Below are 139,562 nucleotides of genomic sequence, written 5' to 3' on the forward strand. Positions count from 1 at the left end.
TTGCCATATGTTCCTGCAATCTCTTTCCTGGGCATATATTTGGAGAAAACCATAATCGAAAAGATACATGCACCCCAATGTTCATAGCAACACTATTTACAATAGCCAAGACATGGAAGCAACCTAAATGTCCATCGACAGATGAATGGATAAAGAAGAGGTGGTATCAATACATATACACGATGGAATACTACTCAGCCATAGAAAGAATGAAATAATGCCATTTGCAGCAACATGGATGGAACTAAAGATTATCATACCAAATGAAGTCAGACAGAGAAAGGCAAATACCATAAGATATCACTTATATGTGGAATCTAAAATATGACACAAATGAACCCATCAACAAAACAGAAACAGACGCACAGACATAGAGAACAGACTTGTGGTCACCAAGGGGGAGGAGGAGTGGGGGACGGGATTGGGAGTTTGGAATTAACAGATGCAAACTATTATATATGGGATGGATAAACAACAAGGCCCTACTGTAGATCACAGGGAGCTATAGTCAATATCCTGTGATAAACCATAATAGTTTATCACAAAAGAATGTGAAAAAGAATGTATATATGACTGAATCACTTTGCTGTACAGCAGAAATTAACACAACATTGTAAATCAACTATACTTCAATTAAAAAAAAGAAATCCTTTGAGACTATAATAATAAAGATATTCTCCTTAAACAAAACAAAGCAAAAAACAGAAGAAGCTGCAGTAAAAATTTACTGAATGAGTTAACACTGCAGAGTGTGGAGAGGATGGGGGGTGGGGAGTTTGGGAAATGTGTTCCAGGTCATTTCAGCTCCCTCTACTTCAAATCCTTTTAAGGGGGATTTTTGTCTTGTTTGCTGGGTTTTTTTCAATGATGGGGAAATGTCCAGCCTTCACAGAATGGGTTTTCTGAGAACGAGTAGCACTGGGCCAGCCTGGCAGATGGGTCCCTGCTCTGCCATGCCAGGTCCTTTAGGGCACAAGGCTCCAAGATTCCAAAGTGCAGCTCCTTCCATGAAGAAAAAAATTCAAGTGTGTCCTATGTCTGAAGCCACCCAGGATATTCATTTTCCTAAAAGAAAAATCCAGATTCACAGATACTGTCCCTTCCTTACCAAAGTCGTTGAAGTTTCCCTGTGTGGGGTCCAGAAAAGAAGAAAGGGTGTAACAAAGGCAATTTGGCCAAAGCCATCTTTGCGCAGGTGATGTGGGTGGCTGAGGAACCGTGCTTCTCTCCCTTCCACTAGTACCTCTCACATTATTTCCTGAGATTCAGCAAGATCATCAACTGCTCTGAAATTAAGACCATTGTTCCTTGATTTCAATGATAATAATAGCTCTCAGCTAACACATGGTCTAAGTTTCAAAGCTGTTATTCTTTGGCCGTGCCATTCTCTCTTTCTTGAAATGTTAATTCAGCATCCCTGGAAGGGACCTATTTTGTATTATTAGCAGCAAGCTACGAGCTGAATATCGGAATAAGAGTTTCAAGAGGAAGTTGTTGAGGGAAAGGTGAGAGATAATTTTGGATTTCTTTTGTCATTCAATAAATACTAAAATACTGGGTGTTGGGGATGCCCACACTTTTATCCTAGCGCTTAGCCTCTCCTTTGTATCAGTTAGCTACAGCTGTGTAAGAAACCATCTTGAAATTTAGTGGCTTAAAACAACAACTTTTTCTTTTTTTCTCACGTGTATTTGGGTTGTCTAGACAGTTCTGCTAATCTGGGCCAGGCTTGGCTGACCTTGGCTGGTTTCACTCGTGAATCTGCCATCATCCTCTGGCAGGTTAACTAGAGGCTGGCTGGTTTGGAATTACTTGAGCTGGGATGACTCAATTCTTCTTTACCTCTCCCTCACATCCCTCCAGCAAGCTAGCCCAGGCATGTTCTCATGGCAAAGGTGGAGAAGAAGAGATAGAAGAGAAATACTCTGAGCCTCTTAAGGCTTAGCCTTGGAATTTGTACACTCCTGCTGTATTCTACCGGCTAAACCAAGTTGTAAATTTCAGTTCAGGGGATGGGAAAAGAGACTCCATCTCTCTTTTTTTTAATTTTTAAAAAATATTTATTTATTTATTTTGGCCCTGCTGGGTCTTAATTGCGGCACGCAGGATCTTCACTGTAGCATGCGGGATCTTTAGTTGCGGCATGCATTTGGGTTCTAGTTCCCCCCTCAGGGATCGGACCCGGACCCCCTGCATTGGGAACGAGAAGTCCTACCCACTGGACCACCAGGGAAGTCCCAAGAGACTCCATGTCTTGATGGGAGGAGCTGCGAAAGCACACCGCAAAGCGCCCGGATAAGGGGAGGGGTGGAGAAGGGCAGCCTCAAGGCAGGGAAGAGTGGTCTTTCTTATTTCTGCTTCTCCCATGAGCCAACGAAAGTCTGATTCCCATTGTCCACAGTTGCCTCATCTGCCCCACAGTCCTGTTTTCTGACTTTAACCTTCACTTTCTGTGAGTCCCTTAGGTCTCTTTTGGGGCAGCTCTATCCCATTCCTTACTCTCCAAGCCCCCAACCCCACCTCCACCCATCATTGGAGGCTGATGAATCCCCCTCCTACTTCAGGATAAGGCCGATTCCAGCTTCCTTGCCTTTTGTTTATTTCTTCCATCTCCTGTGAGGAAGTGTTTGTTCTCGAGTGCTCATGAGGGAGGGGTTCAACCTGGACTCCTCCCACTTTCTCAGACTCCCCCCACCCCCCGAGTTAGTCACCCTTCTACCTCCCTGTGGGTCAGTCCTCTTGTTTCCATCCCCACGTTTCCACCCTGGTCCAGGCCCCACCATTATCTCTTGCCCTAGACTAACAACAACCCTACACACAGGCATGGTGGGGGATGGTGTCTGGATTTTAATCCTGGTTCGGCTGTTGATCAGCTGGGTGACCTCAGGGAACTGACTTTGCCTCTCTGTGCTTCAGTTTCCTCCTGCTGTAGACTGAATGTTTATTTCCCCCCAGCCCTCAAACTCTATATGTTGAAACCTAATCCCCCATGTGATGGTATTTGGAGATGGGGCCTTTAGGAGGTGATTAGGTCATGAGGGTGGCGTTCTCATGTATGAGATTAGTTCCCTTAGAAAAGAGACCCCAGAGAGCTCCCTCACCCTTTCTGCCATGCGAGGACGTGCAAGAAGATGGCTGTCTGTGAACCAGGAAGCACCTTGATCTTGGACTTCCCAGCCTCTAGAACAGTAAGAAATAAATTTCTGTTGTTTATAAGCCACCCAGTCTATGGTATTCTGTTCCAGCAGCCTGAACAGACTAAAATACCTCTTCTATAAGACACCTCACTTCTATAGATTAGTGATGATAATAGTATAGTGATGATAACAGTATCTGCTTATAAGGTTGTTTGCTATACGGATCCGAAAAGCAACCTCATCTGAAGATCTGAAGCACTTGGGACTGTTCTGGTCCTGGAAACTGACAGGGATAAATGGCGATGATTGGATGGGGGTGGGGGGATTGATTCCATCCGACGTGCTAGGTCTGTGCTCAGTATGTCACTGGTCCTCCCAGTGAGCCTAGGGGTTAGTGCCATTTTCCCAATGAGACAACTGAGGCTCAGAGAGCCTCAAGGTCACGGTTGCTCAGGGTCACGGTTACTGAATAATTGGGCCATGATTTGAACTGAGATCCATCTGATTCCTAAGTTTCTCTTTCTGACTGTGAGCACCGGCTTCTCCCTTGTCTCCCCGCTTCCCCTCTGACCCCCCAGTCTCTGCTCCCCAGTCAGCCAAAGGGAGGCAAGGAAGGGGTAAAGCTAATCAAGTCTCCCCCTTCCTAAGATTTTTCAGCAACATGACTCAGTCTAATGCATGATCCAAGATTGGATCCTATACTGGCGAAAACATGGCTATAAAGGACATTATTGAAAGGAAGCGAGAGATTTGAATTTGTGGATTAAACGACAGTATTATTGTATCAGTGTTACATTTCCTGATTTTGATAACTGTCCTGGGGTTTTTGAAGAGAATGTCTTTGTTCTGTAGCTCCATGCTGAAGTATTTATAGGGATCAAGGGACAGGATGTCTGCCGCTGTCTCTCCAATGTTCAGAAAAGAGTGAGATAAAACACATGTGCTGGGCTTCCCTGGTGGCGCAGTGGTTGAGAATCTGCCTGCCAGTGCACAGGACACGGGTTCGAGCCCTGGTCTGGGAGGATCCCACATGCCGCGGAGCAGCTGGGCCCGTGAACCACAACTACTGAGCCTGCGCGTCTGGAGCCTGTGCTCCGCAACAAGAGAGGCCACGATAGTGAGAGGCCCACGCACCGCGATGAAGAGTGGCCCCCGCTTGCCACAACTAGAGAAAGCCCTCGCACAGAAACGAAGACCCAACACAGCCATAAATAAATAAATAAATTAATTAAAAAAAAAAAAAACACATGTGGTTAACTATTATTGACTGATGAACCTAGGAGAATGGAATTCTTTTTACTGTTCTTGTTTGAGAAGAGTAAACTGTAAAAGAGTTTTCTGTAGTTTGATCTTATTTCAGGTGAAAAACAAATCAGCAAAACCACACTCTTCATTCTGCTCCTCAGTAGGTACCCGTGAGAAAGGAAAATCTATGTCCACACAGACACTTGTACGCGAAGGTTCAAAGCAGCATTATTCACAGCAGCCAAAAAGCAGAAACAACCCAAATGTCTATCAACTGATGAATGGATAAACCAAATGTGGTGTATCCCAACAGTAGAAATATTTTTTTATTGAAGTATAGTTGATTTACAATGTTGTGTCAGTTCCAGGTGCACAGCAAAGTGATTCAGTTATACATATATATATATATATATATATGTCCTTTTCCATCATAGGTTATTACAAGATATTGAATATCGTTCCCTGTGCTATACAGTAGGACCTTGTTGTTTATCTATTTTATGTTTAAAAATTTTTATTGCAGTATAGTTGATTTACAATGTTATGTTACTTTCTGCTGTACAGCAAAGTGAATCAGTTATACATATACATATATCCACTCTTTTTAAGATTCTTTTCCCATATAGGTCATTACAGAGTACTGAGTAGAGTTCCCTGTGCTATACTGTAGGTCTTTATTAGTTATCTATTTTACATATAGTAGTGTGTATATATCAATCCCAATTTCCCGATTTATCCCTCCCCCCGGTAACCATAAGATTGTTTTCTACATCTGCGACTCTATTTGTGTTTTGTGAATAAGTTCATTTGTACCATTTTTTTAGATTCCACATATAAGCAATATCATACGATATTTGTCCTTCTCTGTCTCACTTACTTCACTCAGTATGACAATCTCTAGGTCCATCCATGTTGCTGCAAATGGCATTATTTCATTCTTTTTTATGGCTGAGTAATATTCCATTGTATATATGTACCACATCTTCTTTATTCATTCCTCTGTCAATGGACATTTAGGTTGCTTCCATGTCCTAGCTATTGTAAACAGTGCTGCAATGAACATTGGGGTGTATGTATCTTTTCGAATTACAGTTTTCTCTGGATATATGCCCAGGAGTGGGATTGCTGGATCATATGGTAGCTCTATTTTTAGTTTTTTACGGAACCGCCATACTGTTCTCCATAGTGGTTGTACCAATTTACATTTCCACCAACAGTGTAGAAGGATTCCCTTTTCTCCACACCCTCTCCAACATTTATTATTTGTAGACTTTTTAATGTCGGCCATTCTGACCAGTGTGAAGTGATACCTCATTGTAGTTGTTTTTTTTTTTTTTTTTTTTTTTGGCTGCACCATGCGGCATGTGGGATCTTAGTTCCCCAACCAGGGATCGAACCTACGCCCCCTGCATTGGAAGTGTGGAGTCTTAACCACTGGACTGCCAGGAAAGTCCCCTACCTCATTGTAGTTTTGATTTGTATTTCACTAATAATGAGCAATGTTGAGCATTATTTCATGTGCCTATTGGCCATATGTATGTCCTATGTCTTCTTTGGAGAAATGTCTATTTAGGTCTTCTGTCCATTTTTTGATTGGGTTGTTTGTTTTTTCTGTTATCAAGTTGTATGAGCTATTTGTATATTTTGGAAATTAAGCCCTTGTCAGTTGCATCATTTACAAATATTTTCTCCCAATCCATAGGTTGTCTTTTTGTTTTGTTTATGGTTTCCTTTGCTGTGCAAAAGCTCATAAGTTTGATTAGGTTCCATTTGTTTAGTTTTGTTTTTATTTCTATTGCCTTGGGAGACCCAACAGTGGAATATTATTCAGCCATAAAAAGGAATGAAGTTCTGATTCATGCTACAGCATGGGTGAACTTTGAAAACATTATGCTGGGAATTCCCTGGCAGTCCAATGGTTAGGACTCTGTGCTCTCACTGCCAAGGGCCTGGGATCAATCCCTGGTTGGGGAACTAAGATCCCACAAGCCATGAGGGGTGGCCAAAAAGAAAAAAAGAAAACATCATGCTAAGTGAAAGAAGCCAGACACAGAGGCCATATATTGTAGGATTCCATTTATATGAAACGTCCAGAATAGACAAATCCATAGAGATAGCAGATTCGTGGTTGCCTAGGGTTGGTGGGTAGGGGGGAAATAGGAAGGACAGCTAATGGTACAGGGTTTCTTGTTGGGGTGATGAAAATGTACTGGAACTAGATAGTGGTGATGGTTGCACAGCCTTGTGACTATACAATAAACCATGGAATGGTCCACTATACATGAATAAGTTTTATGGTATGTAGATTGCATAGCAATTAAAAGTAATAACGACAGTGACAAGAAAACCTTCAATGACGGTGTATGGCCTTTGGGATCAAACCCCAAATCCCTGGTGTAAGGTCATTCAGTCCCTAAGCCTCTCTCAGCCAAGCTCTCAAGACTCCAGCAGCCCAACCTGCCTTCTTTCCCTGCCGCTGCCACCTCTGGGGCTTTGCACCTGCCCTTCCCCTCCACCCTTGTCTGACTAACTCTATTTATCTTGCAAGTCTTATCTTACAATTGACTTCCTTCAGGAAGGTGTCCCTTAATCCCCAGAGTCTAAGTCACCGGGTTCCCAAAGTAGCATTTGGGATGATTTCCAGGTGACATTTTAATTGTTATGCATTTATTTTAAAGCACGTTGGGGAAAAAAGGAACTGGCCCTTCACACCTGTGACTTCATGACTTTTGTTCCTTGGGATGAGCCTAAGGTAGCCCCAGGGGAACCCATCAAAGGAAGAAAAAAGTTGGTTGAAAGAACAAATTTTATTTTATTTTATTGAAGTATAGTTGATTTACAATGTTGTGTTAATTTCTACTGTACAGCAAAGTGATTTGGTGATACATATATATTTTTTCATATTCTTTTCCATTATGGTTTATCACAGGATACTGAATATAGTTCCCAGTGCTATACAGGGGGACTTTGTTGTTTATGAGAGAACACATTTTTAAGGTACAGACAATAGAGGCAGTACTCGGCAAAAGTTGTGAAATAGACCTTTAGGAATAATAGAAGTGGGGAAACCCCGGGGGGCTGAGTTAACTCCACGTGACCTTCCCATAGCAGCCGTCAGGCTAATATCTGTCACACTGCGAAATGATTTGTTTTATGTCTGTCTCCCGCACTGGGGTGTGAGTCCCATGAAGGCAGGGCTGGGCCTGGCTCTTCCCCGCTGTGTCCCCAGCACTGCCAGCGCAGGGCGGGACACGGAGCAGGTGCTCAGAGACGGTGTGCTGAATAAACTGAGGCCAAGCTGTTCCGGAGTGTGGACTACCCCCAAGGGCACTAGGGAGCCTTAGGAGGGTTTCAATCAGGGGAGTGTCAAGGTTGATCAGTGCTTTAGAAATTCCAGGCTCCCTTTCTACTTTGGACCCGGAAAATCCACATTCCTCCCCATCTGACCTTTCCTATCAGACTCCTCTTTATCCTTCTCCTCCTCCAGGAAGCCTTCCTGAACTGCAGGCTGGGTCAGGTGCCTGCTCTGGGCTTCCACAACCCACCACCTTCCCCCATCCCAGCCCTGTCTACCTTGGGGGTGGGTCTGTATCCTCCAGAGACTTGTGAGATCTCCACAAGTTCTGCCCTAGGCTCTCAGGAACCACTCCAGGGCAGGTGCGTTGACTGGACCTCTCTCCACTGCCATTTCCCCAGATCTCCCTCCATTCTTTCCCTCCACCAGCCCCTCCCTAGCTGTTTTTGGATCCTCTCCTCGTATACACTGCCATGTGTATTATTTTTTAAATCGTGTGCTTAACACCACTGCTTTCTCACCATTTAAAATTTTAAAAAAATTTTTGTATCATGAAATTGACTCTTGTCACCATTTAAAATGTACAATTCAGTGGCATTAAGCACATTCACAGTGTTGTACCACCATCACCACTATCTAATTCTCGAAATTTCCCATCACCCCAAAAAGAAACCCTGTGCCCATGTAGCAGTCGCTCGCCACTCCCCCCTCCCCCCAGGCCCTGGCCACCTCTGCTTTCTGTCTCTATGGATTTGCCTCTTCTGGACGGTTCATATAATGGACTCACCCAATATGTGGCCTTTTGGATCTAGCTTCTTACACTTAGCATCCTGTTTTCAAGGTTCCATGTCGTAGCATGGATCCGTTCTTTTTGTGGCTGAATAATATTCCATTGTGTGGATAGACCACATTTTGTTGATTCATTCATCTGCTGGTGGACATTTGGGTTGTTTCCACCTTCTGGCTATTGTGAATAATGCTGCTGGGAACATTCATGTACAAGTTATTGTTTGAACACCTGTTTTCAACTATTCTGGGTATACACAGGGTGTGGCCATGTAGTAATTCCAGGTGCAACTTATGGAGGAAACAGCAAACTGTTGTCCATATTGGTGGCCCCTTTACCCACCAGCAGTGTGTGAGGATTCTGATTTCCCCACATCCTTCCTAACACTTGATATTGTTCCTTTTTTGGATTATGGCCATTCTAGTGAGGGCGAAGTGGCCTCTCATGGTTTTGACTTGCATTTCCCTAATGACTAATAACCTTGAGCATCTTTTTATGTGCTTCTTGGTCATTTTCTCACTACCTTTTGCAAACTGACCTCAGCTCCTACCACCTTGCTAAAGCCATTTCCCCCATATTCACCCCAGTCCACTGGTTTCCCTTTTTAAAAATTTTTTTAAAAAATTTATTTTATTGAAGAATAGTTGATTTACAATGTTGTATTAATTTCTGCTTACAGCAAAGTGATTCAGTTATATATATATATATATATATATATATATATATATATATATATATATATACTCTTTTTCATATTTGTTTCCATTATGGTTTATTACAGACTATTGAATATAGTTCTTTCGGCTATACAGTAGGACCTTGTTGTTTATCCACTGGCTTATCTTAATTCCCATTTTTTCCTGTCTCTCAGCAACTCTGGATGCCTTCCTCTCTCTCCCACCATGACCTACCCATTCTTGGTCTTCCTCTTCTTTTTCTGGAGAGAGATGTGGGACCTTGGGCCAGTTATTTAACTTCTCTGTGCCTCGGTTTTTTCATCTGTGAAATGAGACCACTAACTATTTCGACTTCTTGGTTGTTGTAACAATTCAATGAGCTTAGAAGTGTGCCTGATGATTACACAGTAATGATCAGGGAAGTATTTAATGGTGAGAGGAGTAGGAGGGCTGAGGGCAGAACATTTCCTCGTGAAAGGTACTTAAAAAAATTAAAAAGCTGGAGGGTGAAAAAATAAAATAAAATTTAAAAGCTTGCTCTGATACAGAATTTTAGGAAAAACCATCAGAAATTCTTTTATTAAAAAAAAACCCCACAAGAATATTACTCAGCCATAAAAAAGAATGAAATAATGCCATTTGCAGCAACATGGATGGACCTGGAGATTATCATACTAAGTGAAGTAAGTCAGACAAAGACAAATATCATATGATATCGCTTATATGTGGAATCTAAAAAGAAGAAAAGAAATACAAATGAACTTATTCACAAAACAGAAAGAGATTCACGGACATAGAAAACAAACTTATGGTTACCAAAGGGGAAAGGGAAGGGGGGTAGGGATAAATTAGGAGTCTGGGATTAACATATACACACTACTATATATAAAATAGATAACCAACAAGGACCTACTGTATAGCACAGGGAACTATACTCAATATTTTGTAATAACCTACAAGGGAAAAGAATCTGAAAAAGAATATATATATATTATATATATATATGGACTGAATCACTTTGCTGTACACCTGAAACTAACATGACATTGCAAATCAACTATACTTCAATTTAAAAAAGTAAAAAAAAAACAAACCACAAAACTCCTCTACGACAGAAAGCATACAAAATAGTTCACCTTCATTAAGAATCTGCATTAAGAAATAGAGACACAGATGTAGAGAACAAACGTATGGACACCAAGGGGGGAAAGAGATGCGGGGTGGGGGCGGTGATGAATTGGGAGATTGGGATTGACATATATACACTAATATGTATAAAATAGATAACTAATAAGAACCTGCTGTATAAAAAAATAAATAAAATTAAAAGATTAAAAAAAAATCTGCATTAAGCTTCTTACAGCTTTTAAAACAATGCATCAAAAGACAAAAAGTTTTTAGGGGCAAGTGTAATACGGTGGTTAAAAGTATGAACTTTGGAGAAGGGCTGCCTGGGTCCGAATCCCTGTGACGCCTGATGTGGGCAATTCTATAACCTCTCTGTGACTCAGTTTCCACATGCGTAAAACGGGATGCTGTTAGAACCTGCTAGGATCTTTAGGGACATTCACCGAGTTTATCTATGTACCTGGGCCGGCAGCGCCAGCTCTGGTAGGCGTTAACTTAGAACTACATCATCTCGTAGCCGGTCAAGTTTTCACTCCAGGGCTTGGTGACTTTCCCAGCCATCTAAACAATGTTTCACAAACCCTGTAGCGAACTTATACAGAGGAAGTCTTGACAAGCAAGATCCATAACAGGTCAAAACTCAGCTGCAGGAAGTCGTTCTCATTCTCTGCTCCAGATCTCCCGGAACAGAGAGTAATAATAAAAGTCAAAATCCGGACAACTCTCCCTTCTGCAGGTCAGTTCCGCCAGCGTCGTTTTCCGGAGGAGGCAGGCTTCCCTTCTTAAAGGGGCCTCTCCTAGTTTTGACTTTCTCTTCTCTCTCCTAAGAGGGCCTGGCTGGTTTCTCCTCCTCATCCCCCACTTAGCATCTCTCAGGAAGTGGGCCCTCCCTCTCCGTTGGGATGTTAAATCCTGCAGTGATTACTAATAAATAAAGCCACTCTTCATTGAATCTGGATTTCTGTTGGTCCTGAGTACGTGAAGCAGCTCAATTCCCCAAACACCATTGTGGGTTGTAGGGGGCGCAGGTCGGGGGTCCATGGCCTCTATAGCCAAGTCAAGAATTTTCCTAGGGGCCGTTGCTTCGAGGTACGTGGATGAAAAGGGAGAGTTCTCAGAACTTAATATTTTTGTTTACAAGTTTCTAACTTTACAAAGGTCCAAACAGATCTACCCTCCACGCACCCCGGTCTCCCTCCCCACAGACTCTGCAGTTACCAGTTTGTTTCTGCTTTCGAAGATATTCTGTGCATTTAACAAGCAGAAGCTTATTATATTTTCTCACCTCCCCCTTAAATTATTATACACTCTTCCTCCTTCATTGCCTTTTCCCCTTAATTGAATTCATAGCTTATTCCGCGTCGGTTCATGTATTACTTCCTCATTTTACGGTTATTTCATGTCCCCCTGTGGGCCGGACCACAGCTTATTTAATGAGTCCCCTATCCATGGACAGCTAGGTTGTTTTCGGGTTTGTTTATCCTTACTACTGTTTATGAAAACAAAAACAATATTCCCTACCCCCTTGGTTAACATTTATCAAGAAACCTGCGGAAGCCTCAACCTGCCCGCCCCCGCTGCCAGCCTCCACTTAGAGTATCCCCATCTCCAGGGATCCAGTGCTTTGGCGGCGCGTCTTATGTGGGTTGCCTGGCTGAAGCTGTCAGGCGCAGGCCGGGACCCTCTGGCGCCCCGCCCCGCGGCCGGCCCGCAGTCGGGCCGATTCAAATCCAGCCAATGGCAGCGTGTAAACAAACCCAGGCCCCGCCCCACGATGAATAATTCTCCGGGCCGGCGCGAAGCCTATTTAACTAGGCGGGGGATGGGGGCGGGACGGAGATGTGGCCCCGCCCCCAGCATGGGCCAATGGGCGACTAGACCCCGCCCCCCGCACTTGCCGCTCTGAGGACCCAAGGTCGGGGTGGGCTTGTAGCTGCCTGATTTGCCGCCGCTCGCTGTCTTGGCGCTCCAGGCGAGCCAGCGTAGCTGCGTGCTGGGGTAGCACTGTCCCGCTGTACTAGCCATATTTAAAGGGCGCGGTCAGAGGGCGCAGGTCGCTCCGGAGTCAGTGCCCTCCTAGTCCTCCTATTTTTCCCCTCCTGGCGGCTAGAATTCGGATCCTGGAGAGGTCTTTGATGAAAACTTGCCCCTGATGTCGGATTGAACGAGAAGTGGAGGGACCGCAGGGGTGTTTTGGGCAAGGTTTTTTCTTGCTTTGTTCCTTTTTGTTATTGAAGTGTTACATGCCTCCAGAAAAGTGCACGGATCCTAAGCGTGCTGCTCAACTGAAAACGAAAAACACCCGTGGAAACATCTTGCCAGATCAAGAAACAGAACTTGGGTTGGCCAAGTTTTAGACTTTGCAGTTGCGGGTGCGAGGGAGGAGCCGCGATGGCCGTTGTTTTGACTTTCAGAGGCACAAACAACTTGTTAAAAAAAAAAAAAAAAGAAAGAAAGAAAGAAAGAAAAAGGAAAACCACGCCTCTGTACAGAAACGGGAATCAGGCCAGGCTCTGGTCAGGCTCCCTCAGGGTAGGAGCTGGGCTGTTGGACGGGTAGGAGGTGTAGGACTCAGAGATAAAGGGTATTAGGATCTGGTTGGGAGAGCCGAGGGTGGGGTGGGGAAGGACTAGAAATTTGAGGGGACTAGAAATTTGAGGGGATAGAAAATGCGCTTGTACTGGGGGTGGGGGAGGGGAGGTTTCTGGGCTGGAGGGTTGGGAAGACCAGGGGGACTTGGAGCCGGTGGGCTAAAAGTGGAACAAGGCATCACAGCCCCTGGGAGAGGGCAGGTTAATTCTCCAGTGTCCTGGACTTTCCACAGCAAATGGGTTTCCTGCTGTTCCTTTTCAGCTGCACGGTTATAATTAAAACAGTCCATTAAACGTTGAGATGAGGGGCCCAGAAATCCAAGCTCATTCAGCAAATATTTGTGAGGTGTCTGTCTTCTGCCCAGACCTATGTTAGGAGAGAGGAAATATCGTGACCTATATGGGATTAAGTTCCATATTGGCAGGCAAGTACCCTGTGTCCAGAGCCCAGCTGAGCACAGGGGTGTAGCGTATTTGGTAGATGAGAAAAGGTGGGTGCATCTTCTCCCGTCCTAATTTCTCACATCTGGATGCTGCTCTGTCCCTGTCCCATAAGAGCTTCTATGTGCCTCGTCCCATTTCATCCTTTCCATAGCCTTCAAAACGTCTGGACTCTGGGGACAAACAGAGCTGGGTTTGACTCCCCGGCTGTGTGAGATTGATCCGGTTTCTTACCCTCTCCACACAAAAATGTTAGAATTGAGGTTTAAATGAGAGTCAGCGCCTGGCCCAGGGGGTTGGTATTAACAGTTGTCAGAGTGTTTATCAAAGCGAGGAGTTAGGATTACCAGCTTAATGATGTGTTCAGGGGAGATAAACAGATGTCTGCAATGCATCAAAAACTGAGATGGATATGATGGATGGATAGATGCACAGATGTGTGATTAAGCTAGTAGAGTAGGATGCTGATGGTTGAATCTAGGTGGTGGGTATTTATCCTATTTCTTCCACCTTTCCATATTTGAAAATGTTCAGAATAAAATGTTGGGGGGGGGGGCGATGGATTTTGGTGTCTGACTATACGGTCCCATTTTACAGATGAGAAAACGGAGGAGCTGGAGAAATGACTTGCCCCAGGTTCATCAGGTGACTCGGTAACAGAACATCTGGGATTAGTTCCTCCCCTGGCTGGGTATCCCTGGGGCAAGTTGCTGAACCTATCTGGGTCTCACTGCCAACCCGATTCTGAACCTGGAACTTACAACTTGCATCTGATTTTCAAAGGGAAGGGGTGTGTCGCCCCCTAAAGAATAGCAGGTCTCTTCCTATTTGGGCCCATATAGACCCCTCCTCTGGCCTTGGACATTTGACCTCCCAGGGCTTTGCCAGCCATGGCTAGATTGGGGGCTTCTTTCACACCCATGCCCATTCCAGCCCGCCTGGCCTCAAGACCATCTTCCTAAGAGGTCAGGTATGCCTGTGGAAGGGTGGGTATTATCTCATTGTTCAGCAGATCTTTCTTGAGCACTTATTAAGTGCCAGGCACTGTTCTGGGGTGTGTGTTGGGGGGGTGGGGGGGTAGATACCATAATGCACCTAAGAAGCCTGGAACCTGCTACAGAGGGCAGGGGAAACTGAGGCTAAGTGACTTATTTGCTTACTTGCTCATTGTCTGTGGTCCCTAATAGACTGTGAGCTGCGGAATGGGGGTGGGAGGTAGCGATGGGGCAGGAACCAGGGTGTTCTTGGTCACTGCTATATTCCTGGCACACACTAGATACCCATAAACAATACTTCCTGTATGAATGAATAAACTTGGACAGTCACCCCTTGCAATGCCTCAGGTCTGCTACCTTTGAACCCCAGTCAGTTCCCTAGTTCCGAGTCCCCCAGTGTTGGCAGCTATGACAAGAGACACCAGTGCCACCCAGCTCAGATCAGGTCCCACTACCCGGTTGTGTGACCTTGGGCAAAACGCTTCCCCTCTCTGAGCCAATTTAGTTTTCTACACTTCAAGGTGGGAATAACTAAAGGTCTCTAGGGGGGAGTTCCTGGAGGTCTCTTCTTGGTGAAGACTGGAAAAATGGCGCCCAGATAAATGAATACCCAAGGTGTAGCCCAGTGGCTCAATCTTAGCAAATAGAAGGGCAAGCTGCACAAAAATAATGTCCTTGTATGTTGCTGTTCCTGGAAGGATCACATACCTCAGTGGGCCATGGATGACTACTATATGAGTTATAGATTGACCACTGTCTTATGTTTGGGGCAACACGTGTTCACTTCTGGAATTAATAAGGTTTCCTTTTTCTATAATAGTCAATAATAACAGCACTTATCTGGCACTTCCTGTCAGATGCTGCTCTCCATGAGAACATTTTCTCCTAATGACCTTATGAAATGAGGCCTATTAATTATTTCCTCTTGGAAATGGACGGAGAGGTGAAGTAATTTGTCCAAGGTCACACAGCAAAGGAAGTGGCAGGATGTGAAGCACGGGCTCACTGGTTTGAGTCAGGGCGCTTAACCTCCGTGGTCTCTTAAATAATATGCGTAGTGCCACCAAGATGCCAGGATCAGTTCTAAAGCTTAAAACACATAGGTCTCAATCACTCATTTATTCAACACGCATTTATTGAGCTGCTTCGGTATACACATGGCTTTTCCAGGACACCGGGGAAATAGAAGGTAAGAAGGAACCAGAATATAAGTTCCCTTGGCTTGTGCGCCCCGGCAGGGTAGCTCCGAGCTGTCTAGGTGCTCGATGGGCCCCGAGCAAGGCGCAGGGCACACAGCAGGCGCTCAGCAAGCGTTCCCTGAACGAACGCGCGAATCGAAGTGTCACGCCCGCAAGGCGTACACGGCCCCGCGGGGCGGAAACAGACCCAACACCACCGAGGCGTCCCGGGGCTTCTGGGAGTCCCATCTGCGCGGCCCGAGAGGCCTCGAGGAGGCTCTAAGACAGGTCGGACCCACGTCCCCGGCGCCCTCCCCGGGGCGTAGCAGCTTAAGAGACCGATTGAGGTGAGTGAGCGAGCCGCGTTCGGGGTCCCGGCCAGTAGCCCCAAAGCACCGCCCGCCCCCGCGCCTTCCACCCTTTTGGCTCCGACTCCCGGCTCCTTCGCGATTCCACCTGCGGGGCCTCCCCTCTCCTCCAGCCGCGACTCCCGCTACCTTTTCGAACCTTCGGCGCTCCCCCTGGTCGCGTCCTCCCGCCCGGCGACCATCCCCCGCGTCGGGGCGCGCCCAGGGCGCACCGCGCCCGCTCCCCAGCCGGGCTGGGCGCCCGGGATACGGGAGGGCGAATCCCTTTAGCCTTTCCCCCTAATCCGGAGCATCGCTCGATGCAGTCGGCAGACTCCACCGTAGCCTGGGAAGGCGCGCCCCTGAACCCCCGGGACTAGGGCTGGGGAGGGGGCGGCGCCGGTGCGGAGGTCACCCTCCCGGGGCGTTCGCAGCCTCCCATTCGTTCGCGGGCCCGCAGCTCGGCGCCCAGAGCCGAAGCTGGTTTGCGGAGTCGCGGGGCGGGGCCTCCTCCAAGCCCGTCCCTCAGCGAGGGCGGAGGGAGGAGGAGGAGGAGGAGGAGGAAAGGGGGGGTGGAACACAAAACCTGCAAGGTTTTTTTTTTCTTTTGCATGTAATTAAAAAATAAATTTTTTTTTTTTTTTTTTTTTTGCAAACCCGAGGGGTCCCGCCCGGAGCGGGCGCGGGTCCGGGGCGCCCGGGCCGCGGCGCGGGGCGGCGGCAGGGGCCTGGCGGAGGCTGCCGGGCGGCCGCCATGCGATCAGGCAGTGCGCTGACCGGCCCGGCCGGTCGGCCCCTTCTGGGTCCTCCCTTTGCAGCCCGTGCGGGGCCGTCTCGGAGACCCCGCGCCGACGGCTGCTCAAACATCAGGGTGAGTTTCTCACAATGTAGCAATTTCTCTTTAAATCTCTTAACTCTCTCTACCTGCGAGTCGGGGCTGTGACAGGGCGCAAAAGCGAGGGGGGAGTGGGGGTTGGCGGCGAGGGTGTGTGTGGGGGGAGCCGGAGCCGGGGCCGAACCCACCCCCCCGACACTCACACACTTAGCCCCCCAACCGGGGCGCATCGCCCGCTGCCTCTTTTTCTGTTCGGCGCCCACCACCCCCGGCAGCCCCCCCTCACCCCCCGCGTGTCTCCATCACCGCCGCCCCGATCCTGCGGGGACCCCCCCACCCACCCCGGGCTCCCCTGCCCAAACCCGGCGCCCGGTGCCTCCCCGGCCCTCCCGCCGGCTGCCGGGGATACAATGGAGCGGCGGAAAAACGAGACCTAACGTTCCACGGGGGGAGGGGTGGGGAGACCCCCTCCCCCGGGCCGGGGGGGGCCCCCCTCCCCTCGCCCTGCTCCCTGCCTTTTGGGGAAGAAGAGGGCAGTGGGGCAGCGGATGGTGGTTTCCCGGCCGGAGCTGGCGAGCCTTCATCTCCCCCTCTCGCCCGTCCCCTGCGCTCCCTCCTCAGATCCCTCCGGAGGTGCCGGGGAGAAACGGGGCCTCCGGCATGCTGGGGAGGGATGGATGCGGAAGGAAGCCACTGGGTCTCCTCCTCCCCACCGCCCCGAAACAATGAAAGGAGTTGACTTGGTCCCCCACCCCCCAGCAACGAAAGGAGTTGACCCCCGCCCCCGCTAGCTGGTTGTTCCCGGAGGGGGCCGTTACGGGGGGTGGGGAGGAGGGAGGTGAGCCTTACCCCTGTCACCTCCGAGATTTGGGGCGGCCCCCCATCTCCACCCCCTCGGCCTAGCAATGGGAGGCACCAGGCCCAGCCCGGGCACCGCGCTCGGGTGGTGACCTTTAGACAAAGGCAGCCCTTTCCCTGTGGTGAGCCCGGACGAGCCGGGCCCGAGGCCTCCCCGGGCCCCTGCGGAGGGCGGCCGGGCCGCGGGCACCCGGAGGGAGGGATGGAGGAGGAGGGAGGAGGGATGGAGCCATCTGGTTTTCCCATCCCTCGCTGCCCCTCGGCTGCTTCTCCGGCTCCTGTCACGGGCGGCCGCGGGGAGACCAGGGACCGCGGGCTGCCCAGGCCTTGGTCCGCGGCCAGCGGCGAGCGGGGCGAGCAGCCGCGGGCGGGCTCGGGAGGCAGCGGTGATTGGAAGGCACGGCGGCTCCTTCCTCTCCGCACCCCTTTGTTTTGCTTTGTGGTTCTGAGCAGCTGAACTTCCCGGGAGGTGGGGTCAGAGGCCGCTGTGTCAGCTCTCCCCGGAGGCCGGGGTGACAGGTCCCAGCCGTCTGGTGTACCCGGACCGGGGGCTCCTGCCCGTGCTCGGCCTTCTGTCCGGACAGGCAGCCCCTTTTGTTACATAGTCCTCCGATAGTATAGATCTGGGGATGTATTGAGGGTTTGCTTTTCCCTCACACCTCCTTTCCCAGGGCTCTTGTCAGGGAAACAGTTTTTAGAAACACCCCCAGACTTCAAGGCCTGAGATTTCTGAGAAGTGCTCTGTGCTTTCAACCTCTCCTCTCACTTGGGGTGGGGATGGGGGCCTCAGTCAACGCCGACCTGCTAGGGTGGTGGGAGAACAGGGGAGCTCAGGAACCACCCCCTTCCCATGTGCCAGCGTCCAGTGAGACTTAAGGGGTGTGCTTAGCTACACCCCCCTTCCCCAGAGCTCCCCCACTCCTGGAAGGCGGAAATAACATCTCCTACCCAGAGAGCATTAGGGATTGGCTACTGTTAGGTGCACTACCCACCGGCCACCACCCGAGGAGGAAGTTGGGTCAGTTATGTGATTCCCATTTTGCAGACAGGCTAATGGAGGCTCAGAGAAGCTAAGTGATTTGCCCGGGGTCACACAGCCCCAGTCTGTAACCGTCTCAAGTTTTTCCAACTCAGCTCAAAACTCTTAGGTTCTCCTGTACCCCTCTTTGGCAATTTGTCCATTTGACTTCAGTTGAGTCTCAAATGTAGATAATACCAGGAAGGAGCGGCTGAATTCCCCCCCCCCCCCCCCCCCCAGTGCTCGTTTGGGGAAGGGGTAAGGAGCATCTGGAAACTGGGCTGAGGGCAGGATGCTTTCACCTGTGGCTGGAGCAGAGCGTTTGCCTGCAGGAGCTGAGGATTGGAGGTGTGGAGTCAGGAGAAGGGGGGGCCCCAGGCCTCGCTGGCTGGGGTTTGGGGGGCACTTGGTCGGTGGCCCCTCTGTCATCCTCTTCCTGCTCCACCTGACCTGGGACTCGGCCCCGCTGGGAGGGAATCTGAGCTGCCGGGGACCTTCGTCGTCGCTCTGCCCCGTGACCCTCCATGGCGCCGTGATGTAGCTGGCAGAGAACTCCCCTGCCTGCTCTCCCCTCGGCCTGGGCAGCAGACTCCCTGCCCCACCCTGTAACCTCAGGCGCTAGATTCAACTCACTAGTCCTCAGTTTCCTCATCTGCGGGTGGGGATCAGTAGAGCTTCCTTAACTGACCTTGCGGTGACTGAAAGTTTTATCCAAACGTGTTATTTTTATTTCTCCTTCAGCATACGGGGATATGGCAGGCCTGCAGGGGTGGGGAGGAAAGTTGGGTGCTGGGTATTTTAGGGTGAATGGCAAAAGGCATCTACCCTGGAGGAATTCCCTGTGGTGGTGGATGAGGGCCCACTGTAAGGAGTTCCACTTTGGTGACACTCCGCCTCCAGCTCTCTGGGACCCCACCCCTTCAGCACTTGCCGGTTTCGAATACACATTTGGCCAGTGGGGGGGGGGGGAGATGAGGGGGAAGGGCTGGGGAGGGCCCAGCTTCCCCAGTGAGGGGGGCAATACGGGCGATCTTGCCATTTTACAGATGAGGAAACTGAGTCCAGCGGATACCTGTTCTATGGCTGAGAGGGGACTCCAGCCCAGACTTCAGGGAGGGGGTGGGGTGTGATTGGAGAGGGGCTAACACTTGGAAGGACACCCTACAAATACCTTCCTGAGGTGACAGGCATCATAGGTAATCATAATTCCTGTGGGGCGGGGGCAGGAGGGGAGGGGCTGTAGGTCTCTCTAGGGTGAGTGCTTCCTGAAAGTTGGAACTGATTTTTGGGGGGCAGGGTGGGGGTGGAAAAGGGGGGAAGCGTGAGGCCCAAGAGTGACAGGCCTATGCCCTGCCCCCCTTTTTTGCCTGCTTCCTTCCCAGAGGCCTCAGGGGCCTTCCCCAACCTTCCCTGGGGATGTGGGGTCTTCCCCCTCTCCCCTCTGAGAGGTTGTGAAAGGGTCCAGGGGTCAGCGCCAAGCCCAGGGGGCCTGGCAGGAGGGTCCTGGGGGATGTGTGGGTACCCCGGGGTCCTGGGGGGGTCACCTTTGAGCCCCAGGCCCAGCCACCATCAGAGTTCCCGCCCGCCCTCCCAGCTCTCCCCCGTGGCTGTCTTGACTCCTGGTCTCAAGAATGCAGAGGGCTGCTGGTGGGGGGAAGTTAATTGGAAACAGGAAAACATGGCATTCCTTTCTAGCCGGCCTGGGCCTGGAAAGCAGTGAGGGGCTGCCTTTCTCCCTTTCCCGCCCTGCAGGGGAGAAGGGTGGGGGGCATGGTTCTCTTGCCTCTGTCTCTCCGGGGTCTTTCCCCCACCAGGCTCCCTGACTCTTAGTGGAAACAGCAAGTTGCCTGTTTTACATCCATGATGTGAAACGCTCTCCCCCCAATCAGAATGACTTGCCCCCCTTTTTCACCGGGTCATATCCAAGTTTGTCCCCGCTCTCTGAGGGCGGAGGGCCTGTCTTAGTTGGCTCCCCAGCGTAGGATGTGTCACACTAGAGACACATGGGAAATGTTTGGTTGACTGGTCCCCAAGGATTCCCTCCTCCTTCCTTCCCTAGACTTCTCCGCTGCCTGGGGTACCACCATTAGAGTTTTATCCCCATTGACTGAAGCCTTTGTGTCTCAGTGGCATGCAAGATCCCCCAACGGGAAAAGAGAAGGTTTTCTAAGACATTTCTAGTTTGGCGACAATTAGTTTTGTGTCCTGAGTTTGCAGGTATTCATGGTGGCGGGGGATCTGTTGGCAGGAGAAGCTGGAGAGAGGGCCTGTCTGTCTTTAATTGTTCCCGATTAAACTTCCTGAGGGCCTACTGTGTGCCACGGCCCTGGGGCCCAGTTATGATATTGGGACCCAATCCGGGAGGAGGCTAGAGAGAAGTGTTGTCTTCAAGGCTGCTGGGGGACTTTGATGCCTTCTGTCTGGGTGGTTTGCAAAGGCTCCAAGGGGGAAGCAACTTCTTTCTCTCTTTCTCTTTTGTTCTAAGTGATACATCCACATGGGACAAATTCAAAACCCCAAACATAGTAAGTCTCCCCCTTTACCCTCCGGGGCATCCCTGGTCCCCCAACTCGCCTCCCCAGAGCACCGCCTCAATCCTGATGTTCTGTGCGCACACATTTATATACATGTGTATGTCTTAAAAAATATGTATTTTGCACAGATGGTAGCACCCTCTTCCCATCGTTCTGCACGTTGCTTTTTTCACTTCATCTCCCTGGGAGATGTGCACAGTACATGGAGAGGTTTCTTTGGCTTTTTCTCAGCTGCGTTGTATTCCTCAGTGTGGGCAAATCCTCCTTGACTCAACACGGATATGGAGGTGTTTCCTAAAGTTTCAGCGTGCAGAGCCAGGGGGCATGCATCCATCTGTCTTACTGGGAAGTGGGTATGCCAGCGGGATAAACTCCTGGAGGCGGGATTGCTGGGTCAAGAGCCTGCGATTTGTCATTCGGTCACTCTTAGGAGGCACCTGTGGAGCTGTATCTTGAAGGAAATCGTTTCCCCTCCTGTTCAAGTCATCCCACCCATCCATCCATTGTCTTTGCCTCTTGTGACCTCCTTGCCCCTTCCTTCCTGCCCGTGGCCTGCACCATGTGCTTGCCACTTGGTGTGGAGGTCAAGGGTGTGGGCGCCGTTGATTCGAATCCCGTCTCTGCCGCTTGCTGGCTGAATGGATGCAGGCAGGGGGCTTGCTGGCTCTGGGCCTCAGTTGCCCCCTCTGTTAAATGGGTTCACCTCAGTACCTACTTCTGGAAAGGCTGTTGTGAGGATTAAATAATACCCATCAAGGTGCATGGGTAGCCTAGCTGAGTCATTCAGTGGAGGTGTCATCTGTCATTCTATGGCAGTTCTGTCTCCTGGGGTCAGGAACCCCTTAATTCTGGGCTGTGAGCCCCCTTACTGGCAGGCAGGGGAGGGAATGCTGGCTTTTCCACTTACCTGCAGCGTGACCTTGGGCAAGCAATCTTTTTCTGGGTCTCGATTTCCTTGTCTGTAAAATGGGCCCACGATGGCTCCCTGGCAGGTGGGCTGTGAGGGCCGAAGGAGGCACTGCCCTCCCCGGCCGGGCGTGCAGTAGCCGTTCAGGAAGCGGCATCTGATGTTGCTGTTATTTTCACTATGATTACTGTTCTCCTATGGGCCCCACGCTGACTTCGCCACTCTGAAAGCTCTCCATTGTCTTCCTGAAAGGCACATAGGGAACATTGTTGGCATTCTAAACCGCACAGCAGCGGAGGGCACAGGGCAGGCTGCTGCGGCGGCATGGCCCTGGGGACAGACAGGGCTGTCCTGCTCTGGGTCTCGCTTTCCTCATCTGGAAGAACGGCTGTGATGGGAGACCTACCTGTGTGCTCACGGATGTTCAGTGCTTAACACAGTGCCTGATATACCACAAGTGCTCAGAAAATGTCAGTGGCTGTGATGGTGGTGGTGGTGGTGATGATGGTGATGATGATGATGGTGATGATGGAGAGAAATCTCCCGTGGAATTAGATACCCGCGTCCTTGCCTCCTTCCCCTAAAACCCCGGGCAGTCAATGTTGGCATTTTAATCAGAGGGAAGGTTCCAAGGCAATCAGATACCCTTTGGGCCTCAGTTTCCTCATCTGTAACAGAACTCATGGGGTCTTTGTGAAGCTTAAATGAGTGAAGATGTAGAAAGCTTTTAAGACAGGCCCTGGCTTGCAGGAGTGCGGTGAAAATTCACTTTGCTTGTTATTATTTTAACTTTTTATCATGGAAATTTTGAAGTACCCACCAAGAGTTGAGAGAATAAAATAATCAACCCCTGTGTACCCATCGCCAGCTTCGCCAATTTTCCGCTGATCCCTCCTCCCGCCCCCCCCCCCCCCAATCCCCTGCGCCACCCTGCACTTTCTTTTCCCTTTTCTGCTGGAGTACGTTTAAGCAAATTCCAGATATCATGTCAGTTAAACTGTATCATTCTCGTTACTAATGGTGTTATTATTTTTGGTATCCAGAATCTGTTTCATCACCTCCAGGGTCTATCCTGTTCTGTGATGGAAGAGACATTAGGCCCATTTCATAGATTGGGGAAATCGAGGCTGCAGGCAGTAAACTTTGGTCAGGTTGTCCTTGATCTGTGTTGCCATCGTGTCTTGGCCACCCCAGGCTTTGCACCTTGGTGGGTGGCTGTTTCTGATCACACGGGCTTGGGGATTTATGCCTGGATGTGGGTTCTGATATTCTGTGCAGAAATCACAGTCAGAGAAGGTGGGCCAGTGGCAGGGGGATGGACAGATGACCCCGGCAGTGAGGGGTTACTGGGTCAGCCTCCCGGGTTCGAGTACTCTTTCTGCCCCTTCTAACCTTGTGACTTGGGGGCAAGTTACTTCCTTTCTCTAATTCCAGATTAGAGAATCAGAAGTACAGGAATCATAAATCGATGCTTCTTTCAAGAGCTTTTGCATCAGTTAAATCAGGTCCTGAGTGGAAAAGTGTTTTGCAAGTGCCTGGCTCAGAGTAAGCGCTCTGCAGAAGGTAGCAGTCACCATTGTCACTGTAGTTAGTTATCACTTCCGTGGAGGCTGTAACCAAACGCTCCTTCCAGGGGTAGGAAGGTCAGAGGAAGGGTTATATCCCTGGAGCCCCTGACCAGGCCTGGCTGCCTTAATCTCCTCCTTTTGCTCACTCCATCCTCTGTAATTCTCCTTCAAAGTGTTTCTTGTCCTTCGAGGGGCTGGAGGGGGCTGTTGACTTCTAGGTAACTCCCCCCCCCAGTCTCCTGTGTCCCCCTGTGTCCCATCCTGGCAGCCTTGGGTGCGGAGTGAGGGAGGAACATCTCTATGGCTGTGGGACCCTCGTTAATGACCCCTGGGGCCCTGGAGGGAGCCCCGGTGGCCTCCGCAGCTTGGAGGTGAAGGGCGGTCCATTCCGCCAGGACACCTCCAGATCAAAGGTCCCTGGAGCCCCCTTTCCAGAGGATGGATGCCGCCCGGCCTCTCGTCCACTATGTGGTACTGGGCAGGCCGATGCTCACAGATGCTCACGGGGTGCTTGTGACAGTTGGCTAGACTGTAACCTCCCTCCTGACCTTCAAGGCACCTCACCCATCCTCGAACACCAAGCCCTCCAGGTTAGATGACGGGGGCCCCCGGAAGAGCTCTCAGCTTTTTACCCTCTCAGGCCAGGCTCCCCTCGGCCTAGCAGGCTCTGGCCACGGTGGCCTCACTTCTCTCCCCAGAACATGCCCCGTGCCCTCCCGCTTTTGTGGACGTGTATCCCCTTTCACAGAAAGTTTTGTGTGTGTGTGTGTGTGTGTGTGTGTGTGTGTGTGTGTGTGTGTGTGTGTGTGTGTATGTATGTATGTATTTCTCCCCCATCCTCTCACTGAGTGTAATTGGCATACAGTGAAATACACAGAGATTAAGGGTGCTTCTCCATGAGTCTTGCCAAACCGTAGCAGCCTGTGCAATCCACACTCCATCGAGATCCAGAGCGTTCACATCGCAGCCAAAAAGTTCCTTTGTGCCCCTTTACAGTCAACACCCCCTCCCAGAGCAGCGGGTCACTGGCCCGCTGCTCATTTATCCTGTTGTGGACCTGCCTTGCCTCTTCTTGAATCTCGCGGACTTGTGTGGTCCTTTGGGTTGAGCACCTCAGCTCAACATCACTGTTTGGAGATTTAGCCTTTTTATCACGGAGCAGGAGTCCTTGGGAAGGCTTCACCTCCTTTCTCTCGGGAGAGAGAAATCTGCCCCCCTACCCCGTCCCCTCTTGAAGTCTCATCGTCCCATTCGCCCCTCCCCTGGGTGCTCTTCCCAGCCTCGGCCTCTGGCCTAGGGATGCTCTCCCACTTCACTGCTCCACCCCTCGTAGCCCCATTGGGATGTAGGTATCCCGTGAGCTTTTCTTCAGGCCTGGCTTTCTCACTAGATTCTATAAACTACAGAAGGAGGGAAATGATGTGCCCCGTGTTCTCAGCTCCTGGTGTGCAGTAGGAATCCTGTAGATGTTTGTTGACTGACTCACTGACTGACTGAAGGATGGACGTGTCACAGGCATGGAGAAAGGGAGCAGAGAGCCTGTGCTTGGAGTCGCTCTTCTGTTTCTTAAAAAGTGTGACCCACCTGCTTCCAAAGCACTAAAAATGCCAATCTCGGGGTGCCACGCATCTCCTGGGAGTCCTGGTGGGTGGGGCCCGAGAGGCCCCCAGCCAGCCTCAGCTGCCTTCATTGCCCCCCCCACCACTTTTATCAAGCCCGACCCCTGAGTGGTTCCTTGGCTCAGGAAGCCCAGCCCTCAAAGCTGCAGGGCTCTGCCTGCAGCAGCAAAGCTCCACCAGCAGGCCCCTCACCCAGGACAGGCAGCCATGGGTCTCCCAACTGCACTTGACACTTGGTGCATGGACATTGCCTATCCTGCCCTAGCCACCTCCCCACTGCCCAGTACTCGCTCCCTAAGTGTCTTCAGAGAGGGAGTGAATCAGGGCCCACGGGGCAGGTCAGGACTGGGGCCTGCCCGCTGCCCAGCAGGGAGACTGAGGCTTGCCGGGGGGGGGGGGGGGGGGGGGGGGGCGGGGCGCTCAGGTGCTGCCCTCCTCAGTTCAGCCACGACCGGAAGCCACACGTGCTGTGTTCACACAAGCCATTGGCTGTAAGTTACGCCTCCTTTTACCGAGATGCTAAAATGGGGAAAGACTCAGGTCTCGAAGTTGATAAAAATGTCTGGGAAACTTCTGCTCCGTCTTTGCCTTCTGGTTTCTGCGGCCCTTCCGGGCTGCCCGTGCTTTGCCACCTAAAGTCTCAAAGCTGTTTCGTGAGGAGTTGTTTTTCTTTGTCGGATTTCTGTCTCCTTAGCTGGCCCAGCAGAATTCCCTGACATCTGCCCGGCCCTTACCCCTCCCCGAGCCCGTCCCCCTTCCGCAGTCCTATTTTTTCTTTGCGACCTTTAAGGGGCAGGGAGCCGTGTCTGCATTGGTCACAGGGGACGCTGAGCCAACTTCTGGGCCTGAAGAGCCCCCGGCCAGACTCTGTAGCAGAACAGGGAGATTTATTTAAGGGAGTTCCTAACAGAAGTCTGCTTTAAGCAAATGAACAGTAAAATATATATACCCACACACATACATTAATATATGTTATATATTATTATACTTTATGTAATAAGTTAGTGGTAAATTTAAACTTAGCAGTATAATAGGCATATAGTAAATGTATATATTATATACACATATATGCAAGTGCATATATATATATATATATATATCTGTATAAAATTCCCTTGTATTCCCATTCCCTTCCCTGGCCCAGTGCCCTGGCAAATTGTTCTGTGCCCTGGCAAATTGTTTGCTTGGTGTGGTGGATTTTGGCTTTCTACAGAGGATCCTGCTGTATTTCTCCTTCTGAGTCTTTTTCACCCAGCACCCGCTTTCAGGCCTCCTGTGTTGTTACTTGGCCATTTGTCTGTTGCTTCTCCTGGCTGTGGGACTCCGTGCGGTGCAGTTATCATGGTTTGCTTAGAAGTTTCCCCAGGGCCAGACCCCCGGGTTGCCTTCCTCTCCCTGTTACAGCGAGAGGTGAAGTGCCTTGTCCAAGGTTACACAGCTAGCTGCTGGCAGAGCAGGGATTTGAATCCAGGCGCATCGTACTGGTTAATTCAGACCCACATAGCAGGCCTCCCTTGTGCCGGGCCTCAGAGCTCTGCACTCGGGACAGGGGAGGGGGGTAAGCCCAAAACACACCCATTCTCCCTGCAAGGTGAGATCAGTTGTCTCAGGAGTGTCAGCTGGGCTGGTGGAGGCCAGGAGGAGGCATTGCTTCTGGGGTATGTTGGTGCATCAGGGCAGGCTTCCTGGAGGAGAGGGCTTCTGGGGGCAGGCTTTGGGCTCCACGCCATTTCCAGCAGAGAGAAACCTGGGATGCTTTGCACAAAGGCCAGTTGAAGCTTCACGGGGAAAGAGGGCCCAGGACACTGGGGCTGAGATCTGGGGTGCTTTGGTTTTGTTGATGGGAGGTAAGAGAAGGAGGGAGGCCAGGATGATCCAAAGTCACTGGCCTGAGCGACTGAGTGGATGCAGGTGCCCTTTCTTGAGATGCTGTAGTGGTGTCTGTAGTTTGGGGAACACAAACCCCAGAGAGTAAAGCTCCAGCACCCTCTCGGCTGGTGGTGAGGTGCAGACGGAATGAATGAATGAACTGGAGGCATCACGAGTGAGAGACGGTGACACGGAGTGATCGCTGAAGTCCCAGGGATGGGGATGATTCCCCAGGGAGAGGACAGGAGAGGGTGGAGAATCAACTTAGGCGGCCACCCACGTGTAGGGAGGGGTAGGAGCTTCTTTGGCCAAAACAGAGAAAGAGGGAGGAGGGGCAGGATTAGGCACAATGAGCATCTCAGGAACAAAGTGGGAGAGTTTTTAGAAAGGCTTAACTTCCACGGACTTGAGGACAGGCTTCCGGGGTTGGATGCGGCTGTTCTGGAAGCAAAGATTTCCTGGGTTTGATGGGTTTGTAGGGGCGGAAGCCAGACTGGAATATGGTGAGGAGTCATGAGAGAAGGATGGCTTCATGGATGGATGGATGGACGGAAGGCGGGCAGGCAGATGGAGCTCTTGCAGCCAGAGATGGAAAAAAAAATCTTGCTACCCTTTATGGCTCCCGAGTGCCCTCAGGTGAAAGTCTAACCCTCACCTCCCCCCACAGAGCCCCATGAGTCTGGCCTGGGCTTATCTCCCTGACCTCATCTCCTGCCCTTTCACCTTGCTTTCTTCCCGCACCCAGCTTGTTCCTGCCTCCCCACCTTTGCCCTTGCCTCTGCTTGCCGTGATCTTCTCCCACTCCTTCCTGTCTCTGGGCTCCTCGTCCTGTCCTGCAGGCCTCTGCTTAAGTACCGCCTCCTCTGGGAAGCCTTCCTTGACGACCCTGTCCAACTTCCTCCATGTCACGCAGTTTATTTCTGTGTGAGGATTCATCCCCCGGACCTGACTGGGAATGCGTCCAGGCTCAGTATTCACTGCATGAATGAGGGACCAGGCTTAGAGATTTTTAGGATCTGAGCAGGCTTAGAGAAAAGGAAAGGAGCGAAGGAAGATTCTAGAAGAAGAGGGAGGAGGGGGTGTGCTGGGTTGGGCTCAAGAGTGAAGTTTCCTTACAGGTCAGGAGGTGAGGAAGAGAGGGGTGTGAAGGCAGAAGAAAGATGTTTGTGCAGTTGGGAAAGAGTTCAGGAGGCCAGTGCAAACCTGCTTGGAGACAGGAGGGGGTGTCAAGAGGCGGGGGGCAGGAGAGGGGGAGGCCGGTGGTATTGCCAGCTGTTGGGAGGGCGAGAGCTTTGGCCGTCCTGCCCCAGCTGGGAGAGGCAGCCGCCTTTTATCTCTTCCAGGGCAAGGTCTTAAGAGCACGAGGTGGTCCTTAGTGTGGGGGAAGGAGGGCTCAGGTCCTTTGGGGAACCTGCTCGGAGGCCTCTGACCTTTCCCCCAGAGAAACACACGCTTGACTCTACATCCCAACCTTTGGCGGAGGATTTCAGGGGTGTTGTGGATCCAGTTAGGAGCTTTCCACAGCTCATGACCATAGCAACAATAATAATAACAGCCCATGCGGCCATGGGCACCAGTCTGGGGCCCTCACAAGTCCTGACTCAGTTACTCACGTTAGGACCTTAGGAGGTAGGTGCAGTGAGCATCCCCATTTTACAGATGAGGAAACTGAGGCACTGGGCAGTTAAGTGACTTGCCCAGAGTCACACATCTGCTAAAGGGTAAACTGGGGATCCCCCACCCCACCCCGGGGGGTGCAGTCTGGCCCCAAAGCCCAGGCTTTTCGCCATAAAGCCTCACTGTTTGCTTGTTACAGGGACCAGGACTGAAAGCCCACAGTCGGGAAGCTGCCTTTGCCCCGCCCCCCTCCACTCTGCTTTTTGCCCTGGGATCCAGCTTGGGTCTCAGCTTAGCCAGTGGAGGCCCCGCCTCAGCAGGGTGCCGTCCCACCCTCCTCTTTCCCTTTTTACCCTCTGTGGTGTCTTCATTAACATAACCGTGGCGCCCTCCGGCTTCCTCAGATGTGTTTGTGAGTTTGTGAGCGAGCCCGGGTGGGTGACTGACGGGGAGACCTGCAAGGAAGGGGTCAGGACCCCGGAGGCCGATCTGGCCTGGAGGCAGCTGCGGGACTTGGAGCAGGGGCCCACCACCTCTCGCAGCCTCAGTTTCCCCATCAGCGAGGGGGGGCCTGGTGCCTTCCTCTCGGAGGTTTCATAGATGATGTCACATGTCAACAGATGTGCTGCAAATTTACGGCAGTAACTGGCTTCCAAGGTGTGTCAACATTCAGAATATTTCAGACCACAGCGCAGGCTGGATGAGGTGGAACAGCCCTCAGCCAGGCAGGGCAGCTCCCCTTCCCCAAATAGGCTAAAGATTTCTGCAGCAAATACTATTCCTGCTGCTAATATATCTGTGGCTGTTTTACACTAAGGAGGATACATAAGGATGGTCATTGCAGGTTAGCTTTTGCCCCACAATGAGTAAAGGGGAAAAAAAGGGGATGGTTTTTAGAGATTTTTGGAGGTTGGAATTGCAGATATGGGGTTGTAGATCGAGATGATCTGCGACATGGTGGGATGTCTGTGGAGTTTCATTGAGATAAGGTACCACCTGGCACTTAATAAGCCCGTTGTAAGTGCTGGTTGCTGTTACTGTCACGGTGGTTGCTATTATTATCACTGACCGGCCTTTAGTCTGTACCTACTAAATCTGTGCAGACAGATTGGGCTGTGTTGCAGGTCAACAGTTTCTCAAACTTGAACGTGCACACGAATCCCTTGGGGAGCCTGTTCAAATGCGAGGTCTGATTCAGCGGGTCTGTGGTGGGCCTGAGACTCTGCATTTCTAGCAGGCTCCCAGGGGACCCTGAGGCCCCTCCTTTGAGTAGCAAGGGGTAGAGTGGTTTCCGGATGATTTCCGAGTTGCTTCAAGGGCCCTGCGCTGGATGCCAGAGGCTAAGATCAGATTCCTTAACTCTTTGAGGTTTGCCAATTTGAGGGCAGATCTGTATGAATTAATTAGACACGGAAAAAAGTCATATATAACACTATGAAACTGTCCCCTTGTCCTGCCCTCTCCAGAGGAGCCCTCTGTGAGGAGTTTGGATGCGTTCTTTCTACCCCTCTCTTCTGTGCATACATTTTTTTCTTCTTGATCACACGTACCACATGAATTATTCTACACCTTGCTTTTTAACTTGAACAAATGTCTTAGAATTATTTCCATGGCAGCAATCTAGAACTCCACTCTTTTTTTTTTTTAATTGAAGTATAGTTGATTTACAATGTTGTGTTAATTTCTGCTGTACAGCAAAGTGATTCAGTTATACGGATATTTTTACATTATTTTTCATAGTCTTTTCCATTATGGTTTATTACAGAACATTGAGTACAGTTTCCTGTGCTATACAGTAGGACCTTGTTTTTTAAAAATATTTATTTAATTAATTGATTTATTTATTTTTGGCTGTGTCGGGTCTTAGTTGTGGCACATGGGATCTTCACTGCGGTGCATGGGCTTCTCTCCAGTTGTGGCACGCGCGGGCCCCAGAGCACGTGGGCTCAGTAGTTGCGGCGTGCGGGCTTAGGTGTGGTGTGCGGGCTTAGTTGCCCCAAGGCATGTGGGATCCTAGCTCCCTGACCAGGGATCGAACCCACGTCCTCTGCATTGGAAGGCAGATTCTTAACCACTGGACCACTAAGGAAGTCCCCAGGACCTTGTTTTTTTTGTTGTTGTTGTTTTTGTTTGTTTGTTTTTTAAGTTTTTTTTTTTTTTTTTGGCTGCACTGTGCAGCATGTGGGATATTAGTTCCCCGACCAGGGATCAAACCCACATCCCCTGCACTGGAAGTGCAGAGTCTTAACCACTGGACCGCCGGGGAAGTCCCAGGACCTTGTTGTTTATCCATTCTGTATATAATAGTTTGCATCTGCTAATCCCAAACTCCCAATTCGTCCGTCCCTCACCCCTCCCCCCAGAACCCATTCTTTTAGCAAACTAAAGGAGAAGTAGTATTCCATAATTTATTTAACCTCTACTCTATGGATTTTTTTTTTTTTGGTTCCAATTTTTACTGTGAGCCTATATATGTCTTTACATTTAAAGTGTGCTTACATTTAAAGTGTGTCTCTTGCAGACAGCAAATAGTCTATATCCTTTTGATGACTGGAATGTTGAGACCAGTGCCGTCCAGTAAGAAAATCCTAGCCACTTATACGTTACTTATAATTTTCTAGTAGCCACAGGAGAAAGAAATAGGGAAAATTAATGTGAATATATTTTATGCAACCTGTTCTATACAGAATACTATTATTTCAACATGTAATCAATCTAGAAGTCACTAATGAGATATTTTACAGTCTTTTTTATTGTGGTAAAATGCACGTGACATAAAAATCTCCCATTTTTACCATTTTTAAGTGCACAATTCAGTGGCATTGAGTATATTTGCAATGTTGTGTAACCATCACCGCTATCCATTTCCAGAACTTGTTCATCCTTCCAAACAGAAACTCTGTGCCCCTTAAACAATCATTCCCCATCCCCCTCTCCCACCACCTACTGGTAACCTCCATTCTACTTTCTTTCTCTGTGAATTTGACCACTTCTTCCTCATATAAGTGGAATCATACAGTATTTATCCTTCTGTGTCTAGCTTATTTCACTTACCATAATGTCTTCAAGGATAGTCATCACATCGTAGCATCTATCAGAATTTCCTTCCTTTTTAAGGCCGAATACTATTCCATTGTCTGAATAGACCACACTGTGTTTATCCATCCAATAATAGACAGACACTTGGGTTATTTCCACCTTTTGGATATTGCGAATAGCGCTGCCATAAACATCGGCATACAAGCATCTGAGTCTGCCTTCAGTGCTTTCGGATATATACCTAGGAGTGGAGTCGCTTGGTCATCTGGTAATTCTCTTTTTAACTTTTTGAGGAATCACTGTTGTCCACGGTGGCTGCACCATTTCACATTCCCACCAGTAACGCACAAGCGTTCCGATTTCTCCACATCCTCGCCAACACGTGTTGTAGAGTGTTTCCCCCCCTTCCGCCCCTCACTGACTTTTTGAAATCCAGTGTGTATTTTCCACTCAGAACATCTTGTTGGACTAACTCTGTTCCCAGGGCTGGGCAGTCACATGAGGCCTCTCTGAGTGGACGGTGCAGGGTTAGACCGTTCGTATTTGCCCTCATTACTGATGTGGCTGCGTTGAAATCCTCTATCTTACTATTCATTTTTGGTTTATCTCTGGTGTTCTTTGTTCCTTATTCTCTCGTTTCCTGCCTCCTTTAGATTAATTGAGTAATTTGGCCTTCCATCTTATCTCCATTAAGAGCTGATTCATGCTACCTCTTTATTACCCTAGAGTTTCCATTCTGCGTCTTTGACCGGGACCTGGGCTCTGATCCTGAGTGAGATGGGAGCCATGGCAGGCTTTTGAGCAGGGGAGTGACCTGACCTGACATTTTTGTATCCACACCTGCAGTTGCTTGTGCAAGAGCGTTTCTGCTGGCCAGATTCCTGGAAGAGGACTTGCTAAGGCAAAGGGAAGCGTGTGCTAAGGTTTGAGGAGGCCCTGGCAAATGGCATTCCAGAAAGGCCTCACTGTTCTCATCCCTTGCAAACAGCAGCCAGAATTTACTGAGTGGCTGCTTGGTGCCAGGCCAGGCCCTAGAGATGCTGGCGAGAATCAGCCCAAGTCCTGCTACTTAAATAACTCTTGGTCCTGGAAACACAGGGCAGTCTCTGGAGCGGCCTCTGAGCTCAAAGGAAGATGAAGCTTTCAGAGGAACCAAAAAAGGAGAGGCCAGAGGCTATTCTAGGTGGCAGAAGGAGGCCTGGCACAGCCCTGGTGTGAGCTCTGGCTGGACCAAGACGTGGACTGTATTGGCCTGGAGACTGCACGTGTGGGCTGCCCATCCACGTGGGACGTGCCGAGGTACAGCTAAGGAGTCAAAGAATAGTACCTCCCCCTTGGGGCTTGTTTGGGAGCGTTCAGCAGGAAGCAGACAGCACACGGGTTGTTGTTTGACTGACTTATCCCTGTTGGGAGGGGATCAGCAACCGGAACGGGTCGGCCTGACCTAGGGACAGGCGTGATCCATTCTTTGGACACGTTTAGGCCCTGTGGCAGATAGACTTGGACTCGGAGCCCCAGCTGTCTCCTTCTTCAGGCCAGCTGCGCCAGGCCTCTGTTAGAAGAGGATAAATAAGAGTAGAAGCTGCTTCTCAGGAGAGCGATGAGGGTCAGGCAGTGAGATGGTGGCCACACGGAGCTCAGGGCCCTCCTGGACCAGAGGAGGGTTCCATCAAGGTTAGCCACTATTATTATTATTGCTGCTGTTGTTGTTGTCATTGTTGTTGATTTAAGGCTTATAGGCAACAGCCAGATCCTTCCAGACCCACCCGCCCCCAGGACTGAGACCCCCTGGAGAAATGAGGTCGGTTGCTCGGGGTCAGGAAATTGCAGAGCAGGGATTTGAAGCCAGGTTTGTCTGACCTGAGCTCAGGGGCTCCCTGCTTCCAGGCCTTGGGGGAGCCTTGGGCTTAGCACAAAGACTCTTCCCTTCTTAGATCAACCAGCGAGCAAGGCGCGCTATCACAGTAACACCACCTCCATCAGTAATGATAACGGCAGCTCGCCCGCAGTGACTCAACAGGCAGCAGGACCTGACCCGAAGCCAAGCTATTTGTAGTCTGTCTTTGCTCGTCATGGGAATATTCATACATTTGGCTGCAGAAATATTAGTGTTTGATTACTGGGTGGCGTCTCCGAGCTGGTCATGGGTGTTCCGTCGTAGACAGGTGCGTGTCCCAGCACCTGGCAGAGTCTGAAAAAGAATCTGCTTTTCGGAAAGCATCTCCCCTCAAAGGTTTTGAATAAAGGCTCTTGGACCTCTTAGAATATGTATTGTGTCTCGAGCTTGCCCACCCCGCAGGGTGCATGTTGCCTGTACTGTTTGGCGACGCTGGATGGTGTTTACTCTTCAGATTCTGCGCTCCAGACGATGCAGAATGAGCAGACACATCGAGCCCTGATGGGCTCCAAAGGGGAGGAAGCCGGGTGGGTGGTAGGAGTGGGCAGGGAGGCTTCTGGAAGCCTGTTCCCCGAAAGCTGGGAGCCTGGAGGCTGTGCTGGGCCGCGACTGGTGATGAGGGAGGAAGGGGGAACGTGATGATGGGCCAGACTGGGGCCTGCCCTGTGATAGCATGCTCCTTGCACGGCTGGACACGGTGTCAAGGGAACCAGGAGAGAAGCCAGGCCCTGGAAACGGGCAGCAGAGGAATTAAGGGCAGATTTTATTCACTTTTGTCTCCAGCCCGTCCCGCTCTGCCGAGCCCTCCACTGGGTTGTCTCAGAGGCACCTCAAACTTAACACGTCGGACCCCTCACCCCCACCCCGCAAACAAACAAACAAAAGTAAAGCCTGCCCCCTCCATTTCGTCACCATCTCGGTCCATCCTCCCAGTGGCCTGGGTCAGGTACTTTGGCATCATCCTTGACTCTTTTTAAATTTTATTTATTTATTTATTTATTTATTTATGGCTGCTGCTCGGCTTGTGGGATCTTAGTTCCCCAACCTGGGATCAGACCCAGGCTGCAGCAGTGAAAACGCCGAGTCCTAACCACTGGACCACCAGGGAACTCCCCATTTTAATTTTTCTTATTGTGATAAACAACGCGTGACATAAAACTTACCATCTTAGGCCCTTTTTAGTCACATTGTTGTGCGGATGCCCCTTTTCCTCCTGTCTTCTGCACCCCGTCAGTCCAGCAGCGTAGCCTGTGAGCTCTGCCTGTGGAAGATCTCCACCGTCTGGCCTGTCTCCCCACCCCCGCTGCGCCCACCCCTGTCCAGCCACCATCACCTCCCGCCTGGACCATCTCAGTCTCCTCCTCCCGGGGCTCCCTCCATCCCCTGCCCCGCACCGGCTATTTCCCTCACTCAGCCAACCGGACCCTGTTGTAACCTGAGTCAGCTCACGGCCCTTCTCCGCCCTCCCGCGCTCCCGTAGCTCAGAGTAAAAGCCCAAGAACTCCGCTCACCAGTGCACTAACCACTGGGTAGCTGTGAGTGTCAAAAAAAAAAAAAAACCACGCTGGATTTCAAAGACTTTGAAGGAAGGGGGAAAACAGTCAGCTCCCCATTAATACTATTTTTATATTGATGACACGTTGAAATGATCATGGTTGTATATATCATATTACTTAAAATGTATTCTTGAAATTAGCATATGTTAAATTCACCTCTTCTTTCCACTCGAAAATTTAGAATGACATATGTGGCTTGCATCGCCTTTCTGGGGGGCAGCACTGGTTTAGAAGGCACCTCCCCTATTGGGTTGTCGGAGGGGTGAATGAATGAACATACGCAAAGCTTTGAGGACAGTGCCTGATACATCTAATGCAACACGTTAGCTGTTATTGCTTTTTAATTGTGGAAAATGTGCATACCATAAAATTTACCATTTTCACCATTTTTAAGTGTCCAGTTCAGTGGCACTAAGTACCTCTTTGGTGTTGTGCAACCATCACCTGTATCCATTTCCAGAACTTTTTCATCATTCCAAACAGAAACTCAGTACCCATTAAACAATAACTCCCCATTCTCCCCTCCCACCAGCCCCTCGTAACCTCTCATCTACTTTCTGTTTCCATGAATTTGCCTATTTTATGCCCCTCGTTTAAAAAAAATTTTTATTTTATTTTATTTTTTTATCTTTTGACTGCGCCCTGCGGCATGTGGGATCTTAGCTCCCCGACCAGGGATGGAACCCGTGCCCCCTGCAGTGGAAGCGCAGAGAGTCTTATCCACTGGACCGCCAGGGAGGTCCCGTATGGTCTCATTGAAATGGAATCATACCATATTTGTCCTTTTGAGTCTGAGTTATTTCACTTAGCATAATGTTGCCAAGGTTCATCGATAATGTAGCATGTATCAGAATTTCATTCCTTTCCAAGACTGAATAATACTCCAGTGAGTGGCTCTACCGCATTTTGTTTCTACATCCCTCAGGTGATGGGCACGTGGGTTGTTTCTGCCTTTTAGCTGATATTATTTTTAGTTCATGATCTGACCCCTGGCTTTCTATCTATCTATCTAACCTCATGTCCCACTAACTACTCTCCCCCTTACTCACTCCGCTTCAGCCTCTCTGGCCTCCTTCCTTGACTCAGACACACATCCACCTCAGGGCCTTTGCGGTTGCTACTCCTTTGCTCTGTGATTCCCTCCCTCCCCCTCCTCAATCAAGCCTGCCTTTATTTCTCTAGTTAAAATTACAAATACCTTGTCCGTCTTTTTCATTGCTTTTCCTCCACAGCACTTAGCAACTTCTGACATAATATTTATTTTACATTTATATTGATTTTACATGTCATAATCTTTTATAACATTTGTATTTTAAATATTGATAAATAATTCTATACATGACATATATATTCTAATATCTATTAAATATTTATTCAATAAATAAAAGCTAAATACATGTAAATTAAATATTTGTAAATACTTAGTATAATCTGTTATATTGTTCTTTCTTTATTTCCCTCCTGACCCTCCTCAAAAATCTAAGCTCCACGTGAACAGGGATCTCTTGTTTTGTTCACAGCCATCCCTCCAGCTTCTAGAACAGAGCCTGGCACGCAGCACATATCCCAAGCCTTAATTGCTGAATGGATGAATATTTCGTGAATGAGGAACCCGGGAGGATGCGAATGAGCCAAAAGAAAGTGTGTTATTCGGGGAGAGGAGAGGAAGTTGGGAAGAGCAGAAAAAGGGCCCTGAGGCTTAAAAGCTGGTGTGATCAGGCCCTGGGTTAGTGTGAGGGACACTAGGGAACAGGCTGGCAGAAGAGACACAGTGAGTGCTTTGTGGGGGGTGGGAGTCTGAACTTTACCTGAAATGTGGTTCCCTCATTTGCTGGGTAACCTTGAGTCAGTGACTTGCCCTCTCTGGGCCTCATTGCCTCATCTGTAAAAAGGGAGAAGAGCAGCTGTTTGTTCATGAATGCAACATGAACATACACATTTCCTGCATTCCTGCCATGTGCTGGGCACTGTGGTAGATGAGGCAGGCAGCGTCCTCACCCTCATTGATCTATTCCAGGCCCCCACCTCCAGGGTCATGTAGAATTAAGCACTGTGGTGGCCTGTGGTGAACCGCAGTTCCTGTCGTCCGGTTAGCTGTAGGCTTCAGCTTTCCTCATCGGTAAGGTAAGGATAGAGGTACCCACCGTGCATGGTTGTCATGGAAGCCCGGTACCCCATTTATGGTAATGGCGATTTCTAAATGAGGGCTTTGTTATTGGTGTGGTCTTGGGCTCGAGATGCAACTTGGCCCCTTCATCATGGAGCTTATGTTTCTTTTCTTTTCTTTTTTTTTTTTTTTTTGACCACGCCACGCAGCTTGCGGGATTTTAGTTCCCCGACCAGGGATTGAACCTGGGCCCCCAGGCAGTGAAAGTGCTGAGTCCTAACCACTGGACCGCCAGGGAATTCCCATGGAGCTTATGTTTCTTTTCAAAATATGAACTTGACGTGGCTTAGAACGCATTTTGTGGATGCGTAAATCTCTGGCCTTGAACGTGGCCCTGATGCTTCACTAGGCTTTTCTGAGTTGGGCACACCTGTTGTACTGTGAGGCGTCCAGAGACTCAGTTTCCTCTCCTCTCCTCTCTGGAACTTCAGCAAAAGATTCTTCGTTCAACAGGCTGCTGAGTTAACCAACCTTCATTTGGAGGGTGTGTAAGTTAGCACACAGGTCATGCTAGCTGCTGTAACAAATAAGCCCTTTATTCTCAGTGGCTTCAGTGTACTAAGTGGCTTCAAAGCATTTTTCTCACACATGTTATAGACCAGTGGGGGTGCTTCTGGTGGGGCAGCCTCATGTGAACTCATTGAGAGAACCAGACTCCTTCCCTAGAGTGGCTTTGCCCTCCCCTAAGTCTGTGGAGTCCACTGTAGGTGAAGAAGTGTGGAGGGATGTCTTTTGTGCCGGGCCTGGAAAGTACGAATGTCACTTCCTTCCACCTACGTTCTGTTGGCCAGAATTCAGTCGTGTGACCACACCCAGCTACAAGGGATGCTGGGAAATGTAGTCCAGGGAAAGAAAATGGTTGGGGGAAACATACAGCAGTCTTCACCATAGTGGGTGTGTATTTGTAGATGCCCGGGTGGCCAGTGGAATGAGTGGGAAGGTCTCAGATCTATGGGAGGGGGCATCTGGATTAGCTGTTTTCCTGACCTTTGGACCTGCAGTCTCTGATAAGACATATATTTCACACCATGATCCAGGAGGGATACACACACACACACACACACCTGAAACAAAGTTTTGTGGAACACTTAGCTGAACCACCTTTGAGTCATTCAATATGTTTTTTCAATTTTACTCTGTTCTTTTTCCTTCATTTGTTCAGTGATGGTTGAGACTCACTATACTGATTTCATCACTGCTCAAATATTCCAACTCACAATTTGAAAAGCGCTGAAAATGAAAGTAGAAATGTGAGGAACCGTATGGGCAACTTCTACACTCCTGAGAGAGTACCACCTCAATTCCCCATGTGTCCCAAGCCCAGTTCCAGAAGCGCGTTGGAGGCATTGGGGCAATTCTGGAAGGTTAGAACACTTAGAACAAAATCTACTCGCTTCCCATGCTTACTGCCCCACCCCCCCAGCTACTTCTCTGACATCCTTTCCAGTGCCCTCCACCCACCTCACAATGATCTAGTTGTTCTTGGTGCCTATCAGGCACATTCCTGCCTTAGGGCCTTTGCACTCACTGTTCCCTCAGCCTGGGATGCTTTTCCCCCCCTCTATTTGCATGGCTCCCTTCATTTCAGTCTCTGCTTCAGTGTCACATGTATTGACCACCCTGTTTTAAAACTAAAGCCTCCCCTTCCCCATCATTCCCTTATCCTGCCTTTTGAGCTCCTCCTGGCCACTTGCCACTAGCCAATATCACGTCGTAGATGACTTTGTTTACCAATTGATGGTTTGCTTCTTCCACGAGAATTTAGCTCTATGAGGGGTCTCCCAGGGCCTGGGGCATAGTAGGTGTTCACTGAATATTTGTTGAGTGAATGAATGCAAATGTCTTGGTTTTGTGTTTTTTTTCTCCCTGCCCAGTGGGAAAGCAGCTTCCTCTCATCAGCATTTGGGGAAGGTGAATTGTCCGCAGGGTGTTGTAAGAGAGGGTCTGGGTGGGGGTCGGGTGGGAGGGAGAGAACCGAGCTGGGAAAGCTGTTCCCAGGAATTCTGTGGAATCAATAGCTTGGTTGCTTGACGTGAGAACACATGTCTATAGATTATTACTTCATAAAAGAATCGCTTAGGAACTGTGGGTTTTTCTGTCCCCCCTGCTGAAATAACAGTCCTAAATCTCACCTCTTATAACCAACTTAACCTCCCAAGGCACTGCAGAGCGTGGCGGGGCAGAGGGGGGTTCCCTCAGGTCCCTCTGGCCTGATTTGCTCTGTGTGTATGTGTTTTCACTTTTTGTTGAAGTCTAAAGGTTTCTTTGTTTGCTTGGTTTTGTGTTTTGAAGTATAAAGGTATTTCTGCCTCCGAAATTAGCACTTTACACACTTAGAAAATTCTACAAACCCAGCACATTTCACATGCCTTTGTGGTTTCTGTGTTTTCTTGCCCATTTTTGGCTTTGGTGGGTTTGGGGGGCGGGGTGTGGTGGATGGAATGAGAGGCTAAAGCTTCATCTCACCTCTCACACGTGGCGCCCCCATCCCAGGGCCAGTAGTGGGTACAGAGGGAAGTGACCCAGGGACGCGCTGGGGGTGTTCCACCTGGGTCATGTAGGCCACCCAGGAAATTCAGCCAGGACTGGAGGTGGGGGTCCGGGCGCTGCCCCGTGCGTTTGGCGGGGTGGGGGGCGCCGTGCTGAGGGAACATGTTCTGGGAGGATGTGCAGCCTGGTAAGTGCAGGTTGGGAGTCACGGTCCGGGGGTGGGGTGGGGGTGGGGATGGGCCATGTGACCAGTTCGTTCCTCCCTCCCTCCCGCTCTCCCTCCCTCCCTCCCTCTCTCCCTCCCTCCCTCCCTCTCTCCCTCCCTCTCTCCCTCTCTCCCTCCCTCCCTCCCTCCCTTCCTCCCTTCCTCCCTCCCTTCCTCCCTTCCTTCCCTTTTTCCTTGCTTAAAATTTTGAGCAGCTTTATTGAGATATAATTCACATACCATAAAATTCCCCCATTTAAAGCATACAGTTCAATGGTTTTCTGGTACATTCCCAGAGTTGTGCAGCCATCCCCACAATCTAGTTCTGGAACATTTTCATCCCCCCCAAATGGAAACCCCATATCTTTAACAGTTGCTCCCCATTCCCCCTTCCATCCAGCCCCTGGCAACCCCTAACCTGCTTTCTGTCTCATGAATTTGCCTATTCTGGACATTTTCTATAAATAGAACCCTACACTATGTGGCCTTTTGGGTCTGGCTTTCATGCAGTGTGTTTTCAAGGTTCATCCATGTTGTAGCGTGTGCCAGAGCTTCATTCCTTTTTTTTTTTTTCTTTTTAAACATTGAGATATTTGCATACCATTAATTTTTCCCCTTTAAGCGTACAATTCAGTGGGTTTTAGTACCTTTACAGAGTTGTGCAACCATCCTCACAATCTAGTTCTAGAACAATTTCATCACCCAAAAGGAAACCCTGTATATTTTTCCCTAATCCCTGGCAACCATTAATCTACTTTGTCTTTGGGGATTTGCCTTTTCTGAACATTCGTACAAATGGAATCGTGCAAGATGTGGTCTTTTGTGTCTGGCTGCTTTCATTTCATGTATTGTTTCCAAGGTTCATCCACGTTGTAGCATGGGTCAGTGCTTCATTCCTTTTTTATGGCTGAATAATATTCCGTTGTACAAATGTACCACGTCTGGTTTATCCACTTGTCAGTTGGTGGACATTTGGGTTGTTTCCACTTTTTGTCAACTATGAATAAAGCTACTTGGTGGCTGTTTCTTCAGTCGAGGTGGAAGATGGCATTTCCAGCCACCCCCTGCCCAGGCCTGTTCTTCCTTTGTGTGCTTACAGGTACACAGGTTTCCCTGTCCCTCTCTCCCTCCCCCTCCTCCCCTTCCTCTTTTCCTTTCTCTTCCTAGTCTTCCTGTTCTTCCTGTGTTGTTATCTCCCCCTCCCCCAGCCTCAGCCAAGGGCTCAGGAGTCTGGAAATCATTTCCAGGGAGCCCTGGGCAGTCCCACAGGGCGGTTCTGCTCTCCCAGCAGGGAAGCCTCAGCCCTGCCTGGCCTCCCACCCCTGCGAGGGAACAGAGGAGGAACCTGATCCTTCTAATCTGGCCCCAGGGGACGTGTGTGGGGACAGGGCCACATGTAGGAAACAGCTTTCCTTTGGGGCTTAAAAAAATTTTTTTTTCTTTTTTTAAATAGGAACAACGTGCGCAAGTAGAAAACTCAGTAGAAAACTCGAATAATATCAGAGATTTCTAGTGAAAAGTCTCCCTCCCTCTCCCAACACCCAGCTATCTGTACCCACATCCTCTTCCCAGAGGTAAATGGTTATAGTTTGGGGGCCTCTTTTCAAACAGACATTCTGTGCATGTGTAAGCATCTCTCCCTCTCTCTCTCTCTCTCTCTCCTTCTCCCTCCTTCCCTCCCTCCCTCTCTCGTCACGCCCCACCCCCCCATTTTTTAAGGCACTAATGACAAGTTATTCTAACACTGTTCTGCCCTTTGCCTTTAGCTTTTAATGATATATCCTGGAGGTTCTAACTTGTCAAGTTCTGTGTCTTTCTCAGCTGCACGGTATTTATTCCATTGGAGGGCCCTAACTTGCTGAACCAGTCCCCATCTGCTGGACACTTAGGTTAGTTCTAGTACCACAAACAAGACTACAGTGAGGTACCGTGTGTACAACTGTTGATTTGCATGAATGTGAGTAATGTGAGTACAGGGTAAGTTAAAAGCCCAGAGGTGGAATTGCTGGGACAAAGGGTGTGCAGAAGAAAAACAAAATTTATTAATGAAAATTTCCAACTGTATACAAAATTAGAGAGAACTGCATAATGAACCCTCCTTACTTATCCCCAGGTTCCATAGATCAAGATCTGGCCACACTTGCTTGTATCGATGTCTTTTTTGTTGCTGTTGAAGTATCAATATTTTAAAGCAAATCCCAGATCTCTTGCCATTTTAATTCTACAAACTCAAGTGTGTATTTAAAAAGCAAAACTAAGCACTTTCTTACATAGCCACAATGACATTGTCAAACCTAGTAAAAAATTACAGTCATTTGGTATCATCAAGGGATGTGCTTTTTTTAATTACTTTTTTTTTATGGAGATGTGATTCACATACCATAAAATTCACTCTTTGAAAGTATACAGTTCAGTGGTTTTTAGTATATTTACAAGGTTGTACAACCATCACCGTTATCTGATTCTGGAATGTTTTCATCACCCTCAAAAGAAATCCCATTTCCATGAGAAGTCTCCTCATTTCCCCCAGCCCTCCTTCCCCGCTACAAGCCCCTGATCACCATTAATCTACTTTCTGTTTCTATAGATTGCCTGTTCTGGACATTTCACATGAATGGAATCATGCAGTACGTGTGTGGTCTTTTGTACTTGGCATCTTTCACTGAGTGTAATGTTTTCAAGGTTCGTCCATGTCGTAGCGTGGATCAGTGCTTCATTCTCTTTTCTGGCTGATTAATATTCTATTATATGAATATACCAGGTTTATTTATCCATTGATAGACATTTGGGTTGTTGCCACTTTTTTGTCTCTTGTGAATATGCTGGTATGGGCATTTGTGCACAAGTCTCTGTGTGGATGTATGTTAATTCTCTTGGGTCTATACCTAGGAGTGGAATTCCTGGGTTAAATGATAACTCTGTGTTCAGTTATTGAGGTACTGCCAGACTTTCTCCCCCAGCAGCTGCACCAGTTTACTTTCCCACCAGTAATGCATGAGGATTCCAATTTCTCTTTTCTAACATAACCATCCTACTGGGTGTGAGGTGGTATCCCATTATGTTTTGTTTTTTAAAAATTTTTTAATTTATTTTTGGCTGCATTGGGTCTTTGTCGCTGTGCATGGGCTTTCTCTAGTTGCAGTGAGCAGGGGCTACTCTTCGTTGTGGTGCACAGGCTTCTCATTGCCGTGGCTTCTCTTGTTGCAGAGCACGGGCTCTAGGTGCGTGGGCATCAGTAGTTGTGGCATGTGGGCTCTAGAGCGCAGACTCAGTAGTTGTGGCACACGGGCTCAGTAGCTCCGCGGCATGTGGGATCTTCCCGAACCAGGGCTCGAACCCGTGTCCCCTGCATTGGCAGGCAGATTCTTAACCACCGCACCGCCAGGGAAGTCCCCCATTATGGTTTTGACTTGCATTTCTCTAATGGCTAATGATGTTGAGCATCTTTAAATGGGGTGGGGGTGTGCATCTAAATTCTCATCTCTGTTTCCACTTGGCGGATGGGACCACTGTTTTTCACTGCCTTGTCTTTAATTTTCCCCCAGACACTCTCCTTCCCTCTTCCCTGCCTGTTTTCTCTGCCCCTGCTTTCTCTGTCTTGACTGAGTAGTCTTTGTGTACAGAGACCGCCAATCCTTCTTGCTGCCTCTCATTCAGGGGATAAAATCTGGGCTTCATGGTGGTCTGGGCTCATGCCCTTCCCTGGGGCAGCATGCAGCGTGCAGTGTAGGTGGTTGGTGGTGTCAGCCTGCCCAGTGGGGACCCACGCTCCACCCCTTACTTGCTGTGTGACTTGGGGCCAGTGCCTTCGCCTCTCTGAGCTTCAGATCCTTGAGGTTAGTGGTGAAGCCCATTTCTTTCCATCTTCCCTTGTGCTTTCTCCTTCTTTCCTTTACTAGATACTTATTGAGCATTTTGCAATTCACATCCCAAAATGGGAGTAACATGTATCCCTTAGCTCACTTATTCAGCAGTTATTTACTAAGTGCCTATTGTGTGCCAGGCACTATTCTAGGAGGGGGGGATATAGCATGAACAAGACAAAAATCCCCGCCGTCTGGGGACTGACTGGCTGGTGGGGGAGACCCATGATAGGACTCATCAGAAGGTACTGAATGCAGTGGAGAAAAAGGGAAAGTGGGTGGAGAGGGCTGGTGGTGCGAGTGGTCATTTTAACCTGCCCTCGCTGAAAATGTGATTTTTTTTTTTTTTTTTAAAGATCCTAGGGATCTAACACTCTTTTTTTTTTTTTTAAAGAATTCCTTTATTTTTATTATTTATTTATTTATTTATTTTATTTTTGTCTGTGTTGGGTCTTCGTTTCTGTGCAAGGGTCTTCTCTAGTTGCGGCAAGCGGGGGCCACTCTTCATCGCGGTGCGCGGGGCCTCTCACTATCGCGGCCTCTCCTGCTGCGGAGCACAAGCTCCAGACGCGCAGGCTCAGTAGTTGTGGCTCACGGGCCTAGTTGCTCCGCGGCATGTGGGATCCTCCCAGACCAGGGCTCGAACCCGTGTCCCCTGCATTGGCAAGAAGATTCTCAACCACTGCGCCACCAGGGAAGCCCGGGAAAATGTGATATTTGAGCAAAGACCTAAAGAAGGTGAGGGGGAAGCCCCGTAGCTATCTGCAGGAAGGGTGTTCCTGACTGAGAACAGCAAGTGCAAAGGTCCTGAGGCAGGGAAGTGAATATACTTGCCCCACTTCACAGCTGGTAACTTGTGGAGCCACAGTTTGAACCAGGCAGTCTGGAGTTAGAGTCTGTTTTTGTTTTTGTTTTGTAATGAACTTCATTAAGGTGTAATTTATATTTAACGCGATACACCCGTTTAAAATTTTTTTTAATTTAATTTTTTAAATTGAAATGTAGTTGATTTACCATGTTTCAGGTGTACAGCAAAGTGATTCAGTTATACATATATATATTCTTTTATTTATTCATTTATTTATTTATTTATTTATTTTTGGCTGCATCGGGTCTTTGTTGCTGCGTGCGGGCTTCTCATTTTGGTGACTTCTCTTGTTGCGAAGCACAGGCTCTAGGAGCGCGGGCTTCAGTAGTTGTGCCTCGCGGGCTCTAGACCACAGGCTCAGAAGTTGTGCCACACAGGCTTAGTTGCTCCGTGGCCTGTGGGATCTTCCCAGACCAGGGCTCGACCTGTGTGTGTCCCCTGCATTGGCAGGCGGATTCTTAACCACTGCGCCACCAGGGAAGCCCCATATATATATTCTTTTTCAGGTTCTTTTCCATTATAGATTATTACAAGATATTGAGTGTAGTTCCCTGTGCTATACAGTAGGTCCTTCTTGTGCATCTGTTTTATATATAGTAGTGTGTATCTGTTAATCCCAAATTCCTAATTTATCCCTCCCCCCAAGTGATACATCCATTTTAATGGTACTTATTGGATGCATTTTGACAAATCCGTACCATTGTGTAACCGCCTTCCCAGTCAAGGCACAGAACATTTTCTAGCGTTTGATGTAAATAGAACCACACAGCCTGTGCTCTTTGGTGTCTGGCTTCTGCCACTCAGCACAGTGATTTTGAGGTTCATCTATGTTGCGCCTCTTAGTGGTTTGTTTCTTTTTGTTGCTGTGCAGTAATTCCATTGTGCAGATACAATACATTGCGATCTGTTTATCCCTTCGGCTGTGGGTGTACCTTTGGGCTGTTTCCAGTGTTTGGCCATTACACATGAAGCTGCTGTGAACATTCGGGTACTAATCATTGTGTGACATGTGCCATCCTTTCTCTTGGGTAAATACCTAGGCGTGGAATGGCTGGGTTGGATAAGGATGTGTTTAACTTTATTAGAAACTGTCAAGCCATTTTCCAAAGTGGCCGGAACATTTAACATTACCCCCAGCCGTGCATAAGAGTTCCAGTTGCTCCACATCTGCACCACCACTTGCTGTTATCAGTCTTTTAAATTTTCAAATGGGTATGTAGTGGTGTCTCATTATGGTCTTAATTGAAATTTCCCTCATGACTAAAGATGTCGAATATCTCATTGGCTTCTGCGCCATTGTAGGTCTCCTTTCACTCGTTTTTAAATTGGGTTGTTGGTCTTCTTATTGTAGGATTTCTTTATATATTCTGAATATATGTCCTGGTCTGATATATGTGTTGTGAACATTTTCTCGCAACATGTGAGTCCATTCTCGTTATTTGCAGTAGGTGTGTTCTGTAAAGTTGACACAGTCACCACACTGGGGTCTTTTCAGAGATCCCGCTGGCTTTCCAAGTGGCGGGCAGCTAACTGAGGCCCCAGCTGATGTGCCACTGTGGTGGTTCCCCCCACCAGCCTACGTCCCAATCCAGATACCTCTCAAGAGCACCCTGTCTCTTCTGCAAGCACCCTGGCATCCCACCTTATGCCTGTTCCCACCCTACGCCTGTTCCCACCTTATGCCTCCTCTGGTACTTCTCTTTAAATGGCTTTATGGGATGTAATTCGCATACCCTCCAATTCACCAGTGGCTCTTCGTATATTCACAGAATTGTACAACCATCACCACAATCAATTTTTGAACATTTTCATTCCCCCCCCAAAAGAAACTGGGAACAGTCCCCTGCCAGGTGGCCCTGGACAGACAGGCAAGGGAGAGGAAGGTTGAGGGAGGCCCATGTCGCTGGAGCTGAGTGGAAAAAGGAGGGAGGGCAGGGAATGAGGGCAGTGGGAACAGGGCCAGTTCCTATGCGGCCTGGTGGACCTCAGTGAGGACTTTGCTTTGACTCCGAGTGAGATAAGAACCCTGCTCAGATTCAGGGCAGAGGAGGGACAGGAGGTGACTCAGGGTCAAACCAGATCCCTAGACTGGGAGTAAGGGTGGGGAGACTGTTGAGGAGGCTGCTGAAGAAATTCAGGCATAATGTGGGTTCGGGAAATATTTATTGATTTTTGAATTGAATGAAGGAATGATTTCAGCAAAGCAGTAGGAGGCATTTGCTGAAGCAAATGTGCAGGGGAGAGGGCTGGAAGGTCTGTCCCAGCCACCCTCCAAAACCAGTCTCTCCTGCTTCTGCCCCCTAGAACAAGCAGGGTATCGGGAGGACCCAGCCACTGAACAACCAAAAGCCCGGCTTCCAGGCAGACCTACTTTGTGACCTGGGGCATGCTCAGGGGGGTGTTGCCTCAATTTTCATTCTGTAAAATGGGAATAATCAAGTGCCTGGGTGTGGTCAGTACATGTTTGCTAGTTTTCTTTTTTTTAAATTTTGAAATAGAGTGTTCATACAGAAGAGTAGAAAACGTGTCTTCCGCCTAGCAATGATCAACTAACACTCTCACAGTTACTTTTGTTTAAACAGCTTTATTGAGCTTCAATTCACGTATCATACAGTTCACCCATTTAAAATGTACGACTCTGGTTTATGGTACATTCGCAGAGATGTGTAACCATCACCATTTCAATTTAAAACATTTTCATCACCCCCAAAATAAACGCTGTGCCCCTGAGCCATCACCCTCCCCCGCCACTCCCATCCATCCCAGACCTGGCAACCACTGATCTACTTTCTGTCTCTGTGGATTTGTCTGTTCTGGACATTTCATAGAAACAGAATCATATAATATGTGGTCTTCTGTGCCTGGCTTCTTTCACTTGGCCTGATGGCTTGTCTGTTCATCCATGCTGTAGCACGCGTCAGTGCTTCATTCCTTTTCGTGGCTGAGTAATATTCCATTGTGTGGATGGACCACATTTTGTTTCTCCATCAGTTAATGGGCATTTGGATTGCTTTTACCTTTTGGCTATTATGAATAATGCTGCTGTGAACATTTGTGTACATGTTTTTCAGTGCATACATATTTTCATGTTTCCTGGGTAATGTACCCAGGAGTGGGATTGCTGGGTCATAGGGTAACTCTGTTTAACCCTTCGAGGAGCTGCCAGACTGTTTCCCACGTGATCACACCATGTTACTTTCTACCAGTAATAGATGAGGGTGACAGTTATTCTTTTGTATTCTTCTGTCTTCTCCCCCTTTGGGGGAACTTTTTGTTGAATTACAACATGGAGAAAAGAGCACACATCATAAATGTCCAGTTGGATGAATTTTTTTGCACATTGGACACACCCATGTAACTGGCTCCCAGATTTAAAAACAAAAAATAAAAAAACCCCCAGAACATGACCCCCTCCCAAAAGATGCCCCAACCCTTTCTGGCCCCTCCATCTGCCCCCCACCCCTCCGACCCCCAGGGAACCACCATCCTGATTCTAACTCCATAGTTAAAAGTGGGTGTGTACTTTTACATGAAACCGTGCAGTGGTGTTTTCTTTCACTCAACATGGTGTTTGTGAGATGATTCCATGTTGTATATACCAGTAGTTTGTTCCTTTTTCATTGCTGTGTAGTATTCTGTTATGTGCTGGACCGCAGCGTATTCATGCATTCTTCTGTTGATGGGCATCTGGGTTGTTTCCAGTTCAAGGGTGCTGTGAACATTCTAGAATGTGCTACATCTGCCCCATTATTCATAAGGACGGAACTAGAGTAGCCCCAGGCTCTGTGTGATGCCAGGTAGAAATTATCTGTAGGCTCCCCTCCCTTCTTGACGGAGGTGTACCCCCCATCGCATGTTCTAGAACGCTCCTTTCTGAGTGAGGGTTGAAAGCCATCATGGCAGTCCCTGCTGCTGGTGTTGGCTCTGTAACTCTTGCTCTGTGGACTTGAGAGATGTTCTCTTCCACAGCGCCTGTGAACGAGGTCAGTGGGGATGCGGGCGTTGTCTGGGGGTCCTGCCCCTGTGGAGGGTCCCTAACCAGCCTGACGGGGTTCATCGGGGTGGTGTCTGTACACATTCTGCACACTTGCCTGGAGTTTTTATTGTCTTCCATATTGGGGTGGCTCCTGGCGTTTTGGGCAGGAGCCACTGGTGTAGACTGATTGGATTAATTTGCCTCCTGGGTTGGTGTGCAGGGTGGGGCGGGTGGATAAGTCCTGTGGAGCATTCCCCCACTGTCCTGGGAAGATGCGCCCACCTCCTCTCTCTCTCCGTGTCTGACTGTCTCTGAGACGTTCTCTATGGCATCGGCCCCATCAGCACCTCTGCTCAGTTCCCCCTTCTCTGAGCAGCTTTCTGTGCTGAGGCCCAATTTCACCCCTCCCCCACCTGTGACCTTTCACCTCCTCTCCCATCTGCCCCTGACAGGTTCCCTCTGGGCCCCTGGGCCTTGCTCTCATCCCAGTGGCCGGTCCCCCATTATGAGTCCTGCCCGATGGGTCCCTGGTCAGCCTGTGATGTGTCCGCCCCTGCCCACCACACCCTCCCCCAAACCTGGTCACACACCTACTCTGTTCAGCATCAGCTGTGACCACTGAGAATGGTCCCCCTCTGTCATTCAGTCCATGTTTACACAGAGGGAACAAAACAGACCGAAACCTGGGCTCACCCCCTCCTCCGCAGAGTCAGGCAATAGATAAGATAAATCAGAGTCACACGTGAGATGGTAATCAGAGCTTTGAAGTAAAGCAAAGCAGGAGAGGGAGGTGGAAGTGCTGGGTGAGGGGGTGGGGAATCGGGTTGAGCCTCACCGATCTGGTGCAAAGGTCCTGAGGCAGGTGTGTGCCTGGTGCATCGGAGGAATATGGAGCAGGCTGGTGTGGGTGGAGGGGAGCGAAGGAGGGAGAGGGTGAGAGGTGAGGACAGAGGTGGGATGGGGGCAGATGGTCACAGTAAGAACTTGGACTTTGATTCTGAGTGAGGCAGGAGCCGTGGGAGAGCGCCGAGCAGAGGAGGGACATGAGCGGACTTGCGTTCTAACATGATCCCTTTGGTCACCATGTGGGGATGAGATTGTAGGAGAACCAGGGCAGAATCAGGGGGACAGAGGGGACAGAACCTGGTTGTTATTTGTCACAGCCAAAAACCAACATTGCTATCCACCCAACTCCAGAATTGATTCAGATTTCCTTAGTTTCCCCCTAATGTCCTTTTTCTGTTCCAGTACTCCACCCAGCACACCACATTACATTGCGTCGTCATGTCTCCTTAGACCTCTCTTGGCTGTGACAGTTTCTCAGACTTTCCTTACTTTTGATGATCTCGACATTTTGGGGGCCTACTGGCCGGGGATTTTGGAGAATGTGCCTCTCTCGGGATTTGTCTGATGTCTTTCTCGTGATTAGACAAGGGGTTAGGGGTTTGGGAGGAAGACCACAGAGATAAAGTGCCCTTCCCGTCTTATCACATCAAAGGTACATAGTATCCACTTGACTTATTATGGCTGATGTTGACTTGATCGCCTGGCGGAGGCCACAATACTTTTGATTCTACACTCCTGGCAGTAAAAATGGTAAGCATGTGCCTAATGCATATCTATGTACGTGCATCCGTTCATTTTAATCCTCACAGCCCTCTGAGGTGGGCACTACTTTTAATCCCATTTTATAGAGAAAGAAACTGTAGGGAAAGGGAGGCTGAAGTGACTCGCCTGAGGTCACACATCAATTAAGTGGCATTTGAACCCAGAAGGTCTGGTTCCAAAGTCCAGGCCTTAACCGTCACCTGTTTTTTATAAACTGTATACGTACATGACTCCACTTTGGTACATTATTAAAAAAATACATCAAAATGTACATTAAAAACAGGTGAGGAAGATTTTAAAAAATCAAACATTTTAAATAGCATTATATTTATCAATAGTCATTACTAAGGATAAAACCTAAAGTCTCTCTTTTGAATGATGTTCTTGATAATTAAAGTTTCAGTCAACTTTTTGCGAGTTCTGCTGAAAACATCACTGATGTTTTTACTTTTTAATGTGGCTTAAAAAGAGCTTACAATAGGAACAGCTTACAACAGGAATAGGACCATCGTCTTTATTTTCTGCTTACATTAACTGTGTTTTCTTTTTTTGAGATAACATTCACATAGCATAAAAATTAACCATTTTGAGGGGGAAGGGATAAATTAGGAGTTTGGGATTAACAGATACACACTACTATATATAAAAGAGATAAACAACAAGGACCTACTGTGTAGCACAGGGAACTATACTCAATATTTTGTAATAACCTGTAAGGGAAAAAGCAACTGAAAAATTATTTATATATATATATATATCTCTGAATCGCTTTGCTGTACACCTGAAACTAACACAACATTGTAAATCAGCTATACTTCAATTAAAAAAAGTTAACCATTTTAAAGTGCACAGTTCAGTGGCTTTTAGTACACTAATAATGTTATGCAACCATCACCTCTATCTAGTTTCCTGCCAACCCACCTATCTAGGATAATTTCGTTTGCCCAAAAGGAAACCCTATACCCATTAAGCAGTTTCTCTTAGTTTCTCCTCCCCCCAGCCCCTGGCAACCACTAATTTGCTTTCTGTCTCTATGGATTTACCTTTTCTGGACATTTCTTAGAAATGGAATCATACAATATGTGACCTTTTGTGTCTGTAGATTATTATTTTTAATCTTTTGGTTTCTTTGTGAGTACTTTCTTATGCCCTCTGTCTCTTTTTGTGAGGATAGTTTCCTTAAAAGTTGATAACGTGATATGTAAGTCAAGTTACTCGAGAATGTATTGTCAAGCAAGGGGACATCACGGTCTCTGCTTTGGGACCTTGTACCTTTCTGAGGCACCTTGCTGCCTGGACCATCCATCACCTTCTGTCCAGCATCAGTCCGTATATTGATTACCTGTCCAGCTGAATATGTTTTATCTCCGAGATTAGGGAATAAATAGAAATTGACATTTTACCAATGGAAAAGAACAGAGAGCCCAGGATGAGAGCCAGGCAAGGTATGGACATCTGGTCTGAGGCCGAAGGGGCCAGTGGTCACATTGATGGGGAAGGGAGAGACTTAATAAACCAAGCTGGGGACCAAAAACTAGTCATTCATTTGGAAAGAGATGAAATGGGATCCCTACCTTACACCATATACCCCCAGATGGCTTAAGGATTCAAAGTCAGATGTAAACTGTCAATCTCAGTTTAGACTTTGGGGAAAGGCCAGATTCTGAAACAAGACACACAAAGAGCTGCTGGGTGAGGAAGATTTGAAGACCTTGCATATCGCAGCTATTTTTCTCTGTCTCTGAGGCTCTGAGCAGCAGCCCTCCCTGCTTTGTCCTGGGTGGGAGGCCAACCCCTCTCCTAATAAGATAATTAGTAGCTTTGGGACCATCAGAATACCTTAGGGAGAAATGGCCTTAGCTGGAGCACGTGCTAGATCAACCAAGAGAGCTGGTGTAAGGGTGCGTGTGCACTTCACATCTTGCCTGGCTGCCCACTTTTAGCTGCTCTGCCCTGCTGTCTGTCTCAAATTCCAGCGGGCCCTTGACTCTGCTTTTTCCCCTACACCTCCTGGTCAATCCGTCTGCAGACCCTGTTGCTTTGCCATCAAATCCAGACTCCAACCACTTTTCGCCTCTTCCCCTGCCACCATTGCCTCCTCTCTGGGCTCCCTGCTCCCATCCTCGCCTCCTGCAATTCGTTCTCCACTCAGCAGCCGGAGGGATCCTGTGAAAACCCAAGTCAGTTCATGTCCCTGGACTCACCCAGAATAAAAGCCCAAGTCCTCACCACAGCCCACCAGGCCCTCTGTGGCTGACCCTCATCGTGTCCTCAACCCCGCTTCACCTCCTTGCTGTTGCTCAAGCATCCCCAGCATGTTTCTGCCACAGGACCTTTGCATCTGCTGTTCCTTCTTCCTGGACCACCCTTCCCTGGGTGACTGAATCACTCCTTCCCTTACCTCCTGCACATCAGCTCAGACTCCCCTTTCTCTGTGAGGCCGCCCGAACCACTTTCGCTAAAAATGCACCCGCAGCCCTCCCCGCCTCCTCCCCACAGCACCTTTCTCCCGCCTCCTTGCTTTCCTCCTCTCGGCACCATGTCTTTGTTCGTGGTCTGACTCCTGCCCTAGAACGTGACCAGGAGAGTAGGGATGTCTGTTGTCCTTGCTGCTGTCTCCCCAGCACTGTTTTGTTGAGTGGGGCAGTGGAGAGTCCTGGGAAGGGGAAACCACGTGATCTCAAATCAAATGGATCTCTTTGGCCGGAGTGGGGAGCTGAGTTTAGAAGGGACCCGAGAGGAAGCCGGAGGCCGGTTAGCGACTCCCCTGGAGCCCTCCAGGCGGTGAGCACAGACAGGGTTAGACGGACGATGCTGCTTGTAAGTAAGCCCTGGTGGAGGGTGGGGGGCATTTGTTAAGAAACAGGACGAAGTGTGGCATCTTGAAACCAGGACCACAAACCCATGGCTGGCTCAGGACCTGCCCACCCAACTCCCTGGCCCTGGTGGGGTAGACCTTAGGCTCCCACTTCTCAGGACTCCCCAGTGGTTCTGCCTCAAGCATCATGTGAGAGAAATCGGGCCATGATTAGGGAAGGCTCCTGACAAGTTCAGGAAGAAAAGAGTTTCCGCCGGGGAAGGGTAGAGGGAAGGGAGGTTGTGCCAGCAGATGCCCAGTTTTGCAGCATTTTCACGGACACTGGAAATGAGGCAGTGGGGTGTCCTGGAAGGCAGTCCAAGGATTTGGTGTCCCGAAGTCTGGGTTCAAATCCCAGTGCTTCCTTTTACCACTGAATAGCTTTTTAGTTTGTGTGCATTTGGCTGCAAGTAACAGTTTACGCTGATGAGTGATGGCGGAAACTGTCCTCTTATTTTTTTTAACACATTTTTAAAAATTTACTTTTTGGGGAATTCCCTGGTGGTCCAGTGGTTAGGACTTGGAGCCTTCACTGCTGTGGCCCGTGTTCAATCCCTGGTCAGGGAACGAAGATCCCTCAAGCCTCGGGGCATGGCCAAAAAAATTTTTTAAAAACTTTTGCTTTTTGGAATGGTTAGGACATAGGCTGAAAAACCAAAAACTATTTTTGAAAAATTTGCAGCAGAGTGTCTCCGTCCCATCTTTGTCCCATCTGCTGGGTCCCCCTTCTAGTTCATCAGTGGGTTTAGTGCTGTAGAGATCCTTCTGGAAGTTCTTTAGACCTAGAAAGGCATTTAGGATATATAGCCGTTTTTTTTTTTAATGGATGTATAGTTGATTTACTAGAATATATATTCTTGTATCTCCTCCCCACTGTCTTTAAGCAGACGGTAACGTTTTATACACACTGTTCTGCATTTTACTTTCGCACAGAGCAATAGTCGTGGAGAACTTTCTCTGTCAGTATATGGAGAACATCCTTGTTCCTTTTTTAAAAATAACATCTTTATTAACATATAATTCACATACCATGAAATTCACCCATCTAAAGTGTACAATTCAGCGCTTTCTAGTATATTCACAGGTTATATATTCAAGATTATATAATGTGCAACCATCAGCACTATCTAGTTTCAGAACATTTTTATCACCCCCCCCCAAAAAAATTTTGTGCCCAAGAACAGCCACTTCAAATTCCTCCCTCTTCACAGCCTCTGGCAACCACTAATCTTTCTGTCTCTGTGCATTTGTCTATTCTGGACAGTTCATAAAATGGGATCATACAATATATGGTCCTTTGTGTCTGGCTTCTTTCACCCAGCATGATGCTTTCAAGGATCATCCATGTTGTACTGTGGTATATCAGTACCTCATTCCTTTTGATGTCTGAGCAATATCCCACCATACTGAGAGACCACGTTTTGTGGATCTATGCATCCATTGGTGGACATTTGGGTTATTTCAACCTTTTGGCCATTATGAATAATGCTGCTATGGACATTTGTATACAAGTTTTTGTGTGAATGCATGTATTCATTTCTCTTGGGTATATATGTAGGAGTGAAATTGCTGGGTCACATGGTAACAGTGTTTAACTGTTTGCGGAGTTTCCCAGACTACCTTCCACTGAGGCTCTGCCATTTTCCATTCCCGCCAGCAGTGTACGAGGGTTCTGATTTCTACACATCCTCACCAGCACTCATTATTGTCTGTCTTTTTGATTGTAGCCATCCTACTGGGTGAAGCAGTCTCCACTTGTGGTTTTGATTTGCATTTCCCTGGTGGCTAATGATGTTGAGCATCTCTTCATGGGCTTGTTGGCCATTTGTATTCTTTCTAAAAAAATTTTTTTTAAATTTTACGTTGGAGTATAGTTGATTTACAATGTTGTGTTAATTTCAGGTATATAGCAAAGTGATTCAGTTATATATATATACATATATCTATTCTTTTTCAGATTCTTTTCCCATATAGGTGGCCATTTGTATTCTTCATTCTTTTTTACAGCTGCATAGTATTCCCATTTAGATGGACCCAGTTTATTTAACCTGTTTTCCACTGATGGCCAGTGGATTACTTCCAATATCTCGCTGGTAGACACACACCTTGCCCTAAAAACCTCCTAATTGTATAATTTTGGATATGTCAGGTTGTACCTGTAGGATCAGGCCCATGGGTAAAATCTCCGGGTAAAGGGTAAATAAATGTGCTATAATCTTGACCAATATTTCCCTGTACAGTTGATTCTCGTTCCCACATGCCATATTTGTGTATTCATCTACCTGCTAAAATTTCTTTGTAACCCCCAGATCAGCACACCGGGTGCTTTCCCAGTCATTTACAGACATGTGCAGAGCAAGTACAAAATTTGAGTTGTCCTGTGTGCCTGTTCCCAGCTGAGATCGACCAGGGTGACCCTCTGTCTTCTTGTTTCAACTCTTACACTGTAGCCAAGTGGCTTTTTCTTGGTCTGTTTAGTGCCACGTTTTTCACATTTTGGGGGCTTTTTGTTGCTGATTTAGCTGTTTAAAATGCCCCCCAAACATTGTGCTGAAGTGTTGGCTAGTGTTCCTAAGTTCCAGAAGGCTGTGATGTGTCTCAGATGAGCTTCGTTCAGGTGTGAGTTACAGCGCCGTTGGTTATGGGTTCACTGCGAATGAATCAGCAGTATATATTAAATCAGGTGTCTTTAAACAGAAACACACGTGAAAACAAGGTTATGTATTGATCGGTTGATGAAAATGTTGGGACCAGAGGCTCATAAGAACCTGTATTTCCCCCAGGAGCAATAGTTCCTTATTCTGTAATTCAGTGTTTGTGGCAACTTTGTAGAACATAACTACCACGAATAACAAGAATCGATTGTGTAGGTTTTTTTGTTTTTTGTTTTTTTAAGCTATGCTTTACTGGGATACAAATTAAGTATAATAAAAGGCACAAACCTTAGGTGCACTGCTTGATGAATTTTGGCAAATATTACCTATGTAACCATCACCTGGATCTAGCTACAGACCATTTCCATCATCCCAGAAGATTTCCTCGTGGACCTTCCTGGTCAGTACTTAGCCCTCTCCCCCTCCTGCTGCCCCCTTAAGGCAATCACACCTCTGATTTTTTTCCCCATCAGTTTCACTAGAACTTTACTTCAAGGGGATCACACAGTGAATGGTCTTTTGTGTCTGGCTTCCTTTCCTCAGCATGGTGGATTTGAGATTCATCCATGACCTTGCCTGTATCAGTAGTTTATTCCCTTTCATTATTAAGCTGTATTCAAGTGCGTGGATATAACATAGTTTGTTTCTCCATCTACCAGTCGATGGACACTCTGCTGTTTCCAATTTGGGGCTTTTGTGAATAATGCTGCTATGAAAATTTCTGTACAAATGTTTTTGTAGACATACTTTTCACATCCGTTAAGTCAATACCTTGGAGTGGAATTTCTGGGTCATAGAGTAGGTATATGTTTAACCTTAGTTAATTCAGGCTTTTAGTTCTCTTCTGGAACAAAACATCTAGTTGAAGGCCATTCCAGGGATATTTGGCAGCTCAATATTGCCAGGCTGCTGGGTCTGTCTCTGATTCACTGGGCCTTCCCCCCTCAGGCGTGCAAAATGGCTGCTGTAGCACTGGCCGTTGTCACCATGCTTCATATCATTCTCTCAAGCACGAGAGAGTAGGGGCAAATAATCTTCCCAATGTTAGGCTCTGTCTTTTTTATCCAAATGTAAAAATCTTCCCAGGTCCACACTTGGCTGCAAAGGAGGCTGAGAAAGGAAGTTTCTGGCAAAGGGGCAAAAGGCCTATACTCACTGTGAGTCATCCTCTTAGGAGGGTACACTGCTGAATGGAACCAAATCCAAGTTCTGTTTAAAAGGATATCAGACTGAGACTGGCTGTTGGACCCTCCTGAGCCTCGGAGAGGACCCTGTGAGGCCACATTGTCAGGGGCCTGGACACTGGCTAGGAACTGGTGGCTTGTGTTCTATATAAGAGCAAGAGCCCCAAAAGGAAAACTAAAGAGACAAAAGCTTCTAGAGCAGTGGTCCTTGGACCAGCAGCAGCAGTATCACCTGGGAACTTGTTAGAAATGCAAATTTTCAGCACCCCTCCCCCCCCCCCCCCCCCCCCCCGCCCCTGCCCCCAACCTGCTGATTCTGAAATCCATTCTTTCATTCTTTATTTTAAAAGCCTTCCAGGTGACTCTGGTGCCTGCCCACGTTTAGGAACAAGTGGTCTAAAGCATGTGTGGAATGTTGTAGGGGCTTTTCTTTCCCCTTCGCTTCTCTTAACTCCATTTTTTCCTGAACTTGAAGTGTTCTCTTTTGCTTGATGCCCTGGGCAGCCCTGTGTGTCTGGTCAGTGTAATCGCTGCTTTTGTTCCCTTCACCCGACCCCGTTACCTGTTTCACTCCTCAGAGTTTCCCCCTGTTTTTTATACACTAGTATTAAGAAAAAATTCAAAAACCTTTTCAGATGCCTGATTTTCTTGGCAAGTCTGTGGCTTTATAGCTTCATTTAGAACAGCGGTGAATGGCAAAAAGGGAAAAGAGAGAACATACCAAACATTTCTAGTGTGTGACTACCTGTGTAAACAAGGCTTTTAGGAGCTAGACACCAGTTGCTTTCTGAGCAATCCAAGTTTTATAGGGCACGCTTTTATGTTGTTAAACTAATTCAGTGATTTTAGAACTCTAAAGGTCACTGAAAATAAAGGTGGTGTCGATTTTAATTGCTCTCCAAATGGCTCTTTCTTTCTCTCTCCCCAAAAGGCTGAGTGGATGGATAGATGAAAAGAGAGATGGCGAGGCCTGGATCTGGGCGGGAATAGTGGTCATGGAGAGGAGGAGATAAAGTAGAGAGATTTGGGAGGTGGAATGGGTAAGACTTGGGTGAGGGACTTCCCTGGTGGCACAGTGGTTAAGAATCCACCTGCCAATGCAGGGAACATGGGTTCGATCCCTGGTCCGGGAAGATCCCACATGCTGCGGAGCAGCTAAGCCTGTGTGCCACAACTAATGAGCCTGCACTCTAGAGCCCGTGAGCCGCAACTACTGAGCCCGCGTGCCACAACTACTGAAGCCCGTGCACCTAGAGCCCGTGCTCCGCAACAAGAGAAGCCACCGCAGTGAGAAGCATGTGCACCACAACGAAGAATAGCCCCTGTCGCTGCAACTAGAGAAAGCCTGCACGCAGCAATGAAGACCCAGTGCAGCCAAAAATAAATAAATAAATTAATTAAAAAAAAAAAAGAAAGAGTTGGGTGAGTCAGAGGTGTGAGGTCAAAGTTGGTACTTAGTCTCTAGAGAGGGCTGTATCAGCTAGCTGCTGCCACATAACAAATAACCCCCAACTTTAGAGGCTATTCTGATTACTGTTGCTGTTTAACAAATTACCCCAAAATGTAGCAGCTTAATGGAACAATTGTATTATGCTCACAGGTTTTATGGGCCAAGAATTTGACATGGAATTTGACATAGTAGGTCTCTGCTCCATGATGTCTGCGGTCTTGGCTGGGAAGACTTGCAGGCTGGGGGCTGAGGGCTTGTTCATATGCCATGCTTGGCACCTGTGCTGGGATGACTTGAAGATAAGACCATCAACCGGAGCATCTACTCATGGTCTCTCCATGTGTCTAGCTTAGACTTCCCCATAGCATGGTGGCCTCAGAGCGGTCAGAATTCTATTAAGGTGGCTTAAGCCTTCCAGGGTAAATGTCCTGGTAGACATGGCAGAAACTGAATTGACTTTTATGACCTAGCTTCAGAAGTCACATAGTGGCACTTCTTTTTTTTTTTTTTTGTTTTTTTGTTTTTTGTTTTATTCTTTTTTTTTTTCTTTTTTTTTTTTAATTTTATTTATTTTTGGCTGTGTTGGGTCTTCGTTGCTGCATGCAGGCTTTCTCTAGTTGCGGCGAGCGGGGGGCTACTCGTTGCGGTGCGCGGGCTTCTCTTTGCGGTGGCTTCTCTTGTTGTGGAGCACGGGCTCTAGGCACACGGGCTTCAGTAGTTGTGGCACGTGGGCTCCATAGTTGTGGCTCGAGGGCTGTAGAGCGCAGGCTCAGTAGTTGTGGCACACGGGCTTAGCTGCTCCGCGGCATGTGGGGTCTTCCCGGACCAGGGCTCGAACCCGTGTCCCCTGCATTGGCAGGCGGATTCTTAACCACTGCGCCATCTGGGAAGTCCCACATAGTGGCACTTCTGTTGCACTGTCCTGGTTGAAGTAGTCACAAAGTTTCCTCAATTCAAGGGGACTGGCAAGATTGCACTTTGGTAGATCATGGGAGGTTGGAGACATTATTTCAGCCATCTTTGGAAAACACAATGCGCCACAGTGGATTAAAACACAACTGTGATTCTAATGGTTGGAATTTGGCCTTGGGTACCTCTGGTTACTTCTCTCTTACCTAAGTGTGGTCAGCTGTAGGTCAGCTAGGCAGCTCTGATTCTAGGGCTTGGCTGGCTGTGAGCTGGGATGATAGAGGTGATGGGCATGTGTCTCTTGTCCTCCAAAAGGCTAGCCTGGACTTTGTCACATGGCAGCTGGGCAAAGAGTAGGCTCAGAAACGCACACCGTCACTTCCACCACATTCTGTTGGCCAAGGCAAGTCAAAAGGCCAGCCCAAGTTCAAGGGTTGGATAATAAATAGGAGGAGCTGTAAACAGTGGGACTAGGGAGAAGAAGAGTTTTTGGCCCCAGTGGTCTTTTTTTCAGACCCCCTTACCATCAGCCCTCTCCCATTTTGCTGGGCCTCTCTTCTCAATCAGTGGATTCACAGAGTACAGTCCTTGACCCACGGAAGGCTTTGAGAGTCCTTGTGATGGGCTGCAAGGATGTCTAGAAATGCCAACTCGTTTGTGTCAGGTTGTGTTTGACTGCAAATAATGGAAAACCTAACAGTGGCTTAAACTGTAAGGATTAAGAAGTCTGGAGGCAGGCAACCCATGAGGAGTTGTTAAGAACCTAGTCTTTTTCTCTCCTCTCATCAGTTATCCTCTGTAGGTAGGCTTATCAGCCTCAGATTTATTGCCTCATGATTGCAAATTGGCTGCCACAGCTCCAGTCTTCTCAACTGTATTCAAAGCTGGAAGCAGGAAGCAAAAGACTTTCTCCCTAGAGAAGCTCTGTCTTTATATTCTGGAAGAAAAACTTTCCCAAATTCTGTCTTCCCCAAAAGATTCATTGAGCAGAACCCAACTCTGTACACTTTGGCTTTTACTTATTTGCAAAACTGTGGCTGGCCTAGCTGCTAGGAAGCCTGGGAAAGTGAATGGCTGATAAAGGGGATAGCAGTGCCACTGGCCTCGTCCAATTATTTTAAAGCTATTTTGGCCACAACCCACAGTAGGAAATATGTACACACAGAGACACACATAATTGAAACCAGTATCACAAACTGATCCTTTTGCTTACCCTGTGTGATGCCTTTCAATATTTTCTATTCTATCCCATTCCATTTGACCCTATACTCTTTAACTTAAAAAAAATTCCTTGTCGCAACCTGCTAATATGATTTCACAACCCTCAAAGGCGTGACCCATAGTTTGAAAAAGACTGACTGACTCAGAACGGCGTTTGTTTACATCTTGGAATTGGCAGGGGTTACCCCGAGCAGCATCAGGCTTCTGTGAGCAAGGCGAGGAGGGGTGGGGAAATGGTGTTTGGAAAAGCAACAGCTAGACTTTGCCACATCCTCTTCTCCACCTATCACTTCCCATCAGCAAATGGTAGAGTTCCGTCGACTTTCATTTTTATGACTTGCAAATAACCTGAGGGTTACTAGCATTAAATTAAATCTAAATTAAAATTAGCCTGTTTCTGGAGCTTTGTGGGGACTTTTAATTCTGTATCCTGCTCAGCAGCCTGGCTTCTGCACAACTCCTGATGACAACGCAAAACTCCAATGGCATTCCAAGTGCCGGAGGAATTCACACGATTTTCTGGAAGGACACTTTGTCATTGTTGCATCATGGCTGTTCTCTTGAGCTGGTTGTGGTTTCGCAAGCCCAGCTTTTCCTGCTTTTTATAGCCCAGCGGTGGAGAATGAGGTTCTTCAGAATCACAGGGTCTGAGTTCAAATTCTGGCCCCACAGTGTGGTTTGGGGCAAGTGTCCTGACCCCTGGGAGCCTCAGTTTCCTGCGCTGTGGGAGATGTTCCTCCTGCCTCCCCCGGGGACTGGGAGGAATCGATAGGTATGGGGTTAGCACAGGGCCTGATACCAAGGAAGCACTGGGGCAGGGTGGGCTCTTCTGAGATGTATCAGTCAGCTTCGGCTGAGTGATTTGCAGTAACGAGTGAGCCCTAGATCTCAGTGGCTGACAACAGCAAAGGCTCCTCTCTCACTCATGTGTCCGAGCTTCCTGCATTGGCTGTGGCTCTGTCAACGTATCCATGTCATGCCAGGACTTGGGCAGAACCATGCAATGGCTTTTAAAGCTTCTGCTCTGAATGAGCGCAAGACGTCCACTCCACTGTGCGTAATTTGGGGTTGCAGCTTTGCATGCTAATTGTGTGTCCCCCACCTCCCCTGGTCACTTTTTCAAAAGCTTTTTGAGTATGTGTGTGTCGAGGAAGGAGAGGGGCGTCTAATGTCACCCCTGGTTGAGAACCACTAGTCATGATCTTCCCCAAAGTCAAGGACTGGGTCTGCTTTTGTTCATTACGGTATCCTCAGCTCTCCCCCATGCTGGACACAGAGCAGGCGATTGGTAAATGCCTTTCTCACCAGGCTGCTCTTTGAACGAATGATTGGGTTTGCTTAACCCCCTGTGCAAATTCATTTGTTCACCCCACAAATATTTAGTGACCCCCTACTGTGTGCCATGCTCTGTGCAGGCTCTGGGTGTCCCACAGGGAACAAAACAGACAAAAATCCCTGTCCTTGGGGGGGGTTGACATTTTGGTTGGGGAGACAGACAATAAAAAATCAGAGAGACGTATGATTTTTTGATGTTCAAGTATTTTCAAAGTAAAAAATTTTCATTTTGGAAAACCGCAAATGTGCACAAAATAGAATAGTGAAACATGGACCCCATCAACCAACTCTTTGCCAATTTCCAGTTTTCTGCCACTCTGACAGACCAGCGCTGTCCAAGAGAGCTTTCTGCCACCATGGGAATGTTCTAGATCTGCGGTGTCCTGTGTGGTAGCCACCAGCCACGTGTGGCTGTCAAGCCCACGAAATGTGGCCACTGTGACCGCGAACTAAATGTTTAATTTCCTTTACACTTTTAAGGTAAATCTTTTTTATTTAAAACTTTCATATTCCTCATTGTTCCCTTTTTTTCCCATTGGTTTATTGCGGTAAAATATACATAACAAAACTTACCATCTCAGCCCTTTCGAAGTGTACTATTCAGCGACATTAAGTGCGTTTGCATGGTTGTGCAACCTTCACCCCCATCCTTCTCCAGAACTTGTAGCATCTTGCAGAACTGAAACTCTGCACCCACTAAACAATAACTCCCGGTTTCTCCTCCCCTGCCCCCAGTCCCTGGCAACTGCCATTCGACTTCCTGTCTCTCCGTCATAAGTGGAATCAGATGGTTTCTTTGTCTTTTTGTCACTGGCTCACTTCACTTAGCGTAAGGTCATCCATTGCTGTTGCTTGTATCAGAATTTCCTCCCTGAATGATATTCCATTGTAAATAGACACCACATTTGGCTTATCCATTCATCTGTTGATGGACACTTGGGTTGTTTCTACCTTTTGGCTCTTGTGAATAGTGTTGCTGTGAACGTGGGTGTATAAATATGTCTTCAAGACCCTGCTTTCAATTCTTTTGTGTATATATCCAGAAGTGGACTTGCTGGGTCATATGCTAATTCTATTTTTAATTTTTTGAGGAACCACCAAAGTGTTTTTCACAGCAGCTGCAACATTTTACGTTCCCACTAACTAACAGAGCACGAGGGTTCCAGTTTCTCCAGGTCCTCGGCAAGACTTGTTAATTTTGGGGTTTTATTTTTTTTAATTTATTTTTTATTTATTTTTTTGGCTGTGTTGGGTCTTCGTTTCTGTGCTAGGGCTTTCTCTAGTTGCGGCAAGTGGGGGCCACTCTTCATCGCAGTGTGCGGGCCTCTCACTATCGCGGCCTCTCTTGTTGCGGAGCACAGGCTCCAGACGCGCAGGCTCAGTAGTTGTGGCTCACGGGCCTAGTTGCTCCGCGGCATGTGGGATCTTCCCGGACCAGGGCTCGAACCCGTGTCCCCTGCATTGGCAGGCAGACTCTCAACCACTGCGCCACCAGGGAAGCCCAATTTTTGGTTTTTTGATAGTCGCCATTCTAATGGGGGTGAGGCAGCATCTGTGGTTTTGATTGCATTTCCCTAATGATTGGTGGTGTTGATCATCTTTTCCTGTGCTTATGGCCATTTGTATATCTTCTTTGGACAACTAACTACTCAAGTCATTTGCCCTAATTTCATTTAATTAGCTTGAACTTAAATGCGCGTAGTCACACACGGCTCGTGGCTTCCGTATTGGACAGCGCAGGTCAGTACGCCCCTGAACTCCCAGAACTGGATTATTTTGCAGTAAATCACAGACATTTTATCATTTCACCCCTACGTATTTTAAGATGTATTTCTAAAAGGTAAGGACTCTAAAGGAAAAAAAACTGAAAAACAAAAACACGATGCCATTGTTATACCTAGAATCTTAATCACAATTTCTTAGTATCATCAAATATCCAGACAGCATTCAAATTCTGTCTTTCCATTCTTAGTGGGTTCATTTGTGTCCTTCAAGGCTCCCTCTGTCTGCCGAGTTGAGAGCTGCAGGATCCTGGGTAGCCCTGTGCATGGGTGGGCAGGGGGCCTGTATCACTGGTTGTGTGTGGCCCATGGTTTCCCATTCACCACTCTATTTAGCCTCGTTTATCTCACCTGACAAATAGGGTAACAACAGGGGTTTGGAAGGACCCAAGGAGACTTGGTACCTGGCAGTTTAAGTCGGACCATGTGCATAATCAAATGATATGTAAACCCTTCCATATGGTAACTCCATTTATAGTTTTTTAAGGAGCCTCCATACTGTTCTCCATATTGGCTGCACCAATTTCCATTCCCACCAACAGTGTAGGAAGGTTCCCTTTTCTCCACACCGTCTCCAGCATTTATTATTTGTAGACTTTTTAATGATGGCCATTCTGACTGGTGTGAGGTGATACCTCATTGTAGTTTTGATTTGCATTTCTCTAATAATTAGCAATGTTGAGCATCTTTTCATGTGCCTGTTGGCCATTTGTATGTCTTCTTTGGAGAAATGACTATTTAGGTGTTCTGCCCACTTTCTGATTGGGTTGTTTGTTTTGTTGTTATTGAGTTGTATGAGCTGTTTGTATATTTTGGAAATTAAGCCCTTGTCAGTCACATCATTTGCAAATATCTTCTCCCAGGCTGTAGGCTGTATTTTCCTTTTGTTTATGATTTCCTTTGCTGTGCAAAAGCGTATAAGTTTGATTAGGTCCCATTTGTTTATTTTTGCTTTTGTTTCTATTGCCTTGGGTGTAAACCCTTCAAAATGTGCTCAAGAGCCAAATGTGGCAAAAGGCACCAGGTGGAAAAGCTGGGGCCTGGGGACTTTTGTCCAACCTGACTGTGCTGTGGCCAGAAAGCTTTGGGAGTTGCCACACTAGGTAAGGTTCACAATGGCAACTAAAATGATTGTGTAACAGTATCTATCGCTTACAAAATACTTTACTACACCTGAGGATTAAAGGCCTAAGAGCCTCTCCACTGCCCTACGCGAAAATAAGGACTGTGATTGTGCCCATTTTACAGATGAGGACACTGAAGCCTAGAGCGGTGAAGTCACTTGCCCGACTTCAGCCCGTGTGTGGGGAAGTGGGGATTTGAACTGCTGACTCCAACCCCAAACTGTCACCCCATGCTGGGCCTCTTGGCATCAACCTGATAGGCGAATTAGATGCCAACCCTGGCACCTGAACGGGGGACCCACCTCAGAGGAACCCCGGACCTGCTGATCATTGACAAATGGTTTTCTTTTTATTATGGAAACTTTCAAGAAGATGTAAATTAACTAGAATGGTGTACTGAAGCCCCCAGGTAGCCATCATCCAGCTCTAACAGTTACCAACATTTGCCATGTCTGTTAGCTCTCCCCACCGCCCCCCGACTACAACTCCATGTTGATTATTTATTTTGTACAGTTTTTTAAAGGTAAAATTAACATGCGTTGAATTGACATGTGTTGACATACACAAGTCTGAGCTGTGAATTTTTAAACCCCCATGTAACGGACACCCCATCACCATGGAGAACCTTGCCCTCTCCCCAGAAAGTCCCCCTCGTCCATTGCTCTGCTGTTACCATCTGAATGAAAACACATGGATCACAGATTCTCACAGGCTGGAGCCTCCCACTGGACATTCACCCGCAGATCCCATTTGGAGAGCCCTGTTCAGGAGACACCCACCTCCTGGCTCTACTTCTGGTCCGAGGTTTACAGAACTTGGGCCACACCCAAAGCTTGGGGCAGGGAGGAGGGGAGAGCCCACGTGGAGCTGGCGGCTCTCACGAAGCCACCTTGGGCGCTTGCGATCACCCTGGTCCAGGGCAGCGCACCTGGAATCTAGATGGGCCAGGATCCCGTGTTCCAGGGTCTTGTGACAATTGCTTTCTAGATCTCTCCGGGGCCTGGGGCTCTCCATAAAAAGGAGAAGCAGCTCCCGTTCCTCCGCTCTCTTCTGTCTGCTCGCTTTATCGCCTTTTTGGATCTGAGCTATCCCAAGCATTCACAAAATGCTAACAAAGGCTGTCACCCAGCTTTGTCTTATCTTGACGCTGTGGCCGTGTTTGCTTCACTTTTAAAAGAGAAACAGTATGATGAGAGGACCGTCTGTGGGATAGTGGTTAAGGGCGGGGACTCTGGAGTCAGCCTACCTTGGCTCAGACCCCAGCCTGACCGCTGACCGCTGGCGGGATCTAGGGCATATGGCTCACCGTCCTGAGCCTCGCCTTCCTCATCTGTGGAATGGGGCTGCAAAAAGCACCTGCTTCATAGGGATTCAAAGATGGTGAACAGGCTAATACGTGCAGAGTACTTAAAACCAGCAGCCATCATCATCATCACAACCACCATCATTATTGTCATCAGGTCAATCCTTGTTATTCGTGGATTCCATATTTGTGAATCCGCTTATTTGTTAACATTGATAACCCCCAAATCAATACTCACGGCGCTTTCCTGGTCACTTGCAGACGTGTGCAGAGCCATGAGTCTATCTGAGTCTCCCGATGCACGTGCTCCCAGCTGAGGTTGAAGGCGGCGACCCTCTCTGCCTCTCCGTTCAGCCCGAGAGCTATAAACAAGCATCCTCTTTAGTGCCCTGTTGTTTTGCACTTTTGTGCTTTCTGTTGGTGGTTTTGCTGTTAAAGACGGCCCCTCCCGTGTAGTGCTGAAGGGCTGCCCCATAAGCACAGGAAGGCTGCGATGTGCCCAATGGAGAAATCGCGCGTGTGAGATGACCTGCCCTCAGGCATGAGTTATAGCGCTGTTGGCCTTGAGCTCAGTGTGAGCGAATCAACGATTTATATTAAACAAGGTGTCTTTATTGTTTTTATTTTTTTTTTTATAAATTTATTTATTTATTTATTTATTTTTGGCTGCGTTGGGTCTTCGTTGCTGCGTGCGGGCTTTCTCTAGTTGCGGCGAGCAGGGGCTACTCTTCATTGCGGTGCGCGGGCTTCTCATTGTGGTGGCTTCTCTTGTTGCGGAGCACAGGCTCTAGGCGCGTGGGCTCAGTAGTTGTGGCGCACGGGCTTAGTTGCTCCGCGGCATGTGGGATCTTCCCGGACCAGGGCTCGAACCCGTGTCCCCTGCTTTGGCAGGCGGATTCTTAACCACTGTGCCACCAGGGGAGTCCCAAACAAGGTGTCTTTAAACAGAAACACACATAAACCAAGGGGATATATTGATGGGTTGATGAGAATGGGACCAGAGGCTGGCAGGAAGCTAATCCTGTCTCTCCCCAGGGGCGGCGGCTCAGCGGCCATAATCGCAAGTTCGCGGTGACCATATAGGGGACATAAGCACCTCAGATGACGAGGCCTGACTGTATTTTTTTTTTTTTAATTATTTATTTATTTATTTATGGCTGCGTTGGGTCTTTGTTTCTGCGTGCGGGCTTTCTCTAATTGCGTTGAGCTGGGGGACTACTCTTCACTGCAATGCACGGGCCTCCCACTGCAGTGGCCCCTCTTGTTGCGGAGCATGGGCTCTAGGCGCACGGCCTTCAGTAGTTGTGGCACGTGGGCTCAGCAGTTTTGGCTCGCGGGCTCTAGAGCGCGCAGACTCAGTAGCTGTGGTGCACAGGTTCAGTTGCTCTGCGGCATGTAGGATCCTCCCGGACCAGGGCTCGAACCCAGGTCCCCTGCATTGGCAGGCAGACTCCCAACCACCGCGCCACCAGGGAAGTCCCGGCCTGACTGTATTTTGCTAGATTGAAGTGCTGATGGATTATATCATACAACGTTATATGCTGTTGCATGATGTGTGTGTGTGTGTGTGTGTGTGTATATATATGTATACACACACACACACTATATGTAGATATACTGCGGTATGTCTGCATATATATATGTGATAACGTACAGTGTTGTTTCCTGTGGTTTTAAACTTGTATTTGACCTCTCGTCTCTCTGGCTACATCTTTCTCCTTTTCACCGACTGTCGCACTCACAGCCTCTCTCTCATTCTCTCTCCACAGCTGGCCCCCGAAAGGACACTCCCCAAGTCCCCAGCTGGGGGCCCTGCGTAGGCCTGGAGTGGACGCCCCCTCCTTCCCTTCATGATTCGTTTGTAGCGCAGGTAACCAGCCAAGCATCCCGCTCATTCCCGGGGGGGCCGCGGTCCCCCGTCCACCTCCCGGGAAGGGACGTTCCTTCTTGGAAGAGCCTGGCTCAGCCACATCCTTCAGCCCCGCCCTCTCCAGCCCGGGCCCCCTGAGCCATTCGGGCCATTCCCCCAACCTCCATGCCATCTGCAGGCAGGATCTCCCTCCCCGCTTTCCGTCTTCTCCAGATTCTCTGCAGATCCTGCCTTGTCATTCCCTGGCCAGGCCTTGCCCACCTTAGGCTGGTTGGGAAGGGCAGGGGCTCGTAGGCCACAGAGCTGGTGACACGGGAAGACAGTGGGTGTGGGCGGAGATATGAAGCCGGAGAGAGTGTGTTATCTTTCTGCACCGATGCAGCAAGAGCCTTGGAAGGGCGTCTCTGGGGACAGTCCCCGGGGCCAGCTCTAGAGGCGAGGGTGATTGGTGTGTGAGGCTCCGGGGCCGTGTGTTTCTGTTCTAGACTGGGCTTGTTAACCCAGGGCCCATGAAGTGTGTACGTGTGTGCATACGTGTGTGTGTGTCCCATGACACGCTTCCCTCTGGGAAAGAACGTGTAACATTTCTGGCCCACATGCACGTTTCTGGCAAGAGGGTCTTTTGCTTTCATCAGACTCTCCAAGGTACTGTTCAGAGAAGACCCTGAACTAACCATGTGGGGTCCCTCCCTGAGATTCCGTATGTCACAGAGCCGTCGAGGGTAATAGGGGCTGTAGTGGCGATCAGGAAGTTCAGAGAATGCCGTTGGGGGTTAGGGGTTGTGACCCAGCTGAGAGCACAAGTACGATTTTGTGTGTGTTTGGCGGGGGGGGGGGGCACGACAGTCACCGTGTCCTCAGTGAGTTCAGGACCATCCCCCTCCCCCTACCAAGAAGGAAAAGAGAGGGTACGAACCCCACGGCCCTGGAGCGGGATTGTGTGTGATTTCTCATCGTGTCCTGTCTGCGTGGTGGGAAAGGAAGGAGGCCTGGGCTGATGGAAGCATAGGCGGGTGGGGACTTCCCTGGCGGTCCAGTGGTTAGGACTCAGTGCTTTCCCTGCCCGGGCCCGGGTTCAATCCCTGATCGGAGAACTGAGATCCCGCAAGCCTCTCAGTGCGGCCCAAAAAAAGTAAAAAAGGAGGAGCGGATGGAAGGATGGGTCAGTTTGTGTATTTGGAAGACGAGAAAGATGGGTGGTTGGGTGGAAGTTTGGAAAGATGGGTGCATGGAAGCTTGGTGGGGTGTCTGGAGCAGTGGTGGTTGGTGTGGGGGTGGGTGGGCAAACACAGAGAGCTTGTTTTCTCACTTGTAAAATGGGGCACACGGCATCCCTTTCCCATGGGGGCTGAACAAGCTAACATTTGTGAAACGCTCGGGACAGTGCCTGGCGCATGGTAAGCACGAGACAAATGTTAGCCGTCCTCATCCTCATCATTCTGACAGGCTCAGCCCGGCTCTGGCGGCTCCTCTGACTCAGAGCGCCCACCCTCCTGGTCCCTCTCCCTCTCTCTTCCCTTCCTTGAGAACCACGCTGCATGCGTCTTCCAGGGGGACCCAGAACCTGGGCCCCTCCATGCCACCTCCCCTCCCTCCCTCCTTCCCCCGGTCACGTGTAGGACAGGAGCACAGGCTTGGGGCCAGACTTCTGGGTTCAGGCCTGGCTCTGCCACCTGCTAGCTGGGAGACAGAGAACCATGGCCGCCGCTCTTCCTTTTACTCATCTGCAAAGCGGGAGTGGCAGGACCCACCTCGAGGGATACTGTGGGGATTAAATGAGTTACATGTGTGTGAAGCACTTAGCACGGGGCCTGCATGTGATCAGGACTCAGTCTGGGTTGATGTCACCACCATCGTCATCAGATGCTGGGGAGAGAGAGGGAGGAGGAAAAGGCAGCTGTCTGTCTCTGATCAGGAGGTTCTGGTACGGAGGGCGCCTGCCCCACCCCTACCCATGCCCCTAGACTTAAGGGGACAGAAACCCTGACCCCTCCAGGGGTCTTGGCCTCAGGGAATGGTCCTTGCAGGGAGGGTCCTGGCACGCTGCCGACATCTAACTTGTCTCCCTTGCCCTCTTCCCGCCCCCCCCCCGCCCCGTCCAGTGGCGATGGATGATGAGGATGGGAGATGCTTACTAGACGTGATTTGGTGAGTAATGGGCTCCCCACCCCACCCCATCCTCCCCCACCCTCTCCCTCCCCTCCCCTGTCCCTCATCTCCTCAAATGTCTCTCCCTTTCTCTCTTTCAGTGACCCTCAGGCCCTCAATGACTTCTTACATGGATCTGAGAAGGTGAGTGCTGGGGCAGGGAGAAGCATCCCCAGGGCAGGGGCCTGTGGAATTGGGAGCTGAGAGACACTCCCCCCCGATTCAGTAGACATCTGCCCCTTGCCTTCCATGAGCCGGGCCCCAGGGTTATGGCAGAGAGTGAAAGAGATGGCAAATCCCTGCCCTCACTCCATACACATTTCCTTGGTAAACAAAGCAACCGAGAGCTAATAAAGGTGATGGTGGAAAGCACCATGCAGAGCAGCATAAGAAATAATAATGTCACTTGCACAACAAAAGAGGTTTAAAAGAAAATGAATGGGAGGCGGAGGCAGGGGCTTCTTTAGCTGGTGTGAACCTGAAGGATCAAAGGGAGGTACCCTTGGCGCTCTGGGCAGGGGAAGGACAGGTAGGAAGGTTGGAAAGTTTGAGAAAGAAGGCCAGTGGGGCCGGAATGAAGGGGAAACTAAAAGGTGGTAAGACTGGAGTGGACAAAAATCACCAGGTCATGCAGGGCTTGGAGGACCTTGATCGAGGAGTTCAGACTTTATTCTGAACGTGACAGCCAGTTCTGACGGGTTATTAAGCAGGAGAATGCCACATTCTGTTTGCACTCCAGAGAATGGAACAAAGTGGGGGAGAGTGGATGTCTGTTGAGCCATGAGGAGCTGTATCAGTTACCTACAGCTGCATAACAAGTTATCCCAACACTTAGTGACTTAAAACAACATTTGTTAGAGCTCTCAGTTTCTGAGGGTCAGGAACTGGGGAGTGGCTTAGCTGGGTGTCTAGCTCATTGTCTCCCCTGAGTAGCAGTCAGGATGTTGCCTGGAGCCGCTGTCATCTGAGGGCTTGTCTGGGGCGGGAGGCTGTGCTTCCACAATGACTCACTGCTGTGGCTGTTGGCTGGAGGCCTCAGCTCCTCACCATGTGGACCTCCCCATAGGATTGCTTGAGTGTCCTCACAGCATGGCAGCTGGTTCCCCCAGAGCAAGTGAGCCAAGGGAGAGAGCCAGGAGGAAGCTCAGTGCCTTTTATGACCTAGTCTCCAAAGTCACACACTGTCACTTCCATCATACTGCATTTACTAGAAGCGAGTCACTAAGCCCGCCCACACTCACAGGGAGGGAACGGAGCTCTGCTCCTTGAGAGGGGATGTATCAAATAATTTGTGGAGCGGAGGCGAGTGCAATGGGAGGATGGTGGCCTGGGCCCCAGGGCAGATGCGGGAGGAGGTGCCAGGCACTGGCTCTGGGATCTGACTGGGAGGGAGAATCACTAGACTTGCTGGTGGATTCGATGGTGAGGAAGAAAGAGCGTCCAGAATGCCTCCTGGACTTGACCTGAGCAACTGAGTGGGTGGTGGTACCGTTCTCTGAGACTGGGAGTTCGAGGTGGATTCCAGAAGTCCAAGGGCGGCTATTGGATACACAAGTCTGGGGTTCTGGAAAAAGATCAGCTGGACAGAGAAACTGGGGAGGCTTGGCTGTGGACAGACATTCATTGGGCGCTCAGGGCCTGTTCTAGGCGTTGCCCATGTCTACGGGAACGAGACAGGTCCCTGTGCTCCCAGACACGGGAACAGCACGCACATTAGGCGCCCAGGTGGCAGGGCGTGCCGGGTGCTTGGGCTGGGCAGTGGAAGGAGTGACTTAGTAGGAAGGGACGGACAGTTGTCGGGAGGAGGTGACAAATGTGACAGGCCCTGCCAGATGTGTTACCAAAGACACTTGAGCAAAGCCACGGAGGCAGGATTCTAGAGGTCAAGGCAGGCGTGTCGGGAGAGCCTGGGACTCAGTGCTGGGGTTGCCTCACGTTTTAGTCTTGCAGCCAAGCCCCTTTCTTTGGGGCGTCTTTTCTGGAGGCGGAGTTTCCTGTACCCCTCGAATCTGCCCCCCCCAACCCCCCCACCTTGTCTTTGTCTTTTTGTCCCATGTAACCCTAAATTGGTTTTTGTTCTAGAGGTGGGCCGGCCCACTGCCCAGCTGACCTTTGACCTTGGGTGGGGGCGGGTCTTGTTGCAGCTTGACAGTGATGACCTCCTGGATAATCCCGGGGAGGCCCAAAGTGCCTTCTATGAAGGTCCTGGGGTAAGTGGCCCGGGGGGCTTGGGGAGGGCCGTGGGCTCCAGGCATCACACAAGTCGCCTGTGGTGGCAGCCAGTCGGGGAGGGGAGACGGGGTCACACTCGTCCCCTGAGGCACTTTGCCGGGAGCGGGGCAGGGGGCAGTCACTGAGGAGCAGTGTGGGGTGGAGGTGAGGCCGGAGCTGCTGGACCCCCAGCTGTGCCCTCAGGCCCCTCAGAGAGGGAGGTGCGGTCCTGAGTCCCTGGCCTTGGAGGTCAGCTGCTACAGAGCTGGTACAGAGGCAGAGGCTGGCTCTGGAGTTCACGGCGGGCAGGACGGGGTGGTTCTCCTGAGGAGCAGTGCGGGAGGCTTGGGGGTCCTGTCCCGGCTTAGCCGTGGGGTGTGTGACCTGGGGGAAGGGGATCGACTGTTGTGGACCTCAGTCTCCACCTGGAAGATGAAGGCAGGGGTGATGAGCAAAGCCCAGAGCAGGGAACACAGTGGACTTTTATTGAGCACCTACTGTGTGCCGGGCCCATTACTCAATGCCAGTCATCCCTCCCTCTTCTTCCTCTTCTGTGGCCTCTCCCCTCCCCGCTTCGCTCCCCATCCCTCCCCCTCCTTTTTCCTCCTCTCCCCTCTTCTCTCTCCCTCCCGCTCCCCCCTCCTCCCTCTTCATCAACATAACTATCAGTTACCGAATACCTATCATATGCCTCATATGCCGGGCCCTTTACAGTAATTTTCATTTAGTCCTCACAACAACCATAGTAACATTCCAAATAATTTATCTGGCATAATATAAATGACTAAATCCAGAACCCAACAAATAAATATTATGTTCATGTTATTACATTTATAGACCAGTAACAATATGCATTATTCTTACCCCTGCCGTCCTCTTTTAATACCCATAACGTCCCTGGTCAGGTTCTCAGCACCTCCTGTATGTGACGTCAGTGAACGTCACGACTGTCCTAGGAGGCGGGTTTGGTTATGGCCATTTAGCGGTTAGGAACTCAGAACTGCCTGGTCCTTGGTTGGGGGCTGAGCCGGAGCCCCATCCTGCCAGGCAGTGCCCTCCACTCAGCAGCAGGGTGACCCCTTTCCCCGGTCTGGGAGGCAAGGAGGGAGCAGTGGCCACCTCACCGGGCTGTTATTAACAACAACAACATGGGCAGTAATAATGACAGTAACAACGATAGATGGTGTTTCTCGCGTGCCAGCTGGGAGCCGGGTGCTGCTCTGAGCCCTCCACTTGGATTAACTCAGAATCTTTCAAACTACAGGTGTTGTTTGTTGTTTTTTTAAATTTTATTTATTTTATTTATTTATTTTTGGCTGCGTAGGGTCTTCGTTGCTGTGCGTGGGCTTTCTCTAGTTGCGGCGAGCGGGGGCTACTCTTCGTTGCGGTGCGCGGGCTTCTCATTGCGGTGGCTTCTCTTGTTGCGGAGCACGGGCTCTAGGCGCGTGGGCTTCAGTAGTTGTGGCTTGCGGGCTCTAGAGCGCAGGCTCAGTAGTTGTGGTGCACAGGCTTAGTTGCTCCGCAGCCTGTGGGATCTTCTGGGATCTTCCCGGACCAGGGCTCGAACCCGTGTCCCCTGCGTTGGCAGGCGGATTCTTAACCACTGCGCCACCAGGGAAGCCCCCGAAGTACAGGTTTTGATCCATTACCTGGTCAAGTATCAGTGGGTTTTCCATGCCATTGGCATAATTATTACTTGTGGAATATTTGCTCAAAAATGCATGCATGTATCGATTACACACTCGTGTCCTGGATTGCCATCCCGGAAAGCATTTAAGAAACATCAGGCTCGGGACTTCCTTGGTGGCGCAGTGGTTGGGAGTCCGCCTGCCGATGCAGAGGACACGGGTTTGGGCCCTGGTCTGGGAAGATCCCACATGCCGCGGAGCGGCTGGGCCCGTGTGCCACAACTGCTGAGCCTGTGTGCCACAGTTGCTGGAGCCCGCCCATCTAGAGCCTGTGCTCCGCAACAGGAGAAGCCACTGCAATGAGAAGCCCACGCACCGCAACGAAAACCCAACGCAGCAAGCAAGCAAACAAACAAATAATCAATCAGTCAATCAATCAGTCTCACATTGCGCTGGGCACCAAGTAAGGCTCCCATCCGGTAGCTGCTGCCGCTGCTGCCTTCAACAGAACCACGATCTTTTATCTGAAACCTTTGGGGCCAGGCTTGTTTTGGAATTCAGGGTTTTTCAGATACTGGAAAGGTGACGCAGAATATGTGTGTGCTGCATGCAACATAACACACTCACTTTTCTGTGGTCGAACTTAAGGTGAGTCACGTTGCATGGATGAATTACACCTTTCCCTCAGAGCACCACCTGAGTTCCGTTCAGGATTTACAGCCTAAAGTTATCAAAACATTTGTGGTTTTCAGAGCCTTTCGGGTTTTGGAATTGCAGATAAGTATTACGGGCCTGTATGGCTGTTTAGAAAATGGTTTTTATTACATTCTGCGCAGATGGGGAAACAGGCTGGATTAAGCAAGCCCCGGGTTGCCCAGCCCAGCCCTGGCAAAGCTGGGATTTGAACCCGGGTCCAGCCACTTCTAGGTGGAAGGTTCTTCCTATCCCTGCCGCCCTGACACCGAGTGCCCTTTGCTTCCGCGGTGCCCTGAGCCCGGCCCCTTGCTAACCTCGGCTCTCTCCTTCACACCTTACCTGCCTCCAGCTCCACGTGCAAGAAGCTTCTGGCAACCACTTGAACCCAGAGCCCAGCCAGCCGGCCCCTAGCGTGGACCTCGACTTCCTGGAAGATGATATCCTGGGCTCACCAGCGGCGGGGGGCGGCGGCGGGGGCGGCGGGGGCGCCGACCAGCCCTGTGACATCCTCCAGCAGAGCCTGCAGGAGGCGAACATCACCGAGCAGACGCTCGAAGCCGAGGCCGAGCTGGACCTGGGCCCCTTCCAGCTGCCCACCCTGCAGCCTGCGGATGGCGGGGCCGGCCCAGCGGGGGCCGGAGGGGCTGCCGCCGTGGCCGCGGGGCCCCAGGCCCTCTTCCCGGGTGGCGCTGACCTGCTGGGGCTGCAGGCCCCGCCCACCGTGCTGACCCACCAGGCCCTGGTGCCGCCCCAGGACGTGGTCAGCAAAGCCCTCAGTGTCCAGCCCTTCCTGCAGCCCGTGGGCCTGGGCAACGTGACCCTGCAGCCCATCCCAGGCCTTCAGGGCCTGCCCAACGGCAGCCCCGGGGGCGCCGCGGCGGCTACTCTCGGCCTGGCTCCCATCCAGGTGGTGGGCCAGCCCGTCATGGCACTCAACCCGCCCACCTCCCAGCTCCTGGCCAAGCAGGTGCCCGTCAGCGGTTATCTGGCCTCGGCAGCTGGCCCTTCAGAGCCAGTGACCCTGGCATCGGCCGGAGTCTCGCCGCAGGGGGCTGGCCTGGTCATCCAGAAGAACCTCTCTGCCGCCGTGGCCACCACGCTCAACGGGAACTCGGTGTTCGGAGGGGCGGGAGCCGCCACGGCCGCGGCCAGCGGGGCGCCCTCGGGACAGCCGCTGGCGGTGGCCCCGGGCCTCGGCACGTCGCCACTGGTTCCGGCGCCCAACGTGATCCTGCACCGCACGCCCACGCCCATCCAGCCCAAGCCTGCCGGCGTGCTGCCCCCCAAGCTCTACCAGCTGACACCCAAGCCGTTCGGCCCCGCGGGCGCCACGCTCACCATCCAGGGCGAGGCAGGGGGCCTCCCGCAGCAGCCCAAGGCCCCCCAGAACCTGACTTTCATGGCGGCGGGCAAGGCCGGCCAGAACGTGGTGCTGTCGGGCTTCCCGGCGCCCGCCCTGCAGGCGAACGTCTTCAAGCAGCCGCCCGCCACCACCACGGGCGCGGCCCCGCCGCAGCCCCCCGGGGCCCCGAGCAAGCCCGTGAGCGTGCACCTCCTGAACCAAGGCGGCAGCATTGTCATTCCCGCCCAGCACATGCTGCCGGGCCAGAACCAGTTCTTGCTGCCCGGCACGTCGGCAGTCCAGCTCCCCCAGCCGCTCTCGGCCCTGCCGGCCAACGTGGGCGGGCAGATCCTGGCGGCCGCAGCCCCGCATGCGGGCGGACAGCTCATTGCCAACCCCATCCTCACCAACCAGAACCTGGCGGGCCCGCTGAGCCTGGGCCCCGTGCTGGCCCCCCACTCCGGGGCCCACAGCGCAGCCCACATCCTCTCAGCGGCCCCCATCCAGGTGGGCCAGCCAGCGCTCTTCCAGATGCCCGTGTCGCTGGCCGCGGGCAGCCTGCCCACACAGAGCCAGCCGGCACCCACCGGCCCCGCCGCCACTACCGTCCTCCAGGGGGTCACTCTGCCCCCCAGCGCCGTGGCTATGCTCAACGCCCCCGACGGTCTGGTGCAGCCGGCCACCCCTGCCGCCGCCGTCGGGGAGGCCGCGCCTGTCCTCGCGGTGCAGACGGCGCCCCAGGCGTCCCCCGCGGTCAGCACGCCGCTGCCTCTGGGCCTCCAGCAGCCGCAGGCACAGCAACAGCAGCAGCCCGCACAGGGCCCCGCCCCGCAGGCCGCCCCAGCTCAGGCCTCCACCCCCCAGCCCAGCCCAGGCCTGGCGTCCAGCCCGGAGAAGATTGTCCTGGGGCAGCCGCCCTCTGCCGCCGCCACGGCCATCCTCACTCAGGACTCCCTGCAGATGTTCCTGCCCCAGGTAACCAGGGCCACCAGGCAGAGGAGGGGACGGCAAGGGCAAAGGCAGGGGCAGGGGGTCTGTGTGGAGAGGGGCCAAGAGCTGGAACCGGGTGTGGTTGAAGCAGCGAGTGGGAGGGTCCTGTGGGTTAAGGAGAGCGTCTCGGAGATGGCCCCCCGGCTCCAGGTCCCCGAGGAGGAGGCCTGAGGGTGACAGGGCCAACTGACTGACACAGAGACAGACAAGGAGAGTGACTGGCTGACAGACTGCCCACTTGCTGGAGGGTGGGAGAGGGGTCACACAGGGAGAGGGGCTGAGACATGGACGGACAGACGGGGCAGGAGAGATGGGCCTTGGGGTGGAGCTGGAAGACGACTCACGGGACTGAGGGGTCGGAGCTGCCCCGGGTTGCGGCCTCCTGGACCCTGGGGCTCCCTCCCAGCGCCCTGGCCTTGGTGCCCCCCAGCCGGTTCCCACCACCCGCTCCCCTGGTGCATCAGTGGGGGCGGGGTGTCAGGGTGGGGAGGCCGCGGGTCCGTGGGGATGGCCTCTGACCCTGTGCGGGCTGCCTGTTTCAGGAGAGGAGCCAGCAGCCCCTCTCCGCAGAGGGCCCCCACCTCTCCGTGCCCGCCTCGGTCATAGTCAGCGCCCCGCCTCCCGCCCAAGACCCAGCCCTGACCACCCCCGTCACCAAAGGAGCCGGCCTTGGCCCTCAGGCCCCCGACAGCCAGGCCTCCCCGGCGCCGGCCCCCCAGGTAGACGAACCCCAGCAGCCTCTGTCCCAGCGCAGACCAGCCCTGCCCCTCGCCCCCTCCCCGCTCCCTCCGCTCGCTCCCTGGCTGCCTCTCTGTCTCGCTGGCTTGGGAAGCGGTGCTCGCCTCGGCTCCCCAGACGTTTCCCGAGGGTCTCCTGACAGCCGTGGATGCTTGAGACCACACCCTAGTCAGGGACACAAGATCCACACAGCAGGAAATGGATTAGGTCCTAGAATGATCATTTTCCTATCTGGATAACTAATATTCAGGTAGCTCACATTTTAAGGAAGACACCAAGAGGTCTAGATCTAAAGCCCCCTCTCCTGCTTTCCCTCCCAAGGCGGTTTCTTGCACTCCTTTCCCAGGCATAGACAAGCAAAATGACAACTGGATTCCTTCCCTTCCATTTTTACAAAAGTGATAGCGTACTCTGCATGCATTCTGCACCTTTTATCATTTAACAGTTCATCTTGGAGACTGTACTGCATTCTTTTACATGATTGCATAGTATTCCATTGTGTGGAGGTACTATTATTTATTTAACCAGTTGTTGTTGGGAATTTAGGTCACTTTTGGTCTTTAGCTGTGGATGAGCAAGGTTGCAAAGGAGAACTCTGTACGTATGTCTCTTTGTAGGATAAGTGCTTTAAAAGGAAATTGCTAGGTCTAAGAGCAAATGTATTTGTAGTTTTGACAGATATTGCCAAATTGCTCTGGAGTATAAATTGGTTTAACAGATTATCAGCAATATATGATCTGTGCCTTTTTGCCCCCACCCTCAGCAATATTGAACTTGGCCGATCAGATAGGTGAAAATGGTATCTTGTTTTGTTTTAATATGCATTTTGTTTTACGGTAAATGAGGCGGGGCGGGTTTTTATAGATTTAGAGCTATTTGTGTTTTCCTTTCTATGGAATTGTCTGTTCATATCCTTGGCCATTTTCAAATTTGGGGTACTGGTCATTTTCTTGTTGATTTGTAGAAACTCTTTACATATTAGAGAAATTAGCCTTTGTCTCATATGAGTCATTAGCACATCAGCATTTGAGAGGTTAGGGTGGGCCACCTTTTATTCTGGAGGGATGGATGTTGTACTCGTTCAAAAAGGACCAGTGGGTAGGTGGATTAGGGTAGGCAGGAAGAGGAGGGAGTAACATGAGCGAGGTCCAGGAAGGCAGAAATCAGCTGGGCCTTGGCCTTAAACAGCCATGATTTCATTCTCAGGCTCTGCTACTCACCATGTGACTTGAAGCAACTAGTTTCTTCATTCCATCAACAGTTGTTTAGGGAAGGGGGTGCACTACGTATGTGTCAGGCCTTGTGCTAACCCTGGGCGAGTCCCTGTAACTGCCGAGCCTTGATTTCCTCATCTGGAAAATGGGAATAATAGTTTCTTTATAGGTCTATTAGGACAAGTAAACCAGTTAATATGTGCTTTGCACAGAGTAAGCATTCCATAAATATTTGCTATTATTATTATTATTTTAGCTATTGTGTTTATGGGTCAGTCCAGAGGGACATGGGGCCAGGATGTCCTCAGGTCATCTCTACCCAGAGAGGAAAACCAGGCAGGAGTAGGGGAGGGGCAAGGGGCCACCTAGCCCATGAGAGACTCAGGTTGGAAGCGCTGTTTCTAGAGTGGTCGGACCGGGCCTGGGTCCCTGGGGCCAAGGGCGGTCCCCTCTCCGAGGCTCGCGAGCTCCCGTCCTCAGCTGGAACGTGGGGCTGGTAGGAGCCCTTTTTCCGAGTGCTGTGGTTGAGAGCCAGGCCAGGGCACATGTGTACTCTGCCACTTTAATGTTGCATACCCTGCAGGTACTTGTCTAGACTCGCTCCTTGGGTGACCAACCAGCCCAGTTTACCCAGTACCGAGGAGGATCTCGGGAGATGGGACTTTCAGTTTTACAACTGAGACGGTCCCAGACAGACCAGGACAAGTTGGTCACCTTCCTGACTCCTCTCGGCCCTCCCTTGCCACCTTCCCTGCTTTGCATTTCTCCATAGCACTGACCACCCTCTGACCAGGCTGCCTGTTTTCCCTGTTTCCTGTCTTCACTATAACGTAAATGCCTCTCTGTAACGTATACTCTTCACTATAACGTAAAGTCCACGAGGCAGAGAGTTGTGTGCGTTCAGGTCCTGCTGTCTCCCCAGCGCCCAGAACAGTGCCTAGCCTGCAGCAGATGCTTGGTGAGCATTTGTAAAATAAATGAATGGAGGAAGGAACCCAGCCACACATACGAGCTCCCGCCCGGTGCTGAGCACTCCACGGCGAGAGCAAAGGGAGAGCCATTACCGATGGGCACTAGGTGTGCCTTGAAAACCACGGTCCCGGAGAATTGTTGTTAGGGGAAGTTAGGACCAGGGACTCCACTCCCGACCCTGCCACTTACAGGCTCTGTGACCTCCGCCAAGTCCCTTACCGCTCTGTGCCTCAATTTCCTGACCTGTCAAATGAGGATGATGATAACGGCATCTACTTCATAGGCTGTTGTGAGGGATAAATAAGTTAATGTATGTAAAGTGCTTGAACAGGGCCGGGCATGTTGAAAGTCCTGCAAGCGTGAAAGAAGCCAGGTGAATTTTCCATGAAGGGCCAATAGGAAACATTTCAGGCTTTGCAAGTCTCTGTCATTATAGCCTAGCAGCAGCTCTAGATCTAGATTCTAGATAAATGAATGAGCATGGGCGTGTTCCAATAAAACCTTATTTATAGACACTGAAATCTGAATCCCCTGTCAACGTCCCAAGTCAGAAAATATTCTTCTTCTTTTGACTTCTTTTCAACCATATAAAAATGTAAAAACTATTCTTAGCTTGCCGGCCATACAAAATGGTTGGCTAAGCGGGTGGCAGGCCAGATCTGGCCTCTGGGCCATAGTTTGCCAACCCTTTTGATGTCTTTATTTCATTACGTAGACACGCAAGGCTTCATTTATTCAGTCCCCTATTCATGAATAGTTAAGGTGGTTTCCCGTGGAATTGGTAACAAACCACACTCCCACACATATTCTTGTGCCAGGCTTTGCACATGCATGAGAATACCCGTAGGGGTAAATTTCTAGAAATAGAATTGCTGGACCAGAGGGTATACAGCCGGCCCTCCATATCCACAGGTTCTGCATCCCCGGATTCAGCCAACCGCGGATCAGAAATACTCGGGGAAAAATATTCCGGAAAAAGCAAAATTGAATTTGCTGCGCTCAGACAACTATTTACATAGCATTTACATTGTATTAGATATTATAAGTAATCTAGAGATGATTTAAAATATACGAGAGGATGTGCATAGGTTATATGCAAACACTGTGCCATTTATACAAGGGACTTGAGCGTCCTTGGATTTTGGTATCCGAGGGAGTCCTGGAATCAATCCCCGTGGATACAGAGGGTTGACAGTAAGTGCTTCCCAAGCATGTTATGGACCAAACCGTTTGCTCCTCTGTGAGGTCTGTGCCGGTGAAGGCCTTCTCCCACAGCTTCCTCAACCCCAGGTCAGCAGCCGACTCACTGCTGGCCAGGCGGAAAAATGCACTCCTCCTCCTGCACTTCTCTCTAATTCTCTGCGTCAATCGAGCATCTTCCCATCTCCTCACGGGCAGTTGGAATCTCTCCGTAAACAGTCCGCTCATGTGGGAGCTTAAAAAAAAAAAAAAGATTATAAAAATAATTTCATGCTTCTTCAGAGAATTTAGAAAATACAGAAAAGAACCAAGAAGAAAAACAAATCACCCATAATACCAGCATGCAGAAGCCACTGGTAACATTTTTGGTATGACGTTTCCTTTTCGCCTTGCTTTTTTTTCTTCCCATCCGTTTAAAACGTTTGTCGTTTTTGACATTAGGTATTATAGTCACGTGGTTCAATCATGAAAAAGCATTTTTAAAGTACGGGGAGAAGCATCCCACCCCGTGCCTGCATTCCCAGCCCCCGGCCCTTCCCCGTAGCCTCAGCACTTATTTTTTGTATCTCCTTCCAGCTCTGTGCATATACAGCCTCGTGCAAATATGGGTTTACATTTCTCCCTCTCCAGCAGGTAGCACATTATCCACTTACTTGGGCAGCGCGTGGGGAGTTGCCTTGTTCCTTTGTTACAGCGGAGAAGTATTCCTCTGTACAGATAGGGATGGACGAGCATTCATCTCCGGAAGTGCTGTCCTGATGCACGATAGACCACCTCCAGGCTTTGGTCCTCCACGCAGAGCTGCAGTAAACAACTCAGCCACCTGTCATTTCCCACATGTGCAGGCGTATCTCTCTGGTCACTTCCCGGAAGCCTGTTTGCTGGTTCAAAGCACAGGTGCACTTAGAATTTGCACAGCTGCTGCTGAATTGCATTCCTCTGAGGCTGTAGCAAATGGTGCCAGTTTAGACCCCCAAAGGCAATGCATGGCTGTCTTTATGAGACATACGGCTTATTCCTAATGTGATGCCTGAACGTGGATCCATAGGGTGTTTTGATTTGCGTCTCTCTTATTACAAGTGAGGTTGAACATGTCTTGAAATATTTCAGCCTTTTGTGTTTCTTCTTCTGTGCACTGTCTGATCATCTCCTTTGCCCCTTTTTTCTCACTGCTTGTTATTCTTTGTGATTTCTAGAGGCTCTTTGTATGTGAGAGAGATGAGCTTTGTCTAGGCTATGAGTTGCAACTATTTCCCCCAGTATGCCATTTGGTTTTTGACTTGGTTTGGGGGGAGTGTGTGAGTATTTATCTTTCATGAGGATGAGATTCTTTTTTAAATTTTTAGACTTTTTTGGTTACTTTTAAACTTTTCTTTTCTTTCTTTCTTTTTTTTTTTTTTTTTTTGGCTGCACCATGCGGCTTGCGGGATCTTAGTTCGCCGACCAGGGATTGAACCCATGCCCTTGGCAGTGAAAGCGCGGAGTCTTAACCACTGGACCGCCAGGGAATTCCCTGAACTTTTCATTTTAAAATCATTTCAAACATACAGCAAATTTATAAGACTAGTACATGGGAATAATACTCATGAGAGTTCTTTACTCTCTGACCAGATGTATTAGTTGTCTATTGCTGTGTAACAAATTACCACCACCCCCCCCCCCAAATGTAGCAGCTTGAAACAACAGACATTAACTTATCTCACTAGTTTCCAAGGATCAGGAATTGGAAGCAGATTAACTGAAAGGTTCTGGCTCGTGCTCTCTTAGGAGATTATAGTCAAGGTATCAACCAGGACTGCGGTGATATGAAGGCTTGACCCGGCTGGAGAATCTGCTTCCAAGATGGTGCACTCGTGCCACTGCTGGCAGGAGGGAGGACCTATGTAGAGACGAACTGAGGCTGAGGCCTCTCCGAGGGGCAGCTCATAACATGCTCTACAGTTGGCTTCCCCCAAGTGCCTCATCCAACAGAAAGAGAGCAAGAGAGCACCCAGGATAGAAGCCACAGTCTTTTTTTATAATATAACCTAATCTTGGAAGTGACGTGTGGTCACTTCTCCTGAGTTCTTTTGGCCACTTTTGACCAGAGACCAACCCTGATACAATGTGGGAGACTGAATCCAAGGAGGCAGGGATCGCTGGGGGCCGTCTCAGAAGCTGCCTGCCCCGCCACATTTGCCCACTGTAAATATCTGGCTGCGTTCGCTTTAGCTGTAGCCCTCTTGGCATGTATACATTCTTTTTTTCCTGACTCATTTGAGAGTAAATTGCAGACATCATGCTTCTTTACCCCTTAATATTTTAGCATAGTATTTCAGCCCTTGAGAATAAGAGCATTCTCTTATTCGATCACAGCAGAGCTATCAAATTCCGCAGATCTAGCCGTGAGACAATACTGTTATCAAATCCAGTGTCCATAATGCGGTCTAGCCAGTTGTCCAGTGATCGTGTCATGGGTCATTCTCCTTATCTCACTTAGCATCTGGCACATCTGTGTTGCCACTTCACCAAGCCCTCGGAAGCCTGTGCTTGGGGGGGTGGGGGGGAGGTGTCGAGTGGGCCGGCTCCCTTCACCCTTACTCACTTTAGCTACTCACCTGCTGCTGCCATTGGGTTTCTTCTCCTACTTTCTCTACTGTAAATAGTCCCACAGTGGCCAGCCCTGTGAGCATGCGCCTGAATGCTCCTTATCACAGATTCCTGGAGGGGGGGATTACCAGGTCAACTCGAGGGTCTTTCAAAACCACCAGATCAAACCGCCTTCCAGAGGGTTGTCCAGGTGACAATCTCACCAGCCCCTTGAGAGCCAAGGTCCAAGCTTCTGATACCTCCTTAGAGGTGGCAAGCCTTTGGGGACATATAGAGTGGTTGATAGGTTAGTTGGTTTTTTAACTTTGAATTGCCAGAAGTTATTCAGGGCCAAGCTTGGAGGCTTAAAGCAAGCCATGACTCCGGAATTGTCAGTTGGCCCACTTTGGAGGCTTGAAGCAAAGAGCCCGAGCTTTGGAGCGTGGCAGCCATGGGTGGCCTTGGGCAAAGTCCCCTGAGCCCTCTGAGCATGAGTCCTCCTTGCTCAGCTTGGAAGTCACTCACTGGGTGGTGTAGATAAGCCAGGGAGATGATGAGCACCTGTCTGAGACTCCACCAGTAATTTTGACTCCCTGGCCTCAATTTCTCATCTGTGAAATGGGTCCAATATCATCACAGCTCTCAGGACCGTGGAGAGACCACACGAGTGGGTACAAGTTCCCAGCCGTACGCGCTGGATCAGTGTGCACCGTCACTGGGGTACAGTGAGCAGAAAGGCACCACCAGCTCAGTGTCAGGTACCCGGCTGGTGCTCGCTGGTTCAGCAGTAGCTGCCGAGGTTATGGTTCTTGGGGAGGTGACCTCAGAGGGAAGAGAGTGCAGAGGGCTAAGGCGCTCTGGCTGAGGTGTGTTGTAGGCGAGGTCACTGTACGTGTTACAGAACTAGTGCCCGGATTGCGTGTGCAAGTCTGACACATGCGTGTGCACATGCGTGCACACACACACACGCACGCCCATACCTGCAGGCTCACATGGCTCCCAGGTAGGCGTGCAGCCACGGTCACACAGGCACACGGAGGCAGCGGCCACGGACACTTAGAAGGGGACCCGTAACTCATGGGCTGGTGTCCAGAGGGGCCTGACCCTGACCCTCAGTTTCAGTCCCTACCCCTGCCTCCCTGGATCCCCTAGTTCCCAGCCGTGCCCTCCTCGGCCATCAGCCCCCCGCCCCGGTACGCAGCCACAGTGTCTGTGCTGGCATCTGTTCTCCTGGGTTAGCTGGACGGTCGGGCCAGGGCCGGCGGCCGGAACGCTGCCCCCGCCTGGCCGCCTCCCTCCCCCTTGCTGCTGTGCTCGTGCTCCCCGGCCCCCCGCCTACCCGCTGGGCAGCTGGTGTGGTGCCCCCGCCGCCGCCACTGCTTCCTACGCTGCTACCCCCAAAGCCTGCAGAGCTCGCCTTCATCTGGGGGGGACTGGGGGGGGCACATGGGGAGGGGGGTGAGATCGGAGGGCAGAGGTGTGGGGGGATGGGGGGATGGATGGAAGGGGGAGCTGGGGACAGACGGTGTGGGGGAAGGTGGGGGACGGGTTGAGGGAATGAGGTAGGTGGACGTGTGCAGGGCTTGGGGGGGACGGGTGGAGCGGTGAGGTGGGCAGTTCAGAAGTGAGAGGCGGGAAGGGCGGTGGGGTCCTTTCAGGACTAGAGGTGGCTAAGAAGGGGGGGGTTTCTGGTGGGAGTGGCCGGGGTCCCCAGTGTCTTGGGGCAACGGGAGCCAAGGCTGGTTCTGACCCCCGCCCCCTCCCCTCTCCCTCCCTCCCCTGCCCAGATCCCAGCAGCGGCTCCGCTGAAGGGCCCAGGCCCCTCCTCATCCCCATCACTACCTCACCAGGCCCCTCTGGGAGACAGCCCTCACCTGCCCTCCCCACACCCTCCACGGCCCCCTTCCCGCCCGCCCTCCCGACCCCACTCTCGCCCACCTTCGCAGCCCCAGAGCTTGTCCCGCCCACCCTCAGAGCCCGCCCTGCACCCTTGCCCTCCGCCCCAGGCCCCCCCCACTCTGCCTAGCATCTTTGTCATCCAGAACCAGCTGGGCGTGCCCCCACCTGCGAGCACGCCGGCCCCCACTGCCCCAGGCCCACCGCAGCCCCCTCTGCGACCCCCGTCCCAGCCCTTGGAGGGGCCGCTGGCCCCAGCCTCCACCTCCTCTGTCGTGGCCTCCTCCTCCGAGACGTCCTCCAGGCTGCCAGCCCCCACGCCGCCCGACTTCCAGCTCCAGTTCCCCCCTGGCCAGGGGCCCCACAAGTCCCCCACGCCCCCTCCGACCCTCCACCTGGTCCCCGAGCCCGCAGCGCCCCCCCCACCGCCTCCTCGGACCTTCCAGATGGTGGCCACCCCCTTCCCGGCGCTGCCCCAGCCGAAGGCTCTTCTCGAGAGATTTCACCAGGTAATCGGAGGCAGGGACTGGCCCCCCGCCCGCCCCGCCCTCCCCTTCAGTCCCATCGGAACCCCTGGCACTTCATGGCTTTGTCTTCGCCCCCAGCCCTGGTTCCTGGCCGCCCCCACTCCTAGCGTGTGCCCCCCAGCCACCTGTCGCCCTCCTCAGGTGCCGTCCGGAATCATTCTCCAGAGCAAGGCTGTGGGTGCCCCCGCTGCCCCGCAGACCTCCGCCAGCCTGGGGCCCCTCGGCAGCCCCACCGCCTCCGGGCTGGTCAGCGGGCAGGCCCCATCTGGGACCTCCACCGCCCCCAGCCATGCCCCGGCCCCGGCGCCCGTGGCCACTGCAGGTAGGGGAGAGGTGGCCCATGCATGAGAGCTGGGGGGCCCGAAGGTGGGTGGACGGGGGGCTGAGGGCCGGGGAGGACGGGCTAGGGCAGAGCCTGGGGGCCTGAGCCCAAGGGGTCGCCCAGACCTCCCAGAACAGGGAAGGTGGAGGAGGAAGGGCCGTCTCTCCAGATGTCCCTCCAGGGGGGCACTCCCTCCAGGGCTGACACAGCCACCGAGGCCAAAGAAGCAGAGGAGTGAGGGGTGCAGGGTCGCGTGTTTGGAGGCGTGCGCCTTCGTGCCAGTGACCCCTGAGCCCTGTCTGCCCCACCTCGCCCCCAGGCCTCCCTCCTCTGCTTCCCGCCGAGAGCAAAGCCTTTGCCAGCAACCTCCCGACCCTGACTGTGGCCAAGGCCGCTGCATCTGGGCCAGGGAAGTCCTCCGGGCTGCAGGTAAGGGGCTACCAGAGTGGAGGGCTAGGGCCCGAGTGACATCACCGGGAAACCGGGACGGGGGCCAGAGGGGCAGGGGATGCTGGCCGGCAGACAGAGATGGGCAGATGAGACACAGCCTGGCGATGGGCGAGACACCAGGATGGTCTGGGCGGGGGGGACACACGAGAGACCGAGACAGTTGGACAGAGACCCCTCCCGGACACCAAAATGACAGGGTGATGATAGGAGAGATGGCTTGAGTGAGAACCCAGACGGTCGCTGGGGACTGGAGCAGGTGAGAGGCTGAGACTGTAGGAGGAGGGGCTGCATGGGCTCGGGACAGGTGGGGTGAGGCCCTAGACGGAGGGGCAGGGCGGGGTGGGCAGTGAGACACTGAGTCAAACAGAGACGGCGGAGATGGGGCGGGGGTTGGGGGGAGAACTAGGATAGTGGTACCCAGACTGGAGGGGCGAGACAGGGCGTGTGCGGGGTCGGGGGGAGACCGAGGCGGAGACCAAGATTTGAAAGAGCTTGAGAGGGAAGACCGGGCATGAGCAAGGGAAGTCAAGAGAGAGATTTAGGCAAAATGAGAAGAGTCAGTGCAAACCAGATGCCAGACAAGGACGAGGGATTCAAGGGCCATTTGGTGGGCAGGGAGGGAGACACCAGGCGGAGGCCGAGAGGCCCAGGCCGGATAAGGGGCTGGAGGGGACCCAGGCGGAGGGTGCCGAGGGCTCGAGCCTGCCCTTCCCCCTCTCCTCACCGTGTCCCGCCCCTGGATCCAGTTCAGGTCTTCCCCGCAGGTTGAATGTAATGGGCAGAGCATCCCGCAGCTGGGACCAGGACCCCATCTCGGGCAACATCAGCCCCCTCCCATCTTTGTCCCGGGCTGGGGGGTAGAGAGGGTCAGGCTGCCAAGGGAAGGCTCCTCCGTCGCAGTACCTCTCACTGGCCTCTTCCTTCCCCCCCATCGCCCCACCCCGCAGTATGAGAGCAAGTTGAGCAGCCTGAAGAAACCACCTATCCTTCAGCCCAGCAAAGAAGCCTGGTGAGTCCAGTGCCCAGCCCTTGTGCCTTCCCACCCTGTGCTGTCCCTCCACCTCTCATTAGCCCTGTGGTTTGAGCAGTGCCATTTCCCTGAAGACCCTCAGCTTCCCCCTCTAGAAAGTGGGGTGGGAATAGTAGTGATAATAGGGTGATGGGTGAGGATTCGGTGAGGCGGTATTAGGAGTATTCATGAGGCAGCTAGGCTGCTGGCTTCAGGAGGGAGGGATTCGGAGTGGCTTGGTCACCTCGGCACCCCCAGCATCTCAAACAGGCCTGGGGCAGGCAGTGCTTCGTATCAGGGGATGGGTGATGAGCGTTTGGGCGGGTGGAAGATGAATGGGGGCCTGGGTGAATAGATGGATGGATGGTAATCAGACTGGTGCGTGGCTGATCCGATGGCTGTTTGGGTGGATGGGCGGCTTGCCTGCGTTCTGTCCCTCTCTTCTGCCCTCCTTCCACCGAGAGTGTTGGTCGTGTCCTCATACAGTGTCCAGTCCCGTGCTAGATTCTGGAAACACCAGCCAGACCAGGTCCTGCCCCCGTGGTGTGTGGGGGCTGCTGGTCTAGAGCACAGGGTACAGCCAAGCATGTCTGGTGGGACATTATGTCTGGTGTATTATGTACATTCGTACATAATGTTTACGTGCTGGGCTAGAAAACAGCCCATTGAGAGAACAGGATCTTATCAACCAACCAACCAGGGGCCCAACCTCGCTGCCGGCCTCCCCAAGCCTGCTGCTGGGTCAGAGGCAGAGCGGGGACATGCTGACCCCAGGTGGCAGGAGACGGTATTGCATGGAGGCTGAGTAACAAGCTCTGGCCTCTGACTCCCAGTGCTGCCTCTTCCTCGCTGTAGGTGCTTTGGGTCAGGGACTTCACCTTTGTGGACCCCAGTTTCCTCATCTGTAAAATGGGCATAATGATAGCGCCTACTGCCTTTGGTTGTCCGCAGAGATGCACTGAGGCAGAACAGGCACATTCAGCACCCGTTAACACATACTCCCCCAGCGTTCCTTTCCCTGTCCCGTCGTTTTCTGCCTTGTGGCCTGGGGCTCAGGGTCCAGGATCTGCTGTCTCCTGGCCTCACCACCAGCTCTGTGTGTGTGTGTATGTGTGTGTGTGTGTGTGTGTGTGTGTGTGTGTGTGTGTGGTGTCCTCCCCACCCCCCAGCTTCCTGGAGCATTTGCACAAACATCAGGGCTCCGTCCTGCACCCTGACTACAAGACGGCCTTCCCCTCCTTTGAGGACGCCCTGCATCGCCTCCTGCCCTACCACGTCTACCAGGGTGCCCTCCCCTCCCCCAACGACTACCACAAAGGTGAGGCCTCCCCTGGGACTCTCCCCACCCTGTCCCCGGCGTGTGGAGGCGGGAGGCGAGGACTGCAGAGGGTGCCGAGGAGCAGATGCTAGTGCAACTCTGCACGCGCCCTTGACTGTGGGTCAGGATGTGCCCAGCTCCGTGCACATCTGCGGGTCCCTAGGTCCCCAACCTCTGGGCCTCCGGACCCCTTCTCTTTCTCCACAGTGGACGAGGAGTTTGAGACGGTCTCCACGCAGCTGCTGAAACGCACCCAGGCCATGCTCAATAAATACCGCCTCCTGCTCTTGGAGGAGTCCCGGGTAGGGTGGCCGTCACCTTCCTCCCCGGGGGACCCTGCCCTTTCCCCTCACCCCCTCTGGGCAAGAAGGAGGGAGGGGGGCTGGGTGGGATCACAAGGACAGTTTGGAATGTGTTCCCATCCATGCCGGTTGCTCGCGTCCCCTCCCCCACCTCACCTCTTCACTTGCCCATCTTCTCTTCTCTCCCCCCTCAGAGGGTGAGCCCCTCAGCGGAGATGGTGATGATCGACCGAATGTTCATTCAGGAGGAAAAGACCACGCTGGCCTTGGACAAGCAGCTGGCCAAGGAGAAGCCTGGTGAGAGGGGAGAGAGGCGGAGTCCCCGACTCCTACCCGCGTAGTGCCCAGTGCCAGAGCCGCCGAATTAGACTTGGGGCGGGAGCAGGGTGCGTGGCCTTACCTCACCCCACCACTGGGCGGCGCCCGAGCCCCGCCTTCCTGCCGGGTGCTCCCGGCTCTGAAACCACAGAAAGCTGAGCTCATCTTCCTCCTCCTCCATCACCGTGTGTCCATTTCATCTCCTCGATCCTGGCCTGGATGGAGGGAACATCCTGCCACCCCCGGGGGATAGAAAAGCAGGGGAGCAGAGCCAGGACTGGGGTGAAGCAAGCAAGGTGCCTGGGTTGCAGAAGTTAAGGTGGCGTCCACTCTCCGGTGCTGACCTGTGCTTGCACACTGGGGGGACTTGGGAATTGAGGAAAGGGTCCTACCTAGCAGTATGTCCTCAGGACTTGATGAGTCAAGGGCTTAGCCCCGGGCCTGGCAGGTAGTAGGCGCTCAGTGTACGCTGGCTTCTCTCAGCTCTGCTCTGCAGGCGCCTCGTGCTTTCCCTAACCCCCTGGGTTTTCTTGGCCCCCTTCTCCTGCAGATGAGTATGTGTCTTCCTCGCGTTCCCTCGGGCTCCCCATCGCCGCCTCTTCCGAGGGACACCGGCTCCCCAGCCACGGCCCATCACCGTCCTCGGCGTCTGGGGCCCCGACCCAACCCCCTCTGCACCTGCCCACCAAACTGGTGATCCGGCACGGTGGGGCGGGCGGCTCCCCTTCCGTGAGCTGGGCCCGGGCGTCCTCCTCCTCCCTGTCCTCCGCTGCCTCCTCTCTGGACGCCGACGAGGACGGCCCGATGCCCTCCCGTAACCGCCCGCCCATCAAGACCTATGAGGCCCGGAGCCGCATCGGCCTCAAGCTCAAGATCAAACAGGAAGCCGGACTCAGCAAGGTCGTGCACAACACAGCCCTGGACCCGGTGCACCAGACCCCGCCGCCACCCCCCGCCGCCCTCAAGGCGGCCGAGCCCCCGCCCCGGCCCCCGCCGCCGCCCCCCGCCACCGGCCAGATGAACGGCACAGTGGACCACCCGCCGCCGCCGGCCGCCGCCGACCGCAAGCCGCCGGCGCCAGCCCCCCACTGCCCCCGCCTGCCCCTCCGCAAGACCTACCGCGAGAACGTGGAGGCCCCGGGCGGCGGGGCGGCCGAGGGGGCGGCGGCGGGCAGAGCCCGGGGTGGCAGCCCGGCCCCGCTGCCCACCAAAGTGGACGAGGCCACCAGCGGGCTCATCCGCGAGCTGGCGGCGGTGGAGGACGAGCTGTACCAGCGCATGCTGAAGGGCGCCCCGGCCGACCCCGCGGCCGGCACCGGGCAGGGCAGCGGCAGCCGGGAGCGTGGCTGGGAGACGCCCCCGCTGCCCCCGGCCAAGCGGCGCAAGTCTGAGTCGCCCGACGTGGACCAGGCCAGCTTCTCCAGCGACAGCCCGCAGGACGACACACTCACGGAACATCTCCAGAGCGCCATCGACAGCATCCTGAACCTCCAACAGGCCCCCGGCCGGACGCCTGCACCCCCGTACCCACACGCCGCCCCGGCGGCGGTCACGTCTGCCTCCCCGACGCCCCTGCACAGGCCGGAGGCCTACCCGCCCTCCAGTCACAACGGTGGCCTCGGCGCCAGGACGTTGAACAGATAACACCGGGCTGGTCTTCCCTCCCCTGTCCCCTCGCTCCGCAGGGACGCCGCGGGGAGGGGGGAGGGGGGCAGCCGGGCGTCCGACCTCAGCCTCCTGGGGGACACGAGCCGGGGACCCCTTGAGTTTTTCTTGCCTAAGTTATTTGAGTCACAAAGGCCTCGTCCCCCACCTCCTGCTTCAGCCGGGTTGTTGGGTGGGGGTCGTGGATTTCGGGGAGGGGCTGTAATGTAAACTGTCCCCCTGCCAAAGGAGGGGGTAATCCTGGTGTGTCGTTTCCTATTTCTTCCCATTTCCTGCACACTCCGCCGCCCCCCCCCCCCCAACCGGGGGACACGTGCGCTTTTGCCAGGGATGAGGGCTTCCTGGCTGTCCCCACTGCTCACGCGTCTCCGGGTACCGGGCCTGTCCGTGTGGCTTCACGGATCCCTGCGTGGAGGGCGCTCAGAGCCGGCAGGGTCCTTGCGAGCTGCGCTCAGCCTCTCCCCACCGCCCCCCACAGGCCGAGAAAGGAAACGCACGGGAGGGGCGGCGTGAGCCTGCATCCTGGGACCCCCAACTGGGAGCGCTGTGCCCGCGGGCAGCTGTGTCCCATCCATGTGTGTGCGTCCCGCTCCGTGTCCTATGTCCCTCTGTGTGCGCTCGAATGAGAACGAGAGATTGCGAAGCCTCCAGTCCCTCGACTGAAATCCGAGCACCTCCAAAACAGGAAACCGGGGTCTTCCTCCCACCCCCTCCCCAGCCAGTCTTCCCTCTGTTCTTCCTGCCGCCAGCCACCCACGCCAGATTTCGAAATCTTGGAGACAAAACTAGTACTGTAAGATAAATTTTTTTGTACTGTATTTATTGTGTATAACGATTTTTTTAAAGGAGAATTCTGTACATTTAGAACTCTTGTAAATTAAAAAACGATCCTTTTTTTTAAAACTGTACTGACGCCCCCCCGGCCCCCTTTGCTTTCGGGTCTCCGGGGACTTGTTTGGAGTCCGGGGGTAGGGGCGACAGGTGGGTGGAGAGGGGGATTGCGAGGACTTAGTCCACATACATATGTGAGCCCCTACTGGGTGCCAGGTCCTGTTCCAGGCACAGGGGTGCAGCTGAACAAGACAAGTGCTTGTCCTGGGAGGGCCAACTTGGTGGTGGAGAAGGCAGGCAGTGAAAAAGTTCAACCAAACACAGGCGATGCGTGTCTTTCCTGGTAAGGTTCTGTGGTCTCTGGGAGAACACGGAATTAGCAAATACTGAACCATCGCTCCTGGGGGGAAATATAGGGTTAGCTTCCTGCCAGCCTCTGGTCACGTTTTTGTCAAGCCGTCAAGACATCGCCTTGTTTTATGTGTTTCTGTTTAAAGACACCTCACTTAATGTATAGTGCTGATTCGTTAACATTGACCTCACGGCCAAGGGCACTATAACTCGTGCCTGAGTGAAACTTCTCTAACCCGTATTTTCTCCGTGAGGCACATCCCAGCCTTCTTGTGCTTAAGCACTTGAGACAGCACAAAGCACTACACCTGGGGGCCATTTAAAACAGAGAAATCAGGGCTTCCCTGGTGGCGCAGTGGTTAAGAATCCACCTGCCAATGCAGGGCACACGGGTTCGGTAAGATCCCACATGCCGCGGAGCGACTAAGCCCGTGCGCCGCAACTACTGAGCCTGCGCGCTAGAGCCCGCGCTCCGCAACAAGAGAAGCCGTGCCAATAAGCCCGCGCACTGCAAGGAAGACCCAACACAGCCAAAAATTAAATTAAAAAAAAAAAAACTATGAAAAATAAAACAGTGAAATCAACAAAAGCACAAAAATGTGAGACACGTGGCACTAAACAGACCCCCAAAAGGATACTTCATTTCCAGTACAAGGGCGCCGCCTTAGCGACTCAACGTTTTTGCCACTCTGTGCATGTCTGTGGAAGTGCTGTGAGCTTGTGGCATCACAGATACATTTTAACAAGTGGACTAATTCACAAATAGGGCACCTGCTCACAGTGAGGATTGACTGTAAACGTGTACAGTGTCAGAGATGTGGGGAAAATCAAGCAGGGTGTGTTAGTTTCCCATGGCTGGCATAACAAAGTACCACCAATTGGGTGGGTGGCTTAAAAGAAAGAAATTTATTCTCTCGGTTCCGGAGGCTAGAAGTCTCAAATCAAAGTGTGAGCAGGGCCACAGTCCCTCTAGAGACTCTAGGGGAGGATCGATCCTTCCTTACCTTTTCCAGTCTCTGGCCCTCCCAGGTGTTCCTTGGTTTGTGTCTGCATCACTCCAGTCTCTCCTTCCAAGCCATCTTCCCTGTACATCAGTGTATCTTGTAAGGACACCAGCCATATCGGATTAGAGCCTATCCTACTCCAGTATGAGCTCATCTTAACTTGATTCCATCTGCAAAGACCCTATTTCCAAATAAGATCACATTCACACTTGATTCACTAGGAGTTAGGACATTGACGTATCTTTTGGGGAGCCACAACTCAATCCATGACACAGAGTGAAGGAGTGGACAAAGCAGCTGCTAGTCCCTAGAACCCCTTTGTGTGAACTAGAAAACAGCACCCCTTTCTCCTAGAGTTTGGAGAGCAGCATGTGACCTGGAGTCCAGCCCCCTTCATACAAGCGAGTGCTTTGTGCAGTGAACAACCTGCCCAACTGCACATGACGGCCCTCAGGATCAGGTGGGAGCGGAAGACTTCTTTGAGGAGGTGACATTTGAGCAGAGAGCTGCATGAAATAAGGGAGGGAACCACGGGGAGATCTAAGGATAGAGCACCCAAGGCAGTGAGAACAGGCAGTGCAAAGGCCCTGAGGCAGGAGCGTGGGTGGAATGTTAAACAGAGAGGAGGCCCTGTGACTGGAACCTAGGGAAGAAGGGGGTGCAGACAAGAGGTAAGGTCAGAGAGAACAAACGAGGCCTATCCTGTAGGATCTTGAGCCCCACGGTGATGACTGCTTTGACCGTGAGTGAGGCGGGAGCCCCAGGAGGATTCCGAGCAGAGAGCTGAGCTGTTTTAGGTTTCCCAGGCGCCCTCTGGCGGCCGTGTGGGGAACCGACATGGCGGGGAGGCGACTGCCATAGTCAGTGGGAGCGACGGCGGCTGAACTAGGGTGATGCTCCCCGTTCCTCTTCAGGCCCCTGGGGGTGTTTGAGGGGGAGGAGCATATACATGGGATCTCCAGGAGAGGGACCGCCCCCCTTGCTAGCTCTAGACCTACTTCCCCCACGTACGTAATAAAGCACTGAAGGAGAATGGCAGTTCTTAACATCCTCTAATCCCCTGCAAGCTCCCGGAGGACCTCACGTGGCCTGGCCGCGTAAAGAAGTTTGCCAGTGATTTCCACCTGCTCACGGCCTCAGTTCTGGAAGGCTGGCTGCATGCAGCCCGAGCAGAGGAACACGATGAGTAACGTTTTCAGAACACTTACCAAGGCACTGCTCCGAGCCCTTCAGCTGGGCTGAAGTATCTTACTTGATGCTCACAGAAGCCCCCGTGTGGGAACTGATAGCCACACCTCGCAGGTGAGGAAACCGAGGCCCCGAGGGATGCAGTGTCAGCCTGGGCTGCAAGCCCGGCGGTCTGGCTGGGAGCCTGCGACCTTCCCCTCTGCACACCCAGCTTGGGGGGAGGGGGGTATATAACAGCAAAGCCTTGGCCGGCTGTGCAGGAGCCAGAGACGCTCCCCCTCCCGGGCCCCTGGGCAGGAGACCAAAACTGATCTCAGCTCCTACGGTTAGTCCTTGGGACCAAACTTCTTTTTTTTTTTTCCATGTGGACCGTTTTTAAAGTCTTTATTGAATTTGTTACAATATTCCTTCTGTTTTATGTTTTGGTTTTTTGACTGCAAGGCAATGTGGGACTTAGCTCCCCCATCAGCGATCCGGCCCGCACCCTTTACACTGGAAGGCGAAGTCTTAACCCCTGGACTGCCAGGGAAGTCCTGGGACCAAACTTCTTAGATGTTCTTAGACGCTAGAAGCAGCAGAGTGGGCATCTGGGGGGGTCCCTTTTCTACAGCTGAGCCATCTGGAAAAAGAGGCCAGGAATGGCTACCTCAGGGCCCAGATCACCTGAACACAGAGCAGGATTGGAACCCAAGATTGACAGTGTCCGAACTACAAGCTCACTGGCTGCCTTTTCCATCTTCTTTTTTTTTTTTAGTTTATTTATTTTTATTTATTTATTTATTTTGGGCTGCGTTGGGTCTTTGTTGCTGCTCGCGGGCTTTTCTCTAGTTGCAGTGAGCAGGGGACTACTCTTCGTTAAGGAGCACGGGCTCTAGGCACGCGGGCTTCAGTAGTTGTGGCACGCGGGCTCAGTAGTTGTGGCTCACGGGCGCTAGACTGCAGGCTCAGCAGTTGTGGGGCAGGGGCTTAGTTGCTCTGCGGCATGTGGGATCTTCCCGGACCAGGGCTCGAACCCATGTCCCCTGCATTGGCAGGTGGATTCTTAACTACCGCTCCACCAGGGAAGTCCCTGAAGGCGTATTCTTAACCACTGCGCCACCAGGGAAGTCCCATCAGTATATTTTTAAAAATCCACAAGTCTGGTACTTTCCTGGCGGTCCAGTGGTTAAGACTCCACGCTTCCACTGCAGGGGGCCCTGGTTCGATCCCTGGTTGGGGGACTAAGATCCAGCATGCCGCACGGCCAAATAAAAAAAAAAAATTTTTTTTTTTTTTAAATCCACAAGTTTGTGACATGGTAATAGGGGCTGGTGTATCAGTGCACGATTAGCTGTGGGTCTAATCAGCGATGAGTAAACAATCCCTAGAAATTCCAAAACAACCGAAGTGTGAGAACATCAGCGATTCCTCTTGGTGACAGTCTAAAATCCCTGCTCTCATGGAGCTCATGTTCTCGTGAGGGAGACCGTCGCTGAAGCACAGAAATGTAAAATATGTAGAGTGGTGATAAAGACGGCAGAGAAGAATAAAGCAGCGATAATGGATAAATCGTGGGAGATCAGGGAGGGCTTCTCATAAGAGGTGACATTTGGGTGGAGCCCTGAAGGAGCGGAGGGAGGGAGCCACTTGGATCCCTGGGGGAGACAGCATTCCAGATGGAGGAACAAGAAGTGCAAAGGCCCTGAAGTTGGAAGGTTGTATGAGGAACAGCGAAGAGGCCACTGTGGCTGGAGCTGAGTGAGAGAGGAGGAGAGAGAAGGAGGTGAGGGCAAAGGGAGCCCGCAGATCGTTCAGGGTCTTGTGGGTCACTCTGAGGGCTTTGGCTTCTACTTGGAGTGAGAGAAGAACCAAGGAGTGTTTTGAGCAGAGGAGTTTCATGAACTCGTTTAAGTTTTAAAATTATTATTACTGATAATAAATTATTATTATTATTGGTGTTATTGTTTTATTGTTACTATTCCCATGTTAGGAAGGGAGACAGGGATGGAGTTTGAACCGGGGACCGGGAGCCCGCCCACTCACCCATCTCGCAAAGGCGTCCTGCCACTCCCCACCGGGGGGCGCCAGAGGCCCGGCGCCCGGTTTCGGGGGGGCGGGGGCGCCTTGTCCCGCCCCCACCCCCCGCCCCTCCCGTCCCTCCTCCCGGCTCTCTGCCCCACCCGGCTCAGACGGCTCCGGACTGGACCGCGAGCACAGGCCGATCCGCGGGCGCCTTGAATCCCCGCGGGACCCCCGCCCAGCTCGCCCGCCCGGTCCAGCCGCCTGCGCGCCCCATCGGTGAGTGGTCCCCGACCGCAGCTGTCGCCTCCCAGCCTCCGCCCGCGGAGCCCCCGAGTCTGCCTTGGCTCTGAGTTATTCCCCTGCTCGCCAAAGACCCTCAGTCCCCACCCCAGTCACTGTGTAACGGTCTCCCGGGTCTCCCCACTCCCTTCCGAAACCTCCCTGTCTACCCCCAGCCCCTTCCAGTAACAGTGTCCCCCTCTCTCCTCCTCCCTTCCAGTGTCTCCCACTCCCCCATCCTCTCAGCCAGAGGGGATCCCCTCCTTGGGGTCTCCCTCCACCGCCCTCATCCATCTCTGTCCTATTTGGTCCCTCCTCCCACCCACAAGCTCCTCTCCTACCTCACCAACCCGATCGCCTGTCCAGTCACCCCCAAAGTGTCCTCCCCAAGATGTCCCCCAGGTCCCTCCCTGCATAGGACACCACCCAGGGCTGCCTCCCTCTGCCAACATCCCAGGTCCTGCTCCAGCCTCTCCTTTACCTCTCTGGCACACCTTCCCCGAATCCGAATTCTTTTCCTTTTTTTCTTTTTAAGTATCATTATGATTTTATGTATTTTAACATATTTGATTTGCAGTTATTTTTGATGTCCAAATTGTCCCATTTTTGGCCAGTGGGAGTCCTGTCAAGCTGAGTCTGTGTCCCTATGACATGCCCCGTCTATGTTTGAGCACTTCCCCACTGTCTGACCCAGGCTCACTTGTTCTTTCCCCACCTCAGCCCCAGAATCAGCCATTTCTCCAAGAAGCCTCAGTTTCTCTTTTAGTGGAAAATGGTATTTAGAGACGCCAATCTGACGAAAAGTTGGTTCTGTGAAAAGATCAGTGCAATTATAAACATCCACTTAGACTGATCAAGGGGAGAAAAAAAAAAAGAAAAAGCAGACACAAACGACTGATATCAGGAATGAAAGAGGGGACATCACTACAGATCCTACAGAGCATGAAAGGATAGTAAGGAAATGTAGAGAACACGGTCTGGGTGCTGGAAGTGCTCACTGCTGCTGGGTTGGTAACTGTTTCTCTCCCTAACTCCTTTGACCTATGATAGGAGTGCAGGCTCTGAGGTCAGGTTGCCTGGAGTCCCAGCTTGAGCACTTTCTAGCAAAGTGATCTTGGGCAAGTTATTGCTATCTTCTTGAACCTACATTTCCTTGTCAGAAAAATGGGGATAATAATAGCCCTACCTGACAAGGTTTTTGTGAAGATTAAATGAGTTAGAGCAGTGTCTGGCATGCAGTGATCATAAATGTTACTATTCTTGTGAATGTCCAAGCCCCATCATGATCTAGGGGGACCCAGGCAGTAGTTCAGACTCGCTTCTCATCCTTGTGCCCATGTGTCCAGCCACTCTGTCCATCCATTCCACAGCTCCAGGTCATGATACCCCCCATCCTCTCTGCCTAAATGCTCTTGTCATGCCCACTCTTTAGGGAGCAGCTCAAAAGTCAGCCCAGCCAGAGCTTTCCCAATCCTGTGGTTGGCTCACCATGTCCCCCTCTGGTGCCTACAGGTCCTCTTACCCGGCATTTCCCAAGCATCATTGACTGCTTGGTGCCCAGTTTCTCTCCTCACTGGAGGCTCTGACTGTGGGGGGGCTGGTCTCTGGAGTATTTTTGCATCCATAGCTCTTGACACATGGTGTGATTTCAGTGAAAATGTGCAAAATAATGGGAGGGGTGGAGGAGAAAGAAAAAGATGAAGGAATACACTTCTTCCAATCAGCTTCTGCATCCTTCCCTTTGTATATCTCTTGGTCTTCCACCATCAATCCCCCTTCTTCAATCATGCCATTGTTACTCTTTCTCTTCCTCCAGCTGGAATAATCACCTTCTTCCTCCTTCAGCCATCAACTCCTGCCATCCACCAACAGTGCTCTAAGAAGCTCCTCTTCCCTACCCATTCCACCATCTTTCTCCATCTATTCGACCTCCTGGCTCCCTTTCTTCTCCACCTCTTCCTCCAGGCAGTCCCCCATCAACATCCTCTCCTCCCTCCCACAGGTAGCTCTCCCCCTGTGCATCTCCATCAGCGAGCTCAGCAGGCAGTGTGCGGCCATCATGTTCAGCTGGCTGAAGCGGGGCGGGGCTCGGGGCCAGCAGCCCGAGGCCATCCGCACGGTGACCTCAGCCCTCAAGGAGCTGTACCGTGAAAAGCTGCTGCCTCTCGAGGAGCACTACCGCTTCGGGGCCTTCCATTCACCAGCGCTGGAGGATGCTGACTTTGACGGCAAGCCCATGGTGCTGGTGGCCGGCCAGTACAGCACGGGCAAGACCAGCTTCATCCAGTACCTGCTGGAGCAGGAGGTGCCCGGCTCCCGGGTGGGGCCCGAGCCCACCACCGACTGCTTCGTGGCCGTCATGCATGGTGACACCGAGGGCACCGTGCCTGGCAACGCCCTCGTCGTTGACCCAGACAAGCCCTTCCGCAAACTCAACCCCTTTGGGAACACCTTCCTCAACAGGTGTGCAGCCAGCAGCCAGGAGTGCATCTTCCTGTCCCTGGCCCCCAACCCCGCCCCATCCCTGCCTGTGTTTCTCTCCTTTTCAGCCCCAATTCCCTTCTCTCTACTAGATCCTTCCTCTTCCTGCCTTCTCTAGGAGAGCAGTTAAGCCAGGGACGCATGGGTTCGACGGCTGTCTAGCTGGGTGGCCTTGGGCAAGTGACTTAACCTCTCTGTTTCTCTCTTATCCTCATCTGGAAAATGGGGATAACCATAGTCCTTACTCCATAGGGTTGTTGTGAGGACTAAATGAATTAACACCTACAAAGTGCTTAGAACAGCACCCGGCACAAAGTAAGTGCTCAATAAACATCAGCTCTGATTTTTTTTTTTATAGTTATTATGCTCTGTCCTGATCTTCCTTTTCTCTTTCAAGATTCTTCCCTTCCCTGAACCTGATTCTCCTCGGTGCAGTCCTGGGTTCCCTGCTTATGTGTCCTCTCCTCCTGCCCCTCCCTGCACTGACCCCTGACCTTCCCTCTGCCCCAGGTTCATGTGCGCCCAGCTCCCCAATCAGGTCCTGGAGAGCATTAGTATCATCGACACCCCAGGCATCCTGTCGGGGGCCAAACAGAGAGTGAGCCGCGGTGAGTGAGGCCCGGATCTCTGGGTCTGAGGGAGGAGGGACTGGGGGCCTGGATCTCTGGGTCTGAGGGAGGAGGGGCTGGGGGCCTGGACTCTTGGGTCTGAGGGGGGAGGGTCCCAGGGTCTCTGCTAGGACTTGGGCCTGTGTCCGCCGGCCCTGAGCTGGTGGGGTAGCAGAAGGGAGCTGGTGGAAGGCTGTGATCCCTCCATGTTGGCACACGTTGAAGGGTGGGGGAGGCGTGTGGGTGAACACGTGCGAACGGGCTGCAGCTGCATATCTGGGTGGGTCTGAAGGATGGAGGGGGAGAGATCAAGAGAGACAGAGAGAGATACACAAAGTCAAAGATGGACAGAGATTCAGAGGGCGAGGCAGCGATACAGAGAGACAGGAGACCCAGCGAGGAGGCTGAGCCGGGCAGGCAGGCCCTGGGCCCGTGTGAGCTCTTGGCTCTGTGTCTGGGCCACAGATGGGGCTGAGGAGGACCTGGGAAGGGGAATCTGGGCGGGGGCCAAGGGCGGCCTGGAATTTATAAACAGCTGTGCAGGGGGAGCGCGGAGGGGAGGGGGTGAATTCCAGCGGGGCCTCCGAGGGTGCCCGGCCCCCACCCTCATTCCACCCAGCATTTCTGTCCCCTTCCACCCCTGTCCCGCAAGGCCTCGGAGGCCAGAAACTGGGGCAAAGGAGGCCGCAGTGTGGGGCAGAGGGGAGTGGGAGGCAACTGCAGGGAGGCAAGGAGGCTGGGCCTCGGGGTGAGGGCGCGGACGGGAGTCCCTGGCCGCTGCCCAGGAAGCGCCTGTTCCCCGGAAGGGAGGCAGGAGGCAGCTGCAGAAGCAATGGGGTTGGGGGGGGAGCTTGGGGCGTGGGCCTGGGAGAGTCGGAGGGGAGGGAGGCCTCCAAGCCAGGGCAGGGGTGCAGGGTGGGAGCCCAAAGGAAGTGGGGAAGAGCAGAGAACAGGGTCTCCTTCCCTTTCAGCAGAGGTAGGGGAAGAGGAGAGTCCGTCCGTCTGCCTGTAAGGATGTCTGTGTGTGTGCGTGTGTGTGAGTGTCTGGGAGTTTGTGCCCGTGATTGTGGCAGGGTGTGACTTTGTGTGCGGCACTGAGGGACGCCGGGGGGCTTTGTGGGACTGTGTGTGACAGTGACTGATCGTGTCTCCATATGTGGTTGTATTGTGAAATGTGTGTGTGAGTGTGTTGGGCAAGGGAACTTTTCTGTGACTGTGTGGATCATTTAGTGTGTGTCTGGGAAAGTGTGTAATTGTGGTGTGACTCTGAGGTGTCAGGGCTCTGCTTGGGATTGTACCTGTGTGTGGCCGTGTAGGAAGGCCTGAGGGGATTTTGTTGGATTGGATGTGACCGCATGTGATTGTATCTCTGTATACAGTTGTAACCTTGTGTGTACAGTGAGGGGGGGGGTGTGTGTATGTGCATGAGTGTATCTTTTGTGTAACTATGTATGACTGTGTCTCTAGTTTGGTGCGTGTGCGAGTGTGCACGGGCTTGTGTGTGCCTGCTGCTGTTACTTTGTGTGGGTCTCACAACGTCTTTGCAATTGCGTGACCACGGATATCTGTGTAGGTTCCAGATTGTGAGTGAGGGTGTGTTTGGGAGTCTGCATCTTGTAGTGTGCGGCTCTGATGGTGTCCAGGTGTACGCTCCTGAGTGCACGAGTGTGTGTGTGCATGTGTGTGTGCACTGGTGGAGCAAGCGGCCTCTGCCTGGAATATCTGTGAAGGCCACACATGTGTGATTGTAGCATAGTGGAGCCTTCTGGCGGGGTTCAGATCTGGCCTCTGCTCCTTCTAAACTGTGGGACCTTGGCTGAGCCACTTAACCTCTCCATGCCTCAGTTTTCTCATCTGTAAAATGGGAACGTGATAGTATCAGCCTCATAGGTTGCCCTGAGGGTTCAATTTAAATGTCAAAATGTGTGAAGCACTTAAGAGCAGTATGTAGCACACACTAGGTGCTATGGAAGTGCCCATGATGACTGCTTTTCCTCTGCGAGGCTGTCGTTGTGTGCCCCGGGGTGCCTCTCTGCCACGTCTCCCATTCTCCCGTTCCCGTTGTGCGCCCCAGGGTGCCTCTCTGCCACGTCTCCCGTTCCCGCGCTGACTCAACCTCCCTCCCTCCGTCCCTCCCTGCATGAGACACACTTTCCAAAGCCGGGCCGCTGTGTGTGTTTGTGTAGACATTGGGGAGGGAGGAGGGGCCCCAGCTGCTGTTCCTCTGGTGATCTGGCCCTTTCTCCCTGCAAAACAGTGTCACCCACCCCCCACCCCAGCCCATCTCGTCCCCAGTGGCTGCAGGAGCCTGCTTCCTCCCATGCAGGATTGGCCTGGCACCAGCTCCCCAGGAGAGCGTGGAGGCCCACGGGGCTGCTGCTCTGTTGCTTCCTACCTGAGTATCTGGAGTAAATCCCTTAACCTCTCTGTTCCTCAGTTTCCCCTTTTGGAAAATGGGGGACATAAGAGTGCCTGTCTCCTGGGGTCGTTTTGAAGATTCAATAAGTTGAATTGGGAAGGGCATGAGGTGACTTCGGGTGAATCAGTGATGGCTCCCTGTTCTGCCAGTTAACTCCTCATCCCCCAGGTTGCCACTCTGTTCCCTCCTCCTGGAAGCCCTCCCTGACTACCCAGGCTGGGTCAGGCGCTCCCCTCTGGGCTGCTGCATCCCAGCCTGACCACTCTGGACCGTGAGCCCAGTAACGACAGACCTGGGGCTGCCTGAGCCACACTGTGTCCCCAGCACAGGGCAGGCGGCTCTGGGGATGGCTCCTGGATGACCCCCCAACGGTGTCTCGCAGGCATCATGAGTAATGTTTGTTGAGTGCTTACCATGCACCTAGCACCCTTTTTTTTAAAGAGTTTTATTGTGGTATAATTCACATGCCTAAAGCTCACTCATTTTAAGTGTATAGTTCAGCGCCAGGCACTGTTTAAGCTCTTTATATATCTTAGCTCATGTGTATTACTTAAAAAAAAATTTTTTTTAATTTTATTTATTTATTTGGCCGCGCAACATGTGGGATCTTAGTTCCCCCACCAGGGATAGAACCTGCGTCCCCTGCATTGGAAGCAAAGAGTCTTAACCACTGGGCCACCAGGGAAGTCCCCTCATGTGTATTCTTTTAATCTTCACACAGTTCGAGGAGGTAGGTCCTATGATGATTTCCATTTTACTGAGGAGGAAACAGAGGTCCAGAGAGGTTACCTGCTTGCTTAAGGTCACCTAGCTGATGGGGGCAGAGCCGGGATTCAAATGCGGGTCTTCCCAACTGCCAAGTCAGGGGGTCTCAACTGCTCCTCTCCTCTCTCCCAAGCGTCACTTGTTGCTGAATGAATGAGCGAACAAGCAAAAAAGCAAACAGCGTGAATGAATGAGTGAGTGAGGAAATGAAAGGTGAAAGGAATGAATGAATGGACCCAGGAGCCAGCTGTTGGGATGGGTGCCCCACGAAGGCAAGGACCTTGTCTGGGTGTTCTCTGTGGGACCCCCAGTGCCCAGGACAGGGCCTGACACACAGAAGACTCAGTAAATGTTGTTAATAAATTTAAAATATTTAACATCTGCTATGGCAAGAGCATAACCAGGGCCCGAGTGAAATCTTTAGTTGCTGGATGGTGGGGAGATCTGACAGATCCTGGGGAGGGGCTGGGGTGACGGAGGCACTCGGGGGCCTTGCGGGGGGTGGGGGTGGGTTGTCCATAGAAGCAAAGGGAGTCTATTAGGAACACTTCAGTGTTTCAATAACTGGACCAATGCCCGCTGCTAATATCTGCCTAAAGAATGAAGGAAAAAGGGGAGGGGGTGATTGTCCCCTGTAGTCAGATGGCTTGAGAGACGGGGGCCAGAGTGATGGGGGAAATTCTGAGGGCTGCAGAGACAGAGCTGTGGGGGCACTCTTGGGGCCTCAGCTGTTTCTCATAGACAAAAATTTCGAAGGTTGACAACCTGAACATCCGGTACAGTCTAACTTGAGTCCAAAGGAATGGCTGCATCCCAGTGGCTGGAGGCTCGGGTGCTGACGTCTGCCCCTGGCGCCCCCGTCCCACCCCCTCCCCCTAGGCTACGACTTCCCGGCAGTGCTGCGCTGGTTCGCCGAGCGCGTGGACCTCATCATCCTGCTCTTCGATGCTCACAAGCTGGAGATCTCAGATGAGTTCTCGGAGGCCATCGGCGCCCTGCGAGGCCACGAGGACAAGATCCGCGTGGTGCTCAACAAGGCCGACATGGTGGAGACGCAGCAGCTGATGCGCGTCTACGGGGCGCTCATGTGGGCGCTGGGCAAGGTGGTGGGCACGCCCGAGGTGCTGCGCGTCTACATCGGTTCCTTCTGGTCCCAGCCCCTCCTGGTACCCGACAACAGGCGCCTCTTCGAGCTGGAGGAGCAGGACCTCTTCCGCGACATCCAGGGCCTGCCGCGCCACGCCGCACTGCGCAAGCTCAATGATCTGGTGAAGAGGGCCCGGCTGGTGCGGGTGAGCAGTAATGGGGGGCTGGCTGAGCAGTAACCGGGGCTGGGGAGGCAGCGGTAGCTCTTGCCTTTCCTCTGATCCTCCTCTACTTGACTGCTGGTCCCTGGCATCAACTCTCTGATTAGTTAAGTTCTCTAATCTGAGAAAGTTCTCCTGCTGTGCCTGGCCCTGTGCCGGGTGGTGCTGGGAACACAGCAGTGACCAAGGCAGTCCAGGGGAGAAGACCACCCCATCCCCAGACAGTGATCATCCAACATGGTCAGGGCTGAGACTGGGGAGCCCAGGGGAAATCCGGGAGGGCTTCTTGGAGGAGAGGGCATCTGAGCTGCAAACTGGAGGATGAGGAGGACAAAGAGGGGAAGAGATTCTAGAAAGCAGGACCAGCAAGTGCGTGGACTGGAGGTGAGAACATGGCCAGTTCAAGGAAGAGGAAAAAATGTCAGTGTTGAAGCCAGTGTAGACAGTGGTAGTAACTGAATCTGAGGCTAGGGGCAGGGGTGGGGTGGGGTGGGGTGGGTGAGAGTCAGATCACCCAGGGCTGTGGCCTGAAACTTGTGCTTTGTCCTGAGGGCACTGGGGAGCCATGGAAGGATTCAGAGCAGGGGAGGGACAGGGTCAGACTCTAGCTGCCTTCTGGGTGGATTCAAGGGCAGTGAGACTCGGCTCCCAGACCAGGGAGGAGGCTGGGGACTGAGGAACAAGGAGGAGCCTGGATCAGGACAGGGCCTCCGGGACTGGGAGGCCAGAGCACTGGTTTAAGAGCGTTTTGGAGGACGAATGGAACATTCACAGGGGAGGCTGCCTGCCAGGGTGGAGGTGGGGCAGGAAGCTGGGCAGGCAGGGAGGCCTGGAAGGTTATGGGGGATGGAGGAGCCTGAGGTGTTGGTTTAAGGAGCTGCAGAGAGGGGGTGAGTCAGAGCCCCGCCCCCACCCCAGGAATCCTCCTTGGGAGGGAGCTGCCCAGTGTGGTCGGCTCCTGAGGGCTCCAGAATCCACCTTTCTCTCCTCCTCTGCCCAGGCCCTGGACTGTCTCTGTCTGTCTCTCTGTGTGTCTCTCTCTCTCTACATCTCATTTCTACCTCTTTCTCAGTTTCTCTCTCCCTTATTGTCTCTCTTTTTTTCCTCTTCTCTTCCCTCATTCATTCTCTTTTCTCTCTCTGTCTTTCTCCCTCTCTCAGTCCTCCCTCCCTCAGTCTCCCCCTGGGTCACCCTCTTCCCCTACGGACCCCGGTCCCCCAGGTCCCTCGGGGGAGCAGACAGCAGCGGGAGGGGGAGCCCAGGGTCCGTGGGACCCAGGGGCTGGGTGGGGCCGGACACCTGGTGCCCCCGCCACGCAGGAGGTGGCTCCGGAAACCCAGACAAACCCCGGAGTCCGGGACCCGCGCCCCGGTCCACCCCGCCCCCCCACGTTATCTCTTCCTGGCACCTTCCGCGGCTTCCTCTCTGGAAAAGCCATTAGTGCCTGGCCTCCTCCTGTCTTCTGGGTTCCCGAGGAGCCGCCCTTAGGCCCCGCCCCCTCTCCCCGTTGGCCCGCTCTCGTAGGCCCCACCCACCGGCCTGGCCACACCCCTGCCCTGATTGGCCTTCTCAGACCTGTAGACCACTCCTTCCCCTTCCTCCTGCAGATCCATCTATGGCTCCCCAGTGCCGCTCAAGACGCAGGGTCTACAGTGACCAAGCCTTGTTGCTTCTCCCCTGCCCCGTGTCACCCGCTCATTCCCCACGTGTGATTCTGCCACACTTGGTCCAGCCATCAAACAACAGCACACACCGTTTACCTCCCCATATGCTCTCCCCCAACAGTACAAGGCCTTTCCACACTCTTGGTAACTACCCCTCTGTGCCTCAGTTTCCGTCTGTCCCAGTGTCCGATGTGGATGAGTCCTCTGGCTCTGCCCTTTGGTTGAAGTGATAGGTGCTGCTAGAAGGGGCGATTTCACTGTGCTGTGACACTTGAGGCCAGGGTCTTGGGAGGTTCTGATTCTGAAGAGACCAGGACGCCGTGAACCTTCATACCGAACTCGCTGAGGTGACTCGATAGCATTAATTCAACAAACAATTATTGAGCGCCTACGATGTGCTCCTGCACTGTTCTAGGTCCTGGGGATAGAGCAGGGAACAAAACCAGATAAAGTTTCTCTTCTTGTAGAATTGCCTTTTAATTGGGAAGTGGATGTTAAACAAATTAATCTCTAATATTATATTGTATGTAATAAGGATTATGAAGAAAAGTGAAGCAGAGAGACTGGTGAGAGGCTATTTTAGGGTCATTGAGGAGGGTCTCCTGGAGGAGGCGATATTTGAGCAGAGGCCTGAAGGAGGGGAAGGGGTGAGCAGAGTGGAGATCTGGGGGAGACCATACCCAGGCAGAGGGAACAGCAAGCGCAAAGGCCCTGAGGCCGGGACATGCTTGAACAAGGAGCCCAGGGTGGTGGAGATGGGAGATGAGGATTCAGAATCAGCCAAGGTGCCACCAAAATGTTTAGCATTCTAAACCTATGACTCATTAAAAGGACTTTTTTTTTTTAAACATCTTTATTGGAGTATAATTGCTTTACAATGGTGTGTTAGTTTCTGCTTTATAACAAAGTGAATCAACTATACATATACATATATTCCCATATCTCATCCTTCTTGCGTCTCCCTCCCACCCTCCCTATCCCACCCCTCTAGGTGGTCACAAAGCACCGAGCTGATCTCCCTTCCCTGTGCGATGCAGCTGCTTCCCACTAGCTATCGGTTTTACATTTGGTGGTGTATATATGTCCATGCCACTCTCTCACTTCGCCCCAGCTTACCCTTTCCCCCTCCCCATGTCCTCAAGTCCATTCTCTAAATCTGCGTCTTTATTCCTGTCCTGCCCCTAGGTTTTCATTAAAAAGACTTTTTAATGAGTGTTTTTAATTGAACATTTAAGACCATCTCATGGCAAAGCACTCATGTTCTGTCAAACGTGCCCCCTCCCACCTCTGACCCCAATGGCTCTCAGGTTCTCTTCCCTGCAGGCAACCCCCGTGAGTAGTTTCTTGTGTCTTTTCCAGATATATTGTATTTTCATTTAAGCCTATCCATTTAATTATTGAGCTTCCTATTAAAAATAGGACATGAATGCTCTTTTTTTTCCCTCTCCTTGTTTGCTTTTTTTAAAAACATATTTATTTATTTATTTGGCTGCGGCGGGTCTTAGTTGCGGCGTAAGGGATCTTCGTTGCGGCGTGCGGGATCTTCAGTTGCAGCACGTGGGATCTTTTAGTTGCAGCATGTGGGATCTAGATCGAACCCAGGCACCCTGCATTGGGAGCGCAGAGTCTCAGCCCCTGGACCACCAGGGAAGTCCCCTCCTTGTTTGCTTTTTGATAACTTATGAGATCGTGGCTCAAAGGTTCTCAAGTTCATTGGTTTATTCCACAAATATTTCTTGAGTCTTTTCTCTGCACACTGTGCCGGCGCTGGGGACAGAGGGAACAGACAAGGTCCCAGCCCTCCTGAAGCTCACATTCTGATGGAAGGAGACACAATAAGTAAACTAACAGATAAATGAAATAATGATGAATTGTGATAAGTGCTGTGAATGAAACGATAAAAGTAAAGGTAGAAAGGAATTGGATGGTGGTGCTTGCGGCACCTGCTTCCCATAGGATGGCCTCTGTGAGGAGGTGACATCAAAAGGAAGCTGAAGGAGCCAGTTGTTGGGAGACTAGGGCAGAGTTCCAGGCGAGGAGTAGCACGTGCAAAGGCCCTGAGGTAGGAAAGTGGTTGGCATGCTGATAAAAAAAGGACGGCAGGTGAGGAAGCTGGAGCAGATGGAGGGAGATAAAGTTGCATGAAGCGGAAGGAGCCAAGTCGTGAAGAGCAGTGTCAGGCCCTCATTACACTCTTAAAAATTATTGAGGCCCGCAAAGAGTTTGTATGTACACGGATTAAATCTTTCTATATTAACCATATTAGAAGTTAAAACTGAGGGTATTCCCTGGCGGTCCAGTGGCTAGGACTCAGCACTTTCACTGCCATGGCCTGGGTTCAATCCCTGATCGGGGAACAAAGATCCCACAAGCCTCGCGTTACATCCAAAAAGAAATAAGTTAATACTGAGAAAACGTTTCATATTTATTTCTCTCATAATATTAATTAACCAACAATACTTATATAATTTTTTTTTCGGCCGTGCCGCGTGGCTTGCGAGATCTTAGTTCCCCGACCAGGGATCAAACCTGTGCCCTCAGCAGTGAGAGCACGGAGTCCTAACCACTGTACCGCCAGGGAATTCCCAAACAATACTTATATCCTTATTAATAAGTAACATTTATTATAAATGTTATCTATACATTTTGATCATGTCGATGTATACTAATGAACATATATTGATAATAATTAACATGGTAAGATCATTTAAAATAGCAAGAAAAAAATCTACTACCTGTTAACCTAAGTAACAGATGTTGTATGAAAATTAACTGTTTTCCAAACCCAACTTAGGGGGGACAGTGGCCCTGTTTTACATGTTTGCAAGTCTCCTTAATGTCTGGCTTCAGAGGAGACATCTGGATTTGCGCATCTGTTTCTGCAGTCAATTGCAATATCTTTTAGCCTTTAAAAACTCCACTGTCCGCTGGGGAGGAAATGAGAGTAAAAAACACACACAGCACCTTAATATTCTTATGAAAATAGTTTTGAGTCTGCAAACCCCTGAAAGGGTCTCGGGGACCCCCGGGCCACGCTTTGAGAATTGCTGCAGTAGGGCCTTGTCAGCTGTGGGAGGAATTTTGCACTTGGATAAGAAGCAAATTGAGACATAGTAGCAGTGTCTCATGGTGCCGCACTTGTTCCTTAAAAAAGCAAAACAAAACAAAACAAAAACGACCCTCCAGCTGCTACTTCATGGGGAAAGGATTGGAGGGGCTGGAGGGGCCAGAGGGAAAGCCAGGAGTCCAGTGGGGTGACTGGTGTGTCCCCCCCCCCAGGCAAAAGATGGAACTGCTGGGATGGGGGGGTGCAGCAACTGAGGTGGAGAGAAATGGAAAAGTAGAAGAGAGATTTAGGAGTTAAAAGGGCTCACTGATGAAATAGTTGTGGCCAGTGAGGAGGGAGAATCAAATCAGGAATGATTTCCAGATTTCTGGGCTCCACTGGGTAGGGAGAGGTGGAGGTGCCGTTTGTCTCCCGAGATGGGCACAGCTGAGAGTGGCACAGCTCTGGGGGCTGGACCTGAATTCCATTGCGGGCGTCCTAAGACGGAGCTGTCCAGGAATGTTGACAAGGCAATCAGCTCTGAGTCTTGAGCTCCAGGGAGAGGCCAGGGCTGGTATGTAGATTTGGCAGTGGACATGGAGGGATGTTTACGCCACGGGAGGGGCTGAGAGTACCTAGGAGAGATGGGAAGCCCTTGTACCCACGGCAGCAGCAGCTCACCTGTAATTGTTAGAAATGCACATTCTCAGGCCCCACCCCAGACCTAGTGAATCAGAAGCTCCGGACAACCCATGTTTTAACGAGCCCTGCAGGTGACTGTGAGGCAGGCTTAGGTGAGAACTCTCCTCCCCACAGGTTCACACCTACATCATCAGCTACCTGAAGAAGGAGATGCCCTCCGTGTTTGGGAAGGAGAACAAGAAAAAGCAGCTGATCCTCAAGTTGCCCGTCATCTTTGCCAAGATTCAGCTGGAGCATCACATATCTCCCGGCGACTTCCCGGACTGCCAGAAGATGCAGGTGGGAGGCCGCCCAGGAGGAAGGCAGCAGGGGTGATGTGATGGGAAGGCTGGCTTCCATGGGCTCCGGGATGGGACCTTGAAAACTAGAGGGATGGATGGCAGGTTCCTGAAAGCACTTCCTGCAAATGATTCTGTGGGAGCGTGGTTTTGTGAATTAAGGGAGTGAACAGCAAACCCAAAGCAACTGTGGCTTAGTTAGGATAGAAGTTTATTTCTCTCCTTCATAAATGTCCTGCAATATGGTCCAGGGCTGGTTTGGTGCTTTACAGAGCCAGGGGCCCAGTCTCCTTCTGTCTTAATTCTCCTCCAAGTCTGGCCTCCAGTCCCAAGAACACCCTCATGGTACAAAATGGCTGTGGAAACTCCAGCCATTGTGTCTGCATTCCAGCCAGCAAGAAGAGGGCAAGGAGCGGGGTGGGAGGGGAAGCTAATGGTATAGTCTCTCTCTTTAAGAACACTTACTACAACAGTGCTGTCCAATAGCACTTTCTATGGTGACTTTCTATGCTGTGCTGTCCAATGTGGTAGCCACTAGCCACATTAAAACTGAAATTTTAGGTTTTAATTTTAACTAATTTAAATTTAAATAACCACATGTGGCTACTGTATTGAACAGGGCAATTCTAGAGTTGCATGTGCAACTTGTGCTGACATCCAATTGGCTAGAACTTAGTCACATGGCCACAGCTGCTGCAAGGGAAGCTGGGAAGTGTAGTCTTTTCTCTAGGTGGCCAGATGCCCCGGTAACATTCAGGGATTCCATACTGAGGAAGAAAGGAAGATGGATATTGGGGGATAACCGGAGGCTCCTCACATGTCCAGGCCTAGGATTAACCAGTGTCAGGGAAAGCACTGGGTCTGGGTGTGGCAGCCTGGGGTAAATGAAGAGCCACAGGAGATGGGCAGGGCAGGAGTGACCAATGGATGTGGGGACAGAGGTCCAGGCTCAGGCATGGAGGCGAGGACTAGCGCCCCTAGCCCAGGCTCTGTTGTGTTAGGCTAATACTGAAAGCCTGTGACCTTTGGGTCTTAGATATTTCTAGTCCAATACTAAAGAATTATAATAGAGTGAATTTCCCCTTGGTCACTGACTAGCTCTGTGAACCTGGTCAAGTCACTTAACTTTTCTGAGCCTCAGTTTCTTCAACTGGAAAATCGGCATCCTGAGAGTATCTACCTTGGATGCTTAATTGGCTAGTGTTCGCGACTTCCTTAGACAGTGTCTGGCACAGAGTTTGGGCCGAATCAAGGTTTCTCAGCCTCCACACTCCTGACATTTGGGGCCAGATAATTCTTCCTTGTTGGGGGGGGGGTGTCCCATGCATCGCAGGCTGTTTAGCAGTATCTCTGGCCTCTATTCACTAGATGCCAGTAGCACCCCCGAGTTGTGACAATTAAAAATGTCTCCAGATATTGCCCGCTGTCCCCTGGGGGACACCATCATCCCTGGTTGAGAGCCGCTGGGCTAGATAAAGAGCAGCTGTGAATATTACGCTGACATTTATTGAGCACTTCATCCAGATGAATTCATTTAGCCTTTCCCACCTCCCAGTGAGGGGAGTGCTAGTTCTCAACCTGTTTTCCAAATCTGGAAACTGACAGGGAAACCAGAGAGGTCAAGTCACTTGACTGAGGACACACAGCTCCCAAGTGGCAGAGCTGGGTTGGAACCTGGGCAGCCTGGCCCTGGAGTCCTCCCTACTCATCACCATCAATCACACCCCCGTCTCTTTATGGTCATGATCAGTGGAGCTCTCTGCCTTGGCTCTGGAAATTAATGTGGTGCTGCGATGCAGATCGGTCTTTGCTGCAACTCTTCTGGTGCAATCGCTTTAACAGCTGCACGTGTGAGAAGCAGCGTGACCACAAACCCAGCCCTGCAGCGGCTCTAGCACCAGAGGACTTCTTGCCCCGGGGGTGGGGGGTAGTCCCAGGATCTCCTGATGACTCTCCATCCCAAACCTAACCTCCAAATATGGGGCAAGCCGCTTAGTCCTTGCTGTGTGGTGGGGTAACAGAGCCAGCAGGGTGGCAGGAATTGCATTTTCTTAACTTGCATAATGGTGGGGATGTTGACTGGGCAGCTGGGGTGCCGTAGAGGGTGGGCAGGACTGAGGGCTGATGGGTGTGCTCTGGTAAAGCCGTGGCTGATGTCAAAATGTTGAAATCCTTCTCTACCAGCTGGTGAAAGGCTGCTGCTCTGAGTCACCGGAGGGCCCCTGCTCTCCCTACTGTCCAGGGATTCTGGGGTCATGCCCGGCACTAGGTGGGGTGGGGGGGCACCATGGGACCTTGCTGCCCAAGTCTCTTCTGAGTGGTGGGTACCCAAGCGGATTGGGGTGTTCAGATAATCGAATACTTCTGCACCTCTCTGTCAAGAGCTGCCCAAGTGTCCCGGAGCCAGCACGGGGCTGGGGGCTTCGGGATGGTGCCTCCTGACTTCTCTGTGTTCCCCTCCCCACAGGAGCTGCTGATGGCTCACGACTTCACCAAGTTCCACTCATTGAAGCCGAAGCTGCTGGAGGCACTGGATGAGATGCTGACCCACAACATCGCCAAGCTCATGCCCCTGCTCCGGCAGGAGGAGCTGGAAAGCACAGATGTGGGCGTGCAGGGGGGTGCTTTCGAAGGCACCCACATGGGCCCCTTCGTGGAGCGGGGTCCTGACGAGGCCCTGGAGGACGGCGAGGAGGGCTCGGATGATGAGACTGAGTGGGTGGTGACCAAGGACAAGTCCAAATATGATGAGATCTTCTACAACCTGGCGCCGTCCGATGGCAAGCTGAGCGGCACCAAGGCCAAGACCTGGATGGTGGGTACCAAGCTCCCCAACTCTGTGCTGGGCCGCATCTGGAAGCTGAGCGATGTTGACCGGGATGGCATGCTGGACGACGAGGAGTTCGCCCTGGCCAGCCACCTCATCGAGGCCAAGCTCGAGGGCCATGGGCTGCCCACCAACCTGCCCCGCCGCCTGGTGCCACCTTCCAAGCGGCGCCAGAAGGGCTCCGCTGAGTGAGCCAGCCGCTGCCTGCCGGCCCTTCCTCCCTCTTGCCCTGCTGTGGCTCCCCAGCTCCGGATGGCTGCACGCACATCCCCACCCCGGCCCACGTGCACCCTGCCTGCCCACTCTCCTAGCTGTAAGGATGGGGGTCCCTCTGCCCCCCACTGCCAGGCAGTGGGGACCAGGGGAGGGGCAAGGCTTCTCTGCCCACCCTTCACACCTCTACCCTCACGTACACTTAGCACATCATTCCGACACTAATACACACACACACACACACACACACACACACACACACACACACAGAAGCATCCATCCCTGCATCATTCATTCAAATATTTGTTGAGCACCTACTATGTTCAGGGCTCCTTCTAGGCACTGGGGATTACAGCAGAGAGCAAAGCAGACACTCTATATGCCCTCATGGAGCTGACATTCTCAGGAGAGAGCACCTACAGAGTCACTCAAACACACAGAGACACGCACCCAGGCCTAACCCGTCTGATCCCTGATTCTGAGCAGGACCCCTCATAAGTGAGCGGCCACTTGGTTGAAATGACTAACGGAGGGGTCCCCTTGCCCTACTTCCTCTTGCCCAGCCAGGCGGGGACCCTCCACCCCATGGTGTCCTCAGGTCTTGGGACCACTGGGGGGAGACACACCTCCTACTTCCTCAGCTGGACCCCTCTTAGCCCCTCCCCCCAGTTCCTGCCACACCCCTTTCTTTAAGAAGGATCCTCTGCAGACCAAAAACCGCCTTCCATCCCTGTTCCTCCCAGATGGCGTCCACTCTGAGGCCTTTCTGTCCTCCACTCACCTGCCCTGGATTGAAAGCCCAGCCTGCCCCCCCACCTCAGGCTCCCCACAGCTGGTGGTCCGAATTTTAGACTGCTGGGGCACAGCCTCTCGGCCCACCATCAGTTCATATTTAAGTGGAGCCCCTGCCAGATAGGCCCCAGGACGTTATTTTAGTCCCCTTTTCAGGGACGTCGTGGGGGGAGGGGCTCTTGGTGCTACAACCCTCCCTCCCCTCCCCTAAAGGGAACTCTCACCCCCCTACACACACACCTTTTCCTGCCTTCACTACGTATTAGTGCTTGACCCTGGTGGGGGACCACACGGAAAAGATGGGGAAGAGCGAAACAGATGGGGACGATGCCCCCTCCAGGGTGCTCGCTGGGATTCCCACGCCCGTCACCCCTCACCCCGTGCCTGGGAGGGGACTGTGAACGTAATAGCGTTCCCACAGTGCAAATAAAGCCATGGCTTCTTTCCCTGTGGGAGTCAGGCTGTCTTGGGCTGGGTTAGAGGTGGGGATCGCTCTCCCCCCCAAACCCCCTGGGGAAGGAGGGCCCTGGGCAGAACTTCAGGGGGGTACCCTCCAAGCTCTCCGGGGCAGAGGTGGAGGCCATGACTCAATGCTGCGGGAACCTGATGACTCAGGCCTGGGCTGGGGACCAGACCGACATATTTTCCGAAGAAAAGTTACTCTGAGGCCCTCCCTCCGGGACATCCCTCCCTCAAACCTCCTGCCGCGGGGGCCTGGGAACCAAGCCCTGGGCCGTGGGGTTGTGTGTATGTGTGTGTGTGTGCCAACTTGGTTACAAGGTGCCCCCGTCCCCCTCCCTGCCGGCCGACGTCCACCCACACAACCTGGGTACACAGCTCCTGACACGTAACACCGAGGACAAGCGGGCTCCCGGAGGGGGAGGAGGTGATACTGCCCATCAGGACCACCAAAGTGTGCGCACGCGCTCGCTCACGCCCAGGGGGGGGACCCCGCTCGTGGTCCCGCCGACTCACACCCAAGGCCACACCCACGGCCCCCGGGACACGCTGGCCTCGCGCCCTCCCCGCCCACGCGCGCCCGGTGGCGCGGCTCCCGGCGCCCCCGGTGGCGCGGCTCCCGGCGCCCCCTGGTGGACACACGCGAGCTAGGCTGGCCGGTCGCTGAAACCCCTGCCCCAGGTGGTGGGTGATCAGGTCTCCAGGGCCGAATCCCGGGCCTGTCACCTTCCCCAGGCCGAGTTCCGCTGTGTGAACCCCCCTCCCCCCGGCGCCTTCCTTCTCTGTGCCTTTTTCCTTTTCGAGTGGAGAACGGCCTTATGAGGCTCTGGATCCCTACGGATGGTTGCCAGAGCCCAAGGGCATCTGAGCTCCCTTCCTTATTTGTAAACAGCATAGATTAATTGATTCTAAGATAAAGTCTCAGGGGGCGAGGTAATAACAATAGTTAACATTTAGATCCCGGCAGTCTTAAGGGTTTTGTATATATTACCTTGTTTAATCTCCAGAACAACCTATGAGGCAGATGAACCATTATCGCCCCCATTTTACGGATGAAGCAACTGAGGCACAACTATGTAGCTTACCCAAGATTAATGATTCTGAGCCTGTGCTTCTAGGGTTCTAATAATGTATGTTTCTAACATTTCTCGCACGTAATGTTCTGTGCTCCCAACCTCGACATTCCGAAAACTCTCTGATTTCCAAGATGCTAGGGTTGGAACATTGACAGGTCAAACGTTCTGAGATTGGAAAGTCTCGTGTGCCGAATCTGCCACTGACGGGTATAACTTCTCTTTTTTAAGAAAACTAGATTTTTAAAAAATTCAACAAATTAAAAATGATACTCAGATTTTAAAAGTATTCCTAGGCGGCCGGGAAAGGTGTTTCGCCTAAGGCTAGAGCCCCAAACCTACAACCTGGGGCGGACCGGAATCTGCAGAAGAGGGAGGAGCCATTTATCCTTTACCAAGATAGTAGCCTCCCCGCCCCTTTGCGGCTCCAGCCACCCTACCAAGATGGCGGAAGCCGGAAGTAGGTCACGGGAGGGGGCGGGATTTCGGCGCGCGCATGCCCCAAACCGGATTTCCGGGAGCCGGAGAGCAAGTTCTTCCTTTAACAAGATGGCGGTGGGAAAGGGTGGTGGTGGCGGCGGGCAGTGCTCGAAAAGCGAGGCCGATTCCGGCTTCCTGGGGCTGCGGCCCACTTCGGTGGACCCGGCGCTGAGGCGGCGGCGGCGAGGCCCAAGAAATAAGAAGCGGGGCTGGCGGCGGCTCGCTCAGGAGCCGCTGGGATTGGAGGTCGATCAGTTCCTGGAGGACGTGCGGCTGCAGGAGCGCACGAGCGGGTGAGTGGGGCGGGACTGCGGACAGCTGGGCCACGTTCTGTGTGGCGGGGTGCGAGGCCGAGCTGCCTGGGGGGACTTCCGGGGGCCTGGGAGCCCCTGTCCGGCACCGCTGGGGAAGCCGAGGGGATGGACTGGGAACTCCGGGTGACAGCCTGGGGGGCTTAATAGGGTCACCGGGTGCAAGACGCCCAGTTAAATTAGAATCCAGGTAAACCACACTTTTCCGGTATCAGTACGTACCATGCACCCAGCCTAGTTTAGTGCGTTGGTTTTTTTTTTAATTAATTAATTTATTTATTTATTATTAGCCGCGTTGGGTTTTCGTTTCTGTGCGAGGGCTTTCTCTAGTTGCGGCAAGTGGGGGCCACTCTTCATCGCGGTGCGCAGGCCTCTCACTATCGCGGCCTCTCTTGTTGCGGAGCACAGGCTGCAGACGCGCAGGCTCAGCAGTTGTGGCTCACGGGCCCAGTTGCTCCGCGGCATGTGGGACCTTCCCAGACCAGGGCTCGAACCCGTGTCCCCTGCATTGGCAGGCAGATTCTCAACCACTGCGCCACCAGGGAAGCCCTAGTGCGTTTTAAGTAGTAAAATCTGCAAACTGGAGGAAGGGGCTCTGGCCTGGAGGGGTCCCAGGCGGGAAGATCGTACTTGAATGAGCATAACAGGAAAGCCGAGCCCGGAGAGGTTAAACCTGCTCCTTCCGCAGCTTCATGCCCCTCTCCCCCACATGTATGGCTGACATTCTGAATTTCCATCTCCCAGTGGCTTGATATCAGAGGCCCCCGATGAAAAACTCTTCTTCGTGGACACTGGCTCCAAGAATGAAGGTGAGGAAGGGTTTCTTTGGCGGGTGTATGGCAATGATTAGTCCTTATTGAGGCTCCCTCAGCCTCTAAAAGGATCTGTGTTAATGACGTGGCTTGGGTGGCAAAGACCTGCAAAAAAAGGTTTTTACTATATAAACAAGAGGATCTGGAATGAACAGAAAGCAAGTTAGGGACTAACCTAAAGAACTCATTTTTTTTTTGTGAGGTTTCAGAGAGGTCTCAATGCCCAGAGAATCCAGTCGGGATCTGCCTTGTTGGGTAGATAATCATAAATCAGGAGGTCTCCGTTTATTTGCAGAAAACTAAGTCAAGGACTTGCTGTAAGGAATCATAACTGTTTTACTCAATAAGATGTTTGTTCTTTAATGAGAACAAAAGGACCAACTTGAATAAGTTGGTAAGAGACTCCTCTTGACCCGCTTGCTTTAATTTGCCAAAATGCAGGGTCAGGACCTTCTAAAACAAGTGGAGGAGAAGCAAGTTAGGGTTTGCTTTAGTGAGTAATAAGGTTTACTGTCAATATCTGGAAAAACAGATGAAGAATAAGCAATTTGTTTTAAGGAGGGGCTAGAAAAGCTAAGGGGTCCGTTTTAACCGGAAAGCCGATAGCTTTAATGAGCAAAATGTCAGGCTGCTGTAACAGCAGGATGGCCTTTATGAGCATGTATGAGATCAGTCAAGGGATCTGGTCTAAGGGAAATGAAAGGACCTCTTGGGTTAGAGCGGTCTTTGAGGGAGCAGGTAAGGAAGGGGTATTAAAGAGGTTGACTTTCACAGGAGTGAGGAGATCTGCTCTGTGAACAGAAGGGGAAGGCAGGGAGCTGCCCTGGTGAACAGGCGAGGAAGTCGTTACAGATTCTGCTTTAGGTTTTAAAAAAAAAAAAAAAAAAGTAGAAGGATAACAGCGATTGCGCGCTTCCACTGTGATCACTGTGCTGTGGGATCTTGAAATACGATGGACCCTTGAACAGTGCAGGGGTCGGGGGCACTGACGTTCCATGGGGTCGAAAATCCATGTGTGATTTGTAGTCGGCCCTCTGTACCTTGGTTCCACATCTGTGGATTCGACTAACTGCAGATCGTATGTTCCTGTAGTATTTGCTATTGAAACAAATCCTGGTATAAGTGGACTCCCACAGTTCAAACCCTTGTTGTTCAATGGTCAGCTGCAATTATTGGGTTGGCCGAAAAGTTGGTTTGGGTTTTTCCGTAAGATGTTATGGCAAACCCCGAACGACGTTTTTAGTCAACCCGATACATCTCCGCCTGATCCTGTGAGGCAGGCATTAAACCTCATTTTGGCAGCACAGAGGAGCAAAGTCACTCTCATGAGGTCCCTTAGCAAATGGAAGGATGCGGATTCCATCCTAGTATGTTTTGTTCTAGAGTTCTTTTTACTATTAGGCTTTAGAAGTAAAAGCAGAAAATGCTGTTGTGCTAAGAATCGGCCGTCTTGGGTCCTGAGTCCAGCTCCCTGGGCCTCATGTCGCCTGACCACCTGCTTTCTTCCTTGTTAGCATTAATGGTTCTGTGGCCACTTCCCTGTTGCCTCTGGAAGCCCCTTGTCTGCAGGGCTGTGGGTCTGACTCCTCTGTGTCCCCAGCACAGGGCTGCCTCCAGCTGGCCCAGGAAATGGGTGTGGTGTGGGGAGTCACAGCTTGGGCACCCTGGGCCCTGCCTTTGCAGGGGCCTCTTTCCTCAGGTGGCAGCCTGGGGTCAGCCTGGGGCCTCCTGGTCTGTACTGGGATGCAGGTCTCCAGGGGAGCCGGAATGAGGGGAGTGGGAAGTTGGTCTTGGGTAGTGAGGAGGCCTGAGGCCTTAATTCTTTCCTTTCTCCCACCCCCAGAGCTGAACAAGAAGAGGACCAAAGGTCAGAAGAAGTCGCTGCTTCTCAAGAAACCCCTTCGGATCGACCTCATCCTAGAGAACACATCCAAGGTTCCTGCACCCAAAGAGTGAGTGTCCCATCACCCCCAGACCCTCCTTCTCCTCTGGTTCTGGCCTCACACCCTTCTGTGCAGGCCCTACTCACTTCCTGACCCTAAAGGAATTCTGGGGAGGGAGGGTGATAGGTGAAGGGCACTGGAGGGGAGGATGGGGTCGGATTTGCGCTTTGGAGAGCGGATTGGGGGCAGTGAGGCTGGGGCCAGGGCGCTGTGGCTGGGCGGGTGAGGATGGGCCTGGACGGGGCTGAGGGCTCTGGGGATGGAAGGGGGGGCTGGGTGGGCAGCCACGGCCAGGGTGTGGGTCAGGCAGGGCTTAGTGGCTGACCCCTGAAGTGGGGGTGGGGCGTGGACGGCTGATGGGGCGGACAGTGGGGCGACGCTGAGGTTGGTTTTGAAATGGTGTGTGCGGTCCCTGGGAGACAGCCAGGGCAAGGGCCCCAGGGGCTGTTGTGTTGTCAGGTCTGGGGCTCAGGAGAGAGGCCTGGGCTGGGGGCAGACACGGGGAGATGGTCTCCGAAGCTGCTGGATCGAGTGAGGAGTAGGGAAGCCTGAGGAGGCCCCTGTGGAGGGAGGAGACGCTGGGCTGCCTGGCGGGGGCGGGGGGAGCCCGCCTCACCCGCTGCGCCTGCGCCGCTTCTCCCCGGCCCAGTGTCCTTGCCCACCAGGTCCCCAACGCCAGGAAGCTCAAGCGGAAGCAGCAGCTATGGGAGAGGCTGGCAAAGCAGGGCGAACTGCCCCGGGAGGCGCGCAGGGCTCAGGCCCGGCTCCTCAACCCTCCTGCGGCCAGAGCCAAGCCCGGGCCCCAGGACACGGTCGAGCGGCCCTTCTACGACCTTTGGGTCAAAGACAGTGAGTGTCCCTGCTGCCGCGCACCGTATCTGAGGGGGGCGCCCTGCGGGCGTTGCTTTGAGGGTCTTCGGCAGAGTCAGGTGTCTTGAAGTGGCACCATTTTCCCGCTCGTGCTCCCCTTTTCCAAGTGGCCGGCTCCTGCCCTTCCGCCTTGGGTCTCTTCTGCTTTCTGGACCCCGTCCACGTGCTCGTTTGCCTGGCATTCGAAGCCGTCTGGGGTCTGAGAGTCAGTCCTTCCCGGGCCGTCTTCCGGTCAGTGCTTTGCTGCCATCTTAAGGGAGGAGGGCTGGGAGGGAGCCCCTCAGGGCCCCGATGTTCCCCCAGCAGCCGCCCCTCGCTGCCTCCGCAGACCCTCTGGACCGGCCCTTGGAGCGCCAGGACCCTTTTTTCCTGGAGCAGACCAAGAAGAAAGGTGTGAAGGTGAGAATTCGTCAGAAGGGCGTCCGGGGCGATAGGGGTCAGAGCCCGGGGCTGGGGAGCGTTCGGGCCATGGGGCCTCGGCGTCCGAGCCCGACCGGCCTGTGACCCGGAGCCCACTTGCTGGAGCCGGGCAGGCAGTCCCGCCGCCGGGGCACAGAGCAGAGCGGTGGCAGGCCAGTGGGGCATGCTTTAGGGAGAGGAGGGAAACCGTCACTGGAAAGTAAGATGGTACTAAGGGGCCGGAGACCTGGTGGAGCGAGCGAGCCTGCAGAGATGGGAGGGCAGAGCCTCCGGCGAGGGGGGGCTGTAGGGTGCGGAGGCCCGCTGGTCGGGCGTGGGAGGAGGCTGCGGGGAGCCCACTTGGGCTGTGGGCGTCTATCCTAAGTGCTTTTGCACACGGGAGCGGTGGGGTTGTGGGGTGCTCTGAGGAGGTGGGACAGGTGGGGGCGGGCACCCCAGCACGGGGGTGGAGGGGGCGACCCAAGGCAAGTCCTCGGGCGGAAGCACCCAGCCTGGCGGGCAGTTGGCTGTGGGGAGGGGCGGGGGCGTCAGGGGCGACCCCCAGGCTTCTGCTGGAGACGGGGGGCCTCTGCTGGGGTGGAGGCCGGCCGGGCAGGGGCGCGGCAAGTCCGGACGGGGAGCTGCTGCTCAGAGCTGGGCGTGCACTCGGGGCCCCTGGGGGTTTGTTAGAGCACAGGTTCTGGTTAGCGGGTGTCAGGAGAGCCCGGGGCCCGCGTTTCTCCCAAGCTCCCGGGGGCGCGGGGCGACACTCTGAGTGTCCGTCAGCCCTTGTCTGCCGTGTCCTGCGCTGACAGACGCAGAACCTCGTGCCCTCTGCCGAGCACAGCTGCCGATCTCAGTGATGGCCTGACGACCGTACCGTACGGTGTTGCAAGTCTCACCCCCCCACCACTCTGGCGACAGGGACCCTACTCAGGAAAGGCAAGCAGGGTCCCTGCGTGCTCGTCCTGGGGTTGCTGCGCCCGCGGTACCAGCTGCCCATCGTTCCGGATGCCGCAGGCACCTCCCAGCTTGAAGGCCGTGCGCCGTGCTGAGGCCTCTGCCGCCTCCCGGGCCCGGGGTCCCAGCACCTGTCGGAGCTTGAGTCATGGCGCTCCCGGGCCTTACCCTTTCTTGGTCTCGTCCTCCTCCAGCGGCCGCAGCATCTCCACACCAAGCCCTCCCAGGCGCCTGCCGTGGAGGTGACGCCCGCGGGAGCTTCCTACAACCCATCCTTTGAGGACCACCAGGTACGCCGCCCCGCCAGGCCTCTCAGTTGGTGCTTGGCCGCTTGGTTGGCGTGCCCTCCCAGGGCTCGTGGTCCAGTCGGGGAGACAGACCTGTTCCCAGACAGTGATGACCCAGAGTGGGCAGGGCTGGGATGGAAGGGCACGGGGGGGGCATCAGACCCAGCCTTGGGAGTCAGGGAGGGCTTGCTAGAGAAGGGGGCATCAGAGCTGAGACGGGGGAGCAGTTTGTTATGGTAAGAGAGGAAGGAAGGGGTGTGTTCCAGGCGGAGGGAACAGCATGTGCAAAGGCCCAGAGATGGGTGAGACCGTGGTACCTTTCAGGAACTCTGTGGGACATAAATGCAAAAGGCTTTCAACTGTTGGCAACAAAACGTGTGACCGAGTAAGCTTTGTGCAAGGGCGAAGGTAGTTTAGCAACAGGAAGAGCTGGTGGCAAGAGTCAGTGTTTATCTCACAGACATCTGCTGGGTACAGGTGTCACGAACAGAGAGGGGACAAACCCCCGCCCTTTGGGAGCTCAGGTTCCTGGAGAGAAATCGAGGTCGCTGAGTAGACGCAGGTGCTCCTGTGAATGCTGTTCAGCGTTGTTCACCGTGAGACAGACTCTTAGCTGAGCAGGGACGGGGGGCCGCGTGCCTCTCCCGGGGAACAGCATCTACGGGAGCCGGCAGCGCTGCGCGAAGCACTGAGAGGACGAGGCCGGCCGCAGGCGGAGGAGCTGCGCGCAGAGGCTGTTGCTCACCGGGAGATGCTGTCTTCTTCTGTTTCTTTCTTTTTTAACATAATCACTTTATCAAGATACGATTTCCACGCATGTGATTCACTCACCTACAGGACACTGTTCAGTGGTGTTTAGTATATGCAGAGTTGTGCGGCCGTCACTACAGTCAATTTTAGAACATTTTCATCACCCCAGAAAGAAACCTAACGCCCATCAGCCGTCACCCCCCGATTCCCCATTTCCCTTGGTCTCGGGCATCCACGACTTCTTCCTGTCTGTGTGCATGTGCCTGTTCAGGGCACTTCCTAGAAGTGGAACCCTGCAGTGTGTAGAGACCAGACTGTCCTTTAAGAGAACGGGCAGAGCAGACGGGAGGTTAGGGATTAGAAACCCCCTTGGGCCGGTGCAGGGAGGCCAGGGAGAGGAGGGGGCGCCTGGGCCGTCGAGGGGGTGGGCTGAGCCCTGGGGTGGGGGTGCAGGTGGGAGGTAAGAGGGCCGGGTCGGTAACTCCCAGGAGAGGCCTCCAGGGCCTGGGTCCTCACCTGCGTCCGCGCCCCCTCCCAGACGCTGCTCCGGGCGGCCCACGAGGTGGAGCTGCGGCGGCAGAAGGCAGCAGAGCAGCTGGAGCGGCGGCTGGCCCCGCCGGCCTCGGAGCAGGCGGCCACGCAGGTGAGCCGGGCCCGCGCACCCCCCCTGCCCGCCCGCTCCCTGCCGTGCACCTGACCCGCCCCCTCCCCCCAGGAGTCTGCCTTCCAGGAGATGTGCCAGGGGCTGCTGGAGGAGTCGGACGGGGAAGGGGAGCCGGGCGAGGGCCAGGACGAGGGGCCCGAGGCTGGAGGGGACCGGGCCGCGCAAGCAGAGGCCTCGCCCACAGCCGTCCGCCCGGCCTCCACGGAGAAGAAGACAGAGCAGCGGCGGCGGCGGGAGAAGGCCGCCCGGATGCTGGTGAGCACCGTGGGCCCCGTCTGCTCTGCCCGGTCCCGCAGCCTGGTTTCTCCTGTCGGCAGCCTGCTCTTTTGGGCTGTTTGGGATCCTTGAAGCTGCTTTGTCAGCTGAGACCTAGTTCCTGGCATCCTCCAGATGCCTCTCTGGGCTCAGAGGATGCAGCGGGGAACACGCCAGGTCAGGCCTGCTGCCCTGGTGATGATGTTCGGGTGGGGGGTGGGGAGGGTTTATGAACCACAGACAGAGAAAAACGGGTAAGGAAGGTCGGTTCAGAAACCAAGCGCTGGGCTTCCCTGGTGGCGCAGTGGTTAAGAATCCGCCTGCCAATGCAGGGGACACGGGTTCGAGCCCTGGTCCAGGAAAATCCCACATGCTGCGGAGCAACTAAGCCCGTGTGCCACAACTACTGAGCCTGCGCTCTAGAGCCCACGAGCCACAACTGCTGAAGCCCGTGCGCCTAGAGCCTGTGCTCCGCAACAAGAGAAGCCACCACAATGAGAAGCCCGCGCACTGCAACGAAGACTAGCCCCTGCTCGCCGCAACTAGAGAAAGCCCACGCGCAGCAACAAAGATGCAGCCAAAAACAAATAAATAAATTTTTTAAAAAAAGAAAAGAAAGCAAGCACTGTGGCGAAACAGCTGCTGTGACCTGGGAGCAGGTGGAGGAAAGGCCCCCCGGGGCCGGGTCGTGCTCGGCCTGGCCTCTGACCTCGCCCGTCCCCGCAGAGGGTGCAGCAGGCTGCCGTGCGGGCCGCCCGGCTTCGGCACCAGGAGGTCTTCAGGCTGCGTGGGATCAAGGCGCAGGTGGCGCAGCGGCTGGCGGAGCTGGCTCGACAGCGGGAGCGGCGGCAGGCACGGCGGCTGGCAGAGGCGGACAGACCCCGCCGGCTGGGGCGGCTCAAGTGAGGCCCGGGCTGGGGGCTCCCTGGGAGGCCGGGAGGGGTCCAAATCCCCCATCTGGCGCCTTCCTATCTTTGCTCAGCCTGGGCCCCTCCTGGGAGACCATCTCTTACCCCAAAGTTCCGTGTTCTCAACCCAATTGCCCAGCCTGTTGTTCCCAAGAGGGGTCTTTGGCCTGTGTCCTGGGCCAGGCTGACTCCCCCCTCCCGGACGCCCCGCATTCCCCAGGTATCAGGACCCCGACATTGATGTGCAGCTCAGCTCGGAGCTGTCTGACTCACTCAGGACCCTGAAGGTACTTGTGTGGCTGGGGGGCTGGGGTGCTGTAGGGGAGACGCCCGTGCCTGGTGATGATACCCATCCTTGCTCCCCACGTCCCCCAGGGACTATGGGCGACATCATGGCTGCCCCCAGGCTGGGCTGGTTGGGCTGATGCCTGGGGGCTGAGGGCACGGGGTCCCCGGGGGTGAGGGGCCGAGTGATGGATAGTTGGAGCCTGGGGCCCTCAGAAGACCGTTCCTCCTGGCCAGGTCCCATTGTAGCCCCTGGTCTCCGGCCCCCACTCTCAGCGTCTTCAGTCCCAGAGGGGTCTTCCTAAAGCTCAAAGTAGACCCTGTTCCTCCCCCACTCAAAACCTGCTGTGGCTCCCCAGTGCCTCCAGCTCCTCACACGGCCACGGACTCGGTGTGGTCCACGGACTCTGTGTGCTCCACGGACTCTGTGTGCTCCACGGACTCTGTGTGCTCCACGGACTCTGTGTGGTCCGGCGCGCCTTGGGGCTCCGGCCAGCTGTACTTTAGTGGGCCGACCGTGCACTCTTCTTCTGACCCCGCCTTTGCCCCTGCTGCTCCCTCTGCCGGCCACGCCCACTCCCCCTTCTCCAGCCTCCTTCCTGTTGCTTCTTCCAGACCCAGCTCAGGGCCGGCCCACGGCTCAGTACCTGTCACCCCATGAGCTCAGGGCTGGGCTGAGCCCCTGGTGTACGTGAGGCCAGACTGGGGGCCTTGGCTAATGGGGGGACTGTGGGGCTGACACCCCCCACCACCACCACACTGGACCCTGTGGAGCGGTCAGGGCCGTAGGGTTTCTGCCTGGCACCCGCTGAGGCCTCCCTGTCCGTGTCTCGCAGCCTGAGGGCAACATCCTCCGTGACCGGTTCAAGAGCTTCCAGAGGAGAAACATGATCGAGCCTCGGGAGCGAGCCAAGTGAGAGCCGGGGGCTGCCATGCGGGGCGGGCATCGGGAACCTTCCCGCGCCGGAGGGGCTTGAGGTCGCCGACTGCTCTCTTCTCCCTCCCCCAGGTTCAAGCGCAAGTACAAAGTGAAGCTGGTGGAGAAGCGGGCGTTCCGCGAGATCCAGTGAGCGGCACTCCCCTTCTCCCTAGTGGTCCCCAGCGGTCCCGGGGCCCTCCCAGACCCGGTCGCCGTGGCCAGTGATGGAGCGATGCTCCCTTGGCCAGGCCCGGGACAGGGTCAGCCTGCCAGAGCCACCTGACCGCAGAGTCAGGCCAGGGAGGGTCCCCGAGGGGAAATGGAAGGGCCCACACCAGAAGAGGGGGTGTCACGTGGATGAGGATGTGGGGCCCCGCACCCCTGTCTACCCTCAGCCTCCCCTCTGTCCCCAGGTTGTAGCTGCTGCGAGATGTTGGAGCCCCCGCCCTTCAATAAAGCACCTTCTGACCAACACCTCAGGCTTTGCGTGTGACTTGTCTCCCTCCTGGGGGCAGCTCTGCCTGTCCCCCCTCTAGCACACAGGGATGTGGGTACCAGGGCCTTCGTCTCCACCAAAGCCTGCTGGGAAGCCAGGGCGTGGCAGAGGGCCTGTCCAGCAGAGGCAGGGTAGCCGTCCGTCCCGGGAGTGAGCAGCGGCTTACAGAAGTAGGCAGAGGAGACGGGCCTGCCGCTGTTGGGTGTGGGAAGGGAGGGCTGCACTTGGGTTTCTGGTGGGGGGAGGTGGCCCATTGCACTGCAGTGACGGAGGCGGACCTTGACCGAAGGCACCTTGACTGCAGGCGTGTCACGTTCAGAGCAGCAGCTGAAGTTTGCTACCCGCCTATCCTTTCTCATCAAGCCCTCGCGACAGCCAGTTTAGGAGGGCTGGAATTACCTATCCCCGCCCCGCCCCCTTTTTCTTCGGCCGCACCGTGCTGCAGGCGGCATCTGTTACGTGACCGAGATTGAACCTTCGCCCCCTGCCGTGGAAGCGCAGAGTCTTAACCACTGGGCCGCCAGGGAGGTCTCCATCCCTATCCCCTTTCTAAAGGTGAGGAAATGGAAGCCCATGAAAGGAGGTTGATCCCCCACCCCCACTTTAAAGGACTTAAAAACACTTATTCTACAAGTAATAAAAGACTGTGGTCTCGCTGTAAGTCATTGATACGGTTCATATACATACCAGAGAAATGTGAACGTCACCCCTGACCTTTGCCCTCCATCCTAATCCTCTGCAGAGGTAGCTGTCTCTGCAGTTTGCTCTGAAGGGTTCCGTCATGTTCCACGTGTGAGTCTGTTAAATTACATACGTATACATTGGAAAATAGTGTTTTAATTTTTCTGTGTCTGGGATAGGATCATACCATATGTGGTTCTGTAACTTGCCGTTTAGCACATGTTGGGGAATTTATGTCTGTGTAGGGTGCGTCCTCATTCTTTTTCTCAGCTGCAGAGAATTCCACTGTACAACCATGCTGTGATTCCACTCACCCAGACCCATATTGCTCCTGGTGAAGCTGGAGGGGATACCTGTGTACCTGTGCCGTTTCACATGTGTGTGTAGGACAAGTACCTGGAAGTGAATCTCTGGGCTACAGGGAAAGTGTATCTAAAAGGTCATTTGGATCCAGCCAAAATGCTCTCTGCATATAGGAGTCCCCCCCCTTGTTTGCTCATAGCTTTACTACGGTATGGTCTCACTTTTTATTTTATCGTGCATGGTTACCAGTAAGGTTGAGCACCTTTTCATATGATCACTGGTGGTTTCTTCCATGCTGGTTCAAATCTTTGGACCATTTTCCTCCTGGGCTGTTTTCTTGTTTGTTTATAGTAGCTCTTTATTTATTATGGGTCTGAAGACTGTCATACATGTCACAGACATTTCTCCCAGGCTCTTCCTTTTGACTTTGTGCATGGTATCTTGTCAGGAGTGTCCATTGCTTTTAGTTTTCTGTTAGTCTTTCTCTATTTTTTATCATGGCCTTTAGGCAGGTTGCTCCAGGACAAGATGTTTATAAAAATATAGCAGGCGATTTATAAAACAAATGGCTGAAGGGAGAGACTAACGTCAGAGCCTCCTCCTTCCCGCCACATCACAATTTAAGGAACTGTTCCTGCTGTTCCTCCCCTTCTCCCATCTTAAAAAGGACTGTTATACAGACAAGAAAACTGCAGTGTGCGTGTGTGTATAGGGGAGGGGGCAGAGGATGGTAGGTTGAGGTGCAAATGGAAGCCACTTGGTGTCTGCTAACGCCTTAAGCCCCAGCCTTTGACCCAGTAACTTCATCCTGGGGAGGGAGTCTGAAGGAAGCTGCTGGAAAAAGGGAGGAAACTCTTAATGTCCAGAGATGGCCAGCAGAGCATCTGTCAAATGCTGGGTTACCCGGGGGATGGAGAGGTCCCAGCTACCCGAGGACAGATTCTGCCAGCCGGGGCATTAGGCAGAGTCCTCAGGAAGTTCTCACTGTTTAATGTCCTGGGGAAATGCGTCTGTTCCCCTGTGTGCAAAAAACACGGGGTAACAGCAAAGACAGGTTTGTGGGTTTCCCTGCATATCAATTACATTTCACTTCTGATTTTTACATTAAAAGAAAAAAATTTAAAATGCTGAACTCTAGTTAAAGATTTGCAAGCTGCAGTGGTGCCCTGATGTCTGCAACTTCTTTTTTTTTTTTTTTTTGCAACTTCTTTTTGAAATGCATAAAATAAAGGGGATGAACGGACAGATAGGGGAGGGACAGATGCCCAGATGCGTCATCAAACAAGTTCAGGGAAATGTTAACGGTAGAATCTAGGTGCTGGTGCACATGGGTGCTCCCCGGAAAACTCGGTTGCCTTTACCGTTTGAAAATCTTGCTAATAATTATTGGGAAAAAGCACATTGGGATTTAGCATGATGCTGATGGAACCTTAAGGTTCAAAGTCAATTACTTGCACTGGTCCCTTCCAAGGTCCTACACCTCCTTTCGAACTTGTAACTTACTATTTTTCCTGTAGCGGGTCCCTCAAATTGTAAAAGCTTCAGGCACCACAAAACCTGAATCTGCCCAATTGTGGTATTAAAAAAAGTGAATTACCCACCAGTTGAGTGATGCCTGAATAAATGATAGTGCATCTATACTGCAGAGGGAGCTAGAGTTGGTTATTTAAAGGATGGAGGCCATCTGTAGGCAGCAGCCTTAAATTGTGGTTAAGAGCATGGACTTGGGAGCTAGAATCTTGATTTCAAATCCCAGCTCCGTTACATACTAGCTGTGTGACCTCGTGAAGGTTACTTCACTTCTCTGTGCCCCAGAGTCCCCATCTGCAAAATGGACATAATGATAGTGCCTACTTCATTGGGTTATTCCAAGGGTGGCGCCTGCACACAGAAGTGCTTAGGACAGGGGCCTGGCACAGAGTAAGCCCTAGATGAGTGTATTATAATGTTAGGGAAAAACAAAAATGGGAAAAAAAAAAAGTGTGGAAACTTGCAATCTGTGCCAAAGACTCCTCACACATGCTCTTACCTTTTGACCCACTGATTGCACTCTTGGGAACATGCCTGAAGGAAATGGCCGGAAATTTGGGGAAAAGCATAATGCAGAGGCAGGTCAGTCAGAGCGCTGTGTAGAATGGAAGGAAGCGTGGTAATGGCCGTGGGGTGGGCCTGGCCACTCAGGGGAGGGAGGCCTCTGCGGCCACTAACCCAGGGGTCGGAAGCATGCGTAATAACCGGAATGTGTTTATGTTCTGCTCTTTTGTGGAATAAAGGAAACAGGATCTGCCCCCATCCATGCTGGGCTTCATTGAACTAACCCTGTGCCCAGAGTCTCTTGGGTGGGGGATTCCAGGGGATGCTTTTTCCATCTTCAGCCTTTTTCCAGCTTTTCCAAACTTTTTTAAAAATAGGAATTCAAAATATGGACATAGATGCCTTGATGTGCTGTTTGGAAGATTAGAAACAGAAACAGTCCAAATATAGACAATGGGAAATGGGTTTTTATAAGTGAGATGTCTACACGATGGGATATTTCATCACCATTTAAGAAAAAAAAAACAGCTTTGGGGAGAATATTTTTGGGGGGAAGGGGAGGAATTTTTAATGATCGGGGGAAATACTTATGGTCTGTCTTAGAGAACTGTTAAATGGGGAAAGGATTATGACTCTGACTAGTTTAAAAATGTAAATAAACACATAGGCAGAGAAAGGCATTTGGGAAGATGTACACCAGGGTTAACAGGGGCTAAACTCCGATGGTGAATGATGCTAGATTTGTATCTTCCTCCTTAAATCTGCTTTTATGTATCTTCTCCACTTCACTGGGGCGAACCCTGGGTGAGCTTTGCCAACCTCCACCCACCCTCCTTACAGCAGGGGCTGGAGGCAGCAACTGCATTTCCCAGACGCCCTCGCAGCTGGATTCTAGGTGTAGGACAGGCCCCAGCGGTTAGAGTCCTTCCAGAGACATGGACGGCAGAAGTGACCCCAGGGTCACAGCCAGGACTGGGCGTTCTTGAGCCCAGAGGTTCCCTGGAAGCAGGTGGGTTCTGTGCAGCCGTCCTGGGCATTATCCCCAGAGCCCAGCCTAGAGCCTGCTGCCCCAGACTCCCTTGGTTTTGTAAGCACCTGATTCCCTGTATTAAATCCCTTCCTGTTTAAAACACCTGGAGTGGTTTCTAGTTAGGCTCTGATCCCTGCCCAAGATGCATTGTTTTTACGCTCAGGAAAGTAATTTTTAAAATTCTAAGAGCTTTCCGAGGTCTGCAAGAAACTAAACCATTTCTGTGACGTTTTTGCTGTGTTCATTTGCCATCCAAAGAGATGCTGGCCCAGAGAGGGCAAGGGGCTTACCCAAGACCACACAGTTGCTAAGAGTCAGGGGCCAGGCGGAACTTTGTCCATTCCACTTAGAGAGCCCAGCCTTCCATGAATGAGGCAGGAGCACAGATAGATAGATGGCTGAGGACACCTCCAACCCTTTGTGCTCACCTGCCCCACAAGTTCATGGTGGGGGGAGGGGGTAATTGACCTATGGTCTAAAATCCTCCTGTGACCCAAACTCTAGAGTGACACATTAAGTCCCCCAGGCCAAAAACCTGGCAACATCATGGATTCCTCCCTTTCCTTTAATGATAATGTCATTTAAACAATTAATACTTGTTCCATAATTAGAAGGCTGTCTCTGTCCCATGTCCTTGTTCTGGTCCCAGTGTGACAGGCGTTACTGTGCTCCCCCCACCTCTGTTTTTCTTTACCACTGAGGAGTCTGAAGCACAGACAAGGGAAGTGACTTGCCCAGATTTGAGATTCTACCCGGGTCATGTCCATTCTCCCTTTGAAAGAGCTCTTGCATTTGTCCCCACCCCCAGTCACCCACCCAGGTACTAACTCCAAAATACTGAGTCCTCTCCTAGTAATTGACATTTGAGCAGAGACTGGAATAAAACAAGGGAGGCAGCCATGAAGATAGAACAGGAAAAATTGTTTCCAGGTGGAGAGAACAGCCAGTGCAAAGGCCCTGGGGTTGGGAGCCTCAGGAAGGGCAAAGAGACCTGGGCGCCTGCAGCCAAGGGAACCAAAGAGAGAATGTGGGAGGTGAGGCCCATGATGCAACCTGAGAAGACATCATGCAGTGCCATTCAGACCATGTGAGGAGAGAGAGTCCCTCTGGCTGTGGTTGGGGAACAGACTGTTGGGGGCAAGAGATGAAGCGAGAAAGCAGCTGCAGTAGTCCAGGTGGGAAATGAGAGTGCTGGACCAGGGTGGAATCAGTGGAGGGGAGAAGCAGTCAGATTCTGGATCCATTTTGAAGGTGGAATGCGCAGATTGGCCGAGAGGTTGCACGTGGGCGTGAGAGGGTGGAGAGAGACCGAGGATGACACCGAGGATATTCTGGGTGGAACATTTGGATGGAGGGGGATGCCCGATGAGGAGATGGGACATAGATGGTTTGGGGAACACAGGTTCCAGGAAGTAAAGCACTAACACGTTCCTAGCTGGTGAGGAGAAGCAGAGGGAGACAGAGAATGCATGAGAACTGAACGGACGGAGGGGAAATAGTAAAAAGCTGGTTAACTAAGATGGGGACAACTCAAGTAAAAGTGGGTTTGGGGCAGAGAAATTCGGGTTGAATTTTGACCAGATCAAGCCTGAGTTGCCTAATAGGCTTGTAAAAGGCAAAGTGGCGGAAGTGGCCGGACCCAGGAGTTCAGAGGCCCGGTCAGGGAGAGACTGGGGTGGTCAGCGAGTGGGTATTGGTGGCATTTGAGGCAGTGGGAGCTAAGTAAACAAAAGCAGGAGGAGAGAGGGGGATGGGAGAGGGAGGGAAGGAGGAGTGGAAGCGGGCGGGGATCAGCAAAAGGGACCCAGCAAAAGCGGCCAGAGAGGTGGGAGGGAATCTGGACTGCAGAGGAACCACTCCCACGAGGCTGGACGTGCCCCAGAAGGGAGGAGGGTTGGCCAGGAGGTCGGGTCCGGGATGGATCGCTGAGAACTGTCCTGGGGATCCAGGGCGGGGACGCCCCTGGTGACCATGCCTGGAGCGGTCTCGTGGCGCCGCCCGTGGTCCTACGTGAACATTAACGTCCCCCTCTCCCAGAGTGTCGGGCGCGGACCGTCAGGTGCAGGATCTCGGAAGTTCTAGGACCAACGAGTAGAGATGCTGGAGAGGCGGTGGCCGCCAGGGGGCGCCGAGAGCACACGCCCGGAACCAGCTGGCCTGGAGGTTCCCGGGCGACCCTAACTCCCCCTCACCCTTACCCAAGACCCCTCAAAGGACCACATTGCAGCAGGCGGGATAAAAGCTAGACCCTCCCCCCAGGCGAGCGGCAACGCTTTCTGAATGGGTGGAGCAGATCGGAGGCGGGGGTCAGCAGGGGTCCTGGACATGGAGAGGTGGTGGTGGGGTGAGCTGTAAAAGGGCGAGGGCCAGAGGGAGCACAGGAGAGACAGGGACCCTGCCATGAAGGGCGTGTGTAGATCCCGGTGGGGTCGAGGGCAGGAGGGGCGGAGACAGTTACTCAAAGGTTCTTGTCACTTTGCTGTAGGCAAGGCGTGTCAGGCCTCACCTCTGACGACTCCCCTGTCCCACCTGCCCTGTGCCTTCTCCCATTTGCCAGGCAGAGACCTTACCCAGAACCCCTAGGGGCTGGCAGGCATCATTTCAGCCCACCCATCCATCACTGGATCCATCTATCCATCTATCAATCCCTCCATTTCCATCCACTTATCTGTCCATTGGTCCATCCATTTATCCATGCATCCAAACATAAAGAGTGCATGCTGTATGGTTTCGTTTATACAAAGTTCTAGAACAGGCCAAACTCACGTATGTATGGTGATAGAGGATTGTGGTGACCCTTGTTGGGTAACTGACAGGGAAGATGCGTGAGAAAACTTCCTGGGGAACCGGAAATGACCTATATCTTGATATGGGAGATGGTTAAATGGTGTTATACATGTGAAAATTACACTGAGCTGTAACTTTAATATTTGTGCACTATACTGTGTTAAAAAGGTAATTTTAAAAAAAAGAGGATGGTCAGGGAAGGCCTCGCCTAGGAGGTGACATTTGAATAAACACTCCTGTCACCAGCACCACTGAAAGTTCCGAGGCTTCTGCAGGTACCGTATTCCTCAGTGTAGCCCGCACCAAAATACTTGCCCTAGTTCCTTTGGGTACCATATTCACCAGAATATGTCACACAAGTTCCTGCCTCCTACCGTTTGCACCTGTGTCGGTGGCTCAGTATGCCCCATGTGAATGAAAGAGGCCTGATGGAAACTCGGTGGGACTTTGGACAAATCTGCCTCCAGTGGAAGAAGAGCCTATAAGCCCTACTTTACAACATTTAAAATGGGAAATATGCCCTTTCCCTTTAAGGATGTAAGTTGGCTTCTTATCGGCCAAGGTCCAGTCTGCAAGGAAGTGAACCCCCTCCCCCAACTCTCCCCCATCCAACTTGCCTGAATTCTAAGCGCCTGGTACTGGCCTAGAAAGAGATAAGAATTATCACAGGGAGAGGAAGATAAGAATTCTCCTGGTGTTAACAAATGACTTAGTTTGCATTCCTGTTTCACAGACATTAAAAATAAATAAATTTATTTATTATTTTTGGCTGTGTTGGGTCTTCGTTGCTGTGCGTGGGCTTTCTCTAGTTGCAGCGAGCGGGGACTACTCTTCGCTGCGGTGTGTGGGCTTCTCATTGTGGTGGCTTCTCTTGTTGCAGAGCACGGGCTATAGAGCGGACGGGCTTCAGTAGATGCGGTGCGTGGGCTCAGTAGTTGTGGCTCATGGGCTCTAGAGCAGCAGGCTCAGTAGTTGCGGCGCACGGGCTTAGTTGCCCCGCGGCATGTGGGATCTTCCTGGACCAGGGCTCGAACCCATGTCCCCTGCATTGGCAGGTGGATTCCTAACCACTGTGCCACCAGGGAAGCCCCACATACATTTTTTATACTATTCAATTGTAGCCATTAATATAAGAGACTCTCTAATAAGCTTACTAAGTATTTTCTTAAAGATGTGTTTATCTGACAAGTATTTACTGAGTGCTAGCCGCATGCCACTCACCACTTTAGATGCTGGACACATACCAGGAGGGAAGAAAAAACAGAAAAACACGGAGTGCACATTCTAGGCGGGGGAGACGGCTAACAGCTTAAAAAAAAAAAAAACAAAAAAAAAACCTAAAGTAAGATACATAGAATGTCAAGGGCGTAAGTGCCATGAGAAAAAGGGGGTACAGAGGGCTGGAAGAGGTGTTGCAATTTTAAATAGGGTGTCAGGGAAGAAGTGACATTTGAGCAAAGATATGAAGTAAGGAAAGAGCCCTGCGACTGTCTGAAGGAAAAGTGTTCTAGGCAGTGGGAACAGTAAATGCAAAATCTCTGAGGTGGGGACTTCTCTGGTGGGCCAGTTGTTAAGAATCCGCCTTCCAATGTTGGGGAACTAAGATCCCACACGCCGTGGGGCAACTAAGCCTGCGTGCGGCAACTACTGAGCCTGCGCGTCTGGATCCCATGCGCCACAACTAGAGAGAAGCTCGCGTGCTGCAACAAAGATCCCGCGTGCCGCCACTAAGACCCAACGCAGCTGAATAAATAAAAAGATAAAACAAACAAACAAAAAACCCCCAAAATCTCTGAGGTGGATACATGCTAAAATGCAGACAAACCTCGAAAAAGTTATGCTAAGTCAGACACAGAAGATCCTGTAGGGACTTCCCTGGAGGTCCAGTGGTTAAGACTTTGCCTTCCAATGAAAGGGTGCAGGTTCATTCCCTGGTCAAGGAGCTAAGATCCCACATGCCTCGCGGCCACAAAAACAAAAACAAAAACAAAACATAAAGCAAAAGCAATATTGTAACAAATTCAATAAAGACTTAAAAAATGGTCCACATCAAAAAAAAAAAAACTTAAAAAAAAATCACGTATTGTATGATTCCATTTACACGAAATGTCCAGAACAGGCAAATCCATAGAGACAGAAGGTAAATTAGTGGTTTCCAGGGGCTGGGGGGAGGCGGGGAGTGGGGAGTGACCGCTTAATGGGTACAGGCCTCCTTTTGGGGTGATGAAAATGTCTTGGAACTAGATAGAGGTGCCGGTTGCACAGCATTGTGACTGTACCAAATGCTTCTAATGTTAAGTGTTAGATTAGGTGTATTTTACCACAATTAAAACACACACAACTCCCATCTCCCATCGCCACCATTTCCTATAAGAAATGATGACAAGACCATTTTTTTAAAAAAACAGAATGTACTCTGTGAATGTACCAAATGCCACTGAATCGTACATTCTAAGATGGTTAATTTTATGTGATGTGAATTTAACCTCAATTTTTAAAAAAGGAAGAAACTCCACAAAACCCCAAAAAACTCTGAAGAGGCGTGTCAGTTTTGTTCCGAGAAGAGCAAGGAGGCCAGTGTAGTTGGAGCGTAGTGAGGAGGGCATAAGATCAGAGAGGTAAAGAGGGGGTCAGAACATCCGGGCCTGTGGTCCACGATGATGACTTTGGGTGATGAAGCCGGGCTTGAGCAGACGCTGGTGGGGACTGGCGCCCCCTGGCGGCCACATAGGGAACAGACTGTGAGGGAAAGTAGGGCAGGGCAGGAGCTCCCTGAGTCCTTCCCGGAGGTGGTAGGGTCTCCAACAGCGCCCGCAGGTGGAGGTGCAGAGGGGTGGGTACATCCGGGATATATTGTGAAAGTAAATCCACCATCACTGACTGATCTACAAAGAAAGAAGCCAATAGACTCCAAGTTTTTTTTTGCCTGGTCTGGAGTTGCCATTTCGAGATGGGGAAGACTGGAGAAGGAGGGGCCCAGAGGTGGGGTGGGCGAATCAGGACCTCAGGTTGCTGGTGCCCGTTAGACGCCCAACAGTCGGTGTCAAGTAGGCAGTTGGCCTTCAGGAGTGGAAGTATGCATTTGGAATTTGCATTAATTATATCCCAAACACGTGAAAAATGCCCATTCTCTCCGTACCTAGTGCAGTAGAGTAGAAATTTCATAAAGCGATTCCTGGCAGCCCCCTCAAGCCCACACACAATGGAACAGCGAACAGCGTGGCGTAGTTTGTTTTTTAGACTTTTTCTTTTGCGTACCCTCCTCCCTCTGGGTCTGACCAGGGTTACCAGTTGTGTCAGGGTCCCCAGACCAGCCCCGTGTTCAGGGATTTGCTAGAAGGTCCTAGAGGAGTCCGTATAGAGTTGATTGACTGATTTCTTTTGGCCGCGCCATGCAGTTTGGGGGATCTCAGTTCCCCGACAGGGATTGAACCCGGGCCGCAGCAGAGAAAGCCGGGAATCCTAACTGCTAGGCCGCCAGGGAACTCCCCAGAGTTGATTCATTATAGTGACATAGTAGGACACGCAGCGGATCATAATGGGAGAGTCTGGAGAAATCCGCATGCAAGATTCTTATGTTTACTCCCTCCCATGAGGGCTCACCCTGAGCATATTTCCCCAGCAATGAAAATGCAGCAATATGTATGCAACGTTTCTGTACAGAGAAGCCCATGAGAGGGACTTCCCTGGTGGCACAGTGGATAGGACTCTGCGCTCCAAATGCAGGGGGCCCAGGTTCCATCCCTGTTTGGGGAACTAGAACCCACATGCATGGCGCAACTAAGAGTTTGCATGCCACAACTAAGGAGCCCATGTGCCGCAACTAAGACTCTGTGCAACTAAATAAATATTAAAAAAAAAAAAGTTATTGGTTTAAAAAAAAAAAAGAAGTCCATTAGAGACTCAGGACCCAAGTGTTTTGGGGAGGCTATTCATGTAGGTACCCTCTACCCAGCATGTACCCAAATTCCAGACTTCCAGAAGGCAAGCAGACATCAGCAGCATAAACCATATTGTTTTGTACAGTCTAGGCAGACTGAGCATCCTTATCGTTAGGAAAGTTTCATATCAGTGGAGGAAAATGTTTATCAGCCAATTTCCCCAATGCTAGGCGAGGGCCAACCTTGCATGCAGACTTTTCTAAGGCTAGCAGACCCAAGACTGCTATAGTAACTGCTTCTGAAACTCCAGCTCCCTCACCCCCTTGATGCCTGCAGGTTGAATCTTTATCTCTCCAAGAGGCCAAGTGGCAGTGATGGATTGGAACAAGATGAGAAGCCAGATAAGAAAAAAAAAAAAGCATAAGCTCTAAAAGAAGAGCTAAAACCCTTCAACTTCTCTAAGAAAATAGAGGAAGAAATTTTAGTGACCTTAAGTTTGATATAGATACCTTATATATGACACCCAAAATCATGAAGTATAATTAAAGGAAAAAATACACTGGACTCATCAAAATGAAAGTCTTGCTCAAAAAAGACACTGTTGCAGAAATGAAAAGGCAAGCCACAGACTGGGAAAATATTTGCAAAACAGATATCTGACAAAAGACATATCTAGAATATATAAAGAACTCTTACAATTTAATAAGAAGAAGACAACTCAAAAAATGGGCAAAAGATTTGAGGAAATAGACACTTCATCAGAGAAGACATAGGACTGGCAAATAAGGGCATGAAAAGACTTCATTAATATTTAGGAAAATGCAAATTTAAATCACAATGAGATACTTCCCTAGGCCCATTGGAAGGATAAGGTCCCTTATCCTCCCAAGTGCTGGCGAGGATAAGGATGAGGATGGAGCAACTGGAACTCTGGCACCCTGCTGGTGGGAATATGAAATGTTACAACCACTGTGGACAACAGTTTGGCAGTTTCTTAAAAAGTTAACCATACACCCACCCTCTGATCCAGGGCTTCTACACCTAGGTATCTACAAGACAGAGGAAAGCAGGTGGCCGTGCAAAGACATATGTGCATGAAGGTACACAGCAGCTTTGTGAAAAGCTGAGGGAGCCCCCCAGGCAGGACCAAGCCCTGAAGTTCACGGGGCTCCCGGGACAGGTCTCCCGGCAGGCGCTGCTCTAACTGCTAAAAACCTCAGGCCTCGGGGCTTGGGGCAGCCAGCACCTAGTGGGAGGGCGAGGCTCAGCAAGGGGTGGACTTGCCAAGGCCACCCAGCCAGGTCTGGCTCTTGGGACCTGCAGGTCCCACGTCAGCAGCCCCAGAGAAGGCAGAGTGTGGGGAGGAGTGAGGGGGTAACTCCAGACGGCACCCTGAGGTCACTGTCCCACCCCTCATGTCCCCGATGGAGGGCTTCCTCCCACCCCCGCCTGGGCTCACGGTACCTCGGTTCCTGTCGCCGCCCCTGGCCTCCTGCTCCTGCGTGTGCAGCACCTCGGGGCTGTTGGTGAAGATGCAGGTGGGGTGGAGCACGGCACCCTGCTTGGTCTCAGTGTGGAAGATCTGGAGAAGCTGAAGGTGGGCACTGGTGACAGAGGCCTCAGACCTTCTCTTCCCGCTGCCAGGTTCCCTCCTCCTCATCAACTCAAAGTCCCCTCCTCCAGGAAGCCCTCCCTGACCTCCTCCCAGGCTGGTCAGATGCCCCCTTTGGATGCCTCCAAACTTAGCCCCGTCCACTCTGGGTCTTCTCCTTCTGGGGACAACATATATCAGGGTCTTGGTGAATGTTTGTTGAATGAATGAATGAATGGAGTGAATAGTACTAAACAGTTTGGACCTGTCTAGAGGGCACTGGGGGGCCCACAGAGAGGAGTGACAGGGTCAGGTCAGTGCTTCAGGACACGCTCCAGGCTCCCTCTCAGGCGGGGGCCTCTGCACGTGCTGGTCCCATGAATGGTGGAGTCGGGGTCCTCCACAGACAGGCCCAGCCTGCTGAGGGCTCAGTGGTCCTCCCTGGGGTGGGGGTGGGGCGCACAAGGAGAAGCCACAGCCTCAGGAAGGCCCTGGCCCCATGCAGAACGACAGTCAGATGGGGTGCCCCGCCGCTAGCCTTACCTGCATCCGGGTGTTGAAGACATTGAAAGCGTGATGGGATTCCGGGTCACTCTCCAGGGCCACCAGATTAGACACAGAGCCTCGGGCAGCGTCTTCCCTGGAGCAGGGATGAGGCAGAGGCTGGACCCCCTGGCTTCTTGGAAGTCCAGGCCTCCTTCACCCCTTGGAGCTTTCGGGGTCCCTGACAACTCCCCATCCCACCTGACCCACCCCACCTGCCCCCCCTTTTCTCCGTCTTGCCAACAGGAAGGTGGTTCAGAGCACAGGCTCCACAGCCAGACAGCGGGGTCATATCCATGCTCTGTGCCTGGTGTGACCTCATCCAAGTACCTCAGTTTGCCCATCTGTAAAATGGGATAACACATTTCCTGCCATTTAGGCCCGAAGGAGGCTTTTGTCTCATTGTGTATTTAATAACAGAGCTGCCTTCCCTGATCTATTTACAAAACTCCCCAGCCAGCACTCCCTGCCATCCTTCCTGGCTTTATTTTTCTTCCCAGCACTCACTATGCTCTAAATAAATAGGAATCCTTATTTATTTACGTTTTCCCGTGTCCGTCTCCCTGAC

At 52.0% G+C, this 139,562-nt stretch overlaps 3 protein-coding genes and 2 long non-coding RNA genes across 18 annotated transcripts in view; 3 read left to right on the forward strand and 2 right to left on the reverse strand.

The window, feature by feature from the left end:
- Positions 1 to 5,980: 5,980 nt before the first annotated feature.
- LOC309617073 lies at positions 5,981 to 16,265 on the reverse strand. Its single transcript, XR_014237744.1, has 2 exons — positions 15,972 to 16,265; positions 5,981 to 13,227 (listed from the first exon to the last, which is right to left on the reverse strand). It is a non-coding gene; the product is annotated as an uncharacterized lncRNA (long non-coding RNA).
- Positions 12,689 to 92,425, forward strand: BICRA (BRD4 interacting chromatin remodeling complex associated protein). Of its 12 annotated transcripts, XM_082368568.1 has the most exons (16): positions 12,689 to 12,801; positions 13,899 to 13,954; positions 67,903 to 68,003; positions 70,106 to 70,151; positions 70,253 to 70,295; positions 72,296 to 72,361; positions 75,036 to 77,003; positions 77,561 to 77,737; positions 85,498 to 86,115; positions 86,212 to 86,455; positions 86,775 to 86,884; positions 87,853 to 87,914; positions 89,084 to 89,232; positions 89,440 to 89,534; positions 89,729 to 89,831; positions 90,403 to 92,425. In XM_082368568.1, the coding sequence occupies exons 4-16, from the start codon at positions 70,111 to 70,113 to the stop codon at positions 91,494 to 91,496; spliced, it is 4,770 nt and encodes a 1,589-aa protein (XP_082224694.1). In that variant the 5' UTR covers positions 12,689 to 12,801; positions 13,899 to 13,954; positions 67,903 to 68,003; positions 70,106 to 70,110; the 3' UTR covers positions 91,497 to 92,425. The 12 variants fall into 12 exon arrangements, with proteins under 12 accessions (XP_082224694.1, XP_082224696.1, XP_082224700.1 ...); XM_082368570.1 differs by lacking the exons at positions 12,689 to 12,801; positions 13,899 to 13,954 and adding an exon at positions 14,388 to 15,821; XM_082368572.1 differs by lacking the exons at positions 12,689 to 12,801; positions 13,899 to 13,954 and adding an exon at positions 16,471 to 16,692 and having other exon boundaries at positions 86,275 to 86,455.
- A 4,592-nt stretch (positions 92,426 to 97,017) lies between these two features.
- EHD2 (EH domain containing 2) lies at positions 97,018 to 114,723 on the forward strand. The gene is made up of 6 exons (XM_082368632.1): positions 97,018 to 97,168; positions 99,174 to 99,634; positions 100,163 to 100,260; positions 104,324 to 104,736; positions 110,278 to 110,442; positions 112,909 to 114,723. The coding sequence occupies exons 2-6, from the start codon at positions 99,231 to 99,233 to the stop codon at positions 113,458 to 113,460; spliced, it is 1,632 nt and encodes a 543-aa protein (XP_082224758.1). The 5' UTR covers positions 97,018 to 97,168; positions 99,174 to 99,230; the 3' UTR covers positions 113,461 to 114,723.
- A 1,511-nt stretch (positions 114,724 to 116,234) lies between these two features.
- Positions 116,235 to 126,122, forward strand: NOP53 (NOP53 ribosome biogenesis factor). 2 transcript variants are annotated; one of them, XM_082368633.1, is made up of 13 exons: positions 116,235 to 116,578; positions 117,341 to 117,405; positions 119,252 to 119,360; positions 120,001 to 120,200; positions 120,550 to 120,620; positions 121,775 to 121,870; positions 123,156 to 123,260; positions 123,333 to 123,536; positions 124,263 to 124,438; positions 124,665 to 124,731; positions 125,566 to 125,642; positions 125,739 to 125,795; positions 126,062 to 126,122. In XM_082368633.1, the coding sequence occupies exons 1-13, from the start codon at positions 116,250 to 116,252 to the stop codon at positions 126,066 to 126,068; spliced, it is 1,563 nt and encodes a 520-aa protein (XP_082224759.1). In that variant the 5' UTR covers positions 116,235 to 116,249; the 3' UTR covers positions 126,069 to 126,122. The 2 variants fall into 2 exon arrangements, with proteins under 2 accessions (XP_082224759.1, XP_082224760.1); XM_082368634.1 differs by having other exon boundaries at positions 125,739 to 126,122.
- An 11,418-nt stretch (positions 126,123 to 137,540) lies between these two features.
- Positions 137,541 to 139,562, reverse strand: part of LOC309617071 — a 6,333-nt gene continuing 4,311 nt past the window's right edge. The window contains exons 2-5 of one of the 2 annotated variants that reach the window (XR_014237742.1): positions 138,995 to 139,091; positions 138,717 to 138,892; positions 138,325 to 138,632; positions 137,541 to 137,801 (exon numbers count right to left, since the gene is read on the reverse strand). This is a non-coding gene — a long non-coding RNA (uncharacterized lncRNA). The remainder of the gene's footprint in view (positions 137,802 to 138,324; positions 138,633 to 138,716; positions 138,893 to 138,994; positions 139,092 to 139,562) is intronic. The other variant, XR_014237741.1, reaches the window with a different exon arrangement.

This window comes from Balaenoptera borealis (assembly GCF_965194805.1).
Source record: "Balaenoptera borealis genome assembly, chromosome: 19".
NCBI classification, from domain to species: Eukaryota; Metazoa; Chordata; class Mammalia; order Artiodactyla; family Balaenopteridae; genus Balaenoptera; species Balaenoptera borealis.

Coding starts and splice junctions, on each gene's coding strand:
- EHD2 (XM_082368632.1), top strand. CDS start 99,231: ATGTTCAGCTGGCTGAAGCGGGGCGGGGCTCGGGGCCAGCAGCCCGAG. Junction 99,635..100,162: donor GGGAACACCTTCCTCAACAG/GTGTGCAGCCAG, acceptor CCTCTGCCCCAG/GTTCATGTGCGCCCAGCTCC. Junction 100,261..104,323: donor CAAACAGAGAGTGAGCCGCG/GTGAGTGAGGCC, acceptor CCCTCCCCCTAG/GCTACGACTTCCCGGCAGTG.
- BICRA (XM_082368568.1), top strand. CDS start 70,111: ATGGATGATGAGGATGGGAGATGCTTACTAGACGTGATTTG. Junction 87,915..89,083: donor CAGCCCAGCAAAGAAGCCTG/GTGAGTCCAGTG, acceptor CCCACCCCCCAG/CTTCCTGGAGCATTTGCACA. Junction 89,832..90,402: donor GCTGGCCAAGGAGAAGCCTG/GTGAGAGGGGAG, acceptor CTTCTCCTGCAG/ATGAGTATGTGTCTTCCTCG.
- NOP53 (XM_082368633.1), top strand. CDS start 116,250: ATGGCGGAAGCCGGAAGTAGGTCACGGGAGGGGGCGGGATTTCGGCGC. Junction 120,621..121,774: donor CCAAGAAGAAAGGTGTGAAG/GTGAGAATTCGT, acceptor GTCCTCCTCCAG/CGGCCGCAGCATCTCCACAC. Junction 125,643..125,738: donor GAGCCTCGGGAGCGAGCCAA/GTGAGAGCCGGG, acceptor TCCCTCCCCCAG/GTTCAAGCGCAAGTACAAAG.